At 41.1% G+C, this 128,767-nt stretch overlaps 1 protein-coding gene across 1 annotated transcript; it reads right to left on the bottom strand.

Annotated features, from left to right (window-relative positions):
• Window positions 1-8,057: 8,057 nt before the first annotated feature.
• Window positions 8,058-121,689, bottom strand: brinp2 (bone morphogenetic protein/retinoic acid inducible neural-specific 2; the record flags this gene model as incomplete). The annotated part of the gene is made up of 8 exons (XM_083890251.1): window positions 8,058-8,879; window positions 9,224-9,530; window positions 14,230-14,452; window positions 59,528-59,764; window positions 72,870-72,975; window positions 81,596-81,786; window positions 87,097-87,287; window positions 121,325-121,689. 8 exons carry the CDS (start codon window positions 121,687-121,689, stop codon window positions 8,058-8,060), a joined length of 2,442 nt encoding a protein of 813 aa, XP_083746377.1.
• Between the last annotated feature and the right edge of the window lie 7,078 nt (window positions 121,690-128,767).

The following is a 128,767-nucleotide window of genomic DNA, read 5'->3' on the forward strand; positions in this document are numbered from 1 at the left end:
TAACTCGACTCTCTCGTGCAGTGGCAGGAAATGCCGAATAAAAAACGACAATGAACAAAGGAAAACTAACTAACACGAAACTGAATTGCAGATAAATTCAGCTTTGTCTTTGTTTTTCCGCAACTTCATTCTGGAATACAGACCATTAGAAGTTTTACTTTTGATTTACCTGCAGGTGTTTAAGGTTAAAGAACATTTCAGCATCTACAAGTCAAGGCTTTCTCTTAATACCTGAAAAACTATGACTAAAACTAAACAGAAACTAAACAAAAACTACTGAATCATTTGTTGAATTAACGAAAACTAAACTTAAATAAAAGAAGCAAACAGGAAAAACTAAATAAAAATAACAACTAAAGAAAATGTTCCCATGGACCCCAGGGAACTACGGTGGCCGTCATGTTTTCCCGAAAAGATGCTGCAAAATGTAAAAAATGCCTTTGCCTCCATGCAGTAAAGACCTTGATTTAAGTACTTAAATAGTGTTTATAATTCGACAAAAAATCTACTTAATAACTAGATTGTTATTTCAACATTGGAAGTGACTGTCTACACTGCAAAATGTTAAGGTTCGGTTAACCCTAACCCTAACCCATAAGGTTAACCCTAACTCTAACCCTTGGGGTTAACCCTAAGTCATAAGGTTAACCCTAAGTCATAAGGTTAACCCTAACTCTAACCCTTGGGGTTAACCCTTACCCTAACTCATAAGGTTAACTCTAACCCTTGGGGTTAACCCTAACCCTAACCCTAATGGGAAAACAGTCAGCTTCAGCTCTGGTGTTGGTATAAAACTTTGAAAACATCATTACAACAGCAAAAAATACTTTATTTGACCATGTTTCAGTAAATGGAGGCAGGATATGTTGGCGGACATACTGTAAGCAGTTTCCCCGCTATGTCCACATTCTGCAATACTGTTTAATTTGTAATGTGACCTTGTACATTGTTAGTCAGAGGGAATAAACGAGTTTGCTTATAGTGAGTTATTGGAGAGTAGTAGTAGTGGGACGGGAACACATTATGTTTTTGGGACTTTTTTTTCCAAAGCTGTCCCGAAACTGACGAGCGCCATAAATCCTGACTGTGTCAAAAAACGTGACATCATAATCAACCACCTTAGGATAAGAAGAAGAAGAAGAAGTGCTCACACAGTCAAGGTCAACCAGTCTCTAACTTTGAATTCTCTCCAAAACGTGGAACGATTTCTCCGGATGCATTTGTAATAGTTTAATTTCAAAAGTCATTTTCAAAATGCCCTGAAACGCGAGCGCGGTTATTGATGAGTGAGCGTCGAGCGACCTTCGAGTTCACGCGCACACACACACACACGTGTGCCGGTCTGATTTCCGCCGATTGTGCCTCATTAATTCAAACAGTCTTGACTTTCTAAACACCATAAATCACTCGGAGACTCGCGGCTCAACCTCGCTCACCTTTCCCTCTACCTTCCACTTTCTCTCAACCTTATCTTCCCCCCGCGATCGCTGCCTCGATGTCATCAATTCTCTCTTCAATCACTCGTGTTTTCCGCTTTCTCTTTCCCTCTCGCTTCATATGGAGGTTGTGTTGCGTTGCGTTGGAGGTTTGGTTTTCAGTTCCTGAAACTTCCTCGTATGCAGTTTAAGTCGCCCTCTGATGAATTGGCTGTCTTCTATCGGCCTGAAGATTAGCCCAAGGGCAAACCTGTGTTTCCCGGGTGCCGCGCCGAAGATGAATAACTGTTTATTAACCCAATATGAAGTGACTACCTCATTATTATGGGATGGAGGACACGCAGGTGGCTCGAGCTGGTCAACATAGCACTGTCTTCACTCTCTATTGCTGTGTCGCAGATAAACCAGCAGCCTGATGTAATGTGTCAGGGTGCATTTGGTTATTTTCGTGTGCTCCTGACAAGCCAGGAAATTGGCTTTTCATCTTACAATCTTACCCCCCCCCAAAAAAATCCACAGCACTCTGTATATTACAGGGCATTCATCTTATTATGAGGGGCAGAGGGTAATTGGAAGTTTATGCATTCGTTTTTACGGCCAACGAGATTTACAGAGGCTTTTTTTTTCCTTTTCTTTTAGTTGCGATGTGGTTTCCAGGTGCAGATGTGACAGCATTCCGTGCCAAGGCTTTGAGTTGGAAGTGAGAAACAAGTGCTCTAAAGAGGAGTCGCGGCCTTAAGTGCTGCTCCAAAGTGCACCCCCTCTTTCGCTGCTAGGTCTTTCACCTTCAAGGGACTAAGGACCGCAAATTACAGCTAACGCTGGAGTGTGGCACTGAAAATGGTTTCATTTAAAGGGCCATGCAGACTTTGGGGAAATGTCCTCCTGGCTATGACAACAACTAACAATTCAACAGTAATCCAATTTGGTAGTTGGCAACTGTACTTGATTAAGATATCGGAATCTGAGAGAGAAATATAAAGTATGTGCATACAAAAACAGCTTGTGTTAGCGCAACAGGACGGCACAAAAGCAACACCCCGTACTCCGTAGCCATTCTCCTCTGACCTCTGACCTCATCAACGAACCAGGTGTTTTTTTTTCTCTTATCTGTAAACTCTGAGATATGGTTGTGCGGAGGAAACTCAAGTATGTCTGGGGTTATATAGAAATATATTTAATGCTCAGACCAGCCGGTCAACCAATGCCATGTTCAAATTCCTGGTAACAGTTTAGATAAGGGAACACATTCACCATTAACTCTGTGCTTTCTAACATATAATAGTAGCATACTAGCCCTTTATTAGTAATCATTAAGCACTAATTAACACCTTATTAAAGCTCACATAGAGTGATCCTGTTGCACATATATGTGAGTTATGGAGGTCTACTTACATACATTAACTTGTATTAATGGTCAAAAACCTCCTTGTTGCTGTAAACGAGTCGATAGAAATCTCTCCTTACTGAAGCTCTCCTCAGTCGCGCTGTTTCAGACTGAAATCTCACCCCTCAGAAGACAGAACTGTGTTGTGATTGGCCAGCCAGCGTAGAGCCTTCCTAACTGTCTTGTGATTGGCCAATACCCGGACGTGACGTAATTAGCATGTCAGCTCTCAGAAGCTGCAGCTCCCCCCTCTGGAACTCCTCCACAACGTACGTTATTCTTCTTCTTATGCGGTTCAATGTACGCAACCGGATGTGCCCGGACTAGTGTCCGGAGCAGGAGGATCTTCTGTTCCGGCGAACCGGTGTTTACGTAACCGCACCGGGTTTTTTTCAGCGATCTCGCTGAGCCTGAGATTACAATAAAACACAGCGTTCTCTGCAATGGCTGAACTGTTCGTTTAGAGCATTGGTTCTCAAAGTGCGGCCCGGGGGCCAATGGCGGCCCGCAGAAACATTTATGGCGGCCCGCAATGGATTACAGTTGATGGTTTTAATCCAGGAGCTACTAAGCTTGTTAAATGTTTATTGGACATTACTGGATACAGACCAATAAGTGTTAACTGTACAACTGTATTCACTATGTCATCAAATTTTGGATGACATAGTGACACAGTATAGTATGACGTTTTGGCCAATTTTGGTGTTGAAATTTTTTCCCAAAAAATCGTCACATTTTGGACGACATAGTATAGTATGTCATTTTTGTCAAATTTTGGACCAAGCTTTTTTTTGAAAAAAAATTGTCAAATTTGGGACCAAAAACTTTTTTCCCCAAAAATTGTCAAATTAGGGACGACATAGTATAGTATGACGAAATTTTGGACCAAATTATTATTATTTTTTTTAATTGTCAAATTTTGGACAACATAGTTATTACGTTTTTTTTTTCCTTTGGCGGCCCTCAGTCCAATGTTGGTTTCCTTAATTGGCCCTCGGGTATCAAAACTTTGAGAACCCCTGGTTTAGAACCTTCAGAGCTTCATAAACAAGGTAATAGCACAGATACACACTAAAAAACAGCGTTCATTGGTACTTCCGTTCTATGGGAGCTTTAAAATTTACTAATAAAGGGCGAGTATGCTACTTATATGCATGTTAGTAAGCACCTAGTTAATGGTGAATATGTGTTTACCTCATCTAAAGTGTTACCAGCGACCTTGAGTGTCTCGGCGACCTTGAGTGTCTTGAAAGGCGCCTTAAATATAATGCATTATTATTATTATTACCAAATGCCCTTTCTGAGACATTTGGATGATTAGATATTTGCATTAACAAGCATTTAAACATAATAATAATACTAATAATATAATAATCCATGTTCTTGGCTGACAATGTTGAATATTGACCTTTTTTTTAGCTCTAGCTTTGGTGTTTTTGGCTCCTCCACCTTAGTCTTTTGAAGGAATGATCAGGCTGAATGTACCACTGTCTTGGCAAGCTGCGATTAAATTGTTCTTAAAAGCGGCTGCCACCTGTGGCTCGGGTATAAGAGGGAACCATGATTAGACTCTGCTGTGTGTGTGTGTGTGTGTGTGTGTGTGTGTGTGTGTGTGTGTGTGTGTGTGTGTGTGTGCTTGTGGTGATTTTCTGTCAATCTAGAAATGTGAAAAAGTGAGTAAACCGCTGTGATCACACCTACGCAAGTTCTGTTGGAAAAAAAAACATGGTGTTGAAATGTACCCGTGTGCATCCTGCAGAGGAAAATCTTGGCCCGTCTGGAGTGGGTTATCACTGCATATACCTGCAAATGATGTACTATACAACACTGTCTCAGTGCTCATGAGGTTTAGCTGTACGTCTGTTCATAAACGGCACCACATTTGCTTAAAGGGATAGCTCGGAATTTTGGACATAAGACCTATTTTCCAACTCAGCCGGTGTGATGGAGACGTCTGGAGACGTTTTCAAGAAATTTCATTCAGTTCTTCTAGTTGCCGAGTTCGCTGATGCTATGGCTAGCGCAAGTCAATGGTACCTGCTAGCAAGGCATTAAAAACACTCATACTGATTACATACATAGATATACATTTTAATGCCATGCTAACTTGTACCATTGACTTGCGCTAGCCATAGCATCAGCGAACTCGTCAACTAGAAGAACTGAATGAAATTTCTTGAAAACGTCTCCAGACGTCTCCATCACACCGGCTGAGTTGGAAAATAGGTCTTATGTCAAAAATTCCGAACTATCCCTTTAAAATGACACTTGCCCAGGTTTGTAACTAAGCCTGCGCTTCTGTAAAAGACGGAAATAAGACTGTAAAACGTTATTACGCCAATGTTTAACTTTTATTATTTTGGAAATCAGGTCATTTTTACTCACTTGGCTTTGAAACATTGACAGAACGTTGGACAAGTTTAACGCTAACCGAGTGACAGCTAATTATTAAATATTAAATAGAATCACATTATGGGGCCGGCGGGCTTGTTTTTTTCCCCCCTGTGGATTTTTGCGATCACAAAAAACGCAGCCTGAACTCGTTTAAATACTGCTTTTTTTTTTATTCAGCTTGGATTTCTCCTGCTCGGTGAAAACATCAGTTGCATCAACACCACGTCTCGCACGCCTCCACCTGTTCACATTAGCGATGTGATGCCATTTTCTCACTAAATCAGTGTGGGTGGACTCCTCTCCCCGTTGTAAATACACACACCCGAGTTGTCAACACCTCATAGGACAACAGATACCGTGGTAGGCAATATATATTTAGTATTTCATTGTACACACGTTATAACAGTGAGGATTGAAAAAAACAAACAGTTTTGAAACAATGAAAAAGAATGCCAGATAGATAAACCACTTTGTTTTTACTGAAGCAAGCTGAGCACAGAAGAACAGCTGAAAATGACATACAAGGTTTTTTTTTATTATTATTATTATTATTGTTGTTGTTGTTTACCGACTTCCAGGGACAAATTAGTGAATTAAAATGAAATACCGTGCCAAGTATTGTCCTGCATCTATATATCTCACATATCTATTTATCGCCAATGCCCTGCACAAATCTCCCCGATGAAAAAGAACAGACAAAAAAAAAAAGTTTCATTGACCTGAGACTAAACCAAACGATTAAGAAACCCTTTTTTTAAATTCATAATTCAGCCACTGAGACTTTGGGTAAATTCCAATTCCTTGCTTAACCCTCAATCTCAAAAATGCTCTCCCTCTAGTGCAAGTTCTGTCCCGATTCTCAGAAAAATTAAGTTGAGGGGTGAGTTTAAGGGCTGTATCGCCCTCAATATTGAGATTTTCCGAGACCACCCTTGGGAGCAAGGGCTACCCAGAATGCATTGCGTGTTTTGCCATAACAAAGATGGCGCCGAAAGCAGCGAAACGAGTACGCTACAAATGAAGTATTTTCTTTGTTAATAGAGATATAAAAATGATCTTAGTTTAGGCCCATATTATGGATTACTGACGTCATTGTTGCGTAACATTTATTTTTATTTTACCATCTTTTGTCAATAGTCGGCCGGTGTGGTTTACTTTTCAATAAGTCGTGGTGTGTGGTAACTGTCAGCTGAATATTTGTATGAGTATCATCTTATAACTAACTGACAACCTAATAACTTGACTGACAAACGGATCGTTATAAATAATCCTGACGTAATGTGTTCTTCTTCTTCTTCTTTTTTGGAGTTGACAGACTGGACGCAGCTTTCGCGTTATTCTGCCCCCTACAGTGTGAAGACGTATCTGCATTTAAGGGGTGTCCCATTTCTAAGTGACAAAATAACCCTCAACACTTGGTTTTAAGGGCCAGTTAAGATTAAGGGTTGAGCTTGAGGGTTAAGATAGGAATTGGAATTGGCCCTTTGTCTAATAGAAGGATTTTGCAGAGTAACAGTGTGTGTGTTCGTGTGTGTGTGTGATAGTGACTCAAGATAAACTTTCACGACACCCAAATCAAGATCTGCAGAAAGTGTGACTGGCATTTACATGGAAAAGCATGACATCACCACATGACCCCGTGTCCGCTGCTCCGTCCTGGTAGAAATACTGAAATATATATATATATAAAAAAAAGCAACACAGCCTGCGCTGAGAAGTCAAACACAAAAACCAAAATGTGCTTCTTGTCATTAAACATTACATTTTTCCCATATAAGGCATGAATTTGTTTTGTTATAAACATTTTTTTGGTCTTTGCCCTTGGTTATCTAAAAAGCAATGTGCACTTGTCCACACCTGGAGTTAGATGGAGCGTTATTTACAGCGGTATTTTTTTGTCTGTCGACCTCTCTGTGACCACATCAGCTTTTGTTTTTTTTTTTACTAAAAAGAGTCCTCATTTCAGATATTTTATCATTCAGATTGCTGCTGCTGCTTTCTTTCGGTATTGACACACCACCAAGGACAGAACATCACTAACTGGCTTCTCGCTCAAAAATGTGAAGCGTAGACACTTACGAGTTTTCAAATGCCAGAAGAAAAACAAAAAAAAAAACGATCAAATATAAAACAAAGGCAGGGAATCGGAAAAAGAACATATTCAAAGACAGTAACAACGGGGGGTTCAGGATTATCAAATTTTAGACTGTTTAGCATAACATAACAACTCATTCAACACATATAATATTTTCCCGTTTTGCCCCCGTCCCCATAGATCGTTCTGTAGCCAAAGAAAATAGGCGTAGAAAAGGGGGGAAATCCACTCTCCATGAACTTCAAAACCCCTCAGGAGTTCATCTTTACATATGAAAATCAGCTTCATCGTTGCAAGGCAGGGGGTCTTATGTATACTTAATGACATCAGCTCTCTGAGGCTCCATTTCCAACAAAAAAAAAAAGCGTAAGCGAGAGTCTAAGCTTCGACCGAGACGTTCACTTTTCCCCCAAAAGAGAATCAGGGCAGTAACAAACTTGAACTTCCAGGCTGGGACAGTAGTGGTACCTCTGCGTAAGCGTCTGTCATTCTCCGATATAATAATCTACTTTCTATCAAAGGGCTCTGGTAGCAATTTGTAATAAAAACGTGGCACCAGAAAACCAGCCAGGATAAACTACAGGAAAATGCCCAGTCAGCCTTTTGAGTTCCTTCACTCCAGAAGATCTGGGTCCAAAAAAAGACAACCAGTCAAGTTTGACTCTCCCCCCCCCCCTGAAGCCACATATCAACCTTCCATGTGTCACGTCTCTCCAGCTCCTGGCTCGTCGTCTTCGCTGGTTAGCTAGCTACACAGCTGCGCCAGCTCAGGTTCAGGAGTAGCGTTGGGGAGCTTGGAGTTAAAGATCTGCAGAGCCTCCTTGATGCGCACCACCTCACCCGCCGACAGCTTGAGTCGGTGACGCAGCAGACAAGAAAACAGGTCCATCGGTTGCGGCGCCGGCGGAGCGAGGCGGTTAATCCGGTCCCTCATCTCCAGCAGCATCAGGAAAGCGGCGTCCTGCGTCCCCTGCGTGTACGGATAGTCGAGCTGCAGGATCAGATCCTTGATGCCCTCGGGGTCAAAGTGCATGCTGTATCCGAACACTTTGAGCGTGTTGATCTTCATGTAGCCCAGGTTGGACGTCTGGTCATCCAAGTCCATGGGCTCGTAGAAGAGAGTCTCGTTGGCCGCGGGGTCATCCGTGACGATGCGGCTCCGCAGGTAGATGTGAACCGTCTCAAAGAAGGACTTCCACTTGTTGCCCAGGGACAGTGTCCAGTTGTAACACTGTGCCGTGACAACGGCGTCCAGTCGAGTTCTCTCCCAGTCAGGGAAGTCGGGCTGGTTCACCGGCATGAACCAGCTCTCCGAGTGACTCCCGCCAAAAGGGTTCACGTAAATGGCAGGCACGGGCTCCAGTGTGGAATTCTTAGTCAAGCATATCTGGAAAGAAATGCCCATCAGCATGTGGATGAGATTGGACTTGTTCTTGTTGCTCTTGAGCGTCAGCAGCATTCTTTTCCTCCAGCCGGGATTGAACCAACTCCCCAGGCGCACGTCGTTGCTGATGTAGATGGCGTGGACCTCGATTCTGCTGTCCAGTCTCTGCAGCAGGTACTTCACCTGGGGAGGGGGAACACAGGAGCACATGTGGCGTTAGAACACAACACTGTACATGGAATATAGTCAAGACAATGGAAGTAGTGGTGGAAACTGGTGCAATAATAAAGACGCCAACACAATAATATAAATAAACATAAGAAAAACTAACAATGCACTTTAAAAAATGGGCCAAGGTGACACCCACAAGATGTATTGCACAGGAATGCAATTGCATAACAACAGATTATACTGTAGTTATGTTTGTGAGAGAGAGTCCACAGAGGTTTGAGGACCAAAGGAATCCAGCATATATCTATATATATCTATATAGATATATACTGTACATAAATATAAAGTATCAGAACCTCTGCATCAGGCATGTCCAGGTCAAAGTTCAGGTAGTGGTCCAGGGACGCAGCGATGCTCGGGTGGCAGGAACCGAGGTGGAGGAAGTTGCCGTGGTGACAGGCCCCGCAGCGGGTGGAGTTGTCGGCGGCGCAGGAGGAGCAGGAGGTGGGCGAGGTGCCCACCACGCAGGGGACGGCTCCCTGGCAGGTGGGCTGCTCGGCGGGGCAGCTGCAGCTCTTCACCTCCTCGGAGAAGGAGCCCAGCACGCCGTGCTCATTGCAGTAGAGCAGAGACTGAGCCTTGTTCAGCCAGAACCCAGCAGACCTGCAGGGGTGGTAGAGAGAGAGAGAAAACGCAGCACTGCAGGTGGAGTGTTGTACGGCACAAGGGGATTCTGTTCAGCGCTCTAATCCAAACATCACAGCACGTCTTTGTTCAGGCGCCGTGTACTTGTTAGCTCCGTTAGCTGCGTTAGCTCCTTTTTGCGCGCCCACAGTCGAACTGGAGTGGTCTCTTTATTGCTTTTGACACGGAAGGAGCTGATATTCTCGGTGGTTCTTCGCTTTAGTCGATAGCCGTTCGTGGCCTCTTTTACACCAGATTTAGCAGATATGCACGACGTCATGTTTACGTGACGTCGTGCATATCGATTGTTAAAATGAGTCTCTAAAGTAGCGAAGTTTTTCATGGCACAGCAACGGAGTCCAGGCCACCGTTTACCAGTTAGCTCCTTTAGTACCGTTAGCACACCTACAGTCGAACTGAAGCAGTCTGTTTATTAAACAAAAAGAGCAGCACTACAAATAACCTGTGTACTGCGTATGTGTGCGTATGTCTAGTGTTACTTTAGTTATTTACTGTTTATCATTATTTACTTTACTGATTATTTGTAGCGCTACTCTTTTTGTTTTATAAACAGATTGCTCCAGGTCGACTGTAGGCAGGCTAATGGCGCTAAAGGAGCTAACTGGTAAGCGGTGCCTGGACTCCGGTGCCGTGGCAAGAAAAACTGACTTACTTTAGAGACAATCGGGAGTCATGTAAACATGCCGTTAGCGTAGTTAAGGTGCCCAGCACTATTTATCATACAATTGCTGGTCCAAAATGTAAACAATACTCAATGCGTTTATTAGCATTAGCTTGGAGCTAAGTTCATTGGCCTTCCAGCAACCTTGCGTCTGATTTTACCCACTATTTCGTTGCTCTTACTTCTTCTCTTTTGCTGGAACACAACAAATGTCCCTACTTCGATGGAAAAGAAAGGACACTTTGCACACATTGGAGGACGTCATCCAACTCAAATCAAGGACAGCGTCCCAGAGAGTAGCGAGAAACGATTTTGTCAATACCACTCACTCTATAAGCTGCAACGTATTGTGGCCCGGCATGAGTTGCCGATACTGCAGCAGTGATTGAGGGCCTCCCAGTGGAACGGCGGCTCAGATGCTACCTATCAAATATTCAGTTACATCTGCGATCGACTGTCTGTATTTTTCAGCGCCGGCCGCTTCCTCGGGAGGCTTCGCAAAAAACACACGCTGAGGGAATTCTTGGCAGGATTCTCAGGGGGTATTGACCGTCCACGGCTCTGCCTCCGAGCTGTAATTGGACAGTTGATTGTTTTCCGTTTTGGTGGCAAAAAAAATTATAAAAAATACATATCTATGCGTCCCTGTTTCAAATAACCATGAGCTTTCCTCCTGCACCTCGTCATGAAAACTAATGACTGTCGTGCTGTGAGTGTATTGGCAGCTCTGCGCTGGATGACACTGAAATGTGAGAGACCTCTGCAGTAACTTTATTTCTTTCTGCGTTGTGATTTTTAATGTGGCATGGTAAATCCGTGTTGGCTTAAAGGGCTGATAGGATAGGACTTTATTTTCTGTCCCACCCCCATGGGAAATTTGCTATGGACTCTACCTTATCTGTTGTATATAAACAGGACACACATTGAGTCACTAAAATAGGACAACAGATACAAATAAAAACAAACTACAGTGGGCTTAATGGGTTTAATGAAAAGGGGGACGAAGGAATTTTTGAAATGCTTGTGTCAGCTTCTTGGGTACGAAGTGGGCGTAAACTTGCTGCTTTGGACGAAGCGTACGAACCCATGGACAAACCCACTTAGGACCCATATTGTCAGCCCAAATGGAAACCCAGGGTGACACCCTGACATCAGGGCATCCTCACATGGATGACCACTGGTGAAGGATCTTCAAAAGACTTGGGAGTCAAAGATCATCTCCTCTGTTTTGTTTGTGTCGAGGACAAGATGGTGTTTCTCGCACCGCTGTACAAAGCTGGGAAAAGCTGGGAATCGTTTAAAATCAAGATCCAATGGGTTCTGCAAAGATTGACTGGTTTGGGAAGAGCCTGTGAAGAACTCTACTGATTGTACCACTATTTGCTCCTCTTTAAATCCAAGGTGCTGCTATTTGTTCTCAATATTTTTTAATTAAACAGCTTCACTGTGTGCATTGCATCTCCATGGGTTGCAACCTAATTCCCAGTCCGCTTCATATCATTTCTAGCGCTGGGAACGTTAGCGTGTTTCCATGACGACTGATCGTAAACCGTTGCGTGTGACGTCATGTTTTACGTGACCCCCGATTGTTAAAACTAGTCTCTAAAGTAGCACAGTTTTTTTGTGCTATGACACCGGGGTCCAGGCAACGTTTACCAGTTAGCTGCGTTAGCTCCTTTAGCGCCGCTAGCGCGCCTACAGTCAAACTGTGCCTACCTGTGTACTGCGTATGTGTTTTTAAAGTTTAGCGTTACTTTAGAGACTCATTTTAACAATCGGGGAGTCACTAAACATGACGTCACGTGTCACTTTAAAGGTGCATTATGTAATAAATCTAAAGCATAAAATCCTCCTAATATGTCACAGAGACTCAGGAATAATGTTCATATAACAAACTGAACTCACCAACAACAACAGTGCAGCCAAAATATTTGCATTGAAAAAAAATATTATGCAGACTGCAAATCATGTTTATGTTTTGAAATCATGTTTTGGCATGTGGCGCCACCTACCGCCGTCTACCAATCACTGCAGTCAGTAGAGTCTCAGCTGCGGAGCAACCACGGGTTGCCAGTTACGTCAGAAAACGAAACCTAAAAGACCTCGGTGTTTTTGAATTGTAATGTAGTAACCGTTTTTGGCCACATTCTTACATATGGCGCCTTTAATAATAAGCATTTCTAAACAGGATTATTTACCCCACGCAATTATCAACACAGCAGCCGACTGCAATAGAGATGGAATGAAAATGGGCAAATGCATAAATGACTGTACACGTTGGTGCAATAACCATCGCGGAATATTAGCTCTGCTGAGATTCTAACTCCAGGCTACGTTCAGGAAGCCTCACACAGCATCGGCCAAATGCTCCGACGACTCCTCACCCTCAGGCCTGTGTAAATAGACCACAATGAATGATGATAAAACAAATGGCTTTTGTGCAAGAAGAAAGTCGGGAGCTTTGTCAGCGGCAGCAGCGGCGGCGCCCTGATAAGTTGCCGCCGCTGCCGTGCAGGGGGGTTAAGCCTCTGAGTGACAGAGGGCGAGCAAAGTGACATGGAGGTAAGCGAGGCAGAGAAACAAAGACAGAAAATAAGGCCAGAGTGCAAGAGGAGGGAGATGGAGTGATGGGAAGAGGAAGCGCCGACTGCCGGGGAAATGAAAGTCCTTGGTAAACAAGTGCCGAGCTGTCAGTCAAGGGAAGGACTTGATTACAGCGTGCCAACGCGACCACGTCCCTCACCCAGCAACAGCGTCCGCATCCGGTAACAAGAGCCTCTCTTTGCTCTGTGGTCACGTCCTGTCCATCGCACTTTATTTCCTTCCTCAAAGGTGAGTCTTTAACTCCCTAACTGACTCTGGATCGGCCTAAAGACTGAATAAAAGAAAGGAATCCTACACCTTAGTTCCTCTGTGCTCCAGGAAACATTTAATGACTTAATGGAGGAGAGTGCATCGTCTGCATAGAATAGAACAATGACAATAATAAAAAGCATTTTTTTGCACTAGTTTAATAAAAAGAATGAACGTAAGTGATGAAATGTGTTATCACGAGGCTAAACAATTTTTTTATCCTGTACCTCACTCATTTTCAAGTTCAGTGAAACTGGAAAACGAGTGAATGCGACTGCTGTTTTTGTTTTGCACTCACCTGTTGCAACAAAATACGGAACAGGAATAATTAAATATGACACAAATGATATCATAAGGACTTCATTTGATCGTTTATGGAATGTTTTAAGACTTATTTGCAGGTTATCCATCTGATGCCAGTGTTTCTTATTATTCCTTCCTGATTATAATTATCTTATTGTGTCAGAAAAAAGAACAAAAAAACACCTGTTTAATGTTGGTAAAGCTCTGTTTTCTTCATACCACAAATTCTGTGTTTAATATATTGAAACTCAGAGAGATTGAGAGTTGACATTACAGCAGATTTTCAGGTCCCTTCACTGACCGCCTGTCTGCGTTCACAATTGATTTTTAAAATCCCTTTTATCGCTTTATAAAGCTCTTAATGGTCCCGGCGTCTTTCTGCTCATCAGATTTGCTTATATCCTGTGAATCTTGTGAAAAGCCCGGGGTCATTTGGTTGTGGCCTTTTAATTAAACCTTAAGCCAGAACAACAACTCAGCCCACTTCTTTATTTATTTAAATTATTATTATTACCTCGGTTCACAGAATCCCTGAAGAGCTGAGGGCGGCAAAGAGAGCTCACATTTCCATGAGTCAACTCCAAAAAAAACAAGTTTTCAGTTTAGCTTTTGATTTAATTTTTCTTTTTTTAATACTTGTTTGTTCCTTCTACCAGTTTTGGATGGAGCTGTCGATGCTAAATTCTATTATCCACCGTTGTTTATCACCTCTTGGAGACTCCTCAGAGATAGCTACAGGTTTTCCTTTGATACGGGCGGTTGAGCAGTTTCGCCCGCGGCCCCCAGTTTTACGCCTCCTTTATTTGGTTTACGAGTGAATCCCTGCGGGTTACTGTTTACCTCTCTCGGGGCAGGCTGATGCGAGGTTGCTTGGGACAGCGCTTGCTCAGAGTGAACAGCTTCCTGACGATCTTCTGCGCCTTCCCGACCACGGCGTCGTTGGCCGACTCCAGCTGAGCGTAGCGCTTCTGCAGCGGCGCGTCGGCCGACCACAGCTTGGCCACGGCGGACGCGTTCAGGAAGCGGTCGGCGGGCAGGCGCTTCAGGAAGGCCTTGAATTCATCTGCGAGGAGAAAAAAGAGAGGAAAATTATGTCATTTAAACGTCAACAACGTCCCCTTCGAGCGTCGCAAAAAAAACCTGTTCGGCGCACGCTGCACATCATCCCTAGTGGCTCGCGTGGATAATGACTGAGGAGCTGGGGGAGTTTCATGTGTAATTAGAATCCAAAAAAAGAGCTGTTTTGTTCCAGTGAATTGTCGCCACACAAAGACAGAGACACAAACACCTGCGCTCTCATCTGCAGGTTACACTCATCGCACGCGTTCGAGGCTCACCGCGTTCGCGGCGCTGCGTCGTTTGCAGCGTTTATATTCGGTAACACTTGACGTGCGGCGGCAGACGGCGCCGATTCGCGTGCGCGCGTTAGTTTGGAGGTGAAAAATCTATCATCAGCATGCAGTGAAATGCAAACAGCAGACATACATATACAGTATATATATATATATATAGCAGGGGTTCTCAAAGTTTTGATACCTGAGGGCCAATTTAGGAACCCAACATTGGACTGAGGGCCGCCAAAGGGAAAAAAAAGGAAAAAAAAACAGAAAGAAATCCCATTTGTAATCATTTTAATGACCAGATTGCAGTTCTACAGTTTAGCGTTAAGTAATTTAAGCGTATTTTACTGGGTAATTACCCAGTATTTTGGCCATTGTTCTTACCTTCTAATTACAGGTTAATACCAAGTAACACATTTCTGTTACCATATATTTACTGGGTAAATAACTAGTAATTGGGGGCTGTAGCTACCTGCTTATTACCAGCTTATAACCCAATAATACACTAAAATTCACCATATAGAAACCAGGTAAATACCCAGTATTTTTGTTTACACTTATTGGTCTGTATCCAGTAATGTCCAATAAACATTTAACAAGCTTAGTAGCTCCTGGATTAAAACTATCAACTGTAATTCATTGCGGGGCCGCCATAAATGTTTCTGCGGGCCGCCATTGGCCCCCGGGCCGCACTTTGAGAACCAATGATATATAGCATCTTGATGATGCTTCCTGTTTCTGCGATAATGTGTCAATAACCATTGCTTTCATTATATTGTTATTTAATTGTCACCGTTAAGGATTTACAATGTCGTCTGTCAGGAGCGGGCTAAAAAAAAAAGAGTCAAACTTTGATTGAGATTAACCCTTAAACACATCTAGATATATTTTTTGTATGTTTGTGACTTTTAATTTCTTATTATTCATAATATTTTCATGCATATTGTTAAAAAAATTGATGCGTTTGTTATAAAAAAAAAAAAACTCACACTGACACACCTATGCACCAAAGTGTGATCACTGAAACCCATTATTTTTAATTATTATATTTATATATTTTTTTAATTATTTATTACTATGTTTGATGCATCGAGACAAAAACTTGGAAATTTAAGGGTTAAAAACGTCAATAATGTAAATATTGTGGGAAATGTAGTTTATGGTTTAACGCACGCCGTAAAGCAGCACAGACCTATTTTAACACTGATTTTTAAGACCAATTAATCACTTGCAGACCGCGTAACATGACGGTAGCGGGCCACATCTGGACCCCGGGCCTTGAGTTTGACACACGTGTGCTAAGGAATGTAATACGGAAGATAGATAAATCCTCTTCCATATGCACCGATACTCCTCTTTCATGCTTGCGGTTGTTCAACGTTCATTGGTAGACGTAGTGCGTGTCTCCCGTTTTTCATTTGCTTTTCAGACTTTTCTATTAAAAATGAACTAAGTGGTCTGAATCTTCTCTGAGTCTCTGATTTAATCAGACTGCTGCGGCTGCTGCTGCTGCAGCCGTGAGTGAATTTAATTCAGATTTTTTTGTGTGTGTGTGTGTTTAACTTTGTAAGAGGAAGTTTGCATCATGTCTGCGTTGAGTAAAAATTCATCGGACTAACATGTCTGGTGGAAACACGACGAAACATCACATCAGATCATTAATTTGTTTTTTACGATAAGCGGCAAAGCAGAGAAAAAAAAAACTACACTCCCTGGAGTCGTGCCTCCTCTTTTCTTGCCTAATTCTAATCAGAATAAATACATTTTTACTTTTACCCTGACGGGCGCTTTAGTCGGAAACACCTCCTACGTTTTGTTGCACTGAACATGTGGACGCCTATCCCCCGCGCGGAAAAAAAAGGTGAAGAGCGAGAGAAATTCAAAGACTATTATAACTTTGCACATGTGTAAGTGTAGAATCTCCAACACACACACACACACACACACACACACACACACACACACACACACACACACACACACATTCTTGTACTTGCTGCATACTGAGGACTTGCATTGCCACTTTATAATTCAACACAATTACAAATATCTACTTCATGAATGATTCTAAAGAACTACTGGTTGCAGTACCATAAAATGTCTGCAGGTGGAGCCCCAGAGCAAAAAGAGCTGGAAAACTTTTTCGATTTTATTTTATTTTTTAAATTTTTGGTCCAACATTTTACAAAAACGTCATACTATACTATGTAGACCAAAATTTGAAAAAAAAAACTTTACCCAAAATTTTTGGTCCAAAATTTGAAAAAAAAAGTTGGTCCAAAATTTGAAAAAAAAAATTTGGTCCAAAATGTGAAAAAAAAAATGTGGTCCAAAATTTGAAAAAAAAAAAATAGTCCAAAATTTGAAAACAAAATTATGGTCCAAAATTTGAGAAAAAGTTGTCCAAAATTAAACATTTTGACAAATTGAGTATAGCATGTTATAACAACCTAAGGAAGTGATTTCAATGAAAACAAAGTGAGGACCGGACAAAATGTCCTCACTCCGTAAAAATGACCTCACTTTGTTGGTTTAAAACCCTCACTGGTCCTCAGTATGCCGCAAGTACAAGCACACACACACACACACACACACACACACACACACACAGTAAATTGCACTGAGAATAATGTTGGCACATGCTCGTGCACTGTGCCGCGTTTGCCAGGATTGTTTTTTCGCGGTTGTTAAGATAATTTTAACTTTTATTATGAACCAGTGAACCAATGTTATTATACCAGGGCCTAAACCCTCCAGGATGCTTCGACCTATTATTATTTCTCTTCCCCCTCCAAACGCCAGCTAAGTGAGAGCTTTTAGGGCGTGTTGTTCTGTTTCGCGGAGAACAATATTCCCATGTGCTGCTGCTGCTGTTGGCAGAGAGACAGCAGGGAAGCCCTGAGCTGAGAGCGACTGACAAGACTCAAGCCTATTACAGTGTTCAGTGATCCCCGATGACACCACGCTCCGTCTCTCTGTGCACGTCTGCCATCTTTTACTTATGGATGAGCAAGTTGGTGTGTGTGTGTGTGTTCTTGTACTTGCGGCATACTGAGGACCAGTGAGGGTTTTTAACCAACAAAGTGAGGTCATTTTTACGGAGTGAGGACATTTTGGCCGGTTTTCATTGAAATCACAACCTTAGGTTGCTTTAACATGCTATACTCAATTTGTCAAAAAAAAAAAAAAAAATTGGGACGACATAGTATAGTATGACTTTTTTGTCAAATTCTGGAACAAAATGTTTTTTCAAAATGTTTTTTTCAAATGTTTTTTTCAAATTTTGGACGACATAGTATAGTATGACGTTTTAGTCAAATTTTGGACCAAACATTTTTGGTAAAAAAAATTTTGGAACAAAATGTTTTTTCAAAATGTTTTTTTCAAATGTTTTTTTCAAATTTCGGACGACAGTATAGTATGACGTTTTTGTCAAATTTTGGACCAAACATTTTTGGTCAAATTTTTTTTCAAATTTTGGACGACAAAGTTTAGTATGACGTTTTTGTCAAATTTTGGACCAAAAATGTTTGGTCAAATTTTTTTTTTAAATTTTGGTCGACATAGTATAAGTATGATGTTTTTTGTAAAATTTTGGACCAAAAATTTAAATACAAAAAAAAATCGAAAAAGTTTTCCAGCCCTTTTTGCTCTGGGGCTCTACCTGCAGACATTTAATGGTACTGTAGTTCTTTGGAGATGTATTTCATGAAGTAGATATTTGTAATTGTGTTGATTTATAAAGTGGAAATGCTGGTCCTCACTTTGTCAGCAACCCAGTCCTCAGTATGTACAAGAATGTGTGTGTGTGTGTTCCTGTCTGTCAGCTTCAGACTCTCTCTCGCTCTTTCTTTCATCTCGCCTGTAACTTCTTCCTCCCGCTCTCCGTGCCGACACGGCGCTGAATTAGGGCGGTGTTAAAGTGATAGTTCGGGCTTTTATTTTGAAGGTGTGCTGGTCAATGCTAGTTGCCGGGCGTCAACGTTAACACATCACGGCGCGTTTCCGTGACGACTGACCGGAAAAAGAGGCGCGTGACGTCACAATGTTTACGTGACTCCCGATTGTTAAAATGAGTCTCTAAAGTAACGCTAAACTTTAAAAACAGAGGCACACATACACAGTACACAGGTACGCTGGTGATTTGTAGCGCTGCTCTTTTCTTTTAATAAACAAACCGCGCCAGTTCATCTGTAGGCACGCTAACGACGCTAAAGGAGCTAACACGGCTAACTGGTAAACGGCGTCGCTGAATTGGGTGTGGTTAACGCTCGTGATGGGCATCAACGCTAACGCATGGCGCGTTTCCCTGACGACTGACCGGAAAAAGACGCGCGTGACGTCATGTTTACGTGACTCCCGATTGTTAAAAACAGAGGCACACATACGCAGTACACAGGTACGCTGGTTATTTGTAACGCTGCTCTTTTCCTTTAATAAACAAACTGCTCCAGTTCGACTGTATATGCGCTAACGACGCTAAAGGAGCTAACGCAGCTAACTGGTAAACGGCGATGCTGAATTTGGTGTGGTTAATGCTAGTGCAGGGCGCTAAAGGAGCTAACGGCGCTAACTGGTAAACGGTGTCTGGACTTTACTTTAGAGACTCATTTTAACAAACTGGGTGTCTTTTTACGGTCAGTCGTCATGGAAACGATTTAAAACATTAAAAACAGAGGCACACATACGCAGTACACGGGTACGCTAACTTTATTTGTAGCGATGCACTCTTCGTTTAATAAATATACCGCTCCGGTTCAACTGTAGGTACGCTAAAGGAGCTAACGCAGCTAGCGAAGCTAACCTGGACTCTCCTGAAAACTGCGTTACTTTACCTGTTTTGAAAGTTTAGCGTTACTTTAGAGCAGGGGTCACCAACCTTTTTGAGATGAGAGCTACCTGAAGGGTAAAAAATAATATGGAGGGCTACCACATTAACATTTTTTTTTTGTTTACCATTTAAATGATTAATATTATGCATTCAACTGCATACACATTCATTCCAGTGCTTACTCCTAACGATTACCAGTTTTTATAAACAATATCAAAGATATTTTACTGACAGATCATACGGATACATGCAAGTGAGGTGAAGTGAAGTGAGCCCGCGGGCACCGTATTGGCTGCCCGCGGGCTACCAGGTGCCCGCGGGCACCACGTTGGTGACCCCTGCTTTAGAGACTCATTTTAACAATCAGGAGTCACGTAAAAATGACGTCACACTTTTTTTCAGTCAGTGGTCACGGAAACACGCCATGCTCTAACGTTGACGCCGCTAACGCCGCCGTTAACGTACCCAGCACTAGTTCACGCTTAATAACGTTTTACGCACTCATTTAGCTATATGTCTGAAGATGTGGAGGTGTCGAGACAGAACACTTGTGATTGGACCACCTGACGGACACCTGATGTGATCCATGCCTGCGGTCCTTTACTACAGCACATACACATCCATCTTTGTTTGTACACCTCGTTTTTTCTTCCTTAAAACATGACCTCAGCCAAACCCTCTCTCTAACTCAGTCCTCACACACTCGCGGCTGTAATCACCGTCACTGCCATCATGCTGGAGAAATTTGTCCCTCTGTTTTCCCTCCCTTTTTCTGACATTTATGACCCCATGTTTCCGGATTTATGGACAATTTGGCTCGCTCAAAATCACTCCAATAAAGAGGCCCGGGGAGGGGGGTTGTTTTGTGTGATGGCCGACCACGCCGGGGCGAACTGAAATCTCCATCTCCGGAGCCCGAGTCGGTGATTCACGACGTCGTCGAGCGCAAAAAAAGGCGGCAGCTCGGTGAGTGACGGGCTGAGCGAGGGCGAGGTTTTTAAAACTCCTCACAAGGACACGGAGCCAGAGCAAGGATTGAAAGAGGCTAAAAAGTCAAGAGCGTTGTGGAGAACGAAGAATCTATCGTCAAATCAAAGCCTTTGGTGTTTGTCGATCACAGTCATTCTCCTCTGGCTCGGATATTTATCAGCGTCTGTAAAGGCTGTTTTTTTTTTATCGCGCTTCATCACGTCTTCCTTATCGTAACCATGGCGACAAAGAAAATCTCTGAAAATGAACTCGTTTGTGCCTCTTTGTCAACTCACTTACAAGTGCAGACGGGGAAAAATCAGCTAATTAACATCGTGGTGAATGGGCACAGGTTTTTTTTTATCCAACTTTATCGTTTAATTGAGTCATTTTGTGACTTAAGTGTTTGAAATCCTACAAACGAGGGCCGGGCAGTGGACCTGTGTCCTGCCTAGCGGGTCATTCTTTTGAATTATTGATTTTAATTGGACTGTGACGCAGAGTTAACGAAGCATCACAAACAGTGCGTTTCCTGTCTGAGTGGAGTCACCTTTTGTAAAACAACCAGCACTGTATGAAGTTTTGATTTTCATTAAAGGCGCCATGTGTAAGAATGTGGCCAAAAACGGTCACTACATTCAAATTCAAGATTTGCAGTCTGCAAAATATTTTGTTTGTTATATGAACATTATTCCTGAGTCTCTGTGACATATTAGGAGGATTATTATGGCCAGTTGCTTTAGATTTATTACATAATGCACCTTACGTATATCAGGAGCCGCATCAGATCTACGGAGGCGGCCATTTTGTGCCATGCACACAATGGACAAACTTAGCATCATTTGAGCTTTGATGCTCAAAAAGCTTGAAGGGTAAATACGTAAGATCTTCCAAGACACTTGGAAGGGAACGGTAAGATGAGGGATCCTTAATCGAATGATCTGTAGATTATTTTCTCCATGAATCGTTTGGTCCATGAAATGTCAGAAAATGTTAAAAAAGTTCGATCAGTGTTTGTCAAACCTGGGAATTACAATGTCTCGTTTTGTCCACAAACCAAAATGATTCAGTTTTTGTGATTTTCCAAAGACAATATTCACATTTATGAAGCTAAAACAATCAGAAAACTTGTTTTAATCCTGGAAAAAGCTTCAAACCGATCAAAATAGTTGAGGATTCATTCAGATCCATCGATCAATTTCAAGGACTCAATTTATATTGGATAGTATCCAAGATGGCGGCGCGCACGGACGCAGCGGCTCACGGCTCTCCCTTTTTGTGCTATTTTCTGTGTTTTTCGTTCGTTTTTTTTGTAAGTACGTCTTCAAATCGCTGCTATAGCCGTCAGGAATTACTCGACGTTGGTTTTAGGCATAAGTTACCCACCACAAGTGACTTTCAACGAACTCACAATATACCCGACGACGTCGCGAGGCAACCGGGCTCTCCGTGGATTGTTATCGGGTCCGGCAGGCGTCGGAGACGGCGGAGGGAGAGAAAGCAGAAGCGAGGACGCCGGTCAGGCCTGTTGGTGAAACTCAGGACACAGCCACACAAGCCTCCCCTACCCAGCTTGTTCCTCACAAACGCGAGATCTATGGTTCACAAGATGGACGAGCTGGAACTACAGTTGGCTGGGAATCGCTATGTTAAGAACTGCTGTGTTATGATTATAACCGAAACCTGGCTTCACCCGCGGATCCCCGACGCCGCAGTAGAGCTAGCTAGCCGCTCTCTCCACCGCTGGGACAGAAACCAAGACTCCGGTAAGAGCAGAGGAGGAGGTCTTTGCATTTACGTACATAATGACTGGTCAAACAATAGCAAAATCATAGATAAACACTGTTCCCCGGACATAGAATACATGTCAGTTAAATGCAGACCACATTATTTACCCAGAGAGCTAACAGTAGTGATAGTTACAGCTGTATACATACCTCCGGATGCTAACGTTAGCATAGCTCTCGCTAGCCTGCTAAAAACAATAAACACACAGCTGCGCGCGCACCCACACGGAGTTCACATTATAGCTGGAGATTTTAATCAGGCGAACCTTAAGACGGTTCTTCCGAAATTTTTTCAGCACGTTAAGTGTCCAACCAGGGGTGCAAACACACTGGATCATGTTTATTCTAACATCAAGCATGCATACAGAGCCATACCACAACCTCATCTAGGCCAGTCAGATCACCTCTCTCTGCTCCTTACCCCGGCATACACCCCTCTCAGGAGGAGAACTACACCTCTCAAAAAGACTGTTACAACCTGGCCGGACGATGCACTCTCTCAGCTACAGGACTGTTATGCGAACACTCAGTGGGAGGTATTTGAACACCAGGACCTGGCAGAGCACACAGAAGCAGTACTGTCATACATCAGGTACTGCATTGGGAACGTCACTGTGGAAAAGAGCATCAGGGTTTTTCCCAACCAGAAACCCTGGATGACCAGCCAGGTCCGAATGCTGCTCAGGAAGCGTGACGCTGCCTTCAAGTCAGGTGACAGGGAACTGTACAGTGCCTCCAGAGCAGACCTGAAGAGAGGAATCAAGGATGCTAAGTCGGCCTACAAGAAGAGGATAGAGGACCACCTCTCTGATAACAACCCGCGACAGGTGTGGCAAGGCATACAGCATATCACAAACTTCAGGGGCTGTAACACCACACCTGGGAACCCAGACGCCTCGCTGGCAGAGGAGCTGAACTGCTTCTTCGCAAGATTTGAGAAAACTGAGCCCCATACAGCCTCACCACCTCCGCAGCCACCAGCACCCAGCACCGTCACACTGACTGTACAGGATTCTGAAGTGAGACGGGTGCTAAGAGCAGTAAACCCAAGGAAGGCAGCTGGCCCGGACGGGATACCAGGGAAGGTGCTCAAAGCCTGTGCAGACCAGCTCTCACAAGTTTTCACCTGCATCTTCAACCGTTCCCTGTCTCAAGCCACCATCCCATCCAGCTACAATCATCCCCGTGCCCAAGAAATCATCCACAGACAGCCTCAACGACTACCGCCCAGTCGCCCTAACACCGGTCATCATGAAGTGCTTTGAGAGGCTGGTTCTTCACCACATCAAAGACAGCCTTCCTCAGACCTTCGATCCACATCAGTTTGCTTATAGAGCAAACAGATCCACGGAGGATGCCATAGCCATAGCTCTCCACACTGCGCTGAGCCACCTGGAACACCAGGGGAGCTATGTGAGGCTACTCTTCATTGATTACAGCTCAGCCTTCAACACAATCATCCCGGACATTCTGGTCAGTAAACTTGTGGATTTAGGCCTCCACCCACACACCTGTTCATGGATAAAAGACTTCCTCACGAACCGTCCACAGACTGTTAAACTTGGTAACCACATCTCCTCCACCCGCACACTCAGCACCGGCTCTCCACAGGGGTGTGTGCTGAGCCCACTACTGTACTCCCTCTACACCCATGACTGTAGCCCAACCCACCTTGGTAACACCATCGTCAAGTTTGCAGACGACACCACTGTGGTTGGACTAATCTCAGGGGGAGATGAGTCTGCTTACAGGGATGAGATCCTAAAGTTGACAACGTGGTGTTCAGCGAACAACCTGGCACTGAATGCCACAAAGACAAAGGAAATCGTCATCGACTTCAGGAGGCACCGTGCAGACCCAGCTCCCCTCTACATCAACGGTGTCTGTGTAGAGAGGGTCCAGACCTTCAAGTTCCTGGGCACCGTCATCTCGGCTGACCTCTCCTGGACCCCGAACATCACGGAGATCACCAAGAAGGCCCAACAACGCCTGCACTTCCTGAGAGTGCTCAGGAAAAACAACCTGGATGAGAAGCTGCTGGTGAACTTCTACCGCTCTTCCATAGAGAGCCTGCTGCTGTACTGCATCACAGTGTGGTACGCCAGCTGCACTGAAGCAGACAGGAAGGGTCTTCAGAGAGTCATCAACGCAGCACAGAGGATCATCGGCTGCACTCTCCCCTCCCTAAAGGACATTTACCACTCTCGCTGCCTGAACAGAGCGAGGAACATTGTTAAGGACAGTTCCCACCCCGGCTTTCATCTGTTCGACATGCTGCCCTCTGGCAGACGCTACAGGTGTGTCCGAGCTCGGACAAATAGACTTAAGGACAGCTTCTTCCCCAGAGCCATAACCACACTGAACATGGACATGCACTGACCATCCTACCTCTACCACATACTCTCACACATTCTGGCATGTGCAATACTCTACATTTCATGCTGAAATGCTTATTTATTTAATAATTTACTCCACACTAGGCAATACTTATATACTGTGCACTACTTATATTGTATATACAGATTTTTTTATCCTGCTTAAATTACATTCCAAACTGTGCAATATCTATATTTTTAAATGGTACCCTGCTAAAATCACTTTCATACTGTGTAAATGTTTATATTTCTATTTTTATATACTGCAAAATTACATTTCACTCTGTGATATTTATATTCTATATGCTGCTTAAATCATATCTCACACTGTGATATTTATATTTCTATATTTCATATACTGTTTAAAAAAAAAAAAAAAAAAAAAAAAATTACATTTCATACTGTGGAAATAGTCTTATTTATTATTTTTTATACCCTGCTATGGGTCACGTCTCATAGAAATGCACTTTTCATATTTAAACCCTGCTACAGACCTGCTATTTCATATTGTGCAATAAGAATTTGATGGCTGTATATCCTTTTAATGTAGTACGCTGCAACTGAAAACCCACCTCACGTTAACTAGGGTCACTTTTTCTTTTTAATGTCTTTGACCCATACTCTGGTTGTTGTTGTTGTTGTTGTTATTGTTCTTCGTTGTTAGCTGTATGCACTTTCAAGGTGAAGTCAAGTAAATCTCGTTGTACAACTTGTATAATGACAATAAAGGCATTCTATTCTATCTATTCTATAGTGACCTCTTCCATTCTAAAGTCCTTATCTTCAGCAGGTTTTTTTCCTTCCGAACCGGCTGTGTATAATTCCAAATAAATAAACACAAATCTGTCAAACAGATGGGCATAAATCCATCGTAACCTTTGCACAGAGTCACTGTCACAGCGTCTCCGTCACAGCTGGAATTAGAATTGATGGGTTGCTAGCGTACCTGCCATATGTAGCGCTGGAACACCTCATCTTCTCTCTTAAGATGCCTTTTTTTTTTACCCCCCCTCCCCCCTCCCTGTGCAGTGGCCCGGCCTGTCAGTCACATCTAAGTGACGATCCTCTCATTAAATCCCACATGATTTCCCGCAACAACAACTTCAATAATCATCCGTCTCCCTATGTGCCTTTAGCTCGGCGGCTGCAAAACGTGACAGAAAATAAGGCGGCGTTGAGAGTCGGGAATATGCTATTTTTTTATTATTTTTTTATTCATTGTCCATTGATGCGGGTGGACAAGCGAGGGTTGGGTAGAGAGCTGAGCTAAAAATCTCCATATACTTCAAAAGATTCCCTGACACATTAAAGGCACCATACTGACGCCAGGAGGAGTTTAATGTTCCATGATCACAATCGCTCTCCTTGTATTAAGACATGTGAACATGTGCTTTCTTCAATCAGGAAACTTAAGGTGGTGCTATGACATCGTCGTTTTCCAAAAGTTGTGTATTGGTTGTATACGTGATGAATGCAAGGGCAGCGTCCAAAATACCGTTTTTTGTGGATTCGCCTAAACTTGATCTCGGGCTCTCAGATCTGTCCTTATTTTTTGAAGGAAAAGCACTTTTTTTTCAATGAATATAACATAAAAAAAAAAAAAAATCAGAAATACACTCTATACATTGTTAATGTGGTAAACAACTGTTCTAGCTGCAACGTCTGGTTTTTAATGGAATATGTAAACTCAGTGCTCAGTAGAACCATATAAGGTTCTTCGGCTTGTCCTCATACACTCTGAGAAATAAGGGTTCCAAAATGGTTCTTCTACAAGGGCTGAGGTTCTACCTGGAACCATTTGCTTCTGAAAAACCCTTTCCTGAAGAAAAGGTTTTTCAAGGGTTCTTGGTAACACTAATGGTTAACTAATGGTTAAAAGGGTTCTTGGTGGAACACTCCAAAGGGGTTCCAGGTGGAACCATTATAAAGAGTCTCTACCCGAAGTCAAAAAGGGTTCTCCTACATTCTTAGAAATAAAAGTGCTCAGTAGAACCATATAAGGTTCTTTGGCTTGTCCTCATAGGAGAACCCTTTTTGGCTCCAGGTAGAACCTTTTTATAAAGGTTCCGCCAAGAACCCTTTTAAAACCCTTTATTCGGGAAAGGGGTTTTCTGGTTCTCTGGATCAAAATGGTTCTTACTGGAACCCTTAGTGTTACCAAGAACCCTTGAAAAAGCAAATGGTAGAACCTCAGCCCTTGTAGAAGAACCCTTTTGGAACCCTTATTTCTAAGAATGTACATAGGTGTATAGAGGCCCCTTTCCAGTGTTCTAATGGTACATTGTGTTTGCTAATCATGTTAGAAGACTATTGGATGATTAGAAAACCCTTGTGCAATGATCTACTTTCTAACCTTGTCAATGTCTTGACTATATTTTTCTATTCATTTTGCAACTCTTTTGATGACTAAAAGTGTGACGTTTAATGGAAAACACGACAAAAATTGTCGAGGTGACCCCAAACTTTTGAACAGTGGTGTAGATTACTTTACACAACGGACAGGAAGTGCCAGTGTGCAGGATTTACTTCTCACTTCTCACTTAAAAAACTCTTTCTGCCAAGGATATGGAGACTGAAAGACGCTTCCTGACAAGTGTAATCCACGCAGCGGCACATTTGTCAGTCACCGCCGGTGCTCACACAGGACACCGTGTGCTAACAGCTCTCATTCACATTCCTAACCTGAATCTCTAAGCTCCAGCTTTTCAGTTGGAATACAAATGGAGGGAATGAGAGAGAGAGAGAGAGAGAGAGAGAGAGAGAGAGAGAGAGAGAGAGAGAGAGAGAGAGAGAGAGTGACAGACCAATTCCCTCCATGTCAGGCGTTGCTGCAGGGGAGGCCATGGATTTTTCTTTAAGCCGGAGAATTGCGACTTACTTACCTCGACTGAAACCCGACAACAGACGATGTTGCACTGGTGTGGCATCAGCGGTGTGACACTCAGATGTTTTTCCCTGACACCGAAACATACGTATGAATCTGACTGGAGTGACATATTTACACTTAACATCTCCAAACCATGCCATAAGTGAGAAATTGGCGGCATTTCTTTTCCCGCTAAACCAATATCTGCGTGGAAGACGGGTGCTGTGAGTCTGCTTATTGGACTCCAGAGGGTGATTGTTACGTGAAAATAAAAAATTGCCATAACGCTGTAACCGTCGGCTGCCACCGAGGATCGATCTTCATTAGAGACACCACTTTGGTTCACAGGCAGGGTCGCGGTGAGGAGCTCGTACCTTCCTCTCGTGTTGTGACATACGATGGCTGAGAGGCGGAGAATCAATGGCTCTCTCGCTTCAGCCTCTCCGAGGAGGTGTAAAAAGAAAGTGTGTGTGTTTGCAGAGACTCCTGTAATAGACGTGATATGGCATTTATTTGCCGATGACTGATGGATTTCGATACACGTGCACCGAGGATTCAAGGACCGACTCTTGCTGAATATTAGGTGAGGGCCGTGCTTTCATTTTCACCGAAACTAAAACACGCAAACATGGCATCATTCACTGGGATCACTTCCTAAAACCACTCCAAAACTGAACGGCCGGGCTTTCCAGAATTGCTGGGCGTCAACATTAACGCATTTTCGCACATGACGTCATGTTTACGTGACTCCCGATTGAAGCCCTGAAATCTGGCAGGACACCCGCGGCGATTACAACTTTCCTCTTTACTCGCTGGACTGTACGATCGTAGCTGCGTCCTCCCGCATCCGCTGTTGCATTTCTACGTAGGCCATCTTGTTCCTGGATGACTCCAGCTTCTTCTGGATCTCGTCCTCCGACCAGATACTGATCGGGCACTTGGTTTCGGAGGAGCTCCACGTCATACAGCGTCCAGCGCCGTCCTTCACCCCCGCGGTATATGCTAATTAGCACTTTGAAGTTGTCGGGCGAACACTTTGCGGGAATTCTCTTTACACCGGGTTCCCACTGTCGCGAAAAGCGTAATGTAAAGTTGGCCTTAGAGACTTCACGCCGGTAACGCTATAAATGCCGTTAACATGCCCAGCACTAATCATAACATATGCATTAATATCCACTCTCTCTCATTGGCTCCTTCCAAGACAGCAACGGGTTTGACATGACATGGTGTCGCCGTCTAAAATGTCACTACAGCTGAACGCATCAAACTCCTTGCACACAACGCCCGACAGAAGCGACAGAGTTCACTGACGACGGAGGAAATCATGAGATTTACACTGATGCGACGGCGTATTTCACAATCTCGACTCTCACTATGTAAATCCATCCAGTGCCACTGATGATTACTGTCAGTATCAGTGCATGTGTGAATATGAATGTGTTTATTTGTGTGTGTGTGTGCTGTCTGTGTAAGTATCTATATTATAGGGTGGTGAAATAAGCACCAGGGACGAGTATACGTCCTGATTCTGCCTGTTGACTGACAAGAAAATTATTATTTTACTTAGGGTTAGGGTTATTCCTGTCATGTCCTGTCATTCCTGATTACACCAGTTGCAAAGGTGAGGGAGCAGTGACTTTTAGCACTGTGCAAATTATTTGATCTGTAATCAATGACTCGTTATGCATTACTTATCATTTATCATTTATCAAAATCATTAGCTTACTTGATTATGCTGTGGCAAAACTGGAGCAATCTATCTATCTATCTATCTATCTATCTATCTATCTATCTATCTATCTATCTATCTATCTATCTATCTATCTATCACCTGTTAGCTTAACGTTAGCTAAGAGAAGACATTGCTATCTATCTATCTATCTATCTATCTATCTATCTATCTATCTATCTATCTATCTATCTATCTATCTATCTATCTATCTATCTAAAAGTTAGCTAAAATAAGACATTGCTATCTATCTATCTATCTATCTATCTATCTATCTATCTATCTATCTATCTATCTATCTATCTATCTATCTATCTATCTATCATCTGTTAGCTTTAAGTTAGCTAAAACAAGACATCTATCTATCTATCTATCTATCTATCTATCTATCTATCTATCTATCTATCTATCTATCTATCTATCTATCTATCACCTGTTAGCTTAACGTTAGCTAAGAGAAGACATTGCTATCTATCTATCTATCTATCTATCTATCTATCTATCTATCTATCTATCTATCTATCTATCTATCTATCTATCTATCTATCTATCTATCTATCTATCTATCTATCTATCTATCTATCTGTTAGCTTAAGGTTAGCTAAAATAAGACATTGCTAGCTAAGAGAAGACATTGCTATCTATCTATCTATCTATCTATCTATCTATCTATCTATCTATCTATCTATCTATCTATCTATCTATCTATCTATCTATCTAGCAGTGACTTTTAGCACTGTGCAAATTATTTGATCTGTAATCAATGACTCGTTATGCATTACTTATCATTTATCATTTATCAAAATCATTAGCTTACTTGATTATGCTGTGGCAAAACTGGAGCAATCTATCTATCTATCTATCTATCTATCTATCTATCTATCTATCTATCTATCTATCTATCTATCTATCTATCTATCTATCTATCTATCACCTGTTAGCTTAACGTTAGCTAAGAGAAGACATTGCTATCTATCTATCTATCTATCTATCTATCTATCTATCTATCTATCTATCTATCTATCTATCTATCTATCTATCTATCTATCTATCTATCTATCTATCTATCTATCTATCTATCTATCTATCTATCTAAAAGTTAGCTAAAATAAGACATTGCTATCTATCTATCTATCTATCTATCTATCTATCTATCTATCTATCTATCTATCTATCTATATATCTATCTATCTATCTATCTATCATCTGTTAGCTTTAAGTTAGCTAAAACAAGACATCTATCTATCTATCTATCTATCTATCTATCTATCTATCTATCTATCTATCTATCTATCTATCTATCTATCTATCTATCTATCTATCACCTGTTAGCTTAACGTTAGCTAAGAGAAGACATTGCTATCTATCTATCTATCTATCTATCTATCTATCTATCTATCTATCTATCTATCTATCTATCTATCTATCTATCTATCTATCTATCTATCTATCTATCTGTTAGCTTAAGGTTAGCTAAAATAAGACATTGCTAGCTAAGAGAAGACATTGCTATCTATCTATCTATCTATCTATCTATCTATCTATCTATCTATCTATCTATCTATCTATCTATCTATCTATCTATCTATCTATCTATCTATCTATCTATCTATCTATATGAATTCTATGTTGGATGTAAAATTACATTACAAAAACTCTCCCTAAATTTTAAATTAAATTTAGGCACAAATGGCGTTGTATGATTGGCTCCATGCAGCTCTTCCACTCGCCTGAATAAAGTCTGCTGTACAGACTGTGAGACGCCAGGTTCTGTAACTAACTTAAAAAGTGACAATTTTCCTCACTCTCTTGTTAAAATCAGATCCACAATTTGATCATCCAGACGGAGTGCACAGTGGCTGTCAGCTATTACCTGGCGCAGCAGATGGTTTGAAACTCTGCGGCTAAAGGCTGACGACGCTTTTGACCCAGAAGCAGCTGAAATGCTCGGCTCAGAGTTAGCAGATAATGTTTCAAAATAAAGTGTAATACTGTGACAGGAAAGGCAACAGGGAATGTGACCAGCTGTAACGCCCCCAGGTGGCTAATCAATAAATGGTAAATTCCAGGCTACCTGGAAACGGGAAGACTATTCGTCCACTTGTATATAGCATCTATTCTGAGGGTGAATTCCAAGTGGTGTCCTGATTGTCAGAAAAATTAAGGGCTGTATCGCCCTCAATATTAAGATTTTCCGAGACCACCCTTGGGAGCAAGGGCTACCCAGAATGCATTGCGTGTGTTGACAGAACAAAGATGTCGCCTAAAGCAGCGAAACGAGTGCGCTACAAATGAAGTATTTTCTTTGTTAATAGAGATATAAAAATGATGAAAACCATTGTATTATCTTAGTTTAGGCCCATATTATGGATTACTGACGTCATTGTTGCGTAACATTTATTTTTATTTTACCATCTTTTGTCAATAGTCGGCCGGTGCGGACAAACGATCGTTTGCTATCGTTTACTTTTCAATAAGCCGTGGTGTGTGGTAACTGTCAGTGTGGTATTTGTATGAGTATCATCTTATAACTAACTGTTATTACGGATGACGTAAATGTGTTCTTCTTCTTCTTCTTTTTTGGAGTTGACAGACTGGACGCAGCTTTCGCGTTATTCTGCCCCCTACAGTCTGAAGACGTATCTGCATTTAAGGGGTGTCCCATTTCTAAGTGACAAAATAACCCTCAACACTTGGTTGTGAGGGCCAGTTAAGGTTAAGGGTTGAGCTTGAGGGTTAAGATTAAACCACTAGGCTTTCGCCTTCCTCACCGTGGCTCTCTATTTTGCTCAGGCTCAAACTCGGCCTCCCCTTGGTGAAACAAACACCTTATGAGCGCCAGTGCACCTTTAGCACAGCGGCCAGAAGACGGACTACCTCCCTGACTCCTGCCGAGAGACGAGTAATGGATAATAGATTCGGGCTAACACCACAGGGAGGAGGGGGGGGTGTGTTGGCTGCTTCCACCTGAGGGGGATCACTCTTTTCCAGCACATTTATCTATGGACGGTGGACAGAAGACACATGGTACGCTCCATTCAGCAACACTCACAGGGTTCCACACCTTTGGGGTGGAATGAGGGAGGGAATCCCGCAGTAAAACACAGTTTTCTGTGAGCGGCTGAAAGCTTCTCAAGGATATTTTTTTTAACAGCGAGCCATTAAAGAACAGGTTATTGGTTCACTTCCCCCTGACGAGCACCGTGATTGAGATATTGCGAAGACGAGACACTTCAGGGTTTTTACTGCCTGAGGATTGGAGGGTGGGGGGGGGGGGGATACAGTGGGCAGTTTTTGAATGAAGGATGTGGGGATTCACGGTCAGGCAGAGCCAATGTGTGAGTGTGTGACTACATGGGTGTTAGAGCTGTAACTTGCAATTATTTTGCATGGCCAGGCCCCTTAATTCACCCGTATGCACACTCCCGCGCACACTCTCTTACATCTGACAGCCAGAACTGTCTTTCCTGTGGAGACCGAGCTCCTAAAATGTGGACTCCCTTTCACATCTAAGTCAGGTTTGCTGTATCTGTAGACAGTGTTTGAAAAGGCAGTTCTACTCTCCTGTTTCTATGGTTTTTATTGGACTGAATTCCCTGCGACTGTAAAGCACTTTGTGACTGTTTTCTCTGTGAAAAGCACCACTCAAAATACTTTTTACGCACTCTCTTACTCACTTATTTACACAATTAATCTATTTCTTGTTCAGTCCACAAAATATAGAAAGATATTGATCGGTGTTTCCCAAACCTCAGTTCCCCAGTCCTGTCTTGTCAAACACAAACTAGCGCCGGGCGTTTTAACGTGTTAGCGGTGTCAACGGCGTCAACATTAACGCATATAATGCATGACACGTTTCTGTGACGACTGACCAGAGAAAGAGGCGCGTGGCGTTTACCCGTTAGCTCCTTTGCTGCATTAGCACCTTTAGTGCCGTTAGCGCACCTACAATGTCAGCAGGAGTCCTGAAGCGGCTTTTTTTTTTAGCTAGCAGCTCCAAACACAAGATGAGGAGAGACGCGGAGATGATGAAGGAAGCGAATGCCTCGATAACAGCCCTGGGCACATTAGCGTGTTAACGCCAAATAACGGCGACAAAGTTAATGCTCATTAACGCATGCCGCATTCCACGAATACTGACCGGAAAAAGACGAGCGTGACATCACGTTTACGTGAGTCCATACACTGTTTATCAGTTAGCTCCGTTAGCTCCTTTAGCGCACCTACAGTGGAACTAGAGCTGTCTGTTTATTAAACGAAAAGAGCAGCGCTACAAATACCTGTGTACTGCATATGTGTTTTTAAAGTCTAGCGTCACGTAAACATGACAAACAAAACGTCTTTTTCCGGTCAGTTGTTAGCGCTGACGCCAATAACGCCATTAACGTCGTTAACCCCCGCTTATGCATTAACGTGCTCAGCACTACCACAAACCAAATATGATTCAGTTTTAATGACTTCTTTGTGACATGAAACTAAAGAAAACAACCACTGCTCAAAAATGTTGAGAGTTTGTCGAACAGAAACTTACTTAAAATACAAAACAAAACAAGTATTTAGCTTCATTACACACAAAAGTACTTACACTACGGCACATTAAGGCCTCAGTATGTTACAAACCAAATGTCCCTGCGTGTAAAAAAGTTGTTGATTGAATCTCATCAGCAGGTCATTAAATACTAATGTTTTGATGATGACTGCACGGACAGAGCATCGTCTACATCTGAACTGTTGTTCTAAAGGCCAATGTTTCCTTCACGAGTGTAAAACAGAGTCAACAGGAAGTGCCAAAGTCTTCCCCAGATAACTTATTTTACATGACGCTCAAAGTTTTATTATTGAATTGTTGTTCAATGAGGCCAAAAATATCCTGCCCGTACCCCAACATTAACGTTTAAAACACAACCATAAGATGTTGCATCCAAACATTTTGTTTTTCGGGGGAAAGGCGACAATAACAGACTTTATGCAGAGAGTGGAAATGAGCCTGAACAAAAGCTTTTGCTGTTATACTCATTTATAGGATTTATTGCCGCTACCCTGACAGTGGGATGCAGGAGACTGTGACAGACCATTCACAGCAGGTCGGAACACTTTCGCCTTTAGTGCTGGCACAACAAATCCTCTCCATACACATCCAGCATTAAAATGGTTTGTGTTTTTTGTGTCGCGTTGTGTCCTTCACAGTCAGTTTTTAATGACTTCTTTGTGAGATGGAGCAAAGAAAACAGAGACTATTCACATTAAAGAAGCTGAAATATAAGTGCGCTTGTTTTAGTTGAAGTGAAACTGATAAATATATTGATTAATAATCAAGTGTGTGTACATGTCCATAGTAGTATAGTAACTATATTCTATAGAGATACAATACTACTACTTAACCCAATGATAGAGTAACTATACTACGACTTAATTCAGTAGGATAGAGTTACTGTTCTACTACTTCATCCAGTAGGATAGATACTACTACTTAATCCAGTAGGATAGAGTTACTATACTACTACTTAATCCAGTCGGATAGTTACTATACTACTACTTAATCCAGCAGGATACTAGCGTTACTATACTACTACTTAATGCAGTAGAATAGACTTACCATTCTACTACTTAATCCAGTAGGATAGAGTTACTATACTACTATTTAACTCAGTATATGATAGAGTTACTATACTACTACTTAATCCAGCAGGATAATAGCGTTACTATACTACTACTAAATGCAGTAGGATAGAGTTACCATATTACTACTTAATCCAGTAGGATAGAGATACTATACTACTACTTAATCCAGATGATAGAGTTACTATATGAGTATAAAAATCCTAATTCAGCTGAATGATAAAGGAGATGTGGCTGTTCAGAATAGTTGTTTTGACGCCAAATGTCTCAAAACCGCGTCTAACTCGGCCCATAATTAGCTTACTTCTCTGTCACTGTGACATGTTGCTAAGTAACCAACGCTGGCACTGGTAGGAAAAACAGTAAAAATTCTAATCAACGTGACAACCTTTGTATGATATAAACAGTGCCAAAAAATATCATTTAATTACATCTCCAATCCTTAGCTAACCTTCAAATAAAGATAATGGCGTGGCTGCATGCATTGTACATCAGTGAATTCTCTTTCCCCCAAAGGAAACATTGTCTTCACACATATATATATATATATATATAAATCTGTGAGCAAGGCAGCACCACATGTTAATCTCTGTTTGATTTCACTGGTCTGCATTACCTACAGGAAGCCTCCTTGATATTATTAATAAAGGATAAATGGAGGACACATGCACAGCAGTGGTGAACCACGGTGAACCTCCACTTAACCAGTGTGAGGCGGACCTTCACGTATTAAAGGGGAAACCGTTGTGGTGCTACGATGGTTTTGTACCTAATAAATTATCCCCCCCTCAATATTCCCCAAGGTCTCGGAGAGCAAAAGGAACCCAGATGGGCCCGGGCTGCGTTTGACTGTGGGCAGATGGGTTTTAACGACTCGCCCACTCAAGCTGCAAACAATCCCAAGTTATGACATTGCTTTGCCGTTTATGTTTTTTTACACCTTTGGCGTAATCGCCGCGTTTGTTTGCACGCGTGAAGGTGAAAAAGGCCAAATCCGTCAGCGGGGTTCGGAGCAGGGAGCACGGCTCTGTAAACGATTAATCTGTCGATTATTTTCCCGATGTCATCGAGTACTTGTTTGGTACGTGAAATGTTGAAACAAAAATCACTGGACAACATCGAATTTTGCATGTTTCTGGACCAAAGAAGACTTAGAAAAGAAACTTAGTAACATTTGAAAATACAGTCTTTTGGGGGGAAAAGCAGATACATGAGGCCTAATGGGATAAAACTGTATAATAATAATTGTATCAGATGAGGAGAATTGACACGACACTTTTTTTTTTGCAATTTATCTTAAAAGTGTATGGATGTCCGTTACATGCAATCCCTTGCCGTTGCGCGAGTAAAGCGAGACAACTTTTTACAACACCGCCAAGAGCCTTAAAAGTTTCCAAAATAAACCTGAATGTTTAAAACACATTTTTCATCATGATCACAATTACACCTTATCACAAAAGTGACTTCTTTTTTGTTTTATGGATGCAGTGAGGACGCTACATTCTTAAAAATAATGGTTCCAAAAGGGTCCTTCTACAAAGGCTGGGGTTCTACCTGGAACCATTTGCTTCTAAAAAACCCTTTCCAAAGAAAGGGTTTTTGGTAACACTGATGGATCCAGTAAGAACCATTTTGATCCAGAGAACCCTTTAAACCCATTTCCTGAATAAAGACTTTTAAAAGGCTTCTTGGTGGAACCCTCCAAAGGGTTTCGAGGTGGAACCTGGACAAGTTAGGCTACACTCTTAGAAATGAGGCTTCCAAATGGGTCCTTCTCCAAGGGCTGAGGTTCTACCTGGAACCATTTGCTTCTGAATAACCCTTTCCTGAAGAAAGGGCTCTTCAACGGTTCTTGGTAACACCAATGGTTCCAGTAATAACCATTTTGATCTAAAGAACCCTTTAAAAACCCTTTCCCGAATAAAGAGTTTTAAAAGGGTTCTTGGTGGAACCCTCCAAAAGGGTTCCAGGTGTAAAAAGGTTCTACCTGGAGCCAAAAGGGTTCTCCTATGAGGACAAGCTGAAGAACCTTATATGGTTCTACTTAGCACTTTTATTTCTAAGAGTTTACAGGTCAACAAACAAATGACATTTTTTACATTTACAATACATTTCCTCTAAACTAATTAACTAACTAATTAGCCGGGAACGAAACCTACAACCTTCTAGGGTTGGAAGACAACTCACTCCACCACTGAGCGACCGTCGCTCAGTTCTAACTCTTCACTTTATCTTCTAAACCTCGAGTACGTTTCATATCAGAAAATGACTTTACAGTACAGAAAGTATCCCTTTAAGACGACTGTGTAAAACCACACGTCCTCAGAAATTCATCATATTATTTCCCTGCGTTTTCCCACATTAACCAAAACACTAAATGCAGAAGTGCAGCCGTTCTGTCTCTTTCCCTCAAACGCTGTGGAAACCTTGATTAAAAAACTCGCTGCAGAAAATTCAGTCTTTAACTGTTCTTTTTTTGATGAGGTCGACCCTGAAGGCTGCAGCTCTGACAGTACAATAGGTGAAAGTCGTTCATTTGTTCAGTGACATCAAGGTCCTCTCCGCTGTTAGTCATATCATCTTTTCTCTTCTTTCTTTCGTTCAAATGTGCTTCTAGTGTTCTCTGAAAGCACCGTCTGGACTGACTCAGCCAAGACTGAGATGAAGAACGGCCGCCTGAAGACAGCCATTTTGTTTTTTTTCTCTCAATCCTTGGGAGGATTTTACCTCGTGATTCTTGACACGCTGCGCTCTTAAATTACGACTGCTTTGAGCACAAGTGGTGGGATCGCTCACTTCAGCGATACATCTTTGCAGTTCTTTGCTGCTTCATGTGTGTGTGTGTGATGTTTTATTAACCTCTAACTGTGGCATGAAAATAAAGCTTTCACAAAAATGTCCACAGGAATCCCCGGCCGAGCCTCCCGCTCAAAGACAACGGAGCAATAAAAGACACAGGCGCTCACACGCTGCTTCTGTGAAAAGCCCTTGTATGGAAACCAATAAAAAACACAAGCACACACAAAAATCCCCTTGTTCCTGCTCTCATGAATCATCCTCCTCACCCGTCATGATGTTGACGTTCACAGACGATCTCTTCAGTGCCAAGTTTAGTTGCTCCTGTTTTATTGTCCGACACTCTTAGAAATAAAAATGCGAAGTAGAACCATATAAGGTTCTTCCGCTTGTCCTCAAAGGAGAACCCTTTTTGGCTCCAGATAGAGCCTTTTTTATAAAAGTTCCACCTGGAACCCTTACCCTTTTGGAGGGTTCCACCAAGAACCCTTGAAAACCCTCTGCAGGACACAAAGTCATCATCCTCATTGCTGCAGTCCAAAGCAGCAAGAGAACAAAGATGTGTGTGGCTTACGTGGAGCTCTGCCGTACACTCTTAGAAATAAGGGTTCCTTATACCAGGGCTGAGGTTCTACCTGGAACCATTTGCTTCTGAAAAACCCTTTGCTGAAGAAAGGGTTTTTCAAGGGTTCTTGGTAACACTAATGGTTCCAGTAAGAACCATTTTGTTCAAGAGAACCCTTTAAAACCCCTTTCCTGAATAATGGGTTTTAAAAGGGTTCTTGGTGGAACCCTTCAAAAGGGTTTAGGGTGGAACTTTTATAAAAAGGTTTCTCCTATGAGGACAAGCCAAAGAACCTTATATGGTTCTACTTAGCACTTTTATTTCTAAGAGTGTAGCAGAACCCTTTTTGGCTTCAGGTAGAAACATTTTTTTAATAAAGGTTCCACCTGGAACCCCTTTGGAGGGTTCCACCAAGAACCCTTGAACAATCCTTCATTCAGGAAAGGGGTTTTAAAGGGTTCTCTGGATCAAAACGTTTCTTACTGGAACCATTTGTGTTACGAAGAACCCTTTCCCGACGAAAGGGTTTTTCAGAAGCAAATTGTTCCAGGTAGAACCTCAGCCCTTGTAGAATAACCTTTTTGGAACCCTTATTTCTAAGAGTGTACGGCAGAGCTCCATGTAAGCCACACACATCTTTGTTCTCTTGCTGCTTTTTTGGACTAGGAGAAGTGTTTAAAATTGGACCGCAGCGATGAGGATGATGACTTTGCGTCAGGTTAAAGGAGATTCACTGAGGACCACGGTCAGAGACGTGACACCGGTCAGTTTGAGGCCAAACCTTCATCCTCCAACACTTAACCTTTTGCGTGCGCGGCGAGTGGAAAAATCCCAGTGTGGAGCCCGTTCCATTGTGAATCTATGAATTGCAAATTTGGTTCCAATTACCCGCGACCAATAAGACGTCAGCACCGTGGTGAGTAATGAGGGGGTTATAAATAGCCAATGTCGTCTGGCGTGCAATCAAAGGTGAACATCGCAAGTATAACGACCGAGCCGCTGACTCATGTCAACAGATATAAACTGCTCAATGAATAAGACGCTTCGTTAATGACACGGCAGCCGATGGGCTCATTGAGACGCTAACCGTTCGAGATGTCTTCTCACAACTTTGGCTCACGATGCACTGGGGCAGTGAAGGGAGATCGTATCGATGAAGGGCTTGGATTATTGTCCTCGAGTTAGATTATTTGAGACACAAAGGCATTGACTCAGATTTGGAAAAAGTGTCTGACCCGTAATTGCAATTATCATTTGGAACTGTTTTAATGTGATGTTTTCAGCCCTATCACCAGGTATCACCACTCATGCTCACTTTCTATATTGTGTATTCTTTATTATGTTAATAGTCCATACTTTACAATATAGTACATTCATAGATGTTAAAATGCATGTTTGCAATTTACCCCCCTTAATAGGATTATGTCATCGTTCCTTATCTTTCTTATCTTATCTTATGGTAATATTAATCTCAATCTCAATACATACACTTATATACACTATATCACATTTATATTTAACCCTGTAAAACCCAAATTAAGAAAAACCTTAAAAAAAAATTATTTGACCATTCAGATGTTGTTGTAGGAGGCCTTAGATGCAGCAATCAAAGAGTTTTTGGAAAAAAAATGTTTATGTACGTTTTTAGAGAAACGTTGTAATTTTACAACGTTGGGCTTTGGTGGTAGCAGAATTTCTGTCTTTTTGCTCACTTTGTCTGAACAACAATTCACAACAACTAAGGGTTTATTTGCAAGTTTGATTGCTTACTTAGCTCCATACATGTATATAACATTTAAAAATAATCACACAGTCATATTTTTATGAAATCATTTATTAAAAATAAATACATAAATAAATAAACAGGATAAAACTCTATCTTTTTCTAGCAACTTCTTCATTCCTTTTTTCTTTTCATGACAAACTTTCATTGTTAGTGAATGTCCTAAAAACAGTTCTTGTCCTCTGAAAAGCAAAGGCGAACATCACACTTGCTGCATTGTGTGTTGGTGAATCCTTTATTGCAGCATCCTCTCCCTGTCTTCATGTCCTTGTGTACGTCCAATAACAGGTGTGCACATCTCTTGGATGGTCTTTTCTGATCATTCAGAGGCTTCATGATGTCACTGTCTGTGTTGCTGGACTCTCTTTGCCTTAAGATCATATCCAGACCAGAAAAATCTGTGTTGGGACTGATGAAATATTTCTTCGGCCAGCGACACCTGTCACGGTGCATGATGTGTTTGTGTGTTTTTGGCTCAAAGTCAATGTAATTATCAGCTGGACAGTCCATGGGTGGTTGGTTTTCTTTGTCCACTTGTTGACAGACATCTTCATCTGAGTCTTCATCACTCTCATCAGTGTCATTGAGTTCATCTCAACTTCACTCTCTCCAGTTTGGATGATATCAATCACATCCTGCACACTGTATCGTGGCTCTCTCCTTGCTGATGGCATTCTGGAAAAAAAAGCAATGAATTAACACGTATAAAAATGCTTTGTATATAGTAGTACATAATCTGAAGGAATAAATAGGGTGGTGGACCAAGTCCTCTGGGTAGAAATGCTTTCAAGGCAGACAATACTGTCTGCTGATTGTAAGACACTTTAGACTGAAGCATCTGCTAAATGCCCTAAATGTAAATGTGAATGTCTGAGCCTATGGTCTCTACTTATCATACTAAAAGAAAAACATGCAAACCCCCACTTACATCCACACCCCACATTCAGGAACATTTACACCTTTCCCAGAACTGAATTGTCTGTTGATATCCTCTTTGTGGACAAAGACATGGGATTTTAGCTCAGTCTGATCAAATTAACTATATATTTTTTTAGACATAAAACTTTAAAAACAGTCAAATTTGACCAGAACACAACACAAGGGTATAATGTATGTAATGTATACTGTTCATGTATAAAGAAAATCCTCTGTTTCAGGCTGTGGTGTAGTGGAGGGAATACAACCTGTCTGTGTCCATTGAAACAAGCCTGCTATTTTTGCTACCACCAAGACCCAGTGTTGTAAAATTACAACAAATATGTAACAAGCTCTAAATGAAATTTGATGCATCTATTTCACAATAACTAAATATGTACATGTTCTACACATTATAATAACATCCAAAAAAAATATAAAAGACATTTTACTTACTTAAATCTGATGAATCCAGTCCAATGAAACAAAGAGATTTTGTTCGGAGGAAATCTTGAAAAGTTGTATGCGTTCATGGCCATAAAGTGGGATTTATAAACAAATGTAACATCCACTAACATTGTTAGACTGAACACTAAGACCCAATGACTATGTACATGTGGTAAAAAACCAGATAAAATATAACAGATAGTTTTTAGGGATAGCTAAAGTTAACGTTGTAAATTTACAACCGTGGGTCTTACAGGGTTAAAGGTGCATTCTGTAATAAATCTAAAGCAACTGGTCATAAAATCCTCCTAATGTGTCACAGAGACTCAGGAATAATGTTCATATAACAAACTGAACTCACCAACAACAACAGTACAGGCAAAATATTCGCATAAAAAAAAATATTTTGCAGACTGCAAATCATGTTTATGTTTTGAAATCATGTTTTGGCGTCATGTGGCGCCACCTACCGCCGTCTACCAATCATTGCAGTCGGTAGAGTCTCAGCTGCCGAGCCACCACGGGTTGCCAGTTGCGTCAGAAATCGAAACCCAATAGACCTCGGTATTTTGAATTTGAATGTAGAAACCGTTTTTGGCCACATTCTTACATATGGCACCTTTAAATTTCAACAAATAATCATATAGGGAACATATGGAGCCTGTTTTGACGGCAATTACTGAGTTAATGAATGCATGTCGTAGCATGGACATATTGTGTATTATGTATTGTTGTTTACTCTACTGGAATTTTCTATTCGGGTAGAGACTTTAAATAAGTCCAATGGACGTCTGGAACAGTATCTTTGCCATTACTGTGCAAAATAAATTTAATCTACTCTAATCAAATAAAAGGGGGGGGGGGGCACTACAGAGAGAGTGAAGGGCAGAGATGGGAAAATGATCTGAGCTCAGGGACATAAAATGGCCAAGTGCTCTGGAGAAAGTGCAGCAGTAAAACCAGTGGCTTTTTACAGTTGTGGCAGTAAAGTAATGTAAAAAAAAAAAAACCTAAAAGCCTCACTTAGAGGTTACTTTACTCAAGCGTTCTCAGTGCCATCTTAAATACTCATAATCTATGAGCGTCGACTGTAGGACACCATGTTCAGCCGTCACACATCCATCATCACAAACAGCAGCACAGCGATAGAGCGATGATTCAGTGCTGCTGATGTGGATTCATCTGTGTGAGGAGGAATCTTTGTGCTTAAAATGTCACCCAGAAAAATTAAAAAACACCTTTGGTTCTTCATGAGAAACCCGTAAATGGTGTGACTTTTTATAGCTTTATTGAAAATACAGTGTAAATATTCAATAAATTGGTTTAGCTGTTTGTGACATAGCCCTAAATAAAAGCTAATGACCACCAGAGCTGAAATAATTACTCAATTAACCAGTTATTAAATTAATGGTCAACTATTTGAAGTTTTTTACTGAAGTTTGAGGCTTTTTTTCAGATTTCTGAATGTTTCAGCTTCTTCAATGTGACTATTTTCCTCGTTTCTTTGCTCCATATAACAAAGAAATCAATAAAAAGAACACAAAACATTCGAGAAACTCGTCATTTCCACGTTTGAAAACACTGATCGACATTTTACGGACCAATCGATGACTGAAAATAATTGCTAGTTGCAGCTCTGACGATACGAGATAAATGGTACGTGACACCAATGAATCTACTGATCAAGACAATCACGCGGCGCTACGTCGCGACATCGTTAACGTGAAAAGTCAAAAAGTGCAGGATTTCTCTATTGATTCACAACACGGAGAACAAAGCGCATAAACTCTACGTATTGAGCGGTCGATGGATGCATCTCTTAGCGTAGCTCGTTCTCCGTCATTATACCGCTTCTTCTTCGGGCCATGGTAACTTCCACCCAAGTTTTCCCCACTCGGGCAGGGATTGCTTACGATACGTTATACACGGACACAGCATATGTGGCTGAAGTTTTTAGTGCCCAAAAATGAATTAAGACAAACGCATCCCCGCCTCAGAGACGTGGTTAAAGGCAGCAGAGCAGATTCTCTTTGGGGGCCCGGGATAAGAGTAAAGCCATACATCACACCTCTCTCTCAGTAAGCAGTGTGTAGGAGGCCCTGGAGATGCACAGCTGAAGGGTTATTAAAGGGACCACGTCACAGGAGGAGGAGGACGGAGACACTCGTATGTGCAAAGTGAATTGTTTGTGTTGTGCGGCATTCGTAGAAAACCAGTATCAACAAAAGATACGCCATTGGTTAAAACCCTCAGGGTCGTCACGGAGAAGACACGCGCGCTGACCCCTCGTCTAACAGGAAACGAAGAATAAAAAAATATGACATTTTCACGAACGTATCGATTATTTGGCTTTCATCCTCTCAGCCCGGGCTCTCGCTCGCTATCTCCATGAATGAGAGCGTGAGCCATTATCAGGAAGACAGAAATTATATAATTCCTTGAAAGCGCGCGGATAAATAAATGTGAAAGCAATTTTTTTTTTTTTTATAATAAAAATCAATGAACGGAATTTTTCTTAAACAGCATTGCAGTCACGCGCTCATGCTTTCTTTCGACGGTCACTCGAAGGTCAAATATTTGATCACAAACAACTGCTTCGCGTTGACCTTGAATTGGAAGAATTTGCTTAAGGAGGCAGATACTTAAAAACGAGAGCTAGCTCGTTGACTTTTCTTGCTCAGATTTAAGCTAAAGGGCTGCTACGCTACGTTATCCCGAAGACACGCCGCAGACCCTCGGCAGAATAAAAAAAAAACGCCATCTACTGTTATTTGAAGTATTCGCTTCTCCGTTCAAGCTCGTTCCGCAGAGGATGAACTTTGCAAGGACCCAAGAAAGAGGGGATGGGGAAGAAAATCTGCTTTTGGCTGTAAGAGCTTGTTAATGAGCACCTCATTAACTGGAAGGCCTGTCTGCGCGGTCATAGGCTGCTGTGTAACACACACACACACACACACACACACACACACACACACACACACACACACACACGCTGACATGACATTCAATGACTGTGTGTGTGTGTTCTATAATTGAGTCTCCGGAGGATCATGACGTCACGGATCCTTGGTCCAGGCCAAAAACACATCGACGAACACACACACACACACACACACACACACACACACACACACACACACACACACACACACACACACACACACACACACACACACACACACACACACACACACACACATGCTTTATATATACACATACATGTGAGATTTTTAACCGGATTCTCAGACTCTGAACATGACTTAGAACACGTGCGTGACATTAAAAGCACTGCATACAAAGTACATGCTGTATGGGTTTGAATGTCAATGGGTGGGAAAACTGTAGTTTAAAGCACTTTGAGCGGTCGTTAGACAAGAAAACACACCATTAACCACCAGGGGGTGACTGCTCTGGTTGTAAGTACGAAAATGTACTGGTTTTAAATTGATAAATACATATCGTGCTGGACAAAAATACTCAAAATCAAGGCTTTAAAAAATGGAATTTGTCTTCTAACTTTGTATTCTTTCAGATCATCTGCCTCTCTCATCCTCTTCTTCACCGACCTTCCTCATGTCCTCCTCATGGATGTATAATATGAACTGGATAGAGCTCCGCTCCTTCGCTTCAGTTCATTCCTATGAAGCTGCTCACCCAGCGCAAAAGTTTTTGACTTCTGCGTTTATTTCGGGGTTATGGGGCCCATAGAGCATGCGCAGTAGTGTCACTACCATATTAAGATCTATAAAAGCCCGTGTCCATGTCTCGAGCTGTCCTGTGGACACTTTTACAGGCGTTTATTTTACTATTGCGGTCAATGGGAAAATTGCTTTTTGGGCTTTTAGGCTTTTATGGGGTTTCCTGTTGCAGTACCCACAGTGGCCACCATGTAAAAATTGTCTTCAAGGCAGAGGGGGCGGTGCTCTATCCAGTTCATATTATACATCCATGGTCCTGGATCCTAGAACCTGCTCTTCCTGCTCCATTGTCAACATCCGTTGTCAGATATCATCACTGTCCTCTCTTCGTTTCTGACCAAACCAAACGTCAACCTTATCTCTCTTACTTTATCGCCAAACCCTGAGCTGTCCCCGTCGATTATGGTCATTTTTAACCCTGTCCGTCCTGGTGGTCGCTCCCAGAGAAAATCTCAGCATCTTCAGCTCTGCCATCTAGCACCCATGTACACTGATGTAAGTGTCATCTCGGGTCAGAAACATGAGCTTAAACATATCTACGATTTGAATTAACACACTGGCGAGTGGGTTCAGTCCTCACATCACCTCCACCACCGCCGTCTTTCCCGCCCTTCCTTACCCCACTTCACAGAGGTCGTCTCTGTGTCGTCCGAGGAAGTGAGGCGGGCCGAGCGATAAGTGTGTGTTCATTAAACGACTCCCCCACGGGGGAACCAGACACACTTTGTCCTCCTCCTCCACCTCTTATCTGTATCTGCAGGAAAACATGGACGAGGCTTTCCTCAACACACGGGGAGAAACTGAAGTTTTAGGATCAAGAGTACAGCAAATGTAGACCACACCCTGACAGCTTCATGTATATATATCACTGAAGCTGTACTTCCTGTTGCCAGTAGGGGGCGCAATGACTGGCTTTGCAGGTTATCATCGAGGAGCCGACTGGTTGTCATGGCAACGCACACACATACCAAAGAGAAGGTGAGAGGAGGGTCCGTCTGGACGGACGCCTGCTGTGCGTCGAATTGGAACTCAAGCTGTGAAAATGTTAGTGCTAGGCACGTTAACGGGCGTTAGCGCTAACGCACGGCGCGTTTCCATGACGACTGACCGGAAAAAGACACGTGTTACGTCACGTTTATGTGCCGGGGCACCGTTTACCAGTTAGCTCGGTTAGCTGCGTTAGCTCCTTTAGCGCCATTAGCGCGCCCACAGTCGAACTGGAGCCCGGAGTCTGTTTATGAAACGAAAAGAGCAGCGCTACGAATGCGTATGTGTGCCTCTGTTTTTTTTGTTTTTTTTAAAGTTACGCGTTATTCTAGAGACTCAATTTAACAATCGGGAGTCACGTGAACATGTCGTCTAACGCGTTTTTTTTCCGGGTCAGTTGTCGTGGAAACGCATCATGTGCTAAAGTTGATGCCGCTAGTCGCCGTTGACGTGAAAATGCGAAAAACTATCATTCCTGGGATCGCAGGTCCCGGCGTTTGGTGTCTTTAAGTCTATATTCCCATTTTTCTGTGCTAGTTATTTTTGAAAAAAATCATGAAAAATACACGGATATTAAATAATTACCTCTACATTTACCGTCCGCTCTCTTTCACTCATGTCCTCCCTTCTCTACCTCGATTTACTCCCCTCGTCTCGTCTTTTCCCTCCTCTACATGTGTTGAAGAATTAACAGCTAAAAGCTTCTGCCTTCAGCCTCTTCTTCACCCAGAGCAACAGTCAGAGATAAACTGCTGCCGCCTGCCTCATTCTGTCAGCTCGGAGCTGTTGCCCTTGGGCTGTTGATCGGCCATTGAAGCCGTTTAAGTTCGTGCGGGCGGGCGAGGCAAACAGCACACGGAGTTGCTGTCACTGATGAGCTTTTGTCTTTTTCGGAGACGTCTTCCCCCGCCACGTCTGTCCCTCTTTCCGTCCGCCTCGGGCTCTTTTTGTCTCTGACTAAAACAATCAAACTAGCACCTGCCTCTGTCTGTCGATTTGTCACGACGGAGAATCTGTCTTCCTACGTCTTCCTGCATAATTTTCTCCCATCCGCCGAGTCGCCCGCTCCCCGGCGCCAGGACCTCCTCCAGAGACATCTGTGCTGGTTTTGCTGATGCCAGCGGTCAAGTCTTTCGGGAGATCATGTTTTTTTTTTGTTTTTTTTCAGCACACAGACGGAGAAAAGTGCCCGTCAACCCCCGCCTGTCTTTCCTCCTCAATTATTCTCCCTCTATGCATTTTCTTGCAACGCTGCAATAAGAGTGTAATAAGAAGTGAGAAAGCAGCTGTGACGAGGTGGTGACTCTGAAGTCAAAACACTAACAAAGGACATTAAACATCACATAAAACATTAATGAATTGAATGGTGCGCTGAGCAATGACAAACTAGTTAAAAGTTTAGCATATACCTGCAACCTTTGCAATCTACATCAACTCCTGACCCAAAAAAGCCTGAACTCTGATTGGCCGATGCCATTTTGACAGTGACGATGTTTTGCAACCGGCACTCAAATTTTATCGGAATTATCACCTATTTTTCCTCTAAATGGAACCAGAATTCGTGACATTGACATCATGTTCACACGAAGAAGACGTGAAACTGAGACATTTCCTCAAGAACCTCAAGGTTTCACGACGCTATAAATCATATTAATTTCCCTATAGACAAAGCTGCCCCCTAGTGGCTAATAAATAAATGTTCACTTCCAATTAGACATCAGGTCGAAACCAAGAAGACGAGATAATTAATATTATTTTTTTAAAAGATTTGTCAATAGTGCTGTGTAAACAGCTGTTAGCGTTAGCGCACATTAACACATGGCACGTTTCCATGGCGACTGACTGGAAAAAGACACATGTGACGTCATGTTTACGCGACTCCCGATTGTTAAAATGAGTCTCCAAAGTAACGCTAAAGTTTAAAAACAGAGGCACACATACGCAGTTACACAGGTACGCTGGTTATTTGTAGCGCCAATCTTTTATGTTAAATAAACAGACCGCTCCAGTTCCACTGTAGGCGCGCTAACTGCGCTAAAGGAGCTAAAGGAGCTCACGCAGCTAAAGGAGCTAACTGGTAAACGGGACCCATTTTAACAATCGCGAGTCACGTAAAACATGACGTCAAATGCGTCTTTTTCCAGTCATATCTCATTTATTGTAAGTGTTTTAATGAAAATCTATGTACAATATGTACTTTGGGAAACTTAGGTCATCAGAGACTTCCAAGGGAAATTGGAAATAATGGCAGTAAAGTTTGGATGCATTCTAACTCGGAAAATTGACGTTCGAACCCCTCAGATGGAAAACCGTTAGCAGTATGGATAGAATAGATAGAATTATTTATTTTCCTTCATTCGTGACACAGTTGGAGTTTTACGTCTCTGAAAATGGCTGCTGGTGACATCAGCACAGCAACAGCGTGAGGGTTTAAAAAAAGAAAAGAAAAGGTTAAAAACAACAAATGAGTGTGATCCTTGACGTTCCCATGCTCAGACCCTTTAAATGCCTTTTTTTTTTTTTTTACTCCCGTGCTAATTCCTACTGCATCACTGCAACAGCGAGCTGCTTCCTGTGTGAAGACGTTTAACGAGAACCAAGTGGGGGTCGAAGCAGGTGAGCCAGAGACGGAGAGACGACAAGAAAGGAAACGAGCAGCGACCATCAAAGCCGACTCTGAAAACTCCAATCAAATATCGACACGAGCCCCGACAACACAAACACAAACCCACGGCGCACGCGGCCGTTTTCATTAAAAGATGTCACGGAGCGTAAAACGATAATGCGCCGCACAAATAATGAGCGCACAGTAAAAAGAACAGACCGCGCAGTCACGCTCAACCTCGACGATGCTACTTCTTCTTCTTTTTCTTCTAATATACTTTATTATTGGACGCCTAATTAGCTGTGGCAGATAAATTGCAGAGCATCTGGCTTTTAGTCACTTAAAGAGACGGCGAAGCAGATGCACACGTACATGTTTACAAGGCTCTGGTTCCAACGGGGAAATTGGAAGAAGTTCATTCTCTATGGGGGGGATTTGTCGTTTTCTTTCGGGCCTGGTGGTGGCACTATAGGGGAGAAATAAGGGTGTAAGGCTAACGGCTAACAGCTAATGGGGATTTCTTTAACTACCAATTAGTTTTCCAAATGTATGTATGTTGGCTGTTTTTTTTTTTAAAGCTCCCATAGAACGGAAGTACCAATTAACGCGTTTTTTTTTGGGTGTGTATCTGCGAAATTACCTCGTTTATATGAAGCTCAGAAGAAGAATAACGTCCGTTGTGGAGGTGTTTCATGAGCGACAGTGTCTTCTGACTCCGGGTCTGACTCCAGGTCAAAGTCGTAAAAGGGACTGCGGCGGGGAGTCGTGAAGAAGCTATTTTTAAACACTGCTAAAACAATGTTTTGATAATGTGCATCCACCGTTCCAGAGGGGGGAGCTGCAGCTTCTGAGAGCTGGCGTGCTAATTACGTCACTTCCAGGTATTGGCCAATCACAAATCAGTTGGGAAAGCTCTACCCTGGCTGGCCAATCACAACACAGTTCTGTCTTCTGGGGGCGAGATTTCAAAACAGCGCGGCTGATGAGAGCTTAAGTGAGGAGAGATTTCTATTGGCTCGTTTACAGCATCTAGGAGGTTTTTGACCATAAAAACAAGTTCATGTATGTAAGTAGACCTCCATAACTCACATATATGTGTACGACAGGACCACTCTATGTGAGCTTTAATGGATTAAGACGGCGTCACAAACGTGTCAAACTCAAATGACTCTCGTTCGGTCAAAAGGGGGCCGGACTAACTGTTTTGCTAGCAAGAACTTCAACTTAAAACACAATATTCCATCGTGATATTAACATATAACCTGATGATATTTGACAGAATTTCAAAATAAGTAAAGTAGTAGTAAAGTTTTGATATGGATCGATCTCTACTTCACGATAAAAAACATATGTAGGATATCAAAAATGACATAAACATGAGTGACTTTGCCGACTCATTGGGCTGCCAGAGTCCCAAATAGAAGGATTAAAAATGATTTTTCATAATATGTCTCCTTTGAGCAGCTGTAATTTGTCAATATTTAATGGCAATGATGCATCAAGTGATGGATTTAAAAAGTTAAAGGTGCATTATGTGATAAATCTAAAGCAACTGGCCATAAAATTCTCCTAATATGTCACAGAGAGTCAGGAATAATGTTCATATAACAAACTGAACTCACCAACAACAACAGTACAGACAAAATATTTGCATTAAAAATAAAATTTTTGCAGACTGCAAATCATGTTTATGTTTTGAAATCACATTTTGGCGTCATGTGGCGCCACCTACTGCCGTCTACCAATCATTGCAGTCAGTAGAGTCTCAGCTGCCGAGCAACCACAGGTTGCCAGTTACGTCAGAAAAACGAAACCTAAAAGACCGCGGTATTTTGAATTTGAATGTAGTAACCGTTTTTGGCCACATTCTTACATATGGCGCCTTTAACATATTTTTTTTTTCGGGAATTTCAGATCATTTCTTATCCACTGCGTTCACTCTCACAGTCTCATTTTTCAGGAGCAGCAAGCGGAAGTTTGCACTAACTGTACAGCTTCCTGCACAGCACTCTAACAGCAGAGTAGACAATTATTTAGACAGCAGTGTTTGGACGTACATGTGGTCCTACAGCATAAGTCGGGGGGGGACCCGTGCTGACGTTCGCCGAGTCAACAAAGGACGCTCAGTGCAGCAAACACGGCCGTAAATCCACAAACACAGTCACACTGAAACTTTCGCCGCTGCTCCTGTGATAGTGATGTGCATGTATCTGCTCACCACCCCCCAAATATCGATCACACGTGGTCGATGGAACACATTTTATAGCCGTGAGTTTAAGCTGGGAAAATTGATATAACTCGTGAGTTATGAGTCAAAGCAATGAGGGGGGGGGGGGGGGGGGGGATTATTGATTGCGGCGTGAGGTTTGGAAGAGAAACAGTAAAAAGAGTCAGGGAAACAGACAGCGAGGTTATGATCCACTGCAAAGTCCACAGATCAGACGAGCCGCGGCGTCAATACAGCGCAAAACCTCTACGTGTCCTGGTAAACACGATATACATGTAGTCTCCTCTGGATCAATGTGGAAGAGGCTGAAGTCTGTATTCTCTCAAATGGCCATCGGGGGGGCGCCTAGTTGAGGTTAAAAAAAGGTAACTTTTTTATGTTATTATATTGCAGTATACCATATTATGAAGTGATTACTAAACTACTATTTTGATCATCGATTCATCGTTTTGAAGTTTTTTTTTCATGATTAAAACAAGATTTCTGATCGTTTTAGCTTCTCAAACGTGAATATGTTTCTTCGTTAACTAACCAATAAATCATTAAAACTGAAATTATTTTGTTTTGTGGACAAAAGCAAAGACATTCTGACATTTTATGGACCAAACGATGACTCGACCAATCGTTAATCATCGTCAGCTGCATCATCTCGTTGCCTGGCAACACATTAGCATCGAGAAACGACAACGGCAAAAATGGCAAATAAGAACCAGATTATTTTATGAATTGCAGTATAGCCCAGTATAGGGCTGAAACAATTATTATTATTAATCCATGACCAATTGAACCATTAATTGACAACTATTTTGATTATCAATGACTAGTTTTGAGGGTTTTCTGATCTTCCGGCTTCTTAAATGTGAGTATTTTCTGGCTTCTTTGCTCCATGTGACAAAGAAAAAATCCCGTTTGTGGACAAAAACGAGACATTTTGAAAACATTCTCAGAATTCTGACTTTTGTTGATCTCAAAATTCAGACTTTCTTTAATCTCAGAATTCAGACTTTCTTTAATCTCAGAATTCAGAATTTTCTTTAATCTCAGAATTCATTTTTTTTTTTTCAGAATTCTGACTTGAATCTCAGAATTCCGATTGTTTCCCCCTTTTTCTCTGTTAGTCTCTCTTGCTCTGATTTTTTCTCTTTAATCTCAGAATTCAGACCTTTTCTCTAATCTCAGAATTCGGACTTTCTGACGTGATATACTGATCCACCAAACATCTTGTTTCTTTTGTATTGAACATTCCATTTTAAGTGATTTTTTTCAAATATACAGTATATATATAAATGGTTATTACCACAAATTATAATAATAATAATAATAATAATAATAGAAGCAATACTGTGTTTATTTTGAGCAGAAAGTCAGAAACGTGTATTTGAACGCCTCTGAAAGTCGAATTATGCGGCCAACATCTGCACCGACGTCTAATGGATTATCCACCAAATCACGTGGTCTTTTCCCGTTTGAACGGATTTCTAAATAAAAGCTTTCACTCGATTCCATTTACGTGACACTTTTCATTAGAGTCCGCCGGAATAAAAAAAACGGCCCAGACGTTATAAAACAATTATATTATAATATTTGTATATTTTTTTTAGCTTTAAAAGTAGATGACGGCGACGGCGGCGGCGGCGGCGGCAGAAACTAAAACATCCCAGACAGAAAAAGATCTATATTCTGTGTAAAATAAATAAATATTGACAGAGAGAAAGCCTATAAAAGACAATTTGAAAGCAAAGAGCACTGTCTCTGCCAAATACAGTAAAGGTGAAGGTAAAGGAAAGTGATGTCCACTGATATCCATCTTCAGGACGTCTTCAGCTGCAGTGACGACGGCGTTCTTTACGATGACACTGAAGGTGGGAATGGACGCCGCCGTGTACAGATAAGACGCTAAGTGGAGTCCATGCCAGGACTATTTTGTAGTTTGGAGCAAACACTGATCAAACTGATTCCTGAGACTTTTTAATCAACATAATAGAGGATGAGGAGGATAATGAGAAGACACAGTGCCTCACAGATTACAGAAGATAGGAGTTGCAGAAACCATTAGTAAGAGAGAGAGACGGATGTAAACACAGGTGATTTCAGGATTCATCCAGTGACACGAGGACAATACGAACTGTGAAGCTGATCGTTTTTAACGCCTTTGTTTACGAGCAAAAAAAAAAGACCGCGCACGTAATTCATCACCATTTCAATCGCAACGGCTGCAATATTATTCTAGATTTAATTTACAAATTTACGTTAAGTTATCGTCCTTGCAAAATGACAGACATTATGTTAAAAGGTACAGACGTCATCCTTTTTTTTCAGCACGACCTAAAAATATGATGGAAAAAACAACAACCATGTAAACACAACTTTTTTAACTTGAACTAAACTCAATTTCTTACTTTATTCTCAGAATTCCGAGTTTAAACTCAGAATTCTAACTTTATTCTGATTTAAATCTCAGAATTCTAACTTTATTCTGATTTAAATCTCAGAATTCTAAGTTTATTCTGACATTTAACTCAGACACTCAACACTATAAACTCAGAATTCTGACTATTCTCAGAATTCTGAATTTATTTTCAGAATTCTGACTTTATTTTCAGAATTCTGACTCTATTCTGACTTTAAATTCAGAATTCTGATATTCTGATTTAAATATTCTGATTTAAAACTCTGACATTTTATTCTGACATTTAACTCAGAATTCTGACTTTATTCTCAGAATTCTGACTTTATTCTCAGAAATCTGACTTTATTCTGACTTTATTTTCAGAATTCTGACTAAACTCAGAATTCTGACTATAAACTCAGAACTCCTGTGTGGCCCTAATCCTCTTCTGTAATATTATCTATTTATCTTCTTGTAGCTTTTTTTTTTTTTTAAATCAGATTTGAATACTGACTTTCACGTATTAAGTTTCTGTATCAAAGCCATCATTAAAACCTGAAGATGTTTAGAGAGGAGCCTGGTGTCTTAAATATCAGTCTGTGTCATAACAGAGATGCAGTCGAGTGGCAGAGTTTGTTGTCCTCATGTTTTCATGTGAGACACCAGTTAGGATCTGATTTAGTCAAAGTGAACAGCGTTTATTTAACACATGGGAAATATTCTTCCTCTACTAATAATTCCAGTAGACGCGGTTGTGCTTGTTCCATTGTGGAGCTTTAACTTGAATTATACACTCGTCTTTTCAGATGATTTAAAGATGAGTGATGACCAGAGAGAAAACAATCGTCTTGTTTTTCAATCTATTCTTTTTTTTCACGTCTTCTTCTTTTCTCCTCACATGGACGACAGAAATCATTTCAGCATGCTGAGCACATCTAATTATCACAGTGTGACTGGAAGTGGATATAATGGCTCCTCACAATGGTGAGATTGTTTAAATGGATGCCTGGATTTGTCGGGGTCAGGTCACGTTTTTGATATAATGGGAAAAACAAAACAAAACACAAAGCGAGCGTGCCGTCTAAGTCTCTTAATGAATAAGACGACAAAAACAAGCGTAAAAAAAAAAGATGAAGTTTAACAGCTGCACGAGGATCGATGTGAGTCTCAAAGAGAACAACGCTGCACCGAGGAGAGAGAATCAGAGTCTGAGCCGCACACTGACGAGGAAACACAGCACAGGACGATTCACTGTATGGAATTAAAAAAAAAATTAAAAAAATAAAACAGCATGAATTCTGACTTTAATCTCAGAATTTTGACTTTGTCTTTAATCTCAGAATTCCTATTTTAATCTCAGAACACCTAGTGTAATTGCCGAAATTCTGAAAATAAAATCGGAATTCTGACATTCTCTTTAACCTCAGTCTGATTTTTTCCCTTCAATCTCAGAATTCCTATTTAAATATCAGAATTCACTTTTTTTATTTAACCTCAGAATTCCTATTTAATCTCAGAATTCTGACATTGTCTTTAATCTTAGAATTCCTATTTTAATCTCAGAATTCCTATTTTAATCTCTGAAATTCTGAGAATAAAATCATTAATCTCAGAATTCTGACTTTATCTTTAATCTCAGTCTGATTTTTCCCCTTTAAAATCAGAATTCATGTTTGTCTCAAAAATCCTACTTTAATGTTAGAATTACTATTTCAACCTCAAAATTCCTCTTTTGATCTCTAAATTCTTTAATCCCAGAATTCTGACTTTTTTTTTTCAAATCTCAGAATTCCTACTTCAATCTCAGAATTCGGAGGAAAAAAGTGAGAATTTTCAGATTAAAGAAAAAATCAGAATTCTCAGATTAAAGAAAAAATTTGAATTGTCAGATTAAAGAAAAAGTCACGATTTTGAAAAAAGGAAATCATTCAGAAACGTTCAATATAAAAGGTACAAGATGTTTGTCTCCAGTGTCTCTAGAGTTTTTATTTTTTTAATGCTAAACGAACGGTGACAGTGTTGTCACTCACTCACGTTAAGTCATAATATTAATAATATAATACTATTATTCACATTTGTTTTCCTGGAGAACAGTAAAATAAAAATGGACTGTGTTGTTAATGGTAAAGATAATCTAGTGTTTTATTTGGATTAAATATTCACATGATCATCCTCTGGTACTGAAAATAGAAGAGAGTCAAACTCACAAACAGACACACACCTGATGTTTCTCTTCACCTGAATAACGAGTTGTTTGCATGAAAAACAACATGAATCATGGGAAGTGAGGTCTGAGGCGGGGAAGTTGCAGTGGGCGTGAGTCACTAATGAGGTCACTCTCACATGAAGCAGAGATGGAGTCGCTCTGTAATTGAGATTCAATTCCCTGCTCCGAGGGGTGGCTGCGAGGCAGAATCAGCTGCCCGCTGTGAGGAAGACGGAGCAGCTGACTTTTTCTTTTTTTTATAAAGAAGCACTTTCATCATCTGCTGGATTCACTTAGCGTCGGTCAGAGCAGATATTTATGTTTCTATTAACTGTGACGCAGTGTCTGATTCTATCAGCAATCACTTAACGGGGAGTTTATTTAACAACACGTGTGGTTACTGATATCAGTGCAGGTCATTTCTTGGAATTGTGCCTTTCTTTGATCTTGGAATTCTGACTTTCTTTACTCTTGGAATTCTCGCGTTCTTTAATCTCAGAATTCTGATGTTTTTTTTCTCAGAATTCTGAATTTAATCTCAGAATTCAGACGTTCTTTAATCTCAGAATTCTGACATTTTTTCCCTCATAATTCTGACTTTCTTTGACCTCAAAATTCTGACTTTCTTTGACCTCAAAATTCAGACTTTCATTGATCTCAAAATTCAGACTTTTTTCACACATTTCTGACTTAATCTCAGAATTCTGCCTTTCTTTGATCTTGGAATTCTGACTTTCTCTACTCTTGGAATTCAGACTTTCTTTAATCTCATAATTCTGATTTTTTTTCCTCAGAATTCTGACTTTGTTGATCTCAAAATTCTGACTCTCTTTGATCTCAAAATTCTGACTTTTTTCCCACAAAATTCTGACTAATCTCAAAATTCAGGCTTTCTTTAATCTCAGAATTCACTTTTTTTTTCAGAATTCTGACTTGAATCTCAGAATTCCGATTGATTCCCCCTTTTTCTCTGTTAGTCACTCTCGCTCTGATTTTTTCTCTTTAATCTCAGAATTCAGACCTTTTCTTTAATCTCAGAATTCGGACTTTCTGACGTGATATACTGATCCACCAAACATCTTGTTCCTTTTGTATTGAACGTTCCTTTTTAAGTATAAGTCGCTCGTCTACATCTACATTTATGTTTTGTCTGAGAAAAGCTCAAAAAAGTTTATTATTACATACACTTACTGTATATTATACACACAAAAAACCCCTGTGAAGGTAAGAGACGACTTCAGGGCTTTTATAAAGCTATTTAAGGGCGAGTCATTAACAAAGAAATGTGACACTGAACAGAAACAAAAGCAGGAGAATATAAAGCTCAGCCTCGCAGCCATAAGTGTTTTCCAATTCCACAAAAACACAAAAAGGTGGAATGTTCCCAAACCGCAGCATATTCATTCTCCTCCCTTTCTCCCAAACACACACACACACACACACAGGATGATGTAGTGTCTTCCTCGTCCTCCTTCTGTCTCTCTGACAAATTCACACACAAACACAAACACATTCCTCCTCCCCTCGTTACTTTCATATCACACAAATAAATTTATCAGCCAATCCCGGGGTAAGAAAAGAAGAGAAGAGAAGAAGAGTCAGCTGTGGCATCTGTATATATAGTATATACATACATATATATCTGTATATATATATACAGATATATATGTAAAATTGAATTGAATTGAGGAGAGAGAATCAAAGTCTGACAATGAAATATAAAAACACAGCACAGGATGATTCACTGTATGGTCCGGAAGAGGATGAGGGCCAGATTTTTTTGAAAAAAATAATGTATATATAATAATTATAATAATAATAATGATAATGATAATAAAAAATAATAATAATGAATTCTGACTCAGAATTCACTTTTTTTTCAAAATTCCTATTTTAATCTCAGAATTCCGGAGATTGAAGTAGAAATTCTGAGATTAAAATGAAATCAGAATTCTGACTTTTTCTTTAATCTCAGTCTGATTGTTTCCCTTTAATTTCAGAGTTCCTATTTAAATCTCAGAATTCTTACTGTAATGTTAGAATTATGACTTTTTCTTTAATCTCAGAATTCCTATTTTAATCTCAGAATTTCCTACTTTAATCTCAGATTTCTGACTTTTCTTTAATCTCGAATTGGACCCGTGGAATCATGCCTTTGGTTTTAAGGTTAGGGTTAGAATTGGGATTAGGTTCGAGCGTTTGTCCTGTTTTGAGCGATAGAATTCTCTTCTGAAACTGTTATAGTTTATAGGACAATTTGGTCGTTAAGACTTTCTTGTCATTTTAACAAATCTGATTTGACGACTGTACATAAAGGCTTTAACGTCACAAAACCACAACACAGAGAAAAGTGAAGTCTCGTTTTTTTTTTACACAACGTCCTGTGTTTATGTCAAAGTGTGATCCACTCGCAGATTATCGCACGTCCTCTGTTTGTCAACATCACTTATAAGTGATTATGGACACAGTTAGAACAACACTTTCAGGAGCACGCTGCATAAACAGAGTGCTGTTGAGAATAAACAGCTCAGTCCTGCACTCGTAAATCATCAGCAGCTGCACGGCAAACGTAACCGTCTTATGCAACAGTTGATGTTCCAGTCGCGCTGCCAAAAAGCCTCTTATTTCCTCGCATAATAAGCCAACACTTATATATATAATAACAGTTGATTTGGCGCGGTCTGATACCTGATATTGTTGAGGCTCTGCCATTTTTTAATAAATAAATAATTGGCCTTCCTCCTCCATCATTCTGTGAGAGAACAACCGCATCATTTCATACGCATCACAGTCGCCTGCAGTCGTCATCTCAGAGTTCTCACTGAGGACCTTAAATGACTGCCATCTCTCGTCTCTCTGCTCGTTCCATCGTTTTCAGGACTGCAGGAAGCTCCAGTAAAAAAAAAAAGCCTCTAACGTGTCCCGCGTGATTTCAGCGCGATTTAAAAGAAAATCCCATCTTGTGTGTTTTGCCAGGTAATTAGTCTGACTGTGATGTCGTAGCGGTAGGAAATGTTCATTTTTGGATTAGCATTAAGTGAGAGCTGCTGCGTGGAAATAGGAGAAATTGACAGCACACTGTGTTTTGTTTTCCACTCTTTGTGCTGGTGTGTGAAGTGATCATCCCCTCACTCCAAAATAAATGAGTTATTTAATGTTTTCATCAGACAAAAGTGGAGTTTTTGATCCACTGCTGCCTCCATCAGGAAGTTCAAATGTGTCATTTTGCCAATCTGATAGACCTGTATATTCATTTTTAATTAATAATTAACTCTGACTTCTTTAATCTCAGAATTCTGACTTTCTTTAATCTCAGAATTCCGACTTCCTTTATTCTCAGAATTCCGACTTTTTCTTTGTTCTCAGAATTCTGACTTTCTTTAATATCAGAATTCTGACTTTTACTGTAATTCTGTAAAATTATGAATGTTTTCTCAGAATTCTGACTTTACTCCCAGAATTCAGACTTTCTTTAATCTTTCTGAGTTTCTCTCTCAGTTATTCTCTATAATTGTTTTTTATTTTATTTCATAATTCTGACTTTAATCTCAGAATTTAGACTCTTTTATCTCACAATTCTGACTTTCTTCTCATAATTCTGACTTTAATCTCAGAATTGAGACTTTCTTAAATCTCAGAATTCTGACTTTTTTCTCAGAATTCTGACTTTTTCTAATCTCAGAATTCTGACTTTCTTTAATCTCAGAATTCTGACTTTTTCCTCAGAATTCTGACTTTCTTTAATCTCAAAATTCAGACTTTTTTCTCAGAATTCTGACTTTTTCTCTAATCTCAGAATTCTGACTTTTCTCTGAAGAAAAAATAAACATGTTGCACCTTTGGTATTGAACATTCTTTTTAAGTAGAAGTCACTAAAACCTAAAACTTCTGTCAATCCAAAGAAAACTAACAGATTCACTTTTCCACCAAAACAACTCAATCATCCGCGTAAAAACCCAAACAACTTCCACATAAAGGTTCATAAGCGTCTTGCGCGGCCTAACCTGACTCCATGAAGTCCTGGTTGAAGCCGTTCCAGGCCTCCTTGCTCTTCTTCAGGTTCTCCTCCATGACCTTGATGTCGGCGAAGGGACAGTTGCATTCTGGGAAGCGCGGCGAGCAGCGGCACCAGCAGTCGTTGTTGCGGCAGAGCAGCTCTCCCTCGGAGTTGCACGCGACGTAGCTGAGCGCCGCCTCCACAAAACGCCCGCGCAGGAACTCGGGGAGAACATCCTGCAGACCTGTAAACAACAACAACAACAACATCAACAACAACAGTGTCTTGTTGAGAGGACGTGTCGATGCAGTGGATTTAAAGAATTAGTGAGAATCAGTGACCTATGGTGGTCTTCTCAGACCAGGAAGCATCTCTCTACCATCTCCTCCTTCTTCTTTGTTGGTTTATGAATCACATTCATGTGGGCGGAGCTGTCATTCTTATCTTACCCCTTTCACACCGTGCATACTTTGCATTAGCCGTAATTACGCAACGGTTTATGCTATCGGAAAACAATTCCAATGGCTTCTGAAAGCTGGGAAGTTGCACGTCCAAGCCAACGTGTGGTTATTACGGTAAATTTGTTTCAGGAAGTCTGCGAATCAGCGTCTTCGTCACCAGAGAGGAGAGGAGCTGGAAAAAACTTTATACGTAGTAGTTTCCATTTTTTGCGATTGTTTTTGTTTTTGCACTGTTCAAATTTCAAATTTAACATTTATTTTAAAGTGTTCAAAGAGTATTTTAACACGCAAAAGTTATTCTGGAAAAATGGGCCCTTTAATCCCAGGTATTAAAGGTCGTGCTTATTTTACAGCTAAGAAAAAACGAAAAGTTGTCACTTATACAGCATTTTATCCCCAACACGGTGTAATTTCCTGTTTCCGTCGTAAAGGCGGCAATCATTGCAAACCTGTAATTTAGCGATGCGAGGCGTTCAGGTTGCACCAAAGTGACAGCTCTAATTCAAACAGGACACGGTGATCGGGATGCACGTGTGTGCGGCAGCAGGGTTAGCAGCAGTCGTGCATCCTCCACCGACACTAATGATACGTCCGTGCGTGTCCGAGGCCCAGAGAAATGACAGACGCAGTGGAAACATCAGATCATCGGGCCGTTGTGCGGACGCCCCCGTCGCCTGTCACTTGACCACATTTCAAAAACGTCTCCCCCACGCCGCGGCCGCTAGACGTGTTATTACCACGTGAAACAGCTTTGTTTCCTCCTCGTATCAATTTCCAGCAGCGGCAGCAGCTCCTGACTCAGATACAGCCAAGGTGCATTTACTATAAGGGTTTGAAGGCTGCTCGGAGGCACGTTTTAGTAGTTTTGGGAGCCGTCAGCGGGAAACTGTCAGGTACAGTCTGCGGTCTCCATAAACAACCTGCCGGCCCGTATTATCATTCCTCCCTCTGTATTTAAAGGAGCTCAAAGTGTCATTTTTTACAGCTCAGGTTAAAGTCGAACGACGACTGTTGTCAACAACATTATTCTTTTTGGTATAATTATTGTTCCGGAATCGCTTTTTCTCTTCTCTTTAATTTGCTTTAATTAGAATGAATAAGTTTGTTTGACAGCGGAGCAAAATTCCTTATATATTATTAGCCAATACAATACTTTTGTTTAAATGTCAAATTATTTGTCCATGTTTATTCAGACACAGATGTTTTATTATTATTATTATTATTATCATTAATAATATAAATGGTCATTTTTTTCTTTTAGACGCTCGACGGATGATGAATAAAACGATTCTGTTTCACTCGCTGTGTTCAACAGTTCATCTGATTCCACTTCCAAACAGATGTTTATGCTTAAACATGATGTTTATGATTCGCAGTATTCACACAAACATGACAGCTTCGTGACATAAATTCAAAAACAATGCGGATGTGGATCAAACCATATGCAGATGATGTGATTCCGTTTATGATAAAACCCCAAATTCAGGATGATATTGAGATTATTGTGAATTTACTGACATTTACAGTCTATGACGCAGTTTCTGTTTGTTTTAATTAAAAAAAATACTTTAAACAATTGACAGTTTAACATCATTAACATTAATTAACATCAATTAACATTAACTCCACAAAGATTGGTTGCGGTGACAAAACTTGAAAACTTTACAGATAAAAATGTGCATTTTCATCCTGATTTTGTTGCTTTTTCAAACTTAAATATCAACAGTTTTACATTTAGAACTATTTATTCTATGCTAATTTGGATGCTGCACACACACACGGACACACACCTATGCACAGACATGTTGTCCATTGCCATACATATAGTAATAATTATTATAGAAACAGAAATGCAGGAGGCTCCTAGAACATGTATTTTTCCCGCTCCAATAAATGCAGCGGTGGCTTTTATTCCAAGTACAAAGAAAAGCACAATAGATAAACAATAAAAATGCACTCTACTGTACTGGGTAGTATTTGCATCTGAGACTTTTCTGCTATGGGAACAGCACAATAGCACAATAACTAAAAGTAGAGTCATAAAAAGCCGGCTTGTTTGTTTCCAAACAGTAACGCTCTACTCCATCATGTATATTATTACTATATTAGCGCAGTAAAGTGGATCCAATGCTTTGTCCCAGGTGTTTTTTTGGGGGGAGCCAATATGTAAATAATTAAATTAATGACGGCTGAAGGTCAAGTGAATGTGAGTTTTAGTTGTGTGTACTTTAGTGAATTTATGCATCTTTTATATATATTTAATATTACATATAAAGTGTAAAAACGCATAACCAAGGTTTTTTTGGAATGTGCTACAGTCAGAATATTTCAGGTTTATATGGTGGTGCATTCCTATTATTCCATAGTTCCCACTTGTATAAACTCAATCTCTGCTTCTAAAGGTTCACTCAGACTGTTTTTAATAAGCTGTTATTTAAAAAAAAAAATAAAAAAAATGTGATTCTTCATATTATTTCTTTTTTAATGTCTTCATGTTCAGAGAACATTCTGCCTCTTTAATGCGGTTATGTCTATTTAATTTAATTTAATTTGATGTATCAAAGGTTTCATTAGTGTGCGTTACTTTGAAATAGCAAAATATGAGCATATTTTTTTTTACTTTGAGGTTAGAAGTTCAATATTTCATTTGGCGTTATCGATCATAAAGCTCCGAGATACTCGTTCAGCGCTGCTGTGAATCAAATCATCTCAGAGGACGAGACTTCTGCGCCTCCTCTGAGCTCTGTTTACACGTCTTGATGGAAAAAAAAAAATAAAATAAAAACAACTTTCTCTCTCTCGGAGACAAATCAGAACAGAAGCGACGCTTTCCTGTATCTGCTGTTGTTCTACAGATCGCCGCGGGGAAAATACTGCATCTCCAGAGCAGACAATGAAATCAAAAGAGGATTGTGAGAGAAACAAACCCATACAGCACCTGAAATGTTTACGTTTTAACGCACTGGAATAAAGAAGAACTTTACCTGTTTATAGATATTGCCATTTTATATCTGAGCTTTTTTTTATTCTGGATCAGATCCAGAGGAAACTAGTCTGGTATTAGTCTCCGTTAGACTCAAGCAACATTCAGCCGGTGCGCGTTTGTTCCACATTTTCGCACTTTAGCGAAACAAACCCAATGTATTCCCCTCCTCGCCTGAGGTGGCGCTGCATGCGATCAACGTCATCGTTTGGTCCATAAAATGTCATAAAATGTTAAAAAACTTTGATCAGTGTTTGTCAAACCTGGAAATGACGATGTTCTCGAATGTCTTTATTTTTGTCCACAAACCAAAATGATTCAATGTTTTAAAGCGGAACTAGACCGGAAGTTCCTATTATCGCTGTTTTTTTTGGTGTGTATCTGCGTCATTACCTTGTTTATGAAGCCTGACGGTTCGAAACAAACAGGTCAGCCATTGCTGAGAACGTTGTGTTTTATTGTAATCTCGGGGCTCAACGAGATCACTGAAAATCCCGTACTAGTTACGTAAGCAGCGGTTCTCCTGAACAACCGATCGTCCTGCTCCGGGCACTAGTCCGGGCACATCCGGTTGCGTACATTGAACCGCAGAAGAAGAATAACGTCCGTTGTGGATGTGTTTCACGAGCAACAGTGTCTTCTGACTCTGGGTCTGACTCCGGTTTAAAGTCATAAAGGGACTGTGGCGGGGAGTCGTGACGAAGCCATTTTTAAACACTGTTAAAACAATGTTTTGATAATGAGTAGCAGTGCATCCACCGCTCCAGAGGGGGGAGCTGCGCTTCTGAGAGCTGACGTGATAGATTACGTCACTTCCAGATACCTGGCCAATCACAACACGGGTAGGAAGGCTCTACGCTGGCTGGCCAATCACAACACACTCTGTCTTCTCGGGCGAGATTTATGGCTGAAATAGCGCGACTGACAAGCGCTTCGAAAAGGACAGATTTCAATCGGCTCGTTTACATCAACTAGGAGGATTTTGACCATAAAAACAACTTAATATATGTAAGTAGACCTCCATAACTCACATATATGTGCAACAGGACCACTCTATGTGAGCTTTAATGATTTTCTTTGTTTATGTGGAGCAAAGAAAGGAAGGAAATATTCACATTTAAGAAGCTAAAACAATCAGAAATCTGGTTTTAATCATGAAAAAAAGCTTAAAACCGATTAATTGACGATCGAAATAGTTGACGATTAATTTAGTCATTGATGAATCGATTCATCAATTCATTGTTACAGCAAATGGTTTTATGGTTTTATGTGAACATACAACACAGCCCAGAGTTTGGTTGCGTGTTCACACCTCCAACGAAAAATGAACCGGACTTTCAGAGCAAATGAAGTAGGATGCGATTAAGAAGGAGCTGGTGTTCTTTGGCTTGTCCTCATAGGAGAACCGAACCCTTTTTGGCTCCAGGTAGAACCTTTTTATAAAGGTTCCACTTGAAAGTCTTTTGGAGGATTCCACCAAGAACCCTTTTAAAACCCTTTATTCAGGAAAGGGGTTTTAAAGGGTTCTCTGGATCAAAATGGTTCTCACTGGAACCATTAGTGTTACCAAGAACCCTTGAAAAACTCTTTCTTTGGGAAAGAGTTTTTCAGAAGCAAATGGTTCCAGGTTAGAACCTCAGCCCTTGTAGAAGGACCCTTTTGGAACCCTTCTTTCTAAGAGTGTATATATACCCAATTTTGTTCAAATTCTTAGTTTTTTCTTCAAGTTCTGGTCCATTTTAAAAGACGGGGATTTCTTGAAAATGGTATAATTTCTGTGACATTATCAGTGTCAGTAGATTCTAACCGAACAAACTTGCACATATGAGCGTTTCAGAGGTGGAAAGATCGTCATGAATCGTGTATTTCTATCAATCCGGCCCACTCCACTTTTTTAATGTAAATAAACCAAACATGCACTGGCTTAGCAAAGACACGCTCATGTTTTCTCCCTCACTCATACACAGAAATCATGTTTTTTCTTTCTAAGCCGTCCAGAGTTCGTTTCCCTCGGCGTTTGCAGCAGCTGATTGAGCGCGGTGTTCAATTTAATCAGCAATTACATTCACGAGACTATGAAATGTGTTGTGTGCGCGATATACAAGTGAGGACTCAGCCGATTGATTCTCGCGCTGCCGCAAAAGGGGAAAAGTGCTCACGCTGCGGTAAAACACCGTCCGTCGTCTCTGTGGTGGTGACATCACAGTTCTCATTTCACCACTTTCATGTTTGAAATTATTAAAAAAAAATTTTTTTTAAAAGGAATAAAATGGTAATTGTGGCGCCAAGGTTTTATGGCTACACGGCGTACGAGAGGAAATTAAAAGCCGCTGTGCATCATCATCATCATCTGTTGAAGCAGCAGGCAGCTTTTATAAGACTAGCAGTGCGGTCGTGCTGCCCCTGGATCTGTCTGTTGGTCTACGTCTCTATGACTGACTCTCTAATAATCATCCTTTTCTTTTGGCATTAAAATGGATGTTTCCACCCCCATTTTTTATTTTTTTTTACTTCGCAGATCCCTTTTGGATCATTTTCCACCGCGTCCTGCGATGAATATTCACGTCGGCTCTTCTTTGTACTTTGAGTCGATGACTGTCTGAAGTCATCGCCTCATTTTACTCGTTTCTTCATCCATTCATTCATCCATTCAGTTAACTCGAGTCGTCTTTCAGGAAATACTCCAACAAACCTTGAGCGTCTCTGTGCTCTTTGAAATTACTGGTACTTTAGGGCTGAAGGTTGCCTTTTTTTTGTTCGTGTTTAAAGTAATAACGTTCACATATGTTTGCAGTTAGACGACGTGACGAAGGACGAGCAAGTATGGAAGCAGGGAAATGTTAGTGTGAAAAACGTCCATTCACTTTACATCAGTCGACATACAGCGCTTTGACTTAAACGGACTGACCGGAAAAAGTTAGCTGCGTTAGCTCCTTTAGCGCACCTACAGTGTGAAAAGAGCAGCGCTACAAATAACCTGCGTACCTGTGTACTGCGTATATGTGACTCTGTTTTTAAAGTTTTAACGCATTTCCATGACGACTGATTGGAAAAAGACGCACGTGACGTCATGTTCACGTGACTTTCGATTGTTAAAATGAGTCTCTAAAGTAGCTCCTTTAGCACAGTTAGCGCGCCTACAGTCTAACTGGAGCTGTCTGTTTATTAGGAAAGGAAAACAGCAGCGCTACAAATAACCAGCGTATGTGTACCGCATGTGTGTGCCTCTGTTTTTAATGTTTTAAATCATTTCCATGACGACTGACTGGGAAAAATACACCTAGATTGTTAAAATGAGTCTCTGAAGTAATGCAGTATTTTTTTGTGCCACAGCACCAGAGTCCAGGCGCCGTTTACCAGTTAGCTCCGTTAGCTCCTTTAGCGCCGTTAGTGCACCTAGAGTGGAAATGGAGCGGTCTGTTTATTAAAGGAAAAGAGCAGCGCTACAAATAACCAGCGTACCTGTGTACCGCGTATGTGTGCCTCTACTTTTTAAAGTTTTAAAGCGTTTCCATGACGACTGATTGGAAAAAGACGCGTGTGACGTCATGTTTACGCGACTCCCGATTGTTAAAATGAATCTCTATAATAACACAGTATTTTTGTGCTGAAAGCACCCGATTCCAGGCACCGTTTACCAGTTAGCTCTGTTAGCTGCGTTAGTTCCTTAAGCGCCATTAGCGCTACAAATAACCAGCGCACCTGTGTTCTGCGTATGTGCGCCTCTGTTTTTAAAGTTTAGCGTTACTTTGGAGACTAATATTAACAATCGGGAGTCACGTAAACATGATGTCAGGATATCTAAGTCTAGGTACTAGTCACCAGCATCAATACTAACGTCAGTTTCCTGTTGCAAATGCCTGTCCTCCTTTCACTTTCCCAAAACAGCAGCACATTATTTCTCCTCCGGAGCGAACGCTCGTCGTTATTCATCGGCCGATGCAAAATGAATAAAACGCACACCTCAATATGTCACATGTGTCTGGGTTGACTAATAACCTCTATTTGGCATTTCATATCATTCGACACCACACAAGCCTCGGCGATGCAATTAAGTCTGCGCGTGTGTGTGTGTGTGTGCGCGCTGCCGAGGTGGGAATGATACAGCTAATTTGGGTTGAAAGAGGCCTTCAAACGTGACTCTCTGTGAAGAGTCAGAGTACACATTAACTCTGTGAGAGAGGGATTAGCTGAAAAGGAGCCACATCCTTGAACACTTCAATAGAAAGTCTTTCTCACCTGCAATCAAGCAGCGCAGGTGAAAGTTTTCAGTGTCATTCCGCAGCCTTGTTTTTTTTTTATAATTTTACCACATTTTAGAGGAGGAAACCCTGGAGAAAACCCACGCACACGAGGGAAAACATGCAAACTTGACGCAGAAAGGCCACCAAGGGCAAGAGAGCAAACCACTACCATGCAGCTGAGCACTTGAAAGTTTCTCTTTGGTGCGTTCATACGTGGGCATACACTGGAACATTAACCCGATATTTGACTCGAGAGCTGGTCAGAGATGATGAATCACTCGCCTTGCAGGAACTCACAAGTGTCACATGGAGTAGCATCTGTACCTGGACCCTGTTCTGACCATCAATAAGATTCCATGTGTGTCTCTCAGCAAAAGCCAACGTGATGATTATTTTCACTTCCTGCTGCCAGTGGACTTTCATTTCTATCACGTAACTATGCTGTGTTAACTAGCTTTACTCTAACTTTATTTAAAAGGGACATTATCTAAGACGTTTATCATGTTTAAGTCATGAGGTGACGTGATATGTCACCACAAATTCAAATAATTGGCCTTGACTGACGGAATGTTTTGGTCTTTTGTGACTGGCAACCCGTGGGAGCCTCAAGTCTGAGTTTGTTGTGCAATATTTTCGAATGTGAATACCAGCTTCAAACAGTTTTTCAGCTGTATTTCCTTTATTATTTATTGCATTTTGTCATTTTAGTCAATCCTGTCTTGCACCCAACATTCAATGTGTGCCTTTGTACCGTGTGTTAGCTGGAGATTCCCAACCCCCCAAAATACTACTGTACTGTACATACACTCTTAGAAATAAAAGTGCTCAGTAGAACCATACAAGGTTCTTCAGCTTGTCCTCATAGGAGAACCCCTTTTGGCTCCAGGTAGAACCTTTTTAGAAAAGTTCCACCAAGAACCCTTTTAAAAAGGGTTTTAAAGGGTTCTCTGGATAGTGTTACCAAGAACCCTTGAAACACCCTTTCTTCGGGAAAGGGTTTTTCAGAAGCAAATGGTTCCAGGTAGAACCTCAGCCCTTGTAGAAGAACCCATTTGGAACCCTTATTTCAAAGAGTGTAGGCATAGACCGTGTGCACTGAAAAAAGTCCCGCCAAGTCCCGTAAGCTCTCTTTCGGCATGCTAGCCAAGACGCACCGTTTGACATCGCAGATAACGTTTGCGTCCTGGGTTCGTTTTCGTCCAAAAATAAACGTAAGTAGCAAAACAGTTGCTTATAATTAAAGTGTTTAGTGTTTTGTGTTGTCAAAATTGCAAAAAGTAGCCCAATTTAAGATGGCTAGCTAGCTAGCTGTGGTGGTGGCTAGCTGGCCAACCTAAAATGGGGCGACAGCTGGCGTGGTTCAATAACTCAATTTAGATTCTGTGAAGTCAAATATCTTCCATGTGATATCTGGACATCATATTTTTTTTTATTATTATTATATGAGCAAGGTTATACTTTTTTTTTCAGTGTGCTCTCGTGATTGTTTCCAGCAAAAAGAACACCGGTCCAGGTCTCTCCGCGTGTTGTCGGTGCACTTAAACTCAAGTACACCACACACTCTGAAGAGGTCTGATTTGGAAGGCAAAAAGGCTTTTGCAAAAAGAAAAAAACATTCAATCAAGGTGAAAAATGACCTCACAGCGCCCACTTCACAGCGCCACTCTGAGTCAAGGCTAAACCCAAGCTGTTTTTGTCAACCATTAATGATGAGAGATGGGGGGGAGAGAGAGCCTACGTCGACGCCAAAGCACTGGTCTTTTATTTATAGACAAGCAGAGCCTGCTATATACTGTAGGTACACACCGTGGCATACAATTAGAATCAGAAAGAGTGGGAAGAGTGGAGTGTTGAACCACCAGGGGGAATGTGATACACAACACAAACTCTGATCACGCTGCTGTTATGATGAAAAGCCGCCGAGTAGGTAGAGTGGTTTACACATGGATTATCAAAAAAAAAAAAAAAAGTATTCACGCCTATTACTACAAAAAAGGAAAAAAAACACAAGGAAAACAAGTTGCATGACCTAATTTGTGCTAGTTGGGCTCCCGGGGAAACGAGTTCTGAAGTTCCAGTTAAATGGAAACACATCAAGCTAATTGGTTGGAATTAGAGGGAGAGTTTACCCTTGGACGTTGCTGTGGTTGCACTTTTGCAATTTCCATTTTGAGAAAATCACCATAAAGCAAACACATCATACATTACACCATTAGTTAATACAAGGGGCAGCTGAGGCCCCCTTCCTCCCTCCCCTCCTCACAACAACATCACTGCAGTCTTCTATAAGGAGGAGCTCTCTCTCTCCACCACAAGCAGATTATATGCTAATTACTGTCGGGGGGGGGAATTCAATTTTAGCAAAAGACAAATTTGACCTCGACTTCTCCACGACTGGACCTCACAGACGACACAAACTTGAACATTTTTCTTCCAAATAACTGACTGGACGGACAAATATTTCTTCAAGAGTGTTTGAAAACGCAAAAAAAACACTTTTAAAGAGGAACGTGTGAGTGTAAAATGTGTTGTTCCTGTTAATATGGCATCAAAATGTATGTATAAAAAGGATATTTTTGTCTATAATGATATAGCACTGTGTCGTATCGACAACATTTGTGTTACCGCCAAACCTAGAGAGAATGTAGCCACAGTTATTTGTTCTGTTTGGACTGCACTCATAACTGGGTAACCCAAAAAATGTTGTTTTAATGCTCCTGTGTTACGATGTAGAGGTGCATCTATTCTGCATGAATTTGAAATATATGGAAACTGTACTTTAGTATGTGGATTTCTGACAACAAAACACATGTACAGTATAATAGAATAGAATGCCTGGTAAGATTTTGATATGTACAGATTGGAGACACAGCTCTGAAATAGCATATTTTATATATACACTACCATTCAAAAGTTTGGGGTCACTTAGAAATTTCCTTATTTTTGAAGGAAAATGTGGTAAACGACTATTCTAGCTGCAAACGTCTGGTTTTTAATGGAATGTGTACATAGGTGTATAGAGGCCCATTTCCAGTGTTTGCTAATGGCGTTCGAAGGCAATTATGTCGATGAAAGCAAAGTTTGAAGGCCAAAATTATTATTTTTCTATATATATATTCTATATATCTATTTTTTATATTTTCTATAAGTCTTTTGATGGGTAAATGTGTGAATTTAATGGAAAACAAAGAAATCGTATATAGTTGACCCCACTTTTGAATGGTAGTGTCCAACACATGCTGGATTTTCATTGCACTTAAAAATAGTGATGATTTCATCGAGCACAGAGCTGCATTCTGATAACACTGTTGCCTTTTTGAAAGGAAAAGGAAATGATATTTCAGCGGTGAAGTACTCTCAAGCACCTGCTTCGAAAAAACGCGGAGGGGACACAATACACTTGGGGATCAGGCACCGTCTCAAGGACAAACGTCTATATGTGGAAAAGTTTGGTCTGGTTTTTTTTTTGTAGCGGCCACAGGTCAGTGCTCGTAAAAACACGGTAGTTCTTAAAGTTAAGGACAAGGATGGTTTGATGTCACTCCTTTATTCATGTGGAAACTATAGAAGCACAATTGAAGCTAACGGAACTTTGTCCAGCTGCGTTCTGACGTCAGGGTTCCCAACACCTTGGTTGACAGCAAATTCAAGGACTTTACAAGGACTTTACAAGGACTTTTCCAGTTACAATTTCCCTCAAATTCAAGGACCGAATGTGCTGACACAGCTTTAAGATTCGCCGCATGATGGTGTCCATTTTTGTTGATTTGAAGTGATTATCTTTGGGATCTTGGGTTGTACATTTTCCTCGAAATGTTGGCATTTTTTAATTTCCCAGGCGCCACGTCGTCATCTGCGATCCCTTTGCTTAGCTTTACTCGCTCGTTGTTCTGCACGGAATCGCACGTCAACTGCGGAGAGAGAGAGCCAGTAGACAGTATCCATAACACTGCTAGTACACTCTTAGAAATAAGGGTTCCAAAAGGGTCCTTCTGCAAGGGCTGAGGTTCTACTTGGAACCATTTGCTTCTGAAAAACGGTAAAAACAGAAAGGGTTTTTCAAGGGTTCTTGGTAACACTGATGGTTCCAGTAAGAACCATTTTGATCCAGAAAACTTTAAAAACCCCTTTCCTGAATAAAGAGTTTTAAAAGGGTTCTTGGTGGAACCCTCCAAAAGGGTTCTAGGTAGAACCTTTATAAAAAGGTTCTACCTGGAGCCAAAACAGGTTATCCTATGAGGACAAGCCGAAAAACCTTATACGGTTCTACTCAGCACTTTTATTTCTAAGAGAGTAGTAATTACGACTCGACTCATTTGTCCTGCGTAGGCCTAGTCTACGTATGTACGTATCAAGCAATGCAGGGCGTGAAACAGTAGGTGGCGTCGTAACAAACAAGGTATTCACCTAAATATCAACTTAACTTCTTTCTTTCTTGCACAAAATTCAAGCCTTGAACGGCCTTGAAATGTGTTTTTAATTCAAACGCACAAACCTTCATGGACTTGTCATGTTCCCAAAAGCCTACTTAGATATGATATCTCTCATTGTGGAACCGTCAGAGGTTTTATTTCGTTTCACATCGTCCACCTTCTACTCTATATCTTGATAAAACGACAAGAGAAAGTCATTTCAAATAAAGTGTTTTCGCACACTGAAGGTTTGTATCCAACCTGTCGCTCCACAGATAACCGTTTGAGCTCTGGGCTCCTTGCACACACACACACACCGAGCGCCTCCAGATGCGGTTGGAAAGGTTACGCTCGGGGGTCAGCGTGGCCAGACACGGCCCATCTGCAGCCTGGGTAAGATAACGGCGTCCCCCCCAGAGAGCGGGGAGCCGCTCGGGCAGAACGGACATATAAACTACTGCAGCGTAAAATAAAGGGTCATCTTGGCCAGTTACTACACAGTGGAGGTGAAAAGCCTGGCAGCTCTAGTGTGTGTGTGTGTGTGTGTGTGTGTGTGTGTGCGTGTGTTTGTGTTTGTTATCTCTTTAGACCAGTTTTCCTTGCACAAATACTGACCTTGTCAGGACCAGGACCTGGTTCTATTGAGGTGTAATGTCATTTTCTGCGGGGCTGGTTAGGTTAGGGGGGGAACAGACTTGAATTGTGGTTACACCGGTTATTATTAAAGGCGCCATATGTAAGAATGTGGCCGAAAAACGGTTACTACGTTCAAATTCAAAATACCGAGGTCTTTTAGGTTTCTTTTTCTGACGTAACTGGCAACCTTTGATTGCTCGGCAGCTGAGACTCTACTGACTGCAATGATTGGTAGACGGCGGTAGGTGGCGCCAAAACATGATTTCAAAACATAAACATAATTTGCAGTCTGCAAAATATTTTTTTTAATGCAAATATTTTGTCTGTACTGTTGTTGTTGGTGAGTTCAGTTTGTTATATGAACATTATTCCTGAGTCTCTGTGACATATTAGGAGGATTTTATGGCCAGTTGATTTAGATTTATTACATAATGCACCTTTAAGGATAGGGATAACACTAATTTAAGATTAATGTGTGTGTGTGTGTGTGTGTGTGTGTGTGTGTGTGTGTGTGTGTGTGTGTGTGTGTGTGTGTGTGTGTGTGTGTGTGTGTGTGTGTGTGTGTGTGTGTGTGTGTGTGTGTGTGTGTGTGTGTGTGTGTGAGAAGCCTTACCCTTTAGGTGGATCTTGTTTTCTGGGCTGTGCACCAATACAGAGCTGACTGAATCCAGCCTGTCATAGTTGCTGCAGCCGAGAGGGCCCGTCCGTGTTTCCGTTACCTGGGAAACAGAGAAAGTACAGAGCTTTTTTTCACTATACGGATAATAACATATACAGTATATAGACACACCACACGTACGGAGAGTCTGTTAACGCCACATTAGCGGTGAACGACCGACGCGTGACCTCCGACTCCGTCGAGAGGAAGACGAGGACGTCGGTCCGCCGCTCGCCTCCCACACTTTTTCCGGCTGCCGCTGCCTTTTGTGCAACGGAGGACAGCGAAGAGCGAACGAGTGAGTGGAGAATGTGAAGAAAGAAGGACAGGTGCAGACGTAATATATAAGAGGTGATCTCGCTCGTGGGAGAAGAAAAGGACGCCTGTATGTGACAACGTATGGACGTCTGACACCAACCGTGGCAAGACAAGGCCAGGGGTTTCTTTTGTTTGGAGCAGGAAGAGCAGAAGAGAAAAATACTGTTTCCCTGTCGTATCCTGTAACCCTGAACTAAACAAACAACAGAACAGAACGGAACTAAACAACACGAAAGACAGTCTGAACGTCTATTTACCACAGTTCTGCTTCAATTGTCTATAACTACATCAAATCAAATAAATTAGTCGTAATGAATAGCATTCAGCGCTAAATCTGCTTGTTTTTTGCAAATACAAGTGCGCTCATGTTTCTTAAACCAAAACATTACAACACTAACCCTACCCCTAACTACGTTTTTTGTTTTTCTTTAGATTAAAATAGCCTATATCAGGGCTCTCAAACTGATAGCAAACTGATACATGAAAACATGTTTTTCTAGCAATGTATTTTTTTTTTATCACAGTAATAATAAGAGAATAAGAATTTGGTCGTAATTATCCCATTATTAAATGTATCACATACAAAATTCACTCACATATATAAATACACGTTAGGGCCCGAGCCACGAATGGCAGCGTCCCCGAAACGGCTCCTGGTACGAATTTTAATTACAGTTGTCCACACTATTATTTGTGTAATTTAAAAATAAACTTTTGATAATATTAATACATTAATTTTGCATCATAAATAGCATAATTAAATATACATTCTCTAGCTAACAGCTGCTTTATTTACACATCCGGCACTCGCGGAACAACGTGATCTTAATTTGAAGCTTGTTTTGTGCCCACCTGCTAAATCCAAGTCCAATATTTACCTCCTCCTCTTAAGCTCTGATTTTGTTCATTACAAAAGACCCTGAGGGAAATATCGGGCTCTTTAGCTGCTAAATGCTTCAGCGGCTTCACGCTAACTATGTCTTTGTGCTGCTGTAAGGCGCTACGTGGAGGAAACGGTGCTGAAAGGAAAACAGGGAGATAAAACAAGTCGGGTTGTTATGGCTGGACACAGACACTGACATACAGCTGATATATGCTGTCTTTAAACCAGCCACTTCCTGTTTGACAGGAACCTGTAATCCATCAGATTATTGTTTTATCTGTGTCGTTCTGGTAATTTTTGAGCAGGTTAACGTGCATAAAAACACTTGAAACTTGGTATGGAGGTCAGGTCTGGCAGAAATGCGATATTGGCATCGTTCCCGGACCCCCCTAAGGTGAACACAAAGGCAAAATTGAGCTCCACGGAATTGCCCGAAACTTGGTGGGAAGATGTCATAGACCAAGGCGAACAAAAAAGTCGACCGTAACCATGGTCTCAACTCAACAGGAAGTCAGCCATTTTGAATTGTTCATTTTTCGTGCAGCCCTTTGAGCAAAATCATCCCATATGTGCCTCAAATGGAATTAAATGCATTAATTTTATTAAAACAGAGTTAGTAAGAGATATCTACATAAAATAAATCTGAATAAAATATTAATTGAAGCACCGGCGTGTTACTGGGCTGCCGTTGGAACGTTGAAACGCTGCGTGCTGCGACTCACGCTCGACTTCAGGGCTGAGACTAAACGCTGCGAAGACAAAGCACCGAACCGAGACAATAACGGGACTAATAACAATTACAAAAATAACTTTAAGGAAAAGTGAAGCGACAACAAATGGTTAATTTCCCGGAATGAGTCTTGAAAATAGAACAATTAGCCCGTGAAGACAAGTGTGGCCCGTGGCAAAGCCGTTCTCCATCTAAATCACTCTATTTGGCAAATGAGTCGCAGTCGCCCACAGTGTGAATGTGCTGTCTTTAAACGCCACTCGTTGCTCCTCACGTCCTCTCTCTCTCGCACAGAGATTGCATCTATTATCACAAAAGAAGAGGAAGCTTCCTTGAAGGCACCTTGGCAGCTCTCAGACGTCTCCTCAAATATCATCTGGACCGTCATAACGGAGTTAAAGATGAAGACGAGCGATTGTGTCGCTGTCACCGTTTAAGACAAGCTGCTGCCATTCCATTCATGTCTGTGTTTGGACGACTGAAGTTTCAGTTTTACTGTAGTTGTTCAGCAGGTCCTTTACAAAGTTATTTATCAAACATAATCAAGAAATCAATAAAAACAATAATGCATAAACGCATGGCAAAAAAGTCCAAGAATAGCAGAAAATGTCTCATAAAAGCAGAAGAAAATACAACTCAGATCACAAATAAATCAGGAAATAGATTAAAAATATATGCCAAAATAAAATAAACAAAGAAAATAAACATCCAGTTAGTTAAAGGGCAGTTTCACACACTTTTTTAAAAATGATGATGATGATGGAGAGCAGTGCAGGGCTTTTATTTTCTTGGAAGGAAGTGACTTCGATGTCGACTTTTTGTCTTTGTTTGTTTTGTTTTATTTCTTTTCCAACTTCCTCTGATCAAATAACTTATTTATCTCTCGAAATTAGTAAAAAGAAAGTTTAATTCTGTATGTTTCTACTTCAGCTAATTAGAGTTTTCCCACTTATTTCTATCCTCTTTATCTTGTGTTGCACTTGTCCTTCATCGAGACAGATTTGAAAAGACTTCAGGTTGCAGAATCATGAGAGGAATCTCTCGAGTCCCTGGACTCTGGAAAATACAAGCCCTGGATTTATTTCACTGCGGTTGTTTTACAGTACTTTGATGAATTAAAATAATAATAATATATATAAAAAAAAGGGGGGGGGGGATAAATAAAAGTGTCACTGTGATCCCCTGCTGATTTCCACTCTTGACAACCGCAGCGTTGAGGTACAAAAATACCCAAACACACACACACACACGGCTCCTGAGTCGTTCCCAAACAGCAGATTTCACAAAGATGTTAGTGAAAGTCTTCATTTTTTTCCTCCTCTCTGCTGCTGCTGCTGCTGCTGCTGCTGCTGGAGATAATGCATTTCACTCCCACCGCCTACCCAGTAACGCAGTGACACAGTGAGCCCAGAGGCGTACATGGACACACACAGGGTCAAGCACATCACCACACACTCTGTGTGTCTGCTTCCTCCTCGGGTGATGGGCTGATCTGGCAGGAGACGACACAGCAGGTGGTCCTGCGCGGCAGACGCATCCTCATTTAGCAGGAACAAGCAAACGAGTAAACACCTCTCTGAGAAGAGTGTCGACTGTTGGCCGTCGTCCTCCGTCACGCTTTCTCTGCGCGACAGCTGCAATCTCCGGTTTGAGCAGGTCTATAGTTACTGGATATTTCTTTATAATTAAATGTAAAAGACTAATGTAGGGAAGAGAATTAGGAGCACATGTGAAAAAAGGAAAAAAATTAAAGAAAGTGAAAAAGTAAAACAGGATGTTTTCTGTCAGAAATTAAGAAAGTAGTATATAACTCCCGGCAGTAAGTTCACATGTCTGCCACTAGGGGTCGAACAAGAGCTATACCTAATTAACCCTAAATCGAACAAAAAATCGAATTTAATTAATTGTGTGTGTGATGAGCCACATTTGAAACTGTGCACCAAATGGTGTTTCTCGTCGTTAAAAAACACTTTTTGAGAAATAATTTCTCAAATGTCGACAACCCTGTGACATAGGGGAGCCTGGCAGAGGCTTAGTTTGTTGATTCATAAAAAAAAAAAAAAGTATCTCAGAAAGACTTGAAATTTACCATCATAATAGTCGACATCGCCCTGAACAAGGATCTGTTGAAAATATTTGCAAACCTATTAAGGAATAATTTTAAGGAATTTTTGAAATTCACGAAATGATCCATTTGCCCTGATGCACTTTGACAGTGAGCTGACTTTCTTCTCAAAAATAAAAGTATCTCGGAATGACTTGAAATTAACCATCATAATAGTCAGCATCGCCCTGAACGAGGATATGTTGAAAACATTTGCAAACCACTTAAGGAATATTTCTAATGAATTTTTGAAATTCAGGAAATGATCCATTTGCCGTGATGCCCTTTGAAGACTGCTTCCTCAGAATTTTGACTTAAATCTCTGAATTTTGACTCTAAAACTCAACATTCTGACTTTTATCTCAGAATTCTGAGACTAAAGTCAGAATTCAGCCTTGTTTACATGTGGCCCTCATACTTTTCTCTATTCATGAGAGTAAACCACTGTTATATAAAAAGAGCTTGCAGGGACATGGGTTTTTTAGTTGATGATGACCTGTTTCGTGTATTTTAAGACAAAATAATCGATGATTGCACATTATATGCTCTACTGTACATTATATTCAAGAGAGGATTAAAAGCCATACACAATAAATCCCCAGTGGATGTGGCTTAGATCAATAAATCAGATTAAAGCAATATTACTAAGACTTATATACCTTGGAGAACTTGGTGCCACTGAAGGAAACAAATGTTCCTCTTAATATATTAAATTTGGCTTCACTATCTCCAGCCACGGCTTTATCTCTGGGAGCCGCTTTATCTTCAGCAGGATTTAAAAGAACCTATACATAAAATGATGAAATGAATGGTTTTCAGCCAGAGGTTTTATTTACTTTTTAGGAACTCCACTTTTGATGTGTTAAATATCACCTTTATATATATATAAATATATATATATACATACATAATTCTGACTTTATTCTGAGAATTCTGACTTTAAAGTCATAACTCAATTATTGTTTTCCTGTGTGGCCCTAATCCTCTTCCGTACATATGACCAATTTCGAGTGACCAATTTTAAATCCCCATATTGCATGTTTTTTAACTGTGGGAGGAAACCTGAGAAGCTGACAAAAAACGGCCCCACAGCCACCAGGGGGCCCCCAAACTGCAAGTTTTGAGAATTAAAAGTACCTGTCTTTAGTTGCATGTATTGGATGCATTCATTATGCATATATTTACAAAGCATGTAATAGTTTGTGGGGTAATCAGAAAAAGTTAGGAATCTCTACCTTGAGTTTGGAAAAAATATCTCGTATAGGGCCCCCAAACAGCTAGAAACGGCCCTGCACATACAGTGGAGCACATGCAAACTCCATGCAGAAAGGCGCGGTGGTTTGAATGTGGAAAACCGTTAATATAGCAAGAGGAGGATTTAAGATTCACGTTTTTCACTTTAACCCAGCTCTCGAGTCAGATATCCAGATCCCAGTCGGTCCGTGGGGATAAAGAGGTAGAAAATGGACGGACGGACACGAAATAGTCAGAATTCCCTGTGTCTAACACATAAAAACACACAAATTCACACAACAAGCCTTAGATGCCTTGTGCAGATGGTTTGTCCGACGCTCTTTGACGGATTGGACAAAGATCTTGGTGCTAAATTTGCAAAGAGACGACAGATTGTTTCAGGGCACACACACACACACACACACACACTGACTCATTAGTCATACAGTAAGTTATTTCCATGGTTATTTCAGCCTTGCCAGATGTCGAGGCTGAGATTCTCACAATTAGCGCAGTTCAGAGAGAAAGCAAAGCCTTTTTGTCTGTTATTTTTTCTCGCTCGCAGACTAAAGTCGTGTTTTGCTGTGATAAGAACACAAAGTGCTGCATCTGCTTCAACTATGAAAAGATTGTTTTCTTCTTCTTCTCCACTTAGAGTCACAGCATTTTTTTTTTTTTTTTTTTTTTTTTTTCAAATTCTCCTGGTAAAAGCAATTAGCACCGTGTCGAGGAGGCCGTTTCTGCGACGCAACTCACTCAAGGCAGAGAAAACACATTCCCGAGTGCTTTCGGTAAACAGAGAAGAGCCAATCTCACCTCAGTGCTCAGACCCAGCACTCGGAAACATCTCGGAGTCACCATTTTTTTTTGGGGGGGGGGGGGGAATTTAACACAAAGCGTTTGAATCCGCTTTGCTATTTAAGTTGAAGCGCGAGCGCGCGGTCCGCCCACACACCTGCTGTCATCGCACGAAAGCCAACATGTGAATAATGTATCGCTCGGTTCTGCTTCGCTTGCAGTCGTCGGAGGGGGAGGCAGCGACAAAAGAGGAGATAATAGGATCTATTTTTTCTCTCTGAGAGGACGCGCAACACAACACAATTCATGACATTTACAATTAAGGATGAAAAGAGCGAGTAAAGGTGGTTGAATTATCGTGAGGTCTAGTGTTGTGTGCGCGCGAAGGTAAAAGAAGTAAAACAAAATAAAGCTGCAAACACAGACTGCACGGCGTGAAATTATTGTGCTAAACCTTTTACAGGATCTGGAAACACAGCTTTCATGTGGTTTGGTTTTATAACAAGATTTAACAAAACAGATGGGAATTTAGTACAACATTTTCTTTTTTTTTTTTTTTTAATCCTTGCTTGACACGACCGCACACATGAAAGCACATAAATTCAGACAACCCGGACCAGATGGATTAGACATATTTACGTATTTAACATTATATCAAGTGGTTCTCATACATTTTTTTCCCGCTCGTAAAACCCTGAACATGGATCCGTTGAAAATATATACAAACCTCTCAAGGAATCATTTTAATGAATTTTTGAAATTCGCAAAATGGTCCATTTGCCCTGATGCACTTTGACAGTGAGCTGAGTTTCTTCTCGAAAACAAAAAGTATCTCGGAATGACTTGAAATTCACCATCATAATAGTCGGGATCGCCCTGAACAAGGATCTGTTGAAAAAAATTGCAAACCTATTAAGGAATAATTTTAATGAATTTTTGAAAATCAGGAAATCATACATTTAACCTGATGCACTTTGACAGTGAGCTGATTTTCTTCACGAAAACAAAAAGTATCTCGGAATGACTTGAAATTCACCATCATAATAGTCGGCATCGCCCTGAACAAGGATATGTTGTAAATATTTGCAAACCTCATAAGGTATAATTTTCAAGAATTTTTGAAATTCAGGAAAAGATCCATTTGCCTTGATGCACTTTGACAGTGAGCTGAGTTTCTTCAAAATATATTTTTAGCCTCAACTAGAGACTATATGTAAAAATTTAGATACCAGAAGATACCAAGTGATAATCAGACTTATGACGTGCCCATTTCTTGCATTATTTACAAAACTATCATCATCTTCTTCTCAGAAAAGACCACAGAATAGTCATCGTCTGTCCTACAAATACTTTTGAAACCATAAGACAATTATCCATTTTTCTACACAGTAGGGGTCGGGGGAAAAAAACGATTCACATATGAATCGTGATTCTAATCGTCCATGATTCTGAATCGATTCATTAACTTAAAAAATCGATTTTTGATTAAAAAAAATAAAATAAAAAATAAAATAAAGCTTCTATTTTCAAAAAAACACCAGTTTGTGTTATTTGTGTACAGTTTATTTTTGTAACTTCCTAGAGAAAAAGGCAGCTAGCCTAAGCTTTTATTTATGGAAGTAATTTTTTTTTTGTACAGTAAGTACGTTTTTATTAGTTTTGAATGAATAAATGTTAACTTTTGTCTTAATTTTGCCTTTGTGTGATCACATTATCACATCATCTTATACAAACTGCATTGTTTTGATGCCATAATTTGCCTTAACACACTATGCATTCTATCAATTGTTGAATCGAGAATCGATTTTGAACCGTGAGCCACCCAAAGATTCACATCCCTACTACACAGTATATGGTCTCACTGGGGCCCTCCCTCTTATAACGCCACACCCCAAATTGGGGGTGTGGTGAACTCATCTCGACTGTGGTGATCCAATTTGTCCTGGTGCCTTTTTTTTTTTTTCCCCAGAATAAATTCATTCATTTTGAATGCAACACTGTTTGTTGCCCCTTTGTGCATCACTTGCTCACCCTAGAAAAGATGTGTCCACACATGCAGACAGAGCCGTGACAGTCGCAGATGCAATCCTGTGGCTTACGACGCGGTTCGCGTGAGGTTCGTGCCTCCGTCACGCTGCTGTAGTCCGCGTAAAACAAGCGCGGCGCACGCACACATACAACCATGCTAACACCGCTGACTTGAATCAGACATTTGCTCTGCCGCGTCGCCTCTCTGGTCTACGCCGTGCTCGCTCTCGCTCACTCTCTTTCGTCTCTCCTCCGGCTTTTTTTGAGCAACGACGTGCCTCGGAAAAATAATCTTTAAAAAGAAGCGTGTGTTTGCACGCGTTGCAAACAAGTGGAGCGATCTGTCACAGGTGCCGCCGCAGCCGCAGAGGAACGCCGCCTCCGCCGCCGCCGCGTCTCTATATGTCCCAGAGGGACGTTTTTTAAAGGAGGACAAATGTTTGTGTGTCTAGCTTGACGGCAGCACTGCAAACACAAGACCGCGTGTGTATAAATAAACAGTGCGTTTGTGCAGAGCTGTATAATGAAACAGGCAAGCGGCTCGCCATGTGTGTGTGTGTGTGTGTGTGTGTGTGTTCACACAGTACCTTGATGGCAGAGGTGGCGATCTGCAGGTGGTGCAGACGCCTCAGCGTGCTCTCTCGGTCGGTGAAGTACGAAGCCGCCAGCTGGTGGAGAAGCTCCAGCGACACCACGGAGCTGTTGCTGCTGCTGCTGCTGCCCTCCGACTTCTTACTCAGCTTCTGCTTGTCCAGGAAAATGGTCAGAGACTCCTCTCCTGTGGATTAATGAGCAAATAAAACAAACACTGAGAAAATCTCCTGTTTCTTTTCTCTTTTGTAAAATCACGTTGGAGGGAACATTTTTGCGGAATTTGCTTTGTTTATTCATGTGACCACAGAGGGAAAATTACTGGAGTGACCTCTATTACAGTCGTAGCGCAGCCAAATCTGCCTCCAGAGAACTGAGTCAGCACTGGCGACTCCCCCGTTATCATATTTTGCCCGACTCGTTTCTGTTCCTTTAAACCAGCCACTAACGTATTGGCTGCAGAAACAAAAAAAATACAGTTCATTTCTGCCATCGAATGTGATTTCAACAAGACGGAAAATACCAAACGACGAGGTTTCAGTCACAATTTGCAGAGTCATAATATCGTAAGTGAGGAGAGCAGGCCGATGAGAGTCTGCCTCTTTTATTTGACGTTTCTTTGGCTCCTCGCCGTTTGCTGTGGTTTCTGCTGTTCGTCCACGGTGCAGAAGATAATGGATCATATTATTTTCATTGCAATCCCAATCAATTAAATTCCTCCGAACACTCACCGAACCATTAACACTGACTGAACCCACAGCAGCAAAGAACAAACGGGCGACGCTTTGATTCGTAGCATCCTTGAAACTCACCGAGGTCATGAGAAGATTTTTGAAAAGTCTGTCTGGTTTGGTTTTTTAAATAAATGATAAGAAGAAAAATCAAATGTAATCAACATTTTATAGTGTGTCAATGTAAACGTTATTTATTAGCCGAATGTCCCTCACCCTACGAACCCATGTGGCCTTCAGTTAGCGACGAAACTCAAAAGGTTTCCTGTTTGTCCATTGTGGGCTCCGGTAAACACATGGTGGTTCAAAATGGCCGCCAAAGAGCCGATATAAAGGGCTCATTCTTGGGTGAAATTAAATGTAATTCACATATGCTGAGGATTGAACACTTCAATAACGATAACCGTGGTTTGAACGTTGTTCATCGCTACATTAGCCGCCGTAATTTGTGTCAGTTCACTTTAGTTTTTCTGCAAATGCCCGTGTTTGGTGTAACCACGGTGCGAAATACAGGGGGGTCTAGGGGGGTAAGACACTTAAGCCCCGCCCTAAAAGCCTCAAATGCAAAATTTGAGGGGGATCTAAACTGTTAAAGTGTAATTGGAAAGCATGTTTTTTTCCTAAAGATTTTTGTAATTTCAGTTTTACATAGAATGATCTACATACATAATACACTCTGCATTCTTTCTTATCCTTTTTAACCGGACAAAATGTCAATTATTTTATTTCTAATTGTGTATTTTTAACGTTTAAATTAATTGCTCTCCAAATGGCGCTGTGGAAAAGACCCACACAAGCCCACATCTGACAGGGAAGATAGCCAATACTGCAGGGTGGCACCTGGGCTGGTGAAACAGTATTGCGTAACAAATGGTAGATGGGGACCCCCCAGTTATTAATGGTTATTTCCCACACCGGGTGTACACCTGTCCCACTTCCTGGTTTCCTGGTTTGTGCAAATGATGTGGCCGAGGGTGGAGTTCTGATCAAATACTGTACACCAGGCCGGATAAATGGAGCGAGAGCTTCATTAGCATCGGCGTGATGATGATGAATCCCATTCTGTGAAAATGTGCTCGTTTGTCCTTTGCCCGTTTCATCATCAGTCAAATCTCTGTCAGTTGGTCAAAGTCCCGATAACCGGGACGTTAAATCGTCTGAAATCGGAAAACTTTGACGCCGCCTCAAACAAGCGGAACGATTAACCCAAGGGTCCAATTACTCACCCTAACATAGTGCTAAATGATTCTTTAAAAAATTTGTCCCGATGACTGCGTTTTATTTTCAATGTCAAAAGCGTTTCTTTTAAACCGAGCTAATGGATGTAAAAAAATAAAACGCCAGCCGTGGAACAAAAGCGAGAACAAAATAGAGCTCTGGGAAATGTGCTTTTGCTCAGCCACGGTCTAATCAGTATGCAGACTGGTTCAACCCATTTACTCCAGGCTCTTAATTACATATATAGTCTAACTATAAGTCTTCTGATGCATTAATCTCTGCTTTGTTTGCCCACACTGATACTGCCAGTGTGATAAGTGGCACCAGTGCGATGGATCCGTTAGCGTTAAACAGAATGTCCGGTGTCTGACGGCACTGCTGGCTGTATAGATATATAACGCTGCAAAAAAGTCACTTATAGGTGATTAAATCTACTGCCAGTGAACTATTTTTACAGCTGAGGACTCTATTCTGACAGCTGGGGCAGCCATTACTTCATATAGTTATATATATCTTAACCATTTAACACCTCAAAAGCTCTGTCTGGACTTTCTTTGTGGTTATTTTAAAGGTGCATTATGTAATAAATCTAAATCAACTGGCTGTAAAATCCTCCTAATATGTCACAGAGACTCAGGAATAATGTTCATATAACAAACTGAACTCACCAACAACAACAGTTCAGACAAAATACTTGCATTAAAAAAAATCTTTTGCAGACTGCAAATCATGTTAATTTTGAAATCATGTTTTCGCATGTGGCGCCACCTACTGCCGTCTACCAATCATTGCAGTCAGTAGGAGTCTCAGCTGCCGAGCAACCACGGGTTGCCGGTTACGACAGAAAATGAAACCTAAAAGACCTCGGTATTTTGAATTTGAATGTAGTAACTGTTTTTGGCCACATTCTTACATATGGCACCTTTAACCATAAAAGGGCCAGAACATGTCCTGTGAGAAAGTGCTTCCAGAATAGTTTTCACTATCTAGCAGTTATTTCCAATTTACTACATGTTAAAAATAGTATATTAACAATTAAAATAAAGAAAAACTAAAAGTTTTATTGAGAAAAAACACAATTGTACACACCATACACCATATTTCAAAATGACATTTGTTTGAGTCCAAAAACAGAACGACAGAAGACGGCTGATTCGCCGGCTTCCTGCAACATAGCGGAAGTCAAATTACCGTAATAACCACGCGCTGAGTTTGACGTGCAACTTCTCAGATTTGAGAAACTGTTGGAATTTTCCCGATAGCACAAACGGTCGAGTAATTACGGTAACGTAAAAGTGCGCAAAAGTGTCGTCTGCGATACGCTCGGTGATAATGGGTTAAGAAGGGCTGGTTCATCGACTCAAAAGAACATTCAGTGTTGCAGAAATGGTCGTGAAATTTGGTATGTTGGTACCACATGGAGCTGGTGCTCTATGGCCAAAGACATTATCACAAAAGTTGTTCATTTTCCGTCCTAAAAACCTTTATGGCTAGAAAACAGGAACATTTATACCAATTGTACTGTGTCTCAAAGCATTTTTTTTTGCACATTAAATATGATACTGTATATTGAAGGAAAACAATACTGTGTGAGCTACATTATTATTGAATCACCGCCCAGAACCCACAGTGCCATATAAAACGCCTGAGAAACACAGAGAGCCCGAGTGTTAAGTCAATTACATTTTTTTTCTCTCAAAGCCATTCTCAGACATAAGCTGCGGATGATGACGTCCACACCTTATTCTCCGAGGTTTTCTCGTTCACATCAAACAAAAGGCGGCAGAAATAGTCCGGGTGAGACGGCGTTCACAGCAGCAGGAGAATCTCTGGAGGATATTAGTGCCTGCGAGCACGCGAGAGGTGGTGTTGACTGTGTTTTCACCATAGACCATAGAGTATGTAAAAAGTTGTCAATAGCAACTATTGAATGCGACAAACTGTTAATCGTAATGGTGCGCTCTCTTTTCACGAGCAAGAACCTACGTAGCCTTCAGTTAGCATCACAACTCTTGTTCAGTTTGTCCAGTTTGTGGTCTACTGTAAAAATATGCTGGTCCAATATCAATTATCACGTATCTTACAGGTAGAATAAGTATTTTTAGGTTCTTGTAATCACTTCAGCTTGAGTCTCTTGAATTTTTGACTGTATGTAAAAAGTTGCAAAACAAACTTAAAATATGCAATTTAAGCGACACCATATCAGCCTTTGAAACCATAAGTTCACAGACTGCGACCACTAGCGCCTATTAAGCGCTTGATCATCTCTTTTCACGAGCAAGAACCTACGTAGCCTTCAGTTAGCATCAAAACTCAAAAGGTGTCCAGTTTGTGGTCTACTGTAAAAACATGGTGGTCCAAAATGGCCGCCTCAGAGCTGATATAAAAGGCTCATTCTTTGGTAATGAAATATAACACACATAATCCGATGATTATCAATTATCACTTTATCTAACAGGTAGAATAAGTGTTTTCACGTACTTGTGAATTTTTGCCCGTATGTAAAAAGTTGCAAAACAAATTAGAAATGTGGAATTTTAGCCGCACCATGTCAGCGTTTGAAACCAGAAGCTCACCGACTGCGACCACTAGCGCCTATTAAATGCGACAAACTGTCAATAATAGCGGCTTTCATTCATATGTGCCGTGCTTGATCATCTCTTTTCACTAGCAAGAACCTACGCAGCCTTCAGTTAGCATCAAAACTGTGGTCCAAAACGGCCGCCTCAGAGCTTATATAAACGGCTTATTCTTGGGTCATGAAATATAATCCGGTGATTGTACACTGGATTATCAATTACCCAACAGGTAGAATAAGTATTTTTAGGTACTTTATGTACTAAAATCTCCTTTTCATTTAAATGGGAAAAATAATTAGGCTGGAAACTAACAATTGAGACCATTAACTATAGTGACATTGTCCCCTGATATTATTATTATATTAAACTATGAAAAACCTCCTGCTGTGTATGGAAACTTTTCGGCTGGTCTGAGAAACAGCGGGTGCTTTATTTCCTTTCAAGGTATCCACTAATTAAGATATCGATTGTACGTATATGTGCTGCAGCGTGTGGGCTCAGATCGGTAGTGCATCACTGCCATGACGATGCTTTGAACGCAAGTCTGGGTCGTGTTTCATGAGCCGCACGCGATCGATACCCGCTGGCAATTCTGTTTTCTCTGAGTTGTGAGCTCGAGAGCTACAAGGGAATCAAAGAGACACGTCTGCTTAGAAACGGATCAATTTGTGTTTTCTCCTGGTTTTAAGTTCTCTCGCTGCACCGCCTGATGTTCAGGCGATACGTGAGCGGCGAGGTTCAATGCTGGAGGTGTATTAGGCGCTTTTCTGTGTCCCGAATCGTCACCTCTCGTGAGGAGAAAAGGCACAGTGACACATCCTGCGCTCATCGAACACGCATTACAACTCCTCCGAGGCCCGGGAAAAAAAACCGAGGAGCCGCGCTATTTCTGGTCTCGCCTCGAAAACACTTCCTCGCGTGAGAGTAAAGGTGAGCGTGTCACCAGCACCGCGGCGGTCAATTTCTTACCTCCCAGGGTAGCAGAGACGAGGAAGTGGGTCCCGTACTTCTTGATGAGGTTTTCGTAGATCTGCTGCAGGGTCGGCCGTCGCCCCAGCAACCGCAGGTTGCGCAGGAACTCGGGCGCCAAGGGCAGAGGAGCTTTGAGGAAATCTCTCTTCTCCGTGGCCAGGCTGTTCAACTTCCAGTGGCTGAACTCCCTGAAATGATGAACACAGGCAAAGGTTCAGGGGTCTTTGAGCGGGAAGTGAGTTAAATAGTGTTCAGACGTACGGAAGCTGGAAAAAAGGGTATGTTAGTGATCCAGGATATTCAAAGTTAAAGGTGTTAAAGGTGCTAACCCTAACCATAACACTAGGAATAATGTTCGTATAACAAACTGAACTCACCAACAACAACAGTACAGACAAAATATTTGCATTAAAAAAAATAAATTTTGCAGACTGCAAATCATGTTTATGTTTAGAAATCATGTTTTGGCATGTGGCGCCACCTACCGCCGTCTACCAATCATTGCAGTCAGTAGAGTCTCGGCTGCCGAGCGACCACGGGTTGCCAGTTACGTCAAAAAAACGAAACCTAAAAGACCTCGGTGTTTTGAATTTGAATGTAGTAACAGTTTTTGGCCACATTCTTACATATGGCACCTTTAAAGGTACGATTCTAACATGGACGTGGCTTTTTTTTCTCCTTCTATGGCCTGATATCAACTAGAGCTGCAACTTTTCTCGATAGATCGAGTCATCGTTTGCTCCATAAAGACATGTTCATCAGTGTTTATCAAATGTTTGTTTTTGTCCACAAACACAATGATTTCTTTGTCATGCAGAGCAAAGAAACTCGAAAATATTCAAATTTAAGAAGCTAAAACAACCAGAAATCTTGATTAAAAAATCAATTCATCGAGTAATTGTTTCAGCTCTGCTATCAACGGAACGTTTCAAATTACACTCTTAGAAATAAAAGTGCTACTTAGAAGCATATAAGGTTCTTCGGCTTGTCCTCAAAGAGAACCCTTTTGGCTCCAGATAAAGGTTCTACCTGGAACTCTTTTAAAACCCTTTATTCAGGAAAGGGGTTTTAAAGGGTTGTTGGATCAAAATTGTTCTTCCTGGAACCATCAGTGTTACCAAGAACCCTTTCTTTGGGAAAGGGTTTTTTCAGAAGAAGGTAGAACCTCAGCCCTCGTAGAAGAACCCTTTTGGAACCCTTATTATTTATTTATTGGAGTGTAGTTCGAGTACACGTAAAGACAAATCAAATCAAAAATGGTGATATAACCCACATTGCTATCTATCATCAGCTCATTAAACCAATCGTCTAATCATCAAAATTTCAGCATTAGATTCACATCAGTTTAATGGTTTAACGCTGAAAACCCCCGCGGAGAATAACCACCTGACGCTGCATGTTAATGTCTGGCAGTTGATTGACAGCTCACTGCTTTAAAGTTTTACGCCAGAGGGCAGCAGCTCGTCTCTGGGTAAAGTATTGGAGAGGACAGACGCTTTAATGCCATTAAGGAAAGGAAAAAAAAGGAATAAAAAATTAAACAAGAGTGAATAATGGAGCAGGATTTCGACAGGTGAGAATATCTGCCTTTCATTTTCTTTCACCGAACTGACCAAAAAACAACAGAAAGTGTCACAAAGACAATTTATGTAAAATAATGCATTAATATTTACATTTTACACGACAATATACGCTATGATTTACCGCACTCGTCTTTCCCTGCTGCTTATTTATCACACACTCCCACGCTGTTGTCACTTTTAATGCGTTCCAGTCCGAGCACACGCTGTAAACTTCCAACAATGCATTTCGACGCGCTTATTTATTAACCCGCTCCACTTGTGCTTTATTTAATTAACCATATTTTTTCCTTTTCACTCACTCTATTATCTCACATTTAATGATCGTGTTTATGCGAGAATGTTTTTAATGTTTTAAAGTGTCCATAAACAAAGGAAATAAATCCAAACCCTTGATGACAAGGGGGGGTGGAAGCAAAATACGGACTCTTTTCACACCGGCTCTTTCCGGTTTACAGTACAAGGGGAAACCGATGGAGATGGGTGACATTTAGAGAACGCCACCCATCCGCGCTGCACCCTGTTCTTTAGCTGTCCAGACAAATGTCAGGCGGGAGCAGGGACCTTATTTCGGCTCCGGCGGTCAACGGCGGAGAGTGACACGCACACGGAGGGAGTCTAGGCGTCTGAGGAATATATCCGTTTCCCGAGCGACTGATAATCTTTTCCATCACTTCTGCCCTGCACACGGTGAGGGAACCCTGAGGTGTGTGTGAGTGTGATTATGCAAATGTCTGCAGAAAACTACAAACCCAACACATCTGCATACATTTGCTAACCCAAAAGAGGATGAGGTTGCAGAATATTAGCGCTTTAGTTCCTCTGAAAAAAATACCAGCACTGTTTGCCCATGAGAAATCTTGCTCTCTCACCTTCTTTTTTTTGCAGTCAACATTTCATCCTCAAGTGTAATTATACAGTTGACAGCATCTATACCCCCATACTATAATACATACAAACAGGCCCCATAATACACAATGTATATGCATACAGGGGTCACTCAGATAAAGGCGGCAAAGGCGCCGTAATTAGCTTTTAGCCTCAACACAGAGCCCACAAGCGCAAAACCATGACAAAGCTCTTCTTACGGAAACCCGGCAGCGTCTGGTCAAACAAGTTGCACCATTAGACACTTCATTCTGCCATAATGTACCAATTAATATCTGTGGCTCGGCCACAGTCACAGTGGCAATTCATACAAGACGTCATTAGCTCTGGCCACATTGTTCTGCCGCGGAAATGTAGGCCAAGCGAGACCGAGACGGCGACCCGGAGCTACAAGGCTATCTGCTCGTTCTTCCTTCGCCATGCAGCTGTGCTTCAAGGGGTTTTGACGGTGGCCCTGAGGTGCAAAACACAAACGCAAATCACAAATGCAAGTCACAAAACACAAAAAAAATCACACATACAAAACAAAAAAACACAAAAACGCAAAACAAAAAACACGAAAGCATATCGCAAAACACAAATGCCAATCAAAAATACTTAAATGCAAAAGAAAAAACACAAATGCAAAACGAAAAACGCAAATCAAAAAACACAAATGCAAAACAAAAAACACAAATGCAAATCAAAAAAACAGAAACGCAAAACAAAAACGCAAATGCAAATCAAAAAGACAGACACACAAAAAAACACAAACACAAACGCAAATCAAAAAAACACAAACGCAAATCAAAAAAACACAAACGCAAATCAAAGACGCAAAACAAAAAAACACAAGCGCAAGTCAAAAAAACACAAACGTATATCACAAAAACACAAATGCAAATCAAAAAAACACATACGCAAAACAAAAAAACATACGCAAAACAAAAAAACACAAACGCAAAACAAACAAAAAAAACACAAAAACATTTTGATTTGTTTTGTTTGTTGTTTTGTGATATGCATTTGTGTTTTGCACCTCAGGGCCACCGTAGATTGTGAACCAAACAGACGGCCATCTCACATCAAATCTGTTGTTGTCTTGTGACTTCATAAATCTGTCTGTAACTGACGTTTGATAGAAACATCGAGCCTCTCCAGTGCGTTTTTCGTCGTCGTCGTTGCTGTTGTTGTTGCCGTTGGAGTCCACTGTGCCAAGATTATCACAGCATTTAAAGGGATTCCAAAAAAAACAAAAAAGCTTGTTGTTCCTGTGGTCTAATCGTCTGCACTCGGGGGTCCACTTTCAGCTCAAGGCCTGAGGCGATTGCCTACTCAGGTGCAGTATCCCCCCCTCAGTGGGTAGCAGAGGTACGACACACACACACACACACACACACATACACACACACACACAGAGGGGTTCCATAACAAAACAAAAATCACAGTCAACAGATTCTCCAGTGTTTGGAGACAGACTCGCCCTCCTTCAACTGTTGCCAGCCGCTTGGTGGACGTCCAGTGGATCTGTCTCTCTCTCTCTCTCTCTCTTTCTCTCTCTCCCTCTCTCTCTCTCTCTCTCTCTCTCTCTCTCTCTCTCTCTCTCTCTCTCTCTCTCTCTCTCTCTCTCTCTCTCTCTCTCGCTCTCTCTCTCTCCATCCTCTTCAAATCCCACAGAGAATTTAACTCCATCCTGTTACTCGTTGTGAAGTATACAGTTGTCGAGACTGCGGTTTTGTTTTTGTTGTTGTTGTGTGAGTGAGAACTAAAGATGTCCAGTGTTGGACATTGGTATGAAAAAATACTGGATTTGATGTCAAAAAAAAAAGGGTAAATCTCTGAACAATCACTACACTTGTGCACGCGTTACTTCTCGATACCGTAACTCTTGGACTGTTTGTGATATCTAGACTATTGTGCAGATACCGTAAAGCAGAGAAATAGAGCTTTGCACCCATGTTCTTGTCATTACGGTAGAACTTCCGTCCAATCACATTATCGCGAGATTAACCAGCGCGTCGCACATTTATCTTGGAAAAAAGGAAGCAGAAGCACTCCTTCATAGAAGATTTTTGTGACAATTCTCTAATCCAATCACACTGAAATCCAGGCAGCTTCATTATCTCTATGGTCAAAAGAGGGTTAACATTTTAAAGGTTTTCAAAACCTGGATATAGTTGTTCTGCCTGCCGTCAGAGGCCGACTCAAATTTCAGAATATTGCTTACAGCCAACAGGGGGAAGGATCTGCTAATTGCAAAAAAAAAAAAAAAAAAAAAAAAGAGTTCAGTGTGAATGGAAGAGGAAATGAGGCTAATTCTCACTTGATCAACAATGCCACTTAACAACCCTGAGGGGGTTATTTGTCTCTTCAGCAGCACAGTGCAAGATTTGAAAATGGCGTTCTGGTGTTTGGAGGAAGCTTGAAGAGAAAGTTTGGTGAATTTCTGGTTGTTGTTTTTTCCCCAAAACAAATTCTGGGTACACTGCCGTTCAAACGTTTGGGGTCACCTTTACAATTTGTTTGTGTTTTCCATTAAAAGTCAAGACTTGTATTCATCAAAAAGAGTTGCAAAGTGAACAAAAAATATATAGTCAAGACATTGACAAGATTAGAAATAATGATTTTTACTCAAAATAAACCTGTTTTCAGCCTGCTAAGGCCATTAGCAAACACAATGTACCATTAGAACACTGGAAATTGGCCTCTATACACCTAGAGGCGCAGCTTGTGAACAGGCAAGCCAGGCAACTGCTTGGGGCCCCGAGTTGATCGGGGGGCCCCCGACACTCGGAGCCTGAGGGCTGTTTTTTACTGAAATGTGCAGTGAGCAGCCGCCTCCCCGTCCCCCTTAAAAAAACAATGGGCGATTTGCAATGACATCTCAGTAGAAAACCTCCCTTCCTTCAAAAATAAGGACATTTTCTAAGTGACCCTAAACTTTTGAACAGTCGTGTTACAAGTAGAAACCAAACACCCTGCAGCCTATTTTACCTCCAATGCTTCAAACACACACACATATATGATTCCCCCTGCAGCAGTCACATGACAAACACCCCCCCCAAAACACTGAAGGTCAATCTCATTTACAGGCGAGCAAACTATAACAATTAGTCTCTGGCTATCGCACGCATCAGCAGCCATTAGTCTTAGCTTAGCATTCAGAGCGGCCAAGTCGCAGGTCGACAGCCAGTAGCTGCACAGCGATTAACTGCTGATTTAGACTGATGTGCTTTTCTTTCTTTTTTTTTTGTGACCGAGCACAGGGAGGCTCCGGCTGACGGCGACGGGGCCGAAAAAAGAAAAAAAGAGCGGAGCAGCGAGGATCATTTAAGTTTTAGCTCTCCAAGAGTTAACAGAACTGCCGGCTGACTGTTTTTGCTAATGATGATGGATGGTGTTAATTAAAAGGTTTTAGCCCAGCGCTGATTGCGCCTGCAGCTCTTGCTCTGGATTCTTTAAAAAAAAAAATATATATATATATGTATATATATATATATATATATATATACATATGTAGTAAAAGAAGGAATTAAAAACAGTCTCCGAGTTGCTAAACATAGATGTTATTAACTGAATTGACTCCGGCGGAGGAGAGGCATCGTCATAAATGCAGAGAGAGAGAGCAAAACTCACTTACAAGAGGAGATAATAAGAATAAGAATAATAATGATAAAAGAGCAAAAGAGATGTGCTAAAAAAACAACAACAACAACAACAACAACAAGCAGGTATTAGGAAGGGAAATGAGGCACGGAAATGTATGTTTTCTTTTTACATCAAACATAAACACAGATATTGAAATAATAACAACAGCGTTGACAAATAATGACAGACTGAAATAATTGGATAACAGTCTGGCGTCGCATATATATATATATATATATAATATTATATTATATTATATTATATATATTTCTTTAAGGCACAATAAAGAATGTAGAATCTTGAGAATGTCACCTTTCTATCTCACGGATCGTGATCGGCTGCGAGCGATGAAGCACAACCTTCACGGAGAATCTCCAGAGCTACAGTGTGTGTGTGTGCGTGCGTGCGTTTGTGTGCGTGTGTGTGCGCTGTAAGCAGCTGTATATGTGGGTCACTTCAGGTGAAACTCTGACTGAGTCGGGTGGAACTGCTCATTATAAAGTTGTTGGGGCTCTGCTCAGTTCCAGCAGCACAGACCTCTCTCTCATCACGACTCCAAATGTGGAACAAAGAGGTTTGTGTTGTACGACAGAGCGAGTGCACGCTCTCACACACACACACACACGCACGCACACGCACACGCACACGCACACACACAGTGCAATGAATACACTTCTGTGTCTTCAGCTCTCTCTCTCTCTCTCACCTTGTGTCAGACTCCTGTGTCTCTAACTTTGATCTCAGTTTAACTTTCACTGTCACTTTCCTTTGAAATCACACTCATTGTTCTGCCAACCTCAAAACAGGCGATGGGGCTTTTATTTTGAAAACTGTTGAGTTGAGTTTAAAGCGTGGATGAACGGAAACTGAGACTTTTATTCTGAAAACTGTTGAGGTTAAGCGTGGATGAACGGAAACTGAGACTTTTATTTTGAAAACAGTTGAGTTTCAATGTTGATGAACAGAAATTGAGACTTTTATTCTGAAAACTGTTGCATTTAAGCATGGATGAACGTAAACTGAGACTTTTATTCTGAAAAATGTTGGGTTGAGTTTAAGTGTGGATGAACAGAAACTGACTTTTATTTTATTTTGAAAATAGTGGGGTTGTTTTTAAGCATGGATGAACAAAAACTGAGACTTATATTCTGAAAAATGTTGGGTTGAGTCCAAGCGTGGATGAACGGAAACTGACTTTTGTTTTGAAAATACTGGGCTCGTTTTTTAACCGTGGATGATCAGAAACTGAGACTTATATTTTGAAAACTATTGAGTATAAGCGTGGATGAACAGAAACTGGCTTTTAATTTGAAAAGTATTGAGTTTAAGCGTGGATGAACGGAAACTGACTTTTATTTTGAAAATAGTGGGCTTGTTTTTAAGCGTGGATGAACAAAAACAGAGTCTTTCATTCTGAAAACTGTTCGGTTTAAGCGTGGATGAACATAAAGTAAGACTTTTATTTTGAAAAAATGTTGGGTTGAGTTTAAGCGTGGATGAACGGAAACTGACTTTTATTTTGAAAATACCGGGCTTGTTTAAACATAGATGGTCAGAAACTGAGACTTTTATTCTGAAAAGTGTTAAGGTTAAGCGTGGATGAACGGAAACTGATTTTTATTTTGAAAATGGATTGGCTTGTTTTTAACCGTGGATGATCAGAAACTGTGACTTTTATTTTGAAAACAGTTGAGTTTAAACGTGGATAAACAGAAACTGAGACTTTTATTCTGAAAACTGTTAGGTTTAAGCATGAATGAATGAAAACTAAAACTTTTATTCTGGAAAAAATGGTGGGTTGAGTTTTGGCTTTATTTTGAAAATAGTGGGGTTGTTTTTAAGCGTGGATGATCACAAACTGAGACTTTTATTTAGAAAATACAAAGATACTATCCATGTATGGAGCAGATTTCTGTATATATCTGTCTATGTGTATTGTTTTATGCATTTTTAATTATCATCATCAGCAGCAGAAGTGTGCCGTTGTGTACTTCCTGGAGATAGTTGCTACTTCCTGTCTGTCACTGACATTCATCAGCGTCCATAAATAGAGTTTTGCCCTCCTCTCTCTATAGCAAGTGTTGTTTTACTGTGTTTTTTTTTTAGCCAAGGAGCCAAAACCAAAGTCCATTCTCTTGGAGTCCTAGGACTCAGGTTCATTAAAATCCCCCCTCAGTCCTGTGGGAGCCCCTCCAGAAATAGACGCTCCTCCCTGCCTGCAGAGTGGAAGCCATGTGCATGATTTTTTAATGATATCCCAGTCGCTCCCACCAGAGTCATTATACATCTCTGCTGAAAGGAATTAGACTAGAAGCTCACTGCGATGCTGTTATGATAGGGAGCTGGAGCTGTGACATGAAGGAGGGAGGAAGTGAAAGTGACTGCAACAGATTTCAGGCTGGGATTTTAAGGTGAGCACAGACAAAAAGTTTCTTTGGTAACTTCGGGTTTGGGCGTTTTGTTGTTATTATTATTATTATGTGCAGGAGAAGTCAAAGTCAAATTATTCAGCGTCCTGGTTCTGTACGAGGCGTCACCCGCCTGCTTATGAGTTCTGCCGTATCTGGGTCGAAACGTCTCTGTCAGCTCTTCTTGAAAAATCTGCCTCGGGAATCCCGGGTCGGTTTAAGACGCCAAAGTGAGCACAATATGCTACGTAAAAATGACACTGCCGAGGGCGGGAGAGAGGGATATAATGTCATAAAGAATTCACTGGATGAAGAAAATAAAGTTAACTTGAATATTAACTGCATTCAAGACGCAAACACTGTATGAAAACTAGTGCTAACGGCGGCTACGCTAACACACGTTAACGCATGATGCGATTCCATGCTGATTGACCGGAAAAAAAAGATGCGCAGGACATCATGTTTACGACGCCACGGTACCAATTAGCTCCGTTAGCTGCATAAGCTCCATTGGCTTCAATGGCTGCGTTAGCTGCTTTAGCGCCGTTAGCGCGGCTACAGTGGAACTGGAGCGTTGTGTTTATTAAACGAAAAGAGCAGCACTAGCATACCTGTGTACTGCGTACATGCGCCAAGTTTAGCGTTACTTTAGAGACTCATTTTAACAATCGAGAGTCAGTCGTCATGGAAGCGTGTCATGCGCTGACGCCATAAACGCACGTTAACCGCCGCTAACGTGCCCAGCACGATTGAAAGCATTTGTTGTTTGTGGTTTTTTTTTTTGTCCACATTTTCGATTCCGTCCAATCTTGCAGTATCCAATCCAATCCAACTTTATTTATAAAGCACTTTAAAAACAACAACAGCTGAAACAAAGCGCTGTACGTCAGAGATAAACAAATAAAACATACAGACTTTTGAACTCACAGACCTGAGAACGAACAATAAACTAGTGCTGTCAAATGTTAACTCCTCAACAGCGTTTAACAGCATCAACGTTAACGCACGACGCGTTTCCATGACGACTGACCGGGAAAAGACGCCAGTGACGTCATGTTTACGTGACTCCCGATTGTTAAAATGAGTCTCTAAAGTGACGCTAAACTTTTAAAAACAGAGGCGCACGTACGCAGTTACACAGGTGCGCTGGTTATTCGTAGCGCTGCTTTTTTCCTTTAATAAACAGACCGCTCCAGTTCGACTGTAGGCGCGCTAACGGCGCTAAAAGGAGCTAACGCAGCTAACGGAGCTAACTGGTAAACGGTGCCTGGACTCTGGTGTCGCGGCACGTAAACATGACGTCATGCGTGTCTATTTCCAGTCAGTCGTCATGGAAATGTGTCAATGCGCATTAACGTGCGTTATCCTTTTGCACGGCACTACAATCAGGGCCGTTTCTAGCTGTTTGGGGGCCCTATGCGAGATACTATTTGGGGGCCACTATTTTTTTCAAACTCGAGGTAGATATTCCTAACTTTTTCTGATTACCCGACAAACACTTACATGCTTTGCACATATATGCACAATGAATGCATCCAATACATGCAAATAAAGACGGGTACTTTTAATTCTCAAAAGTATAATAAAATATGAGTCTGAGCTTGCAGTTTGGGGGCCCCCTGGTGGCTGTGGGGCTCCCTATGCAGCTGCATAGTCCACATATAGCAAGAAACGGCTCTGACTACAATAAACATATACATATATTTTATACAAATAAACAGGTCATACAATAAAACTATAATAAAAAAAAGCCAAAGAATACAAATTGGATTTAAGATGCGTTTGTACCACTTAATCCTTTGAAGTCAGGGAAAAGAGCTGGAGCTCATCGAACAACTAACATCTGAATTAACAACCACTCACAGTCACACACTAACACCTATACGGCCAGTTTAGAGTCGGCCTCACTTGTAGTAAACGATGCACAGGCTCCACACGACGTCGACTCAACGGCATCAAGCTAATTTCAGTGAGAAGCCCTTATTTTCTCTCTCTGAGCTAATTTTTTTGCAGAAGGGAAAAGCTTAAATAAAAGCAGCTGCATTGCGTGCTCTGAATTTCCTCTCCTGACCTGTACCTGCCTGCCTTCCTCCATCATCAGTATCACACGCCTGAACGCTTCACTTTCCCCTGTTAAATTCCTCTTTTGCTATTTCGAGAGCTGTGATGTACACCCGTTTTACGTGTGTGTGTGTGTGTGTGTGACAGGGGCCTGATGTGTCCTATTTTCCATCACAATTTAAAAAAAACCAACAATTCGGTTTATTAATATTTCTCTCCATTTTTGATGTCCACGAGGCAACGATAAGGTCTCTCCCTTCATCGCGCGTTACCCTTTTTCTCTCTCGCATTAAAAATTGTGCGAATTCATTTTGAAAACGAGTTCGGCATCAGCGGCGTGTAGATTGTTTCGAATCGTTGTCCTGAAAGAAACTGGGGGGGGGGGGGATTTGAATATAAAATGCACGGCTGTGTCGGCCGCAGCTGCATTATTCATCACCGCAACTGAAAAAGGGGAGATTATTTATTGATGTGCATAGGTGTTCGTCGTCCAACTTTGCCAAAGTTCTCATGGGCGTTAATGGAGTTAATGCACAGGTAGAGGCCGAGCACAGGCACAGGCGCTGCTTTTAATGACGGGATTAAAGGAGAAGACGCGCTCAGTTAGGACCCGTTTCCATTTCCTTTGTGCGTCTTTTGTGCAGCAGCAGCATTAACAATGACCTGGTTAAATACTCAAATGGTACATATACAGCATTGGTTCTCAAAGTGCAGCCCGGGGGCCAATGGCGGCCTGCAGAAACATTTCTGGCGGCCCCACAATGAATTACAGTTGATAGTTTTAATCCAGGAGCGACTAAGCTTGTTAAATGTTTATTGGACATTACTGGATACAGACAAGTGTAAACAAAAATACTGGGTATTTACCTGGTTTCTATATGGTGAATTTTAGTGTATTATTGTGTTATAAGCTGGTAATAAGCAGGTAGCTACAGCCCCCAATTACTAGCTATTTACCCAGTAAATATATGGTAACAGAAATGTGTTACTTGGTATTAACCTGTAATTAGAAGGTAAGAACAATGGCCAAAATACTGGGTAATTACCCAGTAAATTATAAAGCATTATGATATTAATGCTTAAATTACATTATATTAATGCTTATATTACTTAACGCTAAACTGTAGAACTGCAATCTGGTCATTAAAATGATTATAAATGGTATTTCTTTCTGGTTTTTTTCCTTTGGTGGCCCTCAGTCCAATGTTGGGTTCCTAAATTGGCCCTCAGATATCAAAACTTTGAGAACCCCTGATATACAGTATCTATATATATATATATATATATATGACAAGCAGCTCTTCCCTCACCTCTCAGTTATAAGCTACTTCTCTAATGTGTAATTCAGCAGCAACTGCAACTGCCAATGTGTCCAATTCAATTAAGTTCTATTTCAGTTTCGCACACACACACACACACCCCTCATCCCTCCATCCCTCTCCGAATCAGGCAATAGTCACCTGTCAAAATGTGAAATATCGCACTGGTGCACGCTCAGTGATGGGCACAAATACATCAAAATGTATTTCCAAATAAAATTCAAAATACCCACCTTAAAAATGTATCAAAATAAGCTACAAAATACAGCAGCCAAAAAATAAAAATAAAATACTGTATTTTTGTATTTTCAAAATACTACAAAATACTTCTTTCTAAAAGCCTTTTTCATCTATCCCTTCACTTGCGCACATCCCAAGACATCCCAATATAAACTTCTGCCCTTACTCTATTGTTGTATTACATTGCCCACTATGAATCAGTGTAGAGCTGAAACTATTAATCGATGAATCGATTATTAATCGATTACTAAATTAATCGCCAACTATTTTGATAATCGATAATCGATTTGAAGCTTTTTTCATTATTAAAAACAAGATTTTTAATTGTTTTAGCTTCTTAAATGTGAATATTTTTTGGTTTCTTTGCTCCTCATAACAAAAAAATAATTAAAACTGAATCATTTTGGTTAGTGAACAAAACAAGACTTTGGATAACATCATAATTTCCAGCTTTGCCAAACACTGATCAACACGATGGGTCACACTCGCCAGGATCGCTTCGTTTACTTCTGGTCGAAGATCTAGAAAGGCACCAAATCTCCCCTGGAAATCATCCACTTCAAGCTTAGCCTCTATTGCAAATAAGGTTGGAATTCATTCTGCGTAATAGCACGGTGACTGGCTCTGCAATCCATCAATTATCCTGCGTAAGGGGTTTCAGGACTTTGGTATACTCTTCAATGTACTCCATCTCTGCATCCTTAAACAATGGCAGGTTTAACTTTGTCATGAGATCAGGGAGTGTCTCACAGAAAGTATTTTACAGTATTTTGAAAATACAAAAATACACAACACTGAAGTATTTTGATACAAAATACGAAGGCATTTTCATCATCTCAATAAAATACAAATTACAAAATAGTATTTTGTAATTTGAAATACGTATTTTAAATACATGTATTAGAAATACTGCCCATCCCTGTGCGCGCTCACACCTGAGGTTCACGACGTCTGGTTGTGCCCGTGTGAACTGTGAAACCTTGCACTCGTGTGCGAGATAGAAAACCCTTGAAGAGGAATTTTTGTGATGTCGTATGTGGTTTGTTGGACATTTCTTCGGGTTTTGTTGATCCGGGTTTTAGTTCCGTTTCCGATTCCCTGTTTTATTTCAAACATCTTCAGAGTGTGTGTAACTGCTAACTTTGACTTCCTGTCCCGTCTTCTTTGTCTGATTATCTCCTCCTCCCTCGTGTATTTATTAGTCACTGTGCTCCATGATGTCTGGGTTGCTTCGTTTTGTTCGCGGGTTTCCCGGTGTTGGGGGTCGTTTTTCTATCTGCATTTAGGTCCTGATTTCTTCTTTTTTTTTGCAACAACTGTGACTACGTTATATCGTCTTTTTCTTTGAAATATGGTGGCAGTGTCAACGCAGATCAGTATGGAGAGCCGTCAAAAATAATAATTAAAAAAAAAAAAAACTAAATAAAAACAAAAACTAAATAAATAAATAAATAAAAAAACAGAAATAAATAAATAAACAGAAATAGAAAAAAAAATAAAACCAGATATAAAACAAATAAAACAAATAATTATTATACAAATAAATAAGACTTTTTTCAGGAGGACTTTTATTTCCAAATAATTAATTAATTAATTAATTAATTAATTAATTATTTATTTATTTATTTATGTTTTTTTGTATTATTTATTTTTTTTGTGTGTTTTTTTAAAAATATTATTTATGTTTTTATTTTTGTATTTATTTATTTGGACTGAGACGGCTCTCCATAGGTCAGCGCAGTCACCACCAACAACACCTGCATTAACAGAACCCAGTGCTGAAAAAACAGAGACGTGTGCAAACTGGCCGCAGCAACACACTCGGACACATTATAGAACTCGAACAGAGATGTTGTAATTTGGGATTATCTGGAATTAGCATGCACGTTTGAGGCGGCCTCTAATTTCAGCGTTAGCCGACAGCGTGACGACGGACAAGAGAACGGCCTCGCTCTGCACAGCTAATCACAGGGAAACTGACGCTAACCCCCAGGAGACTGTGGCCAATAATAGAGCACAACATCTGGCGACAACATCTGCAGTACCTTGAAGTTCTGAGGCTTCCCAGAGTCCAGTTACTGTTACTGTTCTGTCGCTGCTTCATTTCGAAGGATTGTTTCAAAAGAAGGAAACTTGAACGTATTGATGACGGAGGCAGCAGTGGATCAACAACTCTTGCTAATTTTATCTACGGCCTTAGATATGGTGCAGGAGAGCAGGCACAGACGTTCTTCTACAGGCGGAAAAACATGGTTCAGCTGTCGTAAAAGTCAGAGATAAGTGAAGGCAGATTTACACTCTGCTGCGTGACAAAAGTTAAAGAGACAATTTATTCAATTTGCGCTTCGATGAAAGGTTCCACTTGTCGCCATAGTAACCGCATCATGCTCTTCCAGCAGCCTCTGGGATTTACATTGACATTTAGATTGATCGTCCGCGATCGATGGGCGACGGACGGCGACTAACAATCAAATGTTGCGCAACAAAATAAAATGAGCCTACACGTATAAAGAGAAAAGATGTCAAGTGAGTATTTTGAAACAACTCCTGTTGTTTTGAAACAGAACCAGGAGACTGTGAAGGTATAGACTCGCATTTGCTCTCTTTGCTGGATTGTTTTAAATGTGTTTTAAAGGGGAGATATTATGCAAAATCGACTTTTTAATCTTTTTAATACTTCTCCGGAGGTCCTGTGAGTGTGTGAAAAAAGATGTTTTCCTGGTCCGCCTCAGTCTAAGTACACTTAGAAATAAGGGTACCAAAAGGGTTCTTCTACAAGGGCTGAGGTTCTACCTGGAACTATCAACTATCCTGAAGAAAGGGTTTTTCAAGGGTTCTTGGTAACACTAATGGTTCCGGTAAGAACCATTTTGATCGAGAGAACCCCTTAAAACCCCTTTCCTGAATAAAGGGTTTTAAAAGGGTTCTTGGTGGAACCTTTATAAAAAATGGTTCTACCTTGAGCCAAAAAGGGTTCTCAAGCCGAAGAACCCTATATTGTTCTACTTAGCACTTTTATTTCTAAGAGTGTACACGAGCTAAAACACGCGATGTTGACTTCCGCACTCGTTGCTACGTCACAATTCGTGGAATTGTTGTCTCGCGTAGCTCCACTTTGACCCTAAAAAAACGTGAGAGTGCAGGCGAGGGCGATAGTATCCGGAAGAGCGGAGAGAAGTCTACGCAAAGTGTTCTATTCTTGGCTGCACGGTGCAGCACAGAGTTCTACGCAAACTTCCAGCCTCAGAGTATTTACATGTTATACATATATGACGGCAATGTGCAGAGTAGAGTCGGCAAAATTATGGCTTTTCCAAACGCTAACTGCCATTAGCTGCCGTTAGCCCGGGTGACGTAGTTTCCTGTGTCTCATTTGCATATTTAAAGAGACAGGCGATCGAAAGCGAGCCGAAGCGCGTCACAGACACGTTCATGAGGACACCAGGGAACTGGGTTCACTCGGAGAAATAGGCTATAATACTTTAAAAGAAGCAGTAATGATAACTTATAATAATAATAATGATAATGTATTCAGTGACACAGTTCCCTCTGTATTCGTGTCACGCTTTGGTCCGTCCTCTTTCTCGCGTCCCCGTTTTCTTTTGTCTGCCACTGTGCCGCGTCTCCAAAACATAACCCTGCCAGAGGAGTGAAACTGAAATGAAGTCTGAAATGACTATTCTTCAGCCTGCGGACAAAAGCCAAAACAGTCTATACGTATATATATATATATATATATATATATATATATATGTATATATATATATATATATGTATATATATATATATATATATATATATATATATATATGTATATGTATATATATATATATATATATATATATATATATATATATATATATATATGTATATATGTATATATATTCCTATTTCTCTAACACGTACGACTTCAACCAAATGAGATCATATTGGTATTGTCGTAGGTGGACCGACTCACCAGCACAACCGCTTAGCAAACGCAGACCTTGGCCTTGGAGATAATAATTCAAATTGACTCTTGTGAAATTGAAAAAAAAGAGAGAGAGAGAGAGAGCGAGTGCACACGAGTGTCTGAATCACCCGGAAGGTTTCAGAAAATGAAAATGATTTTTTTATGTGTGTGTGTGTGTGTTAAATGTAAAATTCCAGCTGGGCTGAAATAATTGAATCACTACGTGTTTATACACAGATCCAGTGACACTTATTATCACAGCTGGCCGTCGTCGGTGCCCTGGTGCGATGTCATTTTTGCGTCACCGTGTGCAGACGCGAGCTCCGTGTACGATCTGATTCTGCTGCTGCACCACGAGATTGTAGAAGATTGTTTGCTAGCTCTTCCCCGAGTCGCCGAGGACTCTGTAATACGACAGTTATTTGGACCTAATGCAGCAGCACTCTTCTAATACGAGGCAAACACTTTTTATATTACTCCCCGTGTGAACCAGTGCTCAGTGCAATATGTTTTAAAGCTAATGTGAGACCAGTAAATCTCTGGTTAGACTTTAGTGAAGGAGGAAAAAAAAAAAAATCAAGATATCAAGTATATGAATGTACAATATAAATGAATCAGTGTTTTAAACCTACAGGATCTCCCAAAAGAGGAATTCACTTTGAAGTTCACCCAGGAAGTTCTTTCAAGGAATTATAGTTCCCGGTATCGAGCATTTTTTTTGCTGATGTTTTTTGCTGATGTTTCGACAGCGATCAAAGACAGAGGAGATTAATGTCCTCCACTCCAGTCCACCAGAAGACCATACAACAACAACAACGACATCAACCTGTCACGGTGTCGACTGCGTCACGTAATTCAAAGGGTTCCCGCAATGGAAAAACGTGGCTTTTGCACGACTTTCTCTGGCACTTTTCCATCACGGTACGCTCCAGTTTGATATGGTACGGTACGGTTTGGAATGGTAAATCGCTTCCAAGGGCCAGGCTTCGGGTTTCAACTAAGAACAGCACCTTCACTTGGTAAGCGGGGGTTGTACGCAAGGCTGTGTCTGACGGGCCTTACAGCTCAACCCTACACTACCGTTTAAAAGTTTGGCGTCACCTATGCAATTTTTGTTGTTTTCCATTAAAAGTCACACTTTTATTCATCAAAAGAGTCGCAAAATGGAAAGAAATATTACAGTCAAGACATTGACAAGATAAGAAATAATGATTTTTCTTCAAAAAATAATTTTGCCCTTTTGTCAAGGAACCAGCAAAACAGTTTTCAGCTGTGCTAACATCATCGCACAAGGGTTTTCAAGGGTTTTCTAATCATCCAATAGTCTTCTAACGCCATTAGCAAACACAACGTACCATTAGAACACTGGAAATGGGCCTCTATACACCTATGTACATATTCCATTAAAAACCAGACGTTTGCAGCTAGAATAGTCGTTTACCACATTAACAATGTATAGAGTGTATTTCTGATCCCTGTCAACCAGTTTCGCGGCGTGTCTTCCGCCGTCCTCAGAACCTGTCACACTGATGTTAGGTTGTTGACGTGCCTTATCGGCTGTTCCTCCCCTCCCCCCCCCCCCCCGCTGTCAAGGTCACTCCCCCTCGGACGGCGCTCCGGGTGTGTGACAGCTGATAAAAGCGTGTCACCTGATGTTCGGCGGTGCCTGATGATGTTTTTGATACAGGTGGAAGACACGCCGCCAAAATTGGTGAACAAGGAAAACTTCCTCAAGGGTTAGCGGTTAGCTAACCCTATTCCAGTAGCCCAAGGGAGGGTTGTACCAAACCCAAGCACTCCACGCTTTGCCGTTTAATTACCACGTGTGGATTTTAAAAGTTGTTTTTCCCGTATGAAGAGCCATTTATTTGTAAGAGGCAGTGAAGTCTATCTCGCTTGAAGTGACCTGTGCCTCTGACAGGCCTCACATTGCAGTTCCTCATTTATTTTTCCCTTAAAGGGCTGAAATGAAGGATAAAATCATTATGATGCTGTTGTGTTTGTTTACGTCGATCTTTTTCAAACTTTTACTCATAAAACTTTGAGGCTTAAGGTTTTTTTCTTTTGTTTTTTTACAAAACGTCCATATTTTTACAGAGCCCCCGAAGTGACGTGAGAAAAAAAACAACAAAAAAAAAAACATTTGAAACCTCGAGTTTGAAAGTCGAGATCTTTATTTCTCATGTCACTTCGGGGGCTCCGTATATTTTAGTTCCACTGTCTTGTGATCAAATAACACATTTATCTCTGTAAATTGTCTTATCTGCATGAAACGTGCAATATTAATAATGTCTGAGTGATGTCACTCTATTCTGTCTGTTTTTGCTAATCTCTGTGACTGTTTAATCGAGTACCCTCCAGGTGGAATTAAACAGCTATAATTTATTGTGATTTGTGGCGAGTCCTTTTGTATCGTGTCCGCTGTTGCAGCGGCGATGAACCTGCACTTTACTTTGCAGCCCTGCCGCGCAGCTGCATCTTTGAAGCCTCCGAAACTTGCCTCGTTCCCTTTTGCTTTGCCAGTTTTCCAGCGTGCTAAACATTAGGCTTCCTGCCAAACGGCACAATGTGCTCGTACTAACTGCTTCTTCTTAGCACAACCTGGCCGCCGTCTGCTCTTATCCATATGGTCAATTTGTCTTACGCTCTCACACTGTAGGGGAAACAAACAAGCACACACACACACACACACACACACACACACACACACACACACACACACACACACACACACATATATACACTGTGCGTTGTTCTCTAACCCTTTCCAGAAACAGCACAGTCCTTCTGTTTCTTTCTTTAACAATTCTATTTCATCTTTGTCTCACCAGGTTTCACTTTTTCCCTCTTAAATTCAATCTCCCTCCTCATTTTCTTCCACTCTCATTTCCCACCTCTTTATTTTGCCCTATTAGTATTTTTTTTGTACACACATTCAGCTTTTAGGTGATGTTTTCTGCCAAGTAAGACGTTTCTCCACGAGAGAACGACCTACACCCAGAGTTGTTTCCAAAGATGGTGGGAGTAAAGTACAAGCTTGAACCAAGTAACAACAAAAAAAGGAGATTTCAGGAATATTTTAATATTTTATTTTATGAAAGAAAAATGGAGAGGAATCAGTGAAAGACGACACTGTGCTCGTCTCTACAGTAGCTTCTAACAGGAGCATGTTATTTTACACAAATTGGTCAGTTTATTTTATTTACAAAAGTATGACTTTTCTGTCAAATTTTGGACGACATACTAAAGTGTGACTTTTTGGTCAAATTTTGGACGACAAACTAATGTATGACTTTTTGGACAAATTTGGGACAGCATACTAAAGTGTGACTTTTGTCACATTTTGGACGGCATACTAAATTGTGACTTTTTTGTCAAATTTTGGACAACACCAAAGTGTGACTTTTTTGTCAAATTTTGGACGACATTTTAAAGTGTCTTTTTTGTCAAATATTGGACGACATACTAAGTGTGACTTTTTGTAAAATTTTGGACAAAATACTTAAGTGTGACAAATTTTGTATGACATTTAAGTATAACGTTTTGGTCAAATTTTGTATGACATACTAAAGTGTGACTTTTTGTCACATTTTGGACGGCATTCTAAATTGTGACTTTTTTGTCAAATTTTGGACGGCATACTAAATTGTGACTTTTTTGTCAAATTTTGGACAACACACCAAAGTGTGACTTTTTTGTCAAATTTTGGACAACATACTAAAGTACGACTTTTTTGTCAAATTTTGGACGTCATACTAAAGTGTGACTTTTTGGTCAAATTTTGGACAGCATACTAAATTGTGACTTTTTGGTTACATTTTAGACGACATACTAAAGTGTGACTTTTTTTTCACATTTTGGACAACATACTAACGAATGGCTTTTTTGTCCAAATTTTGGTCGAGTACTAACCTACCAACATGAGACCATATCTGAATGCAGCACTGAAGCAGACGACCACACCCAGTCTCACAAAATGGCTGGTGAATGTACACACACACAACAGAAAAAACTGTCATGATTTGTTTGCTTTTGACAAAACTTGGAAGAAAATGTACGGAGGAGTGTGAAAACAAATCTTACTGGGATCCCATCTTGGTACACACACTCATACAACAGGGAGCAAAAAAAAAAACCTGTCAACGTGCTTGTATAACGCTGCTAAAATAACATCAGATGTCAACATACATAGCAACAATACCCACAGTATTGTATGGAGTTGTCAGCGCACGGTTGCCAGTTCTTACAGAGCTCCATATGACTGCAAAACAGAGTGTGAAATGTATCATTTGTGCTGACTTAAACACTGTGACGACGTGACTGTGAAACGCCACGACAGACTCGTTATACTTTAAACACACGTGCTGGAGAAGTTCTACAACGCGTGAGGAAAATGCTGCTGAATTTAGATAAAAATTAAAATCTGGATGAGAGTCTAACTTCAGTGGTAAATCGTCCCTCGTCCCTTCACCATGCAGCACACCGAGCAGATTCTCGGTCGTTCCTGGAACTCGATCAATCAGCTTCCTCAGAAAAAAAGCTCAGAGCGCGGTTCTCGAAGCAGTGATGAGGAGATAATTGTTGTTCTGCTCCACCGGTTAATGAGCTGAATTCGTTGAAGAGGCAACAGACAACTTCGGGTGTCCTTTCGGAGTTTCCAGGTGCATCGTCAGCGCACAAAAGAGGAAGCTATTGTATTCACATCAAGCAGCCTGTGTGAAAAAACACCAGGTGACTCTGACTCTCATCTCCTCTTTGTTCTGGATAAACAAGTCTGGGTAGTGGAGAGGTAACGAGTGACATGAGAAAAAAAAAATATATTTAAAATATTTTTTTTTAAAATTTCGACTTTCCAAAAAAAAGTTTAAAAAAAAAAACATTTGTAAAAAAACATTTTTTTGGAAAAAACATTTTTTTGGAAAAAACATTTTTTTTGGGAAAAAAGTTTTTTGGGAAAAAAACATTTTTGGGAAAAAAACATTTTGGGAAAAAAACATTATTTTTTACGATTTTTAGGAAAAAAAAAATTCTTCATTTATTTATTTTTTTCCCTCATGTCACTTCGGGGCCTCCGTAGATTATTACCTATTAATGGGAATTATTTTCCTGTCCGTGGGGAAACAATTTAGATATGAATGTATGGCACTCTACACGTACATTTCACATCTATACAAACACCCATTGGGAGTATTATGAGAGCCAAAGTAGCACAATATTGCATGTACAGGTCGGGTCTACCGGGATTTTCACACACAACCATCACAGGTTTAGAGAGTCGACTACAAACGAAGAGAAAATATCAGGGGAGCAGCAGTTCTCTGGGGCCAAATAGCCTCGTTGATGTCAGAGGAGAACGATAAACAATAAAGAGGCAACAACTCCTCGATCCTAACATTGAAGAAGACAAGATAGTCCGAGGCAATTTGCATTAATGATATTCAAACGCTGCGTTTCACAGGTCAGCAGAAGGTACGAGAGGCTCCGTGCTCTCGACTCCACTCAGCTCCTCTGCAGCCAAAGTTGTGTAATGGATCTTTTTTTTCTGCTCATGGTGTTTATTAAAGCCGCGTTGCACGTCAAGTTTTTTTTTTTTTTTAATAAATGAGCTCCAGTCACAGCATGACGTTTCACAAATTACTGATGGATTACAGCGTCACCAAAACGACTGCATGGACACAGTAACGACAGGAGTTTGCAACGTATAAATCAGGTAAATGGATGCGAGGGGAAGTCAAAGTGATCCTTCATTTCACCTCAATTCTGACTCTTGGCTTCCGTCCATTTCCATATTTTCATGACCTGTCTTTTAAAGCCAATGTCATTCGTTTCAGACTTTTTAAACATATATTTGCATTTCATCTTTCTATATATTTTATATATATATATATATATATATAGAAATCAGAGTAGTAAGACGTCTGAAAGTGGAACATTCCCCCAGTTTTGGGATCAATAAAGCGCATCTATCTGTAAGAGACACATTAGCGTGATTGATGGCAGCTGAAGCCGCCGCCTGTGACAGAATCATCACTTGTGCACAGGAGCATTTGCCTCCTCGGATAATAAATAGCGAGGACATTGGTTTTCAGCAGGGACGGCCATGTTTCCTCCCCTGCATCCAAAACAATTTATGGCAACTTTATCCAACCCGAGATAAGCGAGTTGTCCTCGACGTGTTCCCCCAAAAACATCTCTCTCTTCTTCTTCAGGCCTGAGCGCCGTCCAATAAGTGACAACACGTCTGGAAGATATATATGATACATGCTTTTATTTTGAAAGGACGTGCATCAGATCTCCTCCCACCAAAGCCAAACATCTGCTTATGACGAGTCGACTATTTACAATCCTATTAAAAACGGCAGAAACCTACATCAATCTGAGCAAATCCCAACTCGCATTTAAAATCCCTGATTCCTTAAAGTCATCAGCGCTTGTATTCTGTGTTTGTTAGATAAAGACGGCAGAGAGCGGGAGATGCACTGGTGTGTGTGTGTGTGTGTGTGTGTGTGTGTGTGTGTGTGTGTGTGTGTGTGTGTGTGTGTGTGTGTGGGAGGAGGTATCGTAAATAGTTGTCGACTCTTTTATTCAGGAAATATAATCTTTTGATGATGGGAAAAAAAAGGGAGGGAAATGTTGCCCAGATTTCCGTGCTGTCAGTGTTGCATCGGAACATAATCTTCTTTGACAGAAAAGCTCTTTTTGATGTTTTTTTTATTGTCTCGATGCAGCTCCACGTTCCCTTTTCTTACCATCTCTCCATCACACACTCTCTCTCAGGCTCACACACACAGCAGGAGGCATGTGTGTGTGTGTGTGTGCGTGTGTGTGCACTGGTTGTTCTCAAAGGGATTTGGTAAAGCACTGCGCGTCCAAAAAGGGAATCTATCGATCACTGAATATGTAGATTCACATTTGGTTTTCATTGTCGAGATTATTATTCTGCCTCTGTTTATCGTCTTAATGGACACAAACGCTAACATTGTGGCGCTAACGGCAGTTAACGGCGTCAAAGGTAGCGCACATTAACGCATGTCGCGTTTCCATGACGTCTGACCGGAAAAAAGACGCGCGCGACGTCATGTTTACGCGACTCCCGATTAAAATGAGTCTCTAAAGCAGGGGTCTCAAACTGGCGGCCCGGGGGCCACATGTGGCCCCTCAATCGATTACATGCGGCCCCCCCACTTAATATCATGTTATAATGAAAACATGGCCCACGACCTCACTGTCTTTTAAACACAGTGTGTAGCTGAGGCACAGCTGCCAGCGAGGTGATAGAATATAATATGTTTGCTAGCAAGGTTTTTTATTTGGTCATACTTATCTCATTATTAAATGTATCTTATACAACATTCAATAACATATGTAAATGCACTTGTTAGGCCCCGAGCCACGAATGGCAGCGTCCCCGAAACGGCTCCTGGTACGAATTTTAATTACAGTTGTCCACACTCTTGTTATTTATGTCATTTAAAATAAATGTCTGTTTTTGATATTAATACATTAATTTTGCATCATAAATAGTATTGTTAAGTATAGGTGTGATATCGTGATATATTGTGAACAGTTGATTTTTTTTCCCACTTAGGCCGGCCCCCTCTTGACCACAATAGAAGTGCATTGGCCCCCAGGTCATTTGAGTTTGAGACCCCTGCTCTAAAGTAACGCTAAACTTTAAAAACAGAGGCACACACATACGCAGTACACAGGTACGCTGGTTAGCGCTGCTCTTTCCGACTGTAGGCGCGCTAACGGAGCTAAAGGAGCTAACCGAGCTAACTAAGCTAACTGGTAAACGGTCCCTGGACTACGGTGCCACGGCACGTAAACATTAGCTCCTGTAGCGGTGTTAGCGCATCTGCAGTCGAACTGGAGCGGACTGTGTTTTTAAACGATTAAAGAGCAGCGCTACAAATGACCAGCGTGCCTGTGTACTGCGTATGTGTTCCTCTGTTTTTAAAGTTTAGCTTTACTTTAGAGACTCATTTAAACAATCGGGAGTCACGTAAACACGCCGTCACACTCGTCTTTTTTAACACCGTTAACGCGCCGAGCACTAAAAAACGGCTCAGTGCGTTTGTGCGTATAGAGCAGCAGTGCAGGGGCGGGTGGAGACAGCTCTTCATGGACACTTCCTCATATGTTGTTGCTGTTGCCTCCTTCTGTCTCGACATAAAACAAGTCACGTGCGCTGTGCGAGATTGTTTAAAAGCCGAGTTTCAAACTGCCCGGTACAATCCACCACCATCACCGTGTAGTGTTAGTACAGGTTCTCAGAGCAGCTACCTTGAATATTATCACCTCATTAAAAGACCATTATCATAAGTCATTAGTGTACTCCCACAACGGCGCCTCACAGGAGAGCAGACTGCGCCGTGCCGGTTTGGCCGGGGGAGGAGCCGCTAACATTTACATCGCCCGCTCACTTGAAAAATGAATCCGTGAAGTATCTTTTTGAAACCAAACCATCTTCTTTGCCTGAATATTGTGTCACGACCTCGTTCTTTTCATAAAGCGACCGTTGGCGACAGAGATCAGGCACAAAGATAAAAGCATACCGAGTCGACCGTGAGCAGAGGGAACACGGGGTCCTGGTAACCCACGTCCACGCACCCGGTGACGGCTGATAGTGGCAATTAAGTGGGCTGATACCAATAAAGGCTTCTCCTTCAAGTCTGCAAGGGATAAGTTTTTCATAAAAGGTTAGATCTTTCAGCAGTGATTGGAATTCTGTGTGAACTCTCCCTTAAATGAAGCCCCGTCTGTGTCAGTTATTTCATGATTTTTTAATGGGTTTTAGGTCAAAAGAGCACCATGTTTGTTTGGGTACATTTGAATTTGCGCTGCATTCTCGACACCTAAAGCTCCATCTGAGGTTAATGCGAAAAGCCTCCTTGCATTAATGTGCGCTTATTCACTTTCCGAGGACAAGGTCTCCCTGTATATTCACCGGTTGCTTTGCAGACACTTTGTTCCGCCGAGTGTCTGCTGGCGCCTCCTTTAAACGGGCAACACATCACTCACAGTGGCTTTCTCCTTGAGTGCAAGAGATTCACTCCATGCATGGAGATGCAACCCTGTGTTTGTGGATCACTTCTGTCACGTGTACACAAAAGCTGGCAAAACCAAACCACTTACTGGGGGGGGGGGATCTTAAGCATTCAAAATGTTTCCCTTTGTTTTAAATTAAATGAGTTATCTTTCTTACAAGACAACCTGCAATTTCATGAGGAAAACAAGTGCAATTTCAACAATATTATGCCCAAGTTCACCATTTACAAGGGCACCAAACATTTAGCCACAGGTATCGGAAACTGAAAATGGAATATTTGATCCTGGGGGGCCGTACGTCAAACTTATTCCACGGTATTTATTTTATTTCACAGTATGATCAGATTCTAATCATACTGTGAAATGTTCACAAATTAATCCGGGGGGGTGCAGATTGGACCCACTGGTGGGCCAGTTCTGTACGTTTGACACCCCTGAAAATGCAGTATTTCACAGTAAATTCATTCTGGGTGGGCCGGTTCTGGCCCACGGGCCGTACGTTTGACACCCATAGAATTTCACAGTATGATCAGATTCTAATCATACTGTGAACTTTTTACAAATTCATCCAAGGGGGGAGGGGGTGGGGGGACGTATTGGACCCACTGGTGGGCTGGTTCTGGCCCTTGGGCCGTACATTTGACCCCCCTGAAAATGTAGCATTTCACAGTATGCTCAGATATATGAAAATGTCACAGTATGATTAGAATCTAACCATACTGTGACATTTTAACAAATTCATCCTGGGGGGGTGCGGATTGGACCCACTGGGGGGGCTGGTTCTTGGGCCGTACGTTTGACACCCCTGAAGATGCATTGTTACACAGTATTATCAGATTCTAATCATACTGTGAAATTTTCACAAATCCATCCGGGGGGGGGGGGGGGGGGGGGGGCGGATTGGACGTTTGACACCCCTGCTATAAAAGAAACCAAAAACTGTGTGTATTTGTGTATATAGCGAGTTGTTTGCAGTCTGGCAGCCACGATGTGAAGAAAATTGAATATGTATGTAGACGTTCAGAGGAAACAATCCTCCTTTTTTGTTTGCGTTGTTATTCCACTTACATGTGTGCGTGTCTCTCTCAGCGTCACTGTTTATGCTTTTCTGTTTGAACCCTCTATGAAACAGAGAGGTTAACATATCAAACAGACACCAAAGAGGCTGCTGTGCCTTTCACAGTGTGGGGAAAGACAGTGTCACCCACATTTGTGTTCTGGAGCGTTTGTTTGTTTGTTTGTTTGTTTGTTTGTGTGACTTGTGTTGGTCAGCGCACACACAGACACACACAGACACATACAGACACACACGCACAGCCACCACATGGTGTGTCCAACAGACAAAGTGTTGCCTCCCCGACTGTTTCCATCACAGAGCCACAGGCATGTTTCTGTCCCGCCGCTCGGTCCACACTCGGCTCTCTTTGTGACGCCGAGAAGCCGAACGTTGCAGTCAAAGAGAGCCTGTCGATATAGAGCTTCATAAATTATTCATAAATATCGCATAGCAGTTCTTAGACGATTGAATATTACCAGCGATGTTGCAGAGAAGAGGCAAAACAAAAGTGAAGGACGGCAAAATATGACACATATCCGCACCAAATAGCCGAAATGGTAAATACTGTATGTTGACATATTTTAGCTCGTAGATTTTCTAGGTCACAGTTGAGGTTTCGCAACATTTTTCAACTGATTTCCAACAGATGAACATCAATGACACAGAGATAAAGAAGAAGCCGTGATGCAACGAGCACGCCGCCTCAAATAGACCTTGAGAAAAAAACCGAAAAATAGTGCACCTGTGAAGCTGGGATGTACGAGCAAAGCAGGTAATCCAATGCAATTGATGAAAAGAAAAAGAGGAAGAGGAAATCATTAAAAAAAACATATAAAGTCAACCTCCTGATGCCTGCAACTCTGCTGTAAGACCTGCGTCATAATCTCCACATCCACCTGTCCCCTATGGGCCCTACCATGTAAATGTCATCATCCTGCCATGGCTGCTGCTGCTGCTGCTGCTGCTGCTGCTGCTGCTGCTGCTGCTGCTGCTGCTGCTGCTGCTGCTGTTGTACATGCAAACCTTTACACCTTCACTTCCACAGTTTGGGGCCCCCGTGGAGCGTATTCCCTGACTGGACGCGCTCCCTGTAGAGTAACTGTTTACTACCTATTTAGTGATTGGTGGTGCAAGGGAGTACCATCAATACAAGGACATACGAATGACCTCAGCGACTATAAAGGCTGTAATATATCGTTTACAGTCTACGATGTGTTCAAAACAACCCAAAACTCGGGGAAAAAACTCCACTGACTTTTGTAAAAACCAAAATGGACAGTTGTGCAAATCCGAGTTTTCGAGTTTCCATTAGTCCTTCCATTAGAACCCATCGTCTTGCTTTACGTAGCCAGTGCGTCTTCCCGCAGCAAGGAAAAAGGATTTTCAAGCGAAAACTACCAGCTATATTTTCATTCAGAATGGACATTCGCAAATGGCTGAAAAAGCCATAAAACTACACCGTTAGCGTCCCTGGAGCCCAGCAGCAGGAGAATCGGAGAAGCCTATAGCAGCAGCCAAACGCTGCTTTCCCTGCGTCCAGACTTGTACCGCTACCCGATGGTGAAGTCAGATACGACAGGATCCTGACGCGCGAGTATACCAGGGTCTGCGCTATGCGACTCGTGCGCGGAAGTTTACCGGGGCCTTTAGAGGTGGGACTATGACAGCATTGTTGGCCCACATTTGCATATTTTCCATAAACCAGAGAAGAAGAAGAAGAACCAGAGAAGCCAACGTGACGCATTATCATGTGTAGGGCCCCCCCCCCCCTAAAAAACGTGCAAATACAACAATCCCAAAATGTTGGCATCCAAACACCAACAGTCACATCGGCAGTTCGCCCGTGCTCAGTGTCTCTACTTCATTCTCAAAGAGGAGACGAGTGCAACAATTAGATCGCGTATATACGTTACGCGATAACTCACAGCGAAGCCTTTCATGTGGAATTTACAGAGGGATTCCTCCGCAGAGAAGATTGCCAAACCTACCAGCAAAGTGCAGCCATCGCGACCTCATCCATTGATAGTTTTCCCAGCGCGTTTAAGGCCGAGGCGGCTGATGTATCTCGCGCAACGAGGAGATTAAAGGATTTAACAGATTAGGGTAAGGCCAGGAAAGTGTAGCTAACATGTATCCCTATCTCCATTACCCCCCTTATTAAAAGCTAATGACAGCAGCCAATTTTGCTCTTTCTCTGTTGCGAGATAATGCAGAGAGAAGCCTGCTGGCATCCTAAACGATAATCAGATAGTATATTAGCATTTGTAAATGTCGCAGGAGAACAGAGGGGGGAAAACACAAGATAAGTGCTTTTCACACCACATTTTTCCCTCTGATGCCGGCTAATGACGTTGTGCGGGGGAGAAAACACAAGGAAAAGCAGATTTGAACCACTTAAGAAAAAAAAAGGCTCCCCACATAAAAGTGTGTGCCAAGAATAATGTTTGCTGCTTTATTTCACCCTGAAACGGGAGTTTGTGTCGCCCTGTGAGCTCCTCCGCTCGCTAACGTTCATCGAGGGGAGTTCCAGCTCTTCTGCTCCCCCTTATGGTAGGTTAGTGTCACTGAGGTAAATCACTCACCAAAAACGCATTGTCTAACACTTTATCCTCAACATGAGAGTCAATGATCGCTGGAGACAATCACTAGCTAGCCACTAGCTAACAACTAGCCACTAATCTGCCCTGTGTGCAAAGATATAACATTGGTGGATAACTCTCTCTATGGACTGTGGTGCTGAAACTGAGCAGTTTACAAACAGAATTATGGAAAATGAAAGGCTGTCGACCTAACAGTGTTGTCCTGTTATCATGTCTTTAACTCACACCAATCCAGAGGCTTTTTCAGCTACGGCGTTGCTATCGCTGTTGGCTAATGTAGACCTTTAAGGTACGACTCAACCATTTGGTCGACCACACTTTAAGTCACTGTATCTCATAGAAAAATGCATCACTAACATTAAATTAACGTGACTTGCTCTGAATGTTGTACTTTATGAATTATGTAAACCAGGTCTATTATTTGAACAGACGTCTCAACCGTTTGGTAGAGGCCTGTATCTGAAATACTGTAGGGTCTAATTTAATTAAAAAAAATATATATATACATATATTGATTGTTATTGTTATCATAAGTACATGAAATAAAAAATGCAAATAAAAAATGTTTCCTTTGCTTTTTCTTGGTGTGTACTTAGGGTTAAGCAGCTCTCATATATCAATATTTTTGTGCTGTTATTTTTTTTTTTTTGTAAGTGAAAACCCTAACCCCAAACAAGTGAAAATAAATGACCGTGACGTCATGTTTACGTGACTCCCGATTGTTAAAATAAGTCTCTAAAGTACGCTGGTTATTTGTAGCGCTGCTCTTTTCCTTTAATAAACAGGCCACTCCAGTTCCACTTTAGGCGAGCTAACGGTGCTAACGGTGCTAAAGGAGCTAACAGAGCTAACTGGTTAACGGAGCCTGGATCCAGAGTGAGTCGTCATGGAAAGGCGTCATGCGTTCACGTGTTAACGGCGTCAGCACTAAAGAAAATAAATAAAAACGAGTTTTAAAGTCGCGTCTCGCGCCGAGAACAGAGTTGTTGTTCTCTCGCATTTCTGTCTTTGTTGATAAACAGTCGAACTTGGCAGAGTTGCCTTGCTGTCAGTGCTCCCGTCTGCCTCGTTCCACTGCCACTGTCATTGTTTTCACACACACTGGGGGTCGTGAGGAACACATTGTTAGATGATTTGGCTAAAATGCATGAGTTTGGGCGGGGGGGGGGAGGCGTCAGGGGTACACATAGACAAGAGACAAACAAGACGCTAGAAAGTCATTTCTGACAACATACCAAAGCATCGTCAGTGTTGACACGTCCACATGCTCTCCTCACCAAAAGCCCAGACAGAAAATCTGCAATTTTAAACTTGCTGCGGTCACAGGAGTTCAGGGTCTAATTCTGCTGCCTCGTCCAGGATTTAAATAACATGTTCTATCTTAGGGATGTGTGTCTGCAGTGGATAAACAAGTCCTGTGTGGACTTTACAAGCTTTGCAAGCAAATATTTCTGGAGGGAACTGTGGTTTGTGCCTGTACATCATTATTTGATGTGGAAGTATTTAAGTAAAACATGTTTTTTGGAGCCCTCTGTGACCTTTGGCCAGTTTGAAAAGACTCCCTTGAGATGTGAGGTTGAAAAGAACGGCCCTGGACACGGTTGTTGCTGAATTGGAGGCATTAAAAAATAAGTTCATCCTTGAGGTTTTTGGCAAATAAATAGCCTGGGTTGAGGGGAATAAATATCAAGAGGAGGAACAAGGAAAGAAGCATATGATGTCCCAAAAAACTGGACGTCAGAAGAAGGATTTGTTTTCCTGGAGCTCGTGTCCCGCGGCTAAAAAGCAGACGCAGAACAACCTGCCCCACTTACGGAGAAACTTCACCTGTCATTTCACACTTCACTCTCCCTTCAACTGTAAGCGATGCTGTCGTTTCCATGTGATTTAAGCCGAGGCAGAGGCAGAGTGAGCGAGAGGGGAGATGGCAAAGAGGGAGGAGGAGGAAAAATGGTGTCATTTTGAATGCATAAAAAAAGAAAAATGATGGCGCTTGAGAGGACGCGGTCAGAGGAGAGACGTTTGATATTTTCCACGAGGAACAGTTAGATTCGCCTTTGATGGAGACACATCTTACCTCCCGCTGTCCAAGAGGAGCGGCAGGAGAAACGAGTGACAGCGACATAAAGACGCAAGCCTGTGCGATTCCCCTGTGGGTTCTCTGCGTGAACGCGTCGGGAAAATCAGTCACAGTCGACTTCAACAACAACAAAAAGCATCACGTGATGTGACATCGTTAGAAAAGACGCCGTCGACGAGACATGACGCTGACCGCTCAAAGGTTTGTTGTCCTTATTTTTGATGGAAAAGCACTTTTTTTTTCAATGAATATAAGATTAATTTAATCAGAAATACACTCTATACATTGTATTAACGACTGTGTTGTACACAACGACTATTCTAGCTGGTTTTTAATGGAATATGTACATAGGTGTATAGAGGCCCATTTCCAGTGTTCTAATGGTCCATTGCGTTTGCTAATGGTGTTAGAAGACTATTGGATGATGAGAAAACCCTTGAAAACCCTTGTTTCTAATCTTGTCAATGTCTTGACTATATTTTCTATTCACAGGATTATTTATAACGATCCGTTTGTCAGTCAAGTTATTAGGTTGTCAGTTAGTTATAAGATGATACTCATACAAATATTCAGCTGACAGTTACCACACACCACGACTTATTGAAAAGTAAACCATAGCAAACGATCGTGTGTCCGCACAGGCCGACTATTGACAAAAGATCGTAAAATAAAAATAAATGTTATGCAACAATGACGTCAGTAATCCATAATATGGGCCTAAACTAAGATAATACAATGGTTTTCATCATTTTTTTATCTGTATTAACAAAGAAAACACTACTTTCGGTGCCATCTTTGTTCTGTCAAAACACGCAATGCATTCTGGGTAGCCCTTGCTCCCAACGGTGGTCTCGGAAAATCTCAATATTGAGGGCGATACAGCCCTTAAACTCGCCCCTCAACTTAATTTTTTCAGAGAATCAGGACAGCACTTGCACTAGAGGGAGAACATTTTTGAGATTGAGGATTAAGATTGAGGGTTAAGCAAGGAATTGGAATTCACCCATAGTCTGGTATCTACACTAGAAAGAATTGTGTCATATTCTTTGTGAAGTTCCATGATTGCTATTGTAAAAGTTGTAAAGCCTGTGTTGTGTTCTTTCCCGGTCCCGCTGAGCTCAGAATGAACGAAACAGAAACACGTTCCCATCTTCTGCGCCTGGAACGCGACTTTTCTCCGATCTTTCGCAGATCGCATGCAGAGGAAAAGTCTAAAAAATGTTGGCTTCCATCAGCTCGGCACAAAACATTCACCAGTTCTTTTTCCCCTCTGATCCCAATTTAGCTGCTCTTTAGCGTGAGTCTACCTGCGGGAACTTCCTGAGCTAAGTTTAGTTAATTCACACCATGTATAAAGACACAAAATCACTCTCCGCGTGAGCTCATTTCTGATTAATTATCTCTCCAAATTGAACAGTAAGAGAAGAAAGGACACGGAAAAAAAAAAGCTGTGAATTCACTCAGTTTTACATTTTCACCTTTTTTTTATTTTAAGTGTAAAAAAATTTACCCGGGCGTCGTTAGCTGAAAAAATAAAGGGCCGTACCAAGATTTACCTCCGGCGACGACGACGAGCAAATCATAGCACGAGAGATGGGGGAATTTAATTTAACAGCTGTGTTTGAGGATGTTAATATATAACGTCAAAGTGAAAAAGTAAAGAAAGAAACAGCTTTTCATTATACGCTCTCCTGCACATGAGTCTACAAAAGAAATGGATTAAATAAAACTCATTTTTGAAGAATCCTTATTGATTTATCTGCTCAAATTGAGGACTTGTTGTTGATTAAGACGGAGTGAAATTTCGGGCACATGACGCAAAAGAGCTCTGCAGCTAATGTAGTGAATACTTTGGGGAGAGCCGGTTACTCAATATGTCAATGTATTGAGATTTCATTGTTACGGAACTAGCCTAGCGCTAAATAAAAGACACTCAACGCGTCATGATTCCTCCCTATGGCACTTATCACAGGAATTAGGGAACACAATAATAAGCCAGAAAATGTTGCCGGACGGGACGTTATCTTGTTCGTCGTCTGATTAGCGAGACAGATATTACGATGTACGTTGTCTCGCGACGTATCGACGAGCGCACCGTCCCCGTATCGTGAGAATACGATCATCACGGCCGTGTGTCCATGTGAAAAACAACAGTAAACCTGAACAGAGGGTCGGCATTGCTACTGCACGTCACCTTTCACGGCCTCGTTGCACCGACTCGACTCCAACTGGAAAATCTGCACGAGTACAACTACCGTTATCGGAAAAAAGCATTCTTAAAAGAACGTAGCACAAAGCGTGAGATTATGGAAGTCAGTGGCGACGATGACCCTAATTTCTCAAAAAGTTTGCGTGTGGAGCAGAACCTGAACTGCTTGTATACACGCAGAATTGCTATGCTATCTCGCGGCGCTATGTTTCCAGAGCAGCTCATAAATTAACCAGCGTAGGAAGCTTTATTAAAACTATTAGTAACACATGAAGGATCATCATAGCACCTTTAGATATATCACTACACACCTTTGAGCTCGACTCAGCTTGTTGATTTACATTTTCTGAAATGAAATAACCAGCCTGAAGCTAACAGTTCATTTAACTCAGAGCGGTATTAAAGGGATAGTTCGGAATTTTTTACCTATTTTCCAACTCAGCCGGTGTGATGGAGACGTCTGGAGACGTTTTCAAGAAATTTCATTCAGTTCTTCTAGTTGCCGAGTTCGCTGGTGCCATGGCTAGCGCAAGTCAATGGTACCTGCTAGCATGGCATTAGAAACACTCATACCGACTCCACAGTGCACCCGAGGCAAATCAATTGCAACGGCAGACTATCGATGAACATATTTGTGTTGATAGAATAATATTTGAAACAAAACTTACCTTGCATCGCATTAATTTTTGAGGGACTACTTTCTCACTTTATCAGCCGCTGCCGGAAGTATGACGCGCTGCTGCTGCTGCTGAGACATAAATCCTTCAAATTGCAAGGTTTGGTTTTATTTCAAACATTCTATCAACACAGATATGTACATCGATAGTCTGCCGTTACAGTCGATTTGCCTCAGGTGCACTGTAGAGTCGGTATGAGTGTTTTTAATGCCATGCTAACGTGTACCATTGACTTGCGCTAGCCATAGCACCAGCGACTCGGCAACTAGAAGAACTGAATGAAATTTTTTCGAAAACGTCTCCAGACGTCTCCATCACACCGGCTGAGTTGGAAAACAGGTCTTATGTTCAAAATTCCGAACTATCCCTTTAATGCTAATGCAGCACCGTGGGTAGCATTTAACGCTAAATGTCAAAATAAGTGCTCAAATATCTCAAAGTGAACCCCGACGACGACGACGACGACGAGCGCTCACCTGTAAATCTTGTATCTGGTGGTAAATCCGTTCTGAAAGCGGTCCCTGAAGTCGGTGTACTCCGGACATTTGTGGAAAGGTCCCTTCTCCGACAGCAGCCAGTCGAGCTGCCCTTCGCTCTGCCTCGTGTTGAAGCCCCACAGCGAGGAGCTGGAGGAGGACGAGGACGAGGAGGACGTCAGAGAACCGGCCAGTGCCTTCCCGCCGTGTCCGCCGCCACCCGCTTGTTCAGCTCGAGCGGCCCACGGCTGCCAGAGCAACACCCAGGGCAACCATAGGAGCATCAAGGACGACGCCGACCACCTAGCGAGGCAGGCGGAGCCGTGGGAGCACCTCTCTCTTCTCATTGGCCAAGGAGTCGCCATGGTCCCGCTGGTGATGTGCTAGGGCACCTGGGACCGGCATTTCTTCTGACAGTCACCTCCCACCGACCTGGAACGCCAAGAAAAACACAGAAAAACGTGGCTTTAATAAAATAACGAGAGAAAAAAAAAAAAAAAAAAAAATAACGAGAGAAGAGATGACGCAGCAAAAACATTTTGCAACATTTAGTTTAGGAAACAGGCATTCATTTCATTTTCATTCATTTTTTAACCCTTTATTAGTCAATATTAAGCATGTATTAAGACCGTATGCTGGAAAAATCTTAATTCTTGTCATAATAGCGGTAGAATAAGGTGTTTAATTCCGGAAGAGGATTAGGGCCACACAGGAACAAATATTTGAGTTCTGACTTTAAACTCAGAATTCTGAATTTATTCTCATAATTCTGACTTTAAACTCAGAATTCTGACTATACTCATAATTCTGACTTTACTCTTGGAGTTCTGACTTTACTCTCAGAATTCTGACTTCATTCTCAGAATTCTAACTTTAAACTCAGAATTTCTGTCTAAAACTCAGAATTCTGACTCTATGTGGCCCTAATCCTCTTCCGTAAATGATTAGTTAAAATAAGAATTCTGAATTTTTACTCAGAATAAAAATGTGCTCTACTTTACTCTTGGAGTTCTGACTTTACTCTCGGAATTCTGACTTTAAACACATAATTCTGACTTTAAAGCTCAGAATTCTGACTTTATTCTTGGAATTTCTGGCTAAAACTCAGAGATCTGACTCTGTGTGGCCCTAATCCTCTTCCGTAAATGATTAGTTAAAAGGGGCTAGTATGCTACTTATATATGATAGTAAGCACCTAGTTGTTATAATAATAATATTAATTTTATTTGTTTGGCGCTTTACAGACAATCAAGGTCACCGTACACACAAAACACACAAAGGCATAATGGTGAATATGTGTTCCCTAATCTAAGGTGTTACCAACATTTTCATTGGTCCATTAATCAAAAAAAAACTTCATAAAATAACACAGCTGACCATGAAATGTCTTTGTTTTGTGGCAAAAATCACGTAGCTGTCAAATCGGAGGTGATCACAAAAAGGCTCCATTTAATCATTAAAATGTCATCACTGAAACGAGATTGCCCAAAAAGAAAAGTTTCAGTCACTCAAAGAAAAAAACAAACAAAGGTGTAAATGACGCCTGTTTGCTCGGTCTATACGTTTGTGTTTGCACATCGGGGCGAACGTCTCACTTCAAACGCTCGCGCACACTGTCGTAACACTTCTATTTATAAGGTGATACCGTCACATAAGGAGAGAGACTTTCGCTCTTCGTTTCGGCGCTAATGACGAGCGAGGCTGCGGGGACGAATCAGCGTTTCAAAGTGGATATGTAAAGCAGCCGAGGAAAGGTACTTTAAGTGCGCGGGGAAGGTTCTGTATTCCCTGTTTATCTTAGACACAAATTAGAGAATTAATTTCAGGTGGATAGATGCAGGCTCAGACATGAAAAAAAGAAAAAAACAATATTAAGTGCGCCGGCATTTTTAATTTTCACTCACTGCACCGGGAGATTACTGCAGTTTAAAAAGGCAATTAGTAAAGTCATCTGTCAAACGAGTGTATTTATGCCCCTAAAAGCAGGAAGGAAGCGTTGATGAATGCCACGCGACGCTGCAGCTGCACTCTGTGGCCCCAGAGGTAAAGATGCTGCGAATTAAAACTGTGCCACCTCGTAGGAACCTCATTTCTCTTTCTGTTACGTCTCGGGGGGGAAAAAAAAAATAGTGTACACCATTCCAGCGAAATGCGAGTTGAATAAATAAATAAGTGGATAACTGTATGCAGTAAAGTGGGAAATGTAAAGAGAACATTAGACCATCTGCATTCACGTCGGTCCCATATCAGCCTTGTGTTTGCAGTCGTTTCATTCAATACCAACACTGAAATAATGGCAACAGAAAGGAAAAGTGTTCACCCAGAGCTCTGGTTTTTCTGAAGAGCATCTGGATTTAATCTCCTAGAATAAAGATGGAATATCATTCTAAATGAGCTCTTTAGCTGTCGTCGCAAACAGCGAGCAATATTGTTTTAAGGACAAAATATTTGAGTTCTGACTTTATTCTCAGAAATCTGACTTTACTCTCGGAATTCTGACTTTAAAACTCTTAATTCTGACTTTATACTCTTGATTCTGACTTCATTCTCAGAATTCTGACTTCATTCTTGGAATTCTGACTTTAAACAAAGAATTCTGACTTTATACTCTTAATTCTGACTTTATACTCTTAATTCTGACTTTATTCTCAGAATTCTGACTTCATTCTTGGAATTATGACTTTAAACACAGAATTCTGACTTTATTCTCAGAATTGTGACATTAAAACTCAGAATTCTGACTTTGTTCTCTTAATTCTGACTTTATTCTCATAATTCTGACTTTATTCTCATAATTCTGACTTTGTTCCCGAAAATTCTGAATATACTCTCGGAATTCTGACTTTAAAAATCACTTTTTACAATGAATATGACATTAAATGAATGAGAATTACACTCTATACATTGTTAATGTGTTTGCTAATGGCGTTAGAAGGCTATTGGATGATTTGAAAACCCTCGTGCAATGATGTTAGCACATCTGAAAACAGTTTTGCTGGTTCTTTGACGAAAAAAAAGTTATTATTTTGAATAAAAATCATTATTTCTAATCTCGTCAATGTCTCGACTATATTTTCTATTCATTTTGCAACTCTTTTGATGAATAAAAGTGTGACTTTTAATGGAAAACACAAAAATTGTATAGTGACCCCAAACTTCCGAACGGTAGCGTATGCGAGCGTGTACTTTTACATTTTACGTCTATATTAAAATCATGTTTTCTTTTAGCCGAACCCTGCAAATTATCCATGGCTGTATATACAACGTTCACTGTAATGAGGTCTAACAAACGTCTACATGCTTCGTCCCTGTCAAACAAACGTAAATGCGTTAATAACGGTGAAATCCAGTGTGACAGTAATTGCTTTGACGCTTTGAAACATGTACGATTAACCAGCCTGACCTCTTCCTGGACCTGCTTCTTATATCACTAAATCTACCCTCACATTTATATATTTATATAAACGCTCGCACATGACACGCAGCGTACAAGTGATATTGATTCACACACGCGTTCATGTAGTGTTTTTCTGTGTTGGATTTGCCTTTCCGCCTCTCCAGAGACTCCACCACTAATTATAAAATACATAAAACATGCCGGCGAATGCCAGCGAGACGATAGAACAACTGTGAATGTTTTAAAGCCCTGACATTTAATGTCCGCCTTGCATTATTCACACAGCCTTTTTTAGCGTATTTACCCTTCTTCTTCTTCTTCTTCTTCTCTTGCTCTCTATCCCCAAAGGTAAAAAAACGGCACGAACATCACAAATCCATACTGGCGTTGAGGTGGAAGAGGACGAGCGGGAATGAGGGGAATGACGGGGTTCTCCAGGTGGAAACAGGGGAAAATCGACCACATATTGTGCTCAAAACAATGTCTCTGAGTCAAGAGGGAGCTGGAGCTTTTGTTTATTGGATTTTTCTCCGTTTTTTCCCCCTGTTCACCATCATTTCCTTCACATGGGGATTCGTGAGTAAGAGGCGAGTTGTTATATCACCGTGTTCACACGCAAAACAGAGACAAGAGGGAAATGAGAAGCACCGGGGAAAGCTGAGAGGAGTTAAAAAACAAACAAATACAGGCCGACTGGAGACGAGAAGGGGAAAAATGGCTTTTTAAAAGTAACCGCGGTGCCAACGAGGGAGGCCAAAGACAGAGGTGACCTCTTGGCTTGTCTGATAAGTTGCGGTCAAGAATTATGTGTGCCGGAATTCATCAGCTCGGTATCTGTGCACAGCAATAATTACTGCATCTCGCTCCGACAAAGGCAGCAGTGACCTCCTGACTGTGTCTTATAATCTGTGTGTTTCAGGGACACGAGTGCTGAGAATGATGCGGGTAAGCAGGTGTCCGGACTTTTTTTTTTTTCGTCTCAGCATCCCGAAAGTACGGAGCCCCCGAAGTGACATGAGAAAAAAAAGACAAAAAAAAAATATTTGAAACCTCGAGTTTCAAAGTCGAGATATCGAGTTTCCCCCAAAAAATATATTTTTCAAAATGTTTTGGAAAGTCGAGATCTGGAGTTTAAAAAAAATATATATAATAATAATTGTTCTTTTTCATCATTTTTAGGAAAGTCGAGATCTCAAGTTTCAATTTTTTTTTTGAATTTTGAATTTTTTTTATCATTTTTTGGAAAGTCGAGGTCTCGCATTTCAAAAAAAAAAAGTTTTTTTCATCATTTTTCGAGATATCGAGTTTCCATAAAAAAATAGTTTTCAAAATTTTTGGGAAAGTCGAGATCTCGAGTTTAAAAAAAAAATGAATTTTTGTTTTATCATTTTTTGGAAAGATGAGATCTCGAGTTTCAAAAAAACTATTTTTTTTTCATAACTCTTTTGGAAAGTCGAGATCTCGCGTTCCAATTATTTTTTTTTTTTTTCATAAATTTCGTCATTTCGAGTTTCAAAAAAAATTCATAATTTTCATAATTTTCATTTTTTTTTTGAAAGTCGAGATCTCGCGTTTAAAAAAAAAAGATTTTTTTCCCATCATTTTTCGTGATTTCGAGTTTCAAAAAAAATGAAAATTATGAAAATTATGAAATAATAATTTTCATCAATTTTTAGAAAGTCGAGATCTCGAGTTTCATAAAAAAATGATTTTTTTTCCATAATTTTTCGTGATTTCGAGTTTCAAAAAAGAAATGAAAATTATGAAATAATAATTTTCATCATTTTTTGGAAAGTCGAGATCTCGAGTTTCATTTTCTCATGTCACTTAGGGGCTCCGTACAAAAGAAAATAAATGACAACTTAGTTTTTTTTTTTTTTTTTCCTGCAGCAGAGAACATAAACCTTCACCAGAAATCATCAGTGTCTGTGCACTGTAATTACTGCAGCTGGGAATCCCTCTTAAATCTGACTTCACGTTTGTTTCATTTGTGTGTGTGTGTGTGTGTGTGAATGCAGCCTCCAGCACCTGGCTGGGCCTTTGGCAAGGAACAAGAACAGGTGAGGGCAGATCAGCATTAGAGGCCAGCTGTATTCCACAGCACCGGGCAGCTCACTACTCAACTCTCAGTGTTTATATTGCGAGTCAGCAGTAGCGGTAGATTCAGCCTGGGCCAGATGCACACACCTGCTCCTCCCTCCTCTCTAACTCACCACATGCCAACGCTGGGGTGGACTGGAGGATGAAAACAGAAACTGAGAGAGAGAGAGAAGACGTGGAGGTGGACGAAAGCTTTGACGCCAACAGGACGGAACGACAGTCGAACAGCGAGGTTAAGAGGGAGCGACGGAAGGAGAGACGAAAACAGAGAGGGGAAAAAAGACAAGAGAGAAGCTCGGATCTACATTTAGATGTGTCGCATCGAGGTGTGAATAGCGAAGGCTGTGGCTGCAGGGGCGCGACGTCACATTATGGTGAACGCAATCTGAAAGCTTTGGACGCCACACGCAAGGTTTGGGGCAGGGGTTCTCAAAGTTTTGATACCTGAGGGCAATTTAGGAACCCAACATTGGACTGAGGGCCGCCAAAGGAAAAAAAAAACCAGAAAGAAATCCCATTTGTAATCATTTTAATGACCAGATTGCAGTTCTATATATAGTTTAGCATTAAATAATATAAGCGTTAATATAATGTAATTTAAGCATTCATAAAATAATGCTTTATGATTTACTGGGTAATTACCCAGTATTTTGGCCATTGTTCTTACCTTCTAATTACAGGTTAATACCAAGTAACACATTTCTTTTACCATATATTTACTGGGTAAATAGCTAGTAATTAGGGGCTGTAGCTACCTGCTTATTACCAGCTTATAACCCAATAATACACTAAAATTCACCATATACAAACCAGGTAAATACCCAGTATTTTTGTTTACACTTATTGGTCTGTATCCAGTAATGTCCAATAAACATTTAACAAGCTTAGTAGCTCCTGGATTAAAACTATCAACTGTAATTCATTGCAGGGCCGCCAGAAATGTTTCTGCAGGCCGCCATTGGCCCCCGGGCCGCACTTTGAGAACCAATGGTTTAGGGTCACTTAGAAATGTCCTTATTTTTGAAGGAAAAGCTATTTTTTTTCAATGAATATAACATTAATTGAATCAGAAATAATGATTTACTGATACTAACCTTTAATGGAAGATGTACATTTGTGTATAGAGGCCCATTTCCAGTGTTCTAATGGTACATTGTGTTTGCTAATCACATTAGAAGGCTATGACAATGATGTTAGCACAGCTGAAAACAGATTTTAAATTATTATTTAGAATAAAAATCATTATTTCTAATCTTGTCAATGTCTTGACTATATTTTCTATTCATGAAAACGTCTGTCCGTCCAGGGAGTGGATCCCTCACCTGTGGTTCTCCCTAAGGTTTCTACCCTTTTTCCCTTTTACAAGGGTTTTTTCCCGGGTAGTTTTTCCTTACCCTGGTCGAAGGTCTAAGGACAGAGGATGTTACCAACCCTGTCAAGTCCCGTGAGACAAACTATGTTTTGTAAACTGTGGGCTATACAAATAAAGATTGATTGATTGATTGATTTTGCAACTCTTTTGATGAATAAAAGTCTGACTTTTAATGAAAAACACACAAAAAATGTGCAGGTGACTGCAAACAAACGGGTCTGCATGTACCACTGCAGACACAGGAAGGGGAAATTCAGATTCCTTACATCGCCCATGCCGAATAACAATAACATAGCTGTAGAAAGTCTGTATTTCCCCCCCGAGTGATTCTGCCGCGCTTCTTAAATCCATTTTTTTAATTGTGAAAACGCCACTAAGACTCTCCGCAATAATTAATCAGTTAAATGAAGAGGAATAATCAACGTATGACTTATGATCTAATACAACTGTTATAATTAAATTAAATTATTAAATTATTTTAAAAAAAAAGCTGAAACCAGGAACATGAGGCGTGAATGTGGGAATGTGGATAATTGGGAAAAAAAATTAATATTGTGAAATAAACTTAACAAGT

This window comes from Microchirus variegatus (genome assembly GCF_963457635.1).
Source record: "Microchirus variegatus genome assembly, chromosome: 5".
NCBI lineage: Eukaryota > Metazoa > Chordata > Actinopteri > Pleuronectiformes > Soleidae > Microchirus > Microchirus variegatus.